We start from the raw sequence: 119,006 nt of genomic DNA on the forward strand, positions 1-119,006 counted from the left end.
GGCTCAGAAAAACAAAATGTACCATGACCAGCTCAGTGTGAAACAGCACATCACTGATCAGCTTGGCATGTTACATGCTTCAGCAAAGAGTGTGACAGCTGCCACTCTTCTTGCATGTTTCTGCAACACCACAGAGTTCTTCCACGAGACAGGTGGAAACGGTGGCTCATAGGCCTCATCTGACTTTTATTGATGTAAAGGCAAGGTTATTTTGGGCTTATTTAAAGGTTAGAAAAACATAAGATGATGCCACACATGGAGACAAACATAACCGCAGTGTGACACACCTGCATGTCTCTGCTGCTACACCGGTTTCTCTCATCAGTTGCTAATTACTTCCTTTCCTACTCTTTTCACACATGCAATAATCTACCAAAATAAAAGCTTATCAAAGCATGACCATATCATAACCACATCTTCTAAGGGTCACTGAGCTGTCTGGATAAGACAGCATCACAGCTGGCAGCATGGCACGGCCCTGCATACCTATCTGCCACACAGATCAGCTGAAGTCATGATTGTGGTCGCAAATTATCACCCACCAACCATCAAAACTGAGTGAATTCTCCCTCTGGCAAATCAACTCTCACATACCATCTGCCACACTGGCAGGAAACAGCCCTCCCACATTCTGCTGGTGATAATTTGTTCTCTCATTCAAATATCAAAGAGAGATGCTCTGATGGATGTAAAATCTATACCTAATGTCAGTTTTATTTGATTTACTTACGATACATTTCCGATATTGTATTTTGTGCATGAAATGTAATAAACCTCCATAGATACCCACCAACATTTCTGATTTATTCAATTTTAATGTAGATGGTTAGAATTAATTATTTATCCCTTCTAACAGTTGAACAGCCAAAAGTTTTGAATCCCGAGTGTTTAGATAAAAATGCTCAGTGAAATTTACATGATATTACTCAAACATTAACATACAAACAAGATCACAAAGTTTTTTTTTAAACAAAAAATATTTTAATAGGAGTCCTCTTCCTTTAAAACAACAAGAGCTTTTCCTGAGCTAACAAATTCCCAGCACTTTCCTCCTCCCTTTAAGCTCTGTCTCCCAAGTGACTGAGCAATACAGTACATAACGAAAGGAGAAATTGGCCTGGATATGGTGCTGCCATGTTGTTCTCCTTCTCTAAATCACCCCGAAAACACTCTGACGTTTCTTTCAGGTCCCACAGGACAAGGTGTTATGAGAACTGGATCTGAATGAGAACTGGGACATAAAGAGACATTCACTCTTAAAAAGCTATTGTGGGTAACTAGCATGCTTTTCTTTATTCTGCCCAAAACACACAACTCTACTCTGAGTTGTCCCGTCCTGGAACAAGGTTCTGGAGCCGCTCCAACCCACTCAGGATTCTTTATGTGCCTTCTGCACCTTGTCTCTGTCCCAGGATTGCATGTAGACCAATAGGTAACTAATGCTCCCTGAGCACAGGGAAAAACATTTTAAAAATGCATGCTTATGCCAGGTGGAAATGTCACGGCTAAGAGCAGTCTGTTGTCTCCCAGTGATGGCAGAGGCCATTAGTGGGATTCTCCAGGTTTCTTTTTTCCTTCTTTCCTCAGCACGGCTGCAGAGGGCTCGGTGGTGTGCTGGTTGGTGTGTCCGTAAATGCGTTCACTGGTGTGTTTCCATGACTTTGGTGGCGCATCATTCTGAGCTCCTCTCTGTGCTCGTAGCCGAGGAGGCTGGGCTCCTGGACGCAGAGACGAGCGTAGGCGTCCACCAGAGCCCTGAACTGCGGTATGGTGAGTTCTGTGGGACGCAGAGTGGGGTCCACATCTGCCTTCTGCATCATCTCCTGTGTCAGCTCCATACGACACGCCTCCGGGAACAGCTTTCTGGGGGTAAAAAGGGAAGGAAGGGGGAGAATAAATGATAGTACTGATTCCTACACTCAGGTCGCTTTGATATCTTAACAATCATGCAAGTTTAATGGCATTATAAAGTTCAAACAGAAAGAAATTATCCCTCAGCAATTATTTCAAATCTGTGAAATTAATTGAAATCACACAAAGGGCTGGAACTGCTCATGAATTGTTAATTTGTTCCACTACCATGCAACATCAAGGGATGTTCAGACATTGACACAAAACTTCCTCTCTCTCAGACACAAATTTCTCTAAAGTAAAGGAAGCAGCCATATTTTAAATTAGAATTTCCATTTATTTTGCTGGCTTTCACCATCAAAAGCTCTCCAGAACCTTCAAAACAGAGAAGTTGCGATTCATTCCTAAGATGTTCCTCTGTATTCTTCTGCAGGTTAATGAGCGGTAGCCAGTTCCCAGCTCAGAGAACAGTACAGATGCTTTTTAGGCGCTTCACCGCTGGTGCCTCCTCTCCAATTTGGTTCTGCTGCCACCAACCCACTGCAGTTACATAAAATATGCTGCCTCGTCTTCCTGTGCCACCTCAATGACTCATAATTGCTGTTCTCTTTCGCGCAGCCAGTGTTCTTTTGTTATTCGGGCCCACATGCACTTTCCTAACAGGCACGGGGGCGATGGGCAGCGCGCGCATGTGGGCGTACGGGTTTTGTTGCAAGTGGTTTTTCAACAGAGCTCGGTGGGCGCTCCGCTCTTCAGAACGTGGTTTACAGAAAGCCTCAAAAGTTGTGTCTTCGTTTGTGTGTGCGGCGAAAAAAGAGGCAAATCAAAAACCACTGTAATTAATGATGAGATGAAGACGCTGCTGTCAGAAAACAGAGAATGAAAAATGTAGAGGAGAGAATGATAGATGAGCATGAGACAAGATTAAAAAGTAAAACGGGCAGAGGAAGAGAGAGAGGGACAGAGGGAGACAGAAAGAGAGAGAGAGAGAGAAGAAAGATGCTTTACAAGCTACATCAAGTTGTATAATGGTGCTTACTCCACTCCTTTATGGCAGTGCTTCCTGCGGAACTGGAATATGTTTCTGACGACTCTCTCCACCATCTTAAAAGGCTGCTGGATCTGGGGCTGAACCAGAGGGGTGAAGTGAACTACTCCCACGTCCACCTGCACACACACAAAAGGAGGAGAATCCAAACAGCAGGGTCAAAACTAAATCGCAAAGAATGTGCACATGTGAATGTTGGAGGAGGAAAAAAAAGTGCAGAAAGAGCAAGTCGGTGTGAAGAGGAAGGAGAATGCAAAAGCGTGGAGAAAAATGCTGGAGCGAAAGGTTGCCTGACAAATGGCGAGAGAGATACAAAAGGAGAGGGAGAGAGAGGTAGAAGGATCAACACACTGGGATAAAAGAAAAGAGGAAAGGCAGAAAATAAGATGACGCAGCAAAGGCTGGCTGGCTGGCTGGCGAGCCCGTTCCAGTTGCCACAGTAACACCTGTGCGATGGACCATAGAAACTGAGCCTCTGTCTTTCTTTCCTGCCTCTCATCCTGTCACTGCATCACCACCGAGTTACTTAATACCTACGAGCCTGACTCAGTGTAGCACTCTCCCCTTCATCCCGCTGTCTTCGTCTCTCTGGCTCGACCATTTCCACCGAGGTTCAAAGCAATGGAGCACAACACACACTGCATATAGATATAGTGATGGGCACGTTAGGCAGCCACAGAGCTCATATCCTGCTTTATGGGAGACTCTGAGGACACATGTACACTGATTAATTCTTTTTTTTTTTTCAACGCTTGCTGAAAAACATAAACACAGTAATGGGAAAACTATTCCCACCAGAATAAGAGCCGGGGCCTTGTAAAGCTCAGCTGTATCTGTGATAAGAGGCTGTAAGGAATGGAGCTTTTTGAAGGTCACCTTATCGGAACTAGTCTTCTGGTTTGTTGTGGAATGAACCTCCGCAACCTTGCCTGATGAATTCATACACCTTTTTCGACACCAATGAAACATGTTCCAACTGTGTCCCTGTTAATGTTACAAAATAACAAAATAATAATAAAGCACAAATTAGTTGAGCTTCTCTGCCTTCCTGGTTGAGAATCAGTGAATTACAATAGAGAACTGGTGTTAGTGGTGGTGGTGGTGTCGCTGGAGACCTTGGCTCTAGTTCCTCTCTAGCTGCTGCCTCCCGATCCTTCGTGTGTCAGCATTAAGCTGACATGACACACTGTTGAAGTAATCGTACCAGACTCAGCAGAGACCGCTCTCTCGCTCTCAGATCGCTTCCTCTTTAACTTTCGAGCACATATACATCCACATGTTCTCTCTCTCTCCTCTATTGCTTGATGTAAAGGATCATCTGCTCTCTTTGTCTGCTGAGCACCAAAATAGAATCAAAAAGAACAAAAATACATTAAAAGAACATTTCTGAATCTCTAGATCTCGGGGCGTCTGTTTCACATCATCTTTCAGGGCTGTTTCACATGATGGCGTTTCAGTCCTGCAAGTGATAGCTGAGAGGGTGCAGCACAATCAGAGCCCTACTCCCCTGTGTGTGGACCGGCCGCGCAACCAGACAGTGGGCAGCAGAGCACAGCAGTCGCCTGTCTGTTTTTTCCATAGGGTGGTAATAACCACGGTGAGGGACGGTACTCTTGACGGAGCAGACTGACAATGGCACTTCGTGGAGAACCATCAGTGGTGTTAGTTGTAATAACAACACGTTTCATTGCCCTGAAGCGCTTTTTGGCTTTGAGTGCTTTTCAAGATACTCAAAGAGAAAAATAAACATTTGTAAGTAGCTCAAACCTGAATGGAAAAGTATCAGACACTTGGAAATGGAATGGGGTGTTTTTATTTTTTTTAAAAAGGATATACAAGCTGAGAAGAAAGAAAAAGGAGAAGACAGCTGTAATACGTGCAGGTATGTAAACAGAGAATAGGCAAAAGTCGTAAAGGAATCAAAGGAGCAGGTGCATGAATGGAAATCACACACGGCATGCTAACTTGGTAATCAAAGACAAGACAGACATGCAATAAACACATAGAGGCAGACATGCCTCCCTCTTACTGACACAAACACATACACAAGTAAAATAAAAGGACGTCTAATTCAGATCAACAGCTCTCCTGTTGAGACGACATGCCCTGCGGAGCTCCTCGTGCATCCTTGAAGCTTGTATTTCTGGATTGTGTGACTCACTCTCGTTCACAGCTGCCTTTTGCATTTTCTCAGCTACGGGCTGGCGTTGATAATTAGGGGGGGAGAAATCTGAAGTGGTCCAAGGGCGCGCGAAGGATTTCTAATGAGCTGTTTAGATTCCGCTTTTTTTTCTGTGAACAACTGAGGTAGCGCTCGGGAGCACTTGTAAACCGCAGCACTATCTCTTATCACATCTATAGATCCCTGTGTAGTCCAGAGATGCCCGACTGCTGCCGGGTTCGCTGCCGCAGTGGCGTTTAATGGGATGGCAGCGATGGAGACTGTCTGTCTCGGCAACCCTGAAAGCTATGTGCAATTATAGTGCAGGGGAGGCTTCAAACTCCAGGGTTCAGAATTAGATGGATCCACATAGGAGGAGGATGGAAGGATGTCATGAGCAGAAGAAATGGAAGGATGGAGTATACAGCTGTTAATAAAAATCTGATGTTTAATTTAAATGTTGATTTTTGTCATATTTAACACAGTCTAACATTGAATGATGACTTCATGGTTTATTTGTAGTGTCAGTAATGGCCTTGGCTTCGTCTTGATGAGTCTATTATTAATACACTAACCCTTTTAGTTCAGATGATGCATTTTAAATACAAAGCCCTGGTGGCAGGTGTTGTCAAGGGCATCGAGAGCTATGGCTCTATCATTTGGTCTGGAACAGGGGCTTGTATTATGGGAATCTATTCCTCCACCTGTCACATCAACGTGTGAGGGATAAGATTGTCTATCTGCGTTTTCAAACGGCTTCTTTCAATTCTTTGGTTGATGCAAAATCAGACCACCATCTGTTAGGAAGTCGCAATAAAAAGGAATGCCTTTAATTTCGCTCCCCCCTGGAATAATTAGGCCATTTATATTCCGCACTTCATGATTTAAGAGAGGAGCAGGGAGAAAAGTCGATATTGGGGACTATACAGGCAGCGGCATTTCAGCCATCAGCTTGTCCAAGTCACTTTGCTGTTATGATATATGTATGGCCTTGCTACACGGCATCACTAGATAGCGCCACTGTAATATATCCCGCTCTCTGCCATTAATCCTCCCCCTGATAACCTCAACATGCAAGGAAACTCCATCTTAAATCATGCGATGTCACTTGGGCCCTCTACGGAGGTGCTATGAACATGCCTTCGCCCCCCTCTGGCCCCTCCAAAACTCCTAAAATACCCTGCATCTGCTGGGGGAGATCCTGAACTGGGGTAGCAGACTGACTTATTGACACTATCTGACAAGCTTAATATCTCTCCCCACCTCCGCCTGGCGCAGGCTTCCATCCTTCAATCGGCTGCCCTTTTTCTTTACAATGGCGGCAGGCAGAAGTCTACCACATAATGCAGACAGCGGCTGGAAATGCTCTGATGGTAATCATTTCTTGTAGGCTTCAGCAAGCAATCATATTTAGCAGGGGAAAAACAAGTGAATCATTACCACTAATTTGGCCTCTAAATTAGATTGTTATGTAAGGATCTATACACAAGCTCATGAAAATTCCTCTCGCTCTGACTCTCAATCTGGCTAATTTGACCGGAGCTTTTCGAAAACAAAGACTTCAAACATTTACATAGACTTTGAACCTCCTTCCCCATGTGGTAAACTAAAAAATGTGATAAATCAACGTTAACACTTTGCATTTACACTAGTGTAAAAGAGAAAGTCGCACAGTGCTGAATGCCCGGGTGGAGCATTTGAAAAGGGCAAAATATGACAGATCTCTTTGATATCACATATCAAAAAAAGTCACACACCTACTTCCGTCCGCATCTCAGGACCTTTCCTGACCCACTTCTGCACAATAGTCACACATCCATCTTGACATACTTGTGCATTACCATACTTCATGCATTTGACCTTCCTAAAGCCCAGTGGGGAACTCTATTATTCCAGCTTTGCCCTGTGGTTCTCCAGCTCCCCTTTCCTCATTTCCACCTCCAATGTCTCTTTCTTGGTGAGTTCTTGCCCAATGGCGTGTGAGCAGTAATTTGTCATGTCCCTCTAAGCGTAACCAAGACGAGATGGCAGAGACCCTGGGGCACCAGCCACTGCGCTATACCTGAACCACCAACACTTGCGCTTACATAATGGCAGGTTCAGGAGAGAGGTAAGGGGGGGGGTGGTGGTGGAAGGAAGGAAGCTACACAGGCAGGGAATACAAGAGAGAAAAGCTCACAGAGATCCTGAAACCAAAGGAAGAAGAGTTGCATTAATCATGACAATACCTTGAGAAGACAACCTCCATTACATCAGTGGGAGGGAGACAGCCTCTCAGAGGAGAAGGCAGCAGTCAATGCCTCTGAATATACTGATGTTGCTTGAGGGGTTTAGGGAGGAAGGGCTTCGGTGAGCTTCCCATGAAATCGCCCATGGCAGGACGTTCAAGACTGTAGGCCTGGTCTTTGACAAGATCAGCTCCTTGGAGAGAAGCTTTCGTCATAGAAGAGCTGGAATTTCAGCCCAAAAATGTGAAAATGTCCCAGTCCAGTGGAACAGCAAACAAAGCCAACATGGGAAAATATTTTGGATGTGATATTTTAAAAACTTAGAAATGCCATTCCGCTTTGTTTACATGGGAGTCAGTCTTAATGGAGTAAGCTGAGGTGACTCTCTAATCAAGCCAATGCCGGTAATTTCACAACATGTCACAAGTGTTTCTCCTCGGACTGGTTTGCACCTATTATGTATGGTGAAACTGGACCCGGGCCTTTCTCCAGAACAAGATTGCAATGACAGCGACATCACAGCTATCACACGCCACCTTGCATCGGCGCTGTGAACAAGCCGCCTTTGCAAGACGATGGACACGGTAAAAACCAATTACGCAGGGGAGGACATAAAAGAGAAAAATGCAAATTGAACGATAAAAGACCCTGATGTGGCCAAAAAGAGAGCGTGGTGGGGTCCGGCTGTGCCTCAGAGCTGTGCTGCGGAAAGAGGGGCTGGAGAGCTCTGCGGCGAGGTGATAAAATAAAGGAGACCTCGCTCATAATAGGCTGCAATATCTTCACACATCAGTGTCACACATCTGCACTCACCGGTGTATGTTAACTGTGTTTTGCTCTTCTCACCTTCCATCTTTTTTTTTCTTTTTCCCTTCTTCCTCCTTTCATCCAGTCCCTCTGTAATCTGTTTATTTATTTATCCTGCTCCCCACAGAACAACACCCGGCATCAGCACTTAGGATCTCGTCGGTTACACTGAGACAGGTCACACACGCCACACTGTAGTGTGTCTGCAGAAAACAGCATTTTTTTTTTTTTCATCTTCCTGCTGCAGTGGTATTCGACAAAGAGGTCTGAGAATGTAGAGCTGAAGGTCGACATCAACATCACAGTGGAGGTAATGTGGTGTGCATCATCTCTGCACACTGGCCGGATCTCATTTTAAAGGGCCTCTTATGGGCAGTTTACCAGGAAAAAACAATAGAAGCTGGAGAGAGCACTGGGCCATATTAAACAAACAGATCAATAGCTAAACAAATCAATTGCTACCAACCTATCTACATGTAATGGCTACACATCAATGTGGTCAATGCCTGGTCGTTACACTGGAAGTGAGGAGATGGGTGAAATAATTTCCCACAGCTGGCTGTTTTTGCTGATTTGCCCATGCAGCAAAATAACAGTAACACACATCTGCGTTTCCAAGGTTATCAGGTGTATTAGGGCCCGTCTGATTTTTTTTTCACCCCCCCATCTCATTTTGTCCTCTTTGTCATTCATGAATCAAGGCCGTCCTGGCCACTCCCACCCTTGTTTTGTGTGTCCTCTACAGAGAGGAGAGGGAAGAGAGGCAAAGACATGGGAGCAGCTGTGAGTTTTAGCCTCCTGCTGACTGACGCCTGATGAAGATGAGGCCCCAGGGAGGGTCAGTTTTGGCATGGTGGGGGTACACACGCTCCTCTGGCCTCTGGACCAGCACATAAACAAACAAAAAATCTTCTCAGAGTACAATCTGGTCATAAAGATAGCAGCTTTTTCTTCTTCTGACTTAATTTGATTACCCTTCCCGTTGTGAAGCGGGGCTATGTTTGGAAATCTTATCTAGACTTTGCATCTTGCCAACTTCTTATCTTTAAAAAGCGTTGCTGCATTATGACTACTGAGTCTGAGCGGGACAACTCAGCAGCGGGGTGGACTTTAATGTAATTCTTTAGTTAGCTCACATTACATACAGTAGCAAGACCAACTTTCTCCACCCTGATGAATCAAAGAATGTAACACTGTACAGCTGAACTACGACTGTTTGAGCAACAAACACCATTCTGCCAAACCTCATAATTTTTTTTGTCACTTTTAATCTAGTTTAGTTGATATTATATTTTTCTAAAATACAATAAAATATATTCATCAAAATGATATGGTATTTCAGGTAAAATACACTGTAGAAACAGAATTAAAAATGTAGCTTAAAGATAATCATAAACTGCAAAAATACAAAATAGTCCAATTAAAATTAGTCTATCAAGCATAAATAATAGATAATTCTTTATAGTTAGTATTTTGGCAACCTTTCTAAACTGTGACATTTTCTTGCAAACTAGATGAACATATTTTTTTTCTAGCTTTCGTTGTTTCTTTGTTTTTTGCCGTTGGACACGAGAGATAGCCTATCTGTCTCATTTTAACGAAATCCTCCTCTAGCTAACTCCCACAAAACTGATGTTTTTCAAGTTGTGGTTGTAAGGCAGACACTACTATTCTACAACACACACGCACATACACACAGATAAAGCCTAGACACACAAACACACGCACACCGGCGCGCGGTGAGGAGGGGAGGGAGGGAGGGAGGGAGGAGAGAGAGGAGAGAAAGCGAGCCAGGGAGAGAAAGGGACAGAGAGGAGAGAGAGAGAGAGAGCGCTACGGTTGTTTCTCCCGGGCTCCAGCCGAGCCTGTGTGGTCCGTGTAGGAGCTGGGATGTCCTCTCACACACTGTTGCTAAGGAAATGGATGTCTTGAATGGATCGGTGTTCCGGGCTGAATCCTCCTCCTCGCCCCCTCAGCAGCCTACTGTCTCTCAGTGTTTGACTGTGTGTGTTTACAGGAATCACTGCGAACAACGTGACGCCTCAGCGCCAGCTCTGCACCAGCCGGGGTAAGGGATTATTTCAACATGGCTTTTTTTTATTTTTATATTCTTTTTATTTCTCCTCCATGGACCACATAGCAAGAGCAAATAATCAGACTTGAGCTCCGAGGTTATTTATCTGAAGCTGGAGACGCAGTTAGTTAGATGAGGAAAAACAATGCGCCGGAAACAAAGTCCGACTAAATCCTAATAATAAAGAACCGGTCATTCAAGTTGATTTCTAGCGGCTGTCTGGATTAGGACTAACATTTTAATCGATTTTAACCCTTTAAAACTGTTGTAGAGGCAGGCGCAGTTTATTAGGTAAACAGCACTGTGATGAAAGTGGTAGAATATACAGTATATGAATGGTGTGAGGGCGCTGCAGCTTTAAGTCCACATAGCTATTGAGCATTGCAAATACCACAAACTCATGTCTCCCTCTCCAATAACAGCTCTCTGGGGCTCCTTAAAGGAAAAAGGAGAAGGCAGCACATAGGAGATGCACACATGCACAACAAGCCCAAGTGTTCTGCTTACCTACAGTCAGCCACAGACCGGCTCTGAGGGCTCACGCTTCACGCCGTCCTTTGTTTCCAGCCAGAAAAAAGAAAGTCTGTGCTTGTGTGAGGTGAATGAGGGGAGGAAAAGAAAGGGGGGGAGACGCACTCAGTTCAATTTCTTATTTCCGTCTCTCTCCTCCAGTCCAGTGGAGCTGCAGCTGAAGAACTGAGGAACCGGGGGGATCTGACTGGCAGCTGGCACGCCACCAAGGGAGGGGGAGAGAGAGAGAGAGAGAGGCGGCTTGGGCAGTGGGGTTGACGAGCCTGGCTGGCGCTGGGTGAATGCTGCCAGGCGAGGACAAGGGCTGAGGCGGCAGCGGCATCGACTTTTAAAAGGAGCATGGCATCCACGGGCATGCAGATATTTGGATTTGTCTTGGCGCTGTTGGGCATCATGGGCGCTATGGTGGCCACCGTGCTGCCCAACTGGAAGGTCAGCGCAGATGTGGGCTCCAACATCATCACAGCCATCTCCCAGATGCAGGGGCTGTGGATGGACTGCACATGGTACAGCACAGGCATGTTCAGCTGCACGTTGAAGTATTCGGTGCTTTCACTACCTGCGTACCTGCAGACTGCCCGCACCACCATGGTGCTGTGCTGCGTGCTGGCCGCCATGGGCCTCTGCCTGGCCTCGCTGGGACTAAAATGCACACGATGGGGAGGCGGACGGCGGTCCAAGCGGCACGCTGCGATCGCCAGTGGCGGTTGCTTCGTCGCTGCAGGGTTTCTGTGTCTGGTGCCTGCTTCCTGGTTTACCAACGAGGTCATCACCAACTTCCTGGACTCCAGCGTGCCCGAGAGCAATAAGTTCGAGCCCGGGGGTGCTGTGTACGTTGCCTTTGTTTCTGCGGGATTCCTCTTCGTCGGGGGGTCCATCTTCTGTATGTCCTGCTCAGGGAAGAGGCATGGCCCCCAGGACCTGGTCCTACTCCCTCCCCCTGACAAACTGCTCCTCCAGCAGCAGCAGCAACAGCTGCTCCAGCAGCAGCAGGAGCTCCAGCACCAGTACTGCTCTCTCTCCCCATTAGACAATAAGACTGGCTACAGCCTGCAGGACTATGTGTAATAAAACAGCACTGTGTACGCTACAGCTAAAGGGAGATGAGCCTGGGAGGAGGAGGGGGTGCCATCACGGCTTCTGCTACACACTGGGCTCCACTCTTGATAGAGGTGGAGAAAAGATGAGGGAGGAGGGCAACAACTTGGATTTCATTTCCCCCCTCTCCTCTATCTGGCTCTTCTCCTTTTTTCTGTTTTGCAAGCACAAGCAGTGGAGGTATTCCCTAAGCAGCGCCTTGGAACAAACTGTGTGAATGTGTAAGGAGCTAGGATAAGGTGCTGCAGAATCGAAGGAAGCCGCTAACCAAATGCAGACATCCTTCATCAGTAAATCACAGAGAGAGTTCCCTGGGGAACGGATTAAGCAAATAAGGAAGGCTTCCGAGTAGATTTCTTTTCTTTTTTTTTCATCGCCAAAGGTTTGAATTGAAAGACAGAGAGAAAGAGAGAGAGAGAGAGAGAGAGAAAAGCAATCATTTAGCTGCTATTTACAATCGTTTGGTACACTCCCATTTGACAAAATAGGCATGATAATGCCTGAGAGCAGTAGTTGGAAGTCCTCTCATAGCAGGCCATTGTAGTTTTTACGTATTCTTATCCACATAGATTGCTACGTGGAACTGACTGAAATAAATGGTCTTATTTTTGTTAGCTACTAGAATGATGTTGATATTTTTGCCTCTAAAGCATGCCGTGTGGAGCCTGTCTGTGTATTAATACAGCGGAATGCTTGGTAGAAGACTGAGACGTAGCCACACAATGCCTGTGCCTGAAAAGCTGTAGAAACATTACCCTGCTGTAACTGTTCAAAGAGGACTGTCAGGAGGAATAGAGGTAGGCTGCTGGGCTGGATTTGAGACCGAAAATGCAGACAAACAGATGCCTGCTTCTCTCAGCAGGTGGAAATATGAGAGAGACGGAGAGAAAAAAGCTGATAGATTGAATGCGTCAGCAGAGTGGACTATCTGATGTGCTGTTTTCATACGTCCACCCAGACAATAACATTTTTTTTTTCGCCCCCCTGTAAGTAGCAGCTTTCCATCCCAGTCCGTTCCCTGCATGCCCTCAGACATGCACACCCACACACTGACACATGCTCTTGTGTGTCTTCGTGTAAACACTCAGACACGCCGGCTTTTTTTTTTTTTGTTTTGTTTTTTTGCATGTGCTTTTCACTCCTGTCATCCTCCTCCACACTGCCATGGAAACAGAATTCGGCATTGAAATGTCTTCATTGTCTGAGTGTACGTGCATGTCAGTCAGTGATTTCAAGTTGTTTTGTGTGGTTGTGGTGTGTGCGTGTAGGGGTGGGGGGGGGACGGGGGGGGGTGAGGGGGGCGTCTCTTTCTCTCGGTTCTATAAGCTTTAATCAGAGCCTCTGCTCACACTACTTTGACTAATCCCCATTATTAGCCAGTGACATGAAGCAGCATCCCTGTTACATGGTCAGGGAGCTTTAGGGAAAAACGCTCTTCTTCTGCTGCCCACTGTAATGGTGTTTATGTCATGCAAGTGCCCTCGCAGGGGGTAAGCAGATGTTTAATGGTGCGGCGGCACAGAGGCGAAGAAGATGAAGCAGAGGGGGAGCACCTCCTTGAGTCACGGTGGCCTGGGTAGCTATGTGGCAGCAGGGAACTAAAAAAGGTTTGAGTCATTCTCCATATGTGACTTGTTTTCCAAGTGCGTCAGCATTGCGCATACGCTGGGAGTCTGCACCTGCAGGTCTCGGCGTCTTAAACTGCGACCACTTGACTACGCCACCGTTCCTCTGTTTTCTACCTGTCAGTCTCATCTTTTTTTCTTTTCTTTTTTTTTACCCTCTCCCTGTCCTTTTGGTGTCACATGTCACATGGATGTGATCACTGACGAGCAAACGTTGATGCATGTTGAAAGCATGGCTGCCCAACACACACACACACACACACACACACACACACACACACACACACACACACACACACACACACACACACACACACACACACACACACACACACACACACACACACACACACACACACACACACACACACACACACACACAGCGACAGGCACACGTAAACAAAACTCCCATCTACTTGTATGTCAGCAGCACTGTCACGTTTTTTTGTTTTTTTTTAAACGCTCATGTAAAATGCATGTAAATGCTCATCATATTGTTTTTCATGGTGGAGACAGGCCTTGGCAGTGATGTATAGGAGTGCACATTCCCTCCTTCTCTCTCATAAACATGCAGCTTCCTGGGGGAGAGCAGATGGCTAGGTCCAGCTCGCCACCTGCAGGCTGCTGCCGGCACGCCACGGGCATCTCCGTGGGCACTACTGCCGGTCCTGGCAGCCCTCTAGGGTCAGGTTTCTACCCCGCCCTGCGTTAGCCATCCTGCCCAGCACAGACTTGAGCCGACAGAACTGGCCTCCTGACAAAGACTCACTGCCCAGGCACCATAACCGATGCAATAAACAAAGTAAAGAATGTGCCATGTCATCAACTAATACTGACACGATGTGTTTCGAGAATGTGCCAAAATCGTCTCATGATGACACGTTTTAATACTATCTGGAGTTCTTTCTGTTTATTTTTTTATTGCGTTGTTTGTACATGAATTATACATTAACAAATGTTTTATGGATTTGTGATTTGTTCTGCCAGACTAAGTCTCAAGTCAACTAGATGCCTGTGTACAGTCCAGTGCAGCTTTCGAGGGTTATTTTAAATCCTCTTTATTCCTCATTTCTCAAAGCACAGCAAGACTTCACTGGGCGTGAGAGTTTCATTGGGAAAACACGAGTGTAGTATTTTATAAATGAAAAAAAAAATTGCATTTGTGTTCTGGATGGCTGTAGGTCGGCGACAACTGTACACAAGTATCTAATATTTTAAAGGTGTTTGTTTTTACTGAGGGACTAGAACCACCTCAGATTGTTTCAATATAAGATACAATACCATGTTCATACCATATCTTCTTTATAAGAAGACTACTCGATGCACCTTTACTTGTGTTACTTTATTTGACAGCAGTTTGTTTCAAATGGCTGAGCATTCCAAGCTCCCTGGACCAGGACAAATACATAACACAACTGGCACTCTGGAAAAAAAAAAAAGGGAATGATTTCTGCCTGATAAGATTCGACCGGGAAATAGGAGCTAGAGAGTTCTCTTTTTTTGTGGCTATGTAGCTTGATCATCAGCACGCAATTTCATTAGCTTATAAATGGCCAGAGTGCAAAGTGACTAGGTCCTAAAAGTCTAAAGAGTTACAACTCTCCTGCATATACTGTAACAAGACATTGATTTATCATTTTGATAACTGCAGCTTATTTTTGTGGATGCTTTAGCACTTCTTACTTTGCCAGAGCATATTTGTGATGATGAACAGTTCACAAGTTCTGATACAGTTGTCTCAATGTGCTTGTGCAAGTAGTTCTATTTTTTACCAATAAAACTATTTTGTGAAAGCAACATACTGCCTTCTGTACAGTATGTAGTTTGTTGTGTGCTTTAATGCGTGGATGATGAGGAGATGAGTGTTCATCTTGCTGCCAGATATGAGACATTTGCTGGATGGTGCAGGCTGTGGGTGAGTGTGGGCAGACCAGCTGCTCATGCACAGCACCTACAAATACAGCAGAGCCAGTCCAACTGAAATATGCATCCATAAAACATTACTGTGAGCAAATGGGTTTAGAAAAAGGGACTCCTTTAACACCACACCCAGTCCAGTGCTGTCACTCCTTACTGAGGACAGCATTAGAGAATACACGAATGAAATAATAACAACCCTCATGAGAGCTGAGGGGAATGGGAGTTATCTCAGTCGTCTGGTTCATCTGACACTAAGTCACAAGTTAAATGGCAACATGTAAAGTAGCTGCTGACAATGTGCAAGTAAATGGACATGGAAGGGAACAGCTGAAGGACTCCATTAGTCTAGTGTAGTTAAATCGTTTCAATATAATCAACAATAACCAAGTTTAAATTTTGTGTATAAGAGTGTGTAAAGAGTCCCACAGGGCTAAATAAATGACAACTGCAGTTAAGTAATCAGAATCAAAAGAATGAAGACACTGGACATTAAGAGCAACTATGCTACATTTTTACCTTAATTAAACAGCTTTGGAGTTATTGTGATGGTTTAATAAATGACTTGTAACTTGTTGCGTGGGAGAATGGAGGCTCTCTGCCTTCCACATAGAGTCTCTTGGCCGAAAAACCAAATTTGCAAGATCAGTGCTTCCAACCTGGTGTCCCAGGTCTCGTCTCGGTGGCACCATGACACAAACGCAGATAAGACTACACAAATATACACGTTGTAACGTATACGATAAATAACATTAATTACCGCTCCATGGGTTGCTTTCTCGCCGGCTTCGTTGAAAACAAATGCACATGGGCCAGGAGGAGGGTTAGCAAAACAGCAGAAAAGCAACCGGACTTGCATAGTTCCACTTTAATAACAGAAATTAAGAGTAAAGATTGAAACTGAGCTGAAACAATAAATTAGCTAACAAAAATAATATTTGGAATGTTTCATAATTAACAGAGTCAGTCAAACAAAAATGCGAATCACTGACTCCAGCTTCTTAAACTGCAAATTTTGCTGTTGTTTTTTGGTTTTTGCTAATATAAATAGAACAAATACCAATTTGGCTTGGGCGGATGATATGTTATGTTATATATTCGTATTTTTAGACAAAATAATTAATCAAGAAGATAATCAGCAGATTAGTCTAGGGCTGTTACTGACAACTCTTTGCGTTATTGATTTATTCGAGGATTATTGTTTCTTCTTTTGGCCAATAAAAAGTCAGATCATAGTAAAAAACTGTCCAAGCACAATTCCTAAAGTGTCATGACATGACAGAAGTATACAGACTTTACCATCATATTAGACATGAAAACGTGGCAAAGTGGCAGAGCTCGCTTGAAATGAGAATATCGTACAGTATTTTCTATATCTTTAGGATCTGAAATATACGTTTGGCAGCACAGCTGGAGCGATTATTAAATAGTTACCTTCCAAAAGAAAGTGCGCTCTCATTACAGCTGATTGGACCCTCATTGACATCGGCTGAGTGAGAATGTGCTTTCCTGAAACAAACATGGATTATTTAAGGCTCTTGCTCATTCTCCCACTCCTCTTGGTTATGCAACAAGAGTGCAGATCAAATAACTACTCCTCTCGTGGGGAAACGCTAATAAGATCTGCTCCTCTGTGTATTTAACCTACATTTTCCATCAAAGGCTTTCACCCCGAGTTCCCGCTATGACAGATCTGGAATGTGAGCTTAGATGAGAGAAGGTGAGCGCTTGTCAATTTGAGGCAGGGGTTAATGTGCCGGGCTTTCCTTTGAACTCACCTTCCTCCTGAAATGTGCAGATTATTTTGCTGACCTTCCCGACCGGCAAATAACCTCGCTGAAGATCAGCCACAGAAAAAGAAAACGGGAGATGTGTGGGAGACAATGAGGCGTTGACTGCTCACAGGAGCGATAACACACTCCACCAGTCGTGCTGGCAGACACAAAGAGCGAGACCGATGTGTGGGCATGTCAGGGAACTGTCATGTCATCGCTCAACAAAACTCCATTAAAGATCACCACGTTGCTCAAAATGCAAACGCCCCAAATCGCTCTAGTATGTCACCGTACTTAACGCGCAGCTCTTTGTTTTGGACAGCTGTTATGCTCATGAAGGTCCATAGTGAAGATATAATACGGCCATCAACGATGACGGGGAATGACCTTCCTTTGTTGGAGCTGCTCCCCTCTGGTCCCAGTGTACATGCAAGGCTGGGGAATAACAGCAGCGACCTTGGCTGTGCAGTAAACTGCTGAGGAAGGCAGTAAAAGCTATGGAGATGACAAAAGGAGGGCTTGTAGGAAAACAATACACTCTGACAGTTCAAAGGAGGCCCTTTAATATTTCAGCTCGGAGCACGGGGCGGGGACGCGTGGCTGGGAGGATTCATCGAGCTGAGGGTGATCCAGGCTAAATGGTTGAAAGGTGTGGATCAATCAGTAAAGATTAATGGGCCTCATTCACGAACCGTTCTTAAGAACAAATTTGTTCTTAAATCCTACTTACGAAGTTTTTACGAAGATTGTGGCATTCATGAATGTTTTCTTATCCAGAATTTGTTCTTAACTAAGAACAAAATCTAAGAACAGTCAGGAGTATACTTACGCACTTTTAAGTGCTGAGACTTCTGCAAAAATAACCGATTATAGTGTTTTCTTTTGTTCTGCAGTTGTATGACATTATATGATTTGAATAAGAATTATTTTCTTATCTTATATGATGTTTTTAATAATCATATATATTAATAATAATAATTGACAAATCATTGCAGTCTCTTAAAAACATTATAGACACTTAATTCATATCATATCTTTTTTTTTTGGGGGGGGGGGGTATACAGCTGCCGATATGATTTTTTTTTTCCTAATTGTGGGCTGCAACAGTGCACTTCACACTACACACAACTATTTTTTTTTTCATATGTGATAATATGATGATATTTATGATGGCACACGTGAGCGTGTGGTCTCTCTGATAACAACCGAAGAGCTGCATCCACTGCTGACGCTACTAAATATAGCCTAAATATAAATATAAATATAAATATAAATATAAAAATATAAACTAAATATAAGCCTTTTGTTTGTTTCTTTGTTTCATTCCTGCCGCAGTAGCGCCACTTCACTACTTAAGTTCTTTTTACGTTTGGAGTCTGGTGCTCCCTCCCAGATTTTCATTTGAGCATTTCAACTTTCTTTCTCACTTCACCTTCTCTGCTCAGTGCCTGTGGGTTCTGTTTGCACACGGCCCTGCAGTCTCATGCCCTTTTATGGGCGTTGATGGGGCAGTTACCTATGCTAATCATATGTTAATTAGACGCACCTGGCACACGCCCTCAACTTACGAGGAGATGGCATAAGAACACAGCTGGGAACAATTCTAAGGCTTACGAACGCGTTGATGAATCTGACGTAGGGTTTTCTTAAGGAACTTCTTAAGAACAACTTAAGAAAGAATCTAAGAAGGTTCTTAAGAAGATATTGGTGAATGAGGCCCATTGTCTTCTGTGAGAGATGATGACTAAGATATATTAATGAGATCGCGGAAACACAACAACAAGCCGAGGCAGGGCTTCGCTTTCTCACATAGACAGAAAGCTCGATGCGGATGTTTTTCTTTTCAGACCTGAACAAAGCCTGATCAAACCCAATAAATCCCTCCACCTTCAGCCCCTCTAAATGAACCTGCGATGAAGTCATGAAATCGCCGTGCATGAAGTTTAAATTGGAGTGTTCAAATAATCCTTCAAGTTAATAGCTTATAGATCGATGACTCGGTGCCTGTGTTTCATTTCTTATCAGCGTATCGTTGCACCACTAAGCAGGCTGCTTTATTTGACTTTTGTTTATTTGAAGCTGACCTTCTCTGATTGGGATGTAGCTGGAGGGGGATTTAGAATTATTCCTCAAAATACCTGCACACTCTCTTGGCATGTTCGCTAAATAAACAGAGCTGAATCTGCTAAACCAAACGCTGACTCCGAGCGAACCCGGCACAGTTTCTTGTTAGGAGGAGCAGGAGATCTCTGGAGATGTTCGGGAGCCAACTCTGCCAACCTCGGCATTTTGTTTAAAGGCGAGGAGGAGGAGAGTATTTTTAGCCTTTCTTTACCTTGGGTCTGTGATGTATTGAGACCAAGGCTTGAGGCGTTTACCGCGCTGGCACGAGTCATTGAAATAACTTTCCCAAATACTCTTGATACCGTGTTTGACCCCGTTTATGAGATAGGAATAGGCCTCGATGAATTGTGTGCCTGTGGATTGTGTGGAGGTGAGAAAGCAGCGTAGCCCCCTCTGAGTAGATTCTCCCTCTTGAGGTTGAGGCAGGAGCTGGACCACTTCAGGTCACAGTGAAGATATCCATCACTGAGCCTGCCAGCCTGCAATACACTGTGACTGAGCTGGGTCACATTCAACACTGAAACAATCCTCTGACTTCCACAAAGAGACTTATTTTGACACTAGAAACACCAGCTGGCAAAATAAACTAACAATACATTAAAGGGATAGTTCAACATTTTGGCAAATTGGCCCATTGCCATAATCCATATAGAGGGATTATATGTTTACCAACAAGTCAGGATGCGTGCGCGACCTGACTGCAGAATTATCCGGTTGTCATGGTTACCTCTATGGATCTAGTGTAGTCAAAGCGGTGTTAGCTAGCGATGTTGTCAGCCTACTAACAGTTTATCACCTACTGATGAAGTGTGTGTTTTACTGTAGGGTGCTGCCTGGTCAGAGACGAGGGAAGAGGACGGACATGTCTAAAGTCTGGAACAACTGCATCCTGACCCGAACTGTAACGCTGCATGACTGAGTATCTTAACATTAATTAATCTCAGCTTGCTTTCCATTAGTATGTGACCTCGTCTTCAGTCACTGTCGTAGTAAACATTTCACAACTCATTCGCTGCAGTTCTCCAGCTGTGTCTGTGGGCATATCCAGCTTTATCACCATTCAAACCAACGTATCTAACACGTTATATTGCTCGAAATTAATCGCCAATGTACTATTTTCTCTCTCGTTGCCTTGAAAGGGGTGCGAGTTGACGGTATTGTGTAAAATGTGCGCGTTTTGTTATTTTTATCAAAACAATTAGTGCAACTAACAGCACAAAAAGACATGATCACGGCTCTTGCTGCTGTCTTTCTGCAGGCGACATGCGCAGTAGAACGTCAGTGACGTAGGCTGATAATCCCTCTATAGCCATAGCAGTAGGTTCGTTACCTTTAATTGTTGGTGCAAGCTACTTTTAGAACAGTGGAGCAGAGCTGTGAGCTGTTCAGAGCTTTGCTACGGAGGCTAATGGGATTTATTGGTTTCCCTCATCAAACTCATCAAATACACAATCCTTGCACCGACAAATAAAGGTAATGAACCTACTGCTATGACTATAGGGATTATGGCAATGGGACAATTTGCCAAAATGTTGAACTATCCCTTTAAAAACCATCAGCTGATGGTACAACAAATACTATGTGCTACATTTTTACTGCACAAGTCCCAACCCTCCCTGACAACTGCCAGCCATAGGCCTAATGGATGCTCAATGCAGCATTAACAAATTTAATTTGGGCTCTGATCTCATCTGGCCTGTGCTCTTGGTAGACAATTGCGTACAAGGCAAACATCTGTAGGGCTCTCCTCCTGTGAGGCTCAGTTAGTTGGTGGCTGATGGCTGATGCAGCCATTACTCAGAGCAGGCTGACGACTGGCCCAGACAACCATCTGCTGGAGGTACGCCTCACTCTCCGTTCAGATCGATCTCTGTCATGAATCTGTCTTCTGGCGCTCTGTACTCGTGCGGAGGAGGCTTTGCTGCGTTTATATCCTTTTCCAGTTTTTCTTTCATTTCATACATCACCAGCCTGAATACAATTTCATTTCCTCTCTATTCTCTTAGACTCACTTCATATCATTGCTTGCCTTTATTTTCTATCTCACTGGGGTTTTAGGCAGTTTCCAATGTTTCCTCTCCATCCATCTTTTATTTTTGTCACCTTCCCACCTCGTTATCACTCCATTTTTTCCCTCTTACTCATTTTCTCTCAGAGTTTGCCTTTCTCTCCCTCACTCCACACTTGTCAATTTCAAATTCTTCCATTAGCCTTTACCAGTGAACACCAGAACTGTTAGCTGTCCCGAAACCCTATAGAAGAGACAACAGGTTGCTCCTGGTGGAGTATCCATTGCCTCTTTTATAGTCCTCTCTGTGATGGACAGAAGATGATTTTAATCACATCCTGCACAGATGCATAAAAGCAGGGAGGCAGGAGAAGAGACACGAGCGAGTCAGCCCACACTCTTTACTCTTTGCAAATCAGCTATTTTCGATGTAAAGAGGTAGTGATGATGGACCTGGATGACAGGGTGTTCGTGTTCGAGATGCAGACGCTTTGATAGCAGTGTGCACTCTAAAACTCCTTGACCTCTGACAAGAATATAAATGAGAAATGTGTATAACAACTAAAGCAGCAGAAATTCTTGTTTCTCTCAGTTTACATTCTTAAAGACGTCTTCCAGATACAGTATAGCTGTGAATGACAAAGGCAATTGAAGGATGACTCAATCTGTCTGTCTATGTGAGAATTAACAGCAGAGGAGTGACTAATAAGGAAAGGGAGGCAGGTGTGATCCGCGCCAGGACAGACCTAGGGCACAGTGAGCCGGGGGGTGGGGGTGGCAGGTGGGGGACACCAACAAGGCAGCCAATCCTCGTTCTCAGAAACCTTCAAGGACAATCTCAGTCACTCAATGTGACACAGGAGAGGTGCAGTCCGGGGGCGAGAGGAACAAGACAGACAGATTAAACGGCAAGGTTGAGGGCTTATCTGCCCACCATACGTCAATATGGGCCACAGCAGCTGATAATGTAAAATGGATTCAACATTTCCCTTCTCATTATCCCATTACCCTGCATTGCCCAGCTCCTATAGGTTCAAATCAACTGGCCAATCAACCTGCACCCCCCACCCCCACCTTTTTAGCTGCTGCAATTTTCTCATTGTGGCCATTCAGAGAGGTTCAGTAATTTCATTGCTTTTTCTGTGGTTCTTTGTGACTCAGTGTCTGTTTGATTACCAAGTATTACACCACTTCAGATGTTTTTCACACTATATTAATTGCCGTATGCTTCGTACAGCACCTGCTGCTGCATATTTTCCTCCCTGCAGACGTGGAGAGTTGCAACTGGTGGACAAGGAGGGGGGAGGACATCTGAAGCCACTGACCCACCACCAATAGAAGTATTCAGAATAACTAGCTGCTGAAATATTTGATCAACAAGGACACAGCCCAAGGTTCAGACATGACAGTGACATGCCAAGAGCAGACAAAAAAAAGCCTGCTGTCCTTCAATGTGAACAAATTCCTCTTCATTAACACAATCAGTGATCCCAGAGGAGCTTCAGAGGGAACAAGATAATACCAATAATCAGACCACTGAGCTGAGTTATTGGCCATAGGTATTAGGGATAGCCACACACACACACACACACACACACATACACACCGACACTGCAGTAAAGTGAAAGACACACAGACGGAGGATATGGAGGAAAAGACCCTTGATATTTGGCAGTTACTCCACCATTATAATTAACTTATGCCCACAAAGGGGAGGGGTATTTAGCCATTATCATTTTTATAAGTTGCTTCTGCCTTTTCAGTTGAGCACCATAAACAGTGAACACTATCAACACTCAGGACAGAATCCATTAATGTACTAACGCTATGGCAACATTTTCCTGTATTTCCTGTATCTCATTATGTGTTTATACAATATCTGTTTTAGACAACCCATTGCTTTAGCTGAAGGTCTATATTTCTGTATGTCACAACCTCAATCCCCAGTCCGACCAGCCCTTTGATGTCATCCTATAAATCAGACAGGACATTTTTATTGTTCATACAATCTTCCGTAATTACTCTGGTGTGCACCAATAAACAATGCAGAGCCATAGAGCTTTTTATGGATTATACTACATGACATACTGGGAAGGGGGCCGGAAAATGTGACAGTGGGATGGCATTAACGCACCCCATGATCTTCTCTCTGATCTTCATAGGACACTAGCAGCAGGAGGCCTGCTCATCAAACAGCCATCATCTCTACTAATGGTATCAATTCGACCAAGTGCCCGTTTAAACATTTAGTGTGGCTGGATGGCCTGTATGGGAACGTGGGAGGTGCAGATTCATCGCGTGTGCGGCGTCCACTCTGTTCACATTTAGACGTTAATGCACGCACGCTCACATGCATGCGTCTGCACATTACAAGCATGCGGGGATCCATTAAGCCACAGTTTGATATACACACAAAAATAAGACTCAAGAGTAAAAAAAAAGGCAGCCGGGTGTGATGAAATAATCATTGGGTGCCATCTCTTCTAAGAGAATGAACAATCAGCACTGGTCCCATTCACTCTGCTGCATTTTTAGTCCACAGGAGATTAAATATTTACCAACAGTGGTTCTCTGAAGAGCCACCACATCTTCGAGGGACCAACAGTCCATCCCTGACATCCACCTAACACCTATCCTTTAATTCAGGAGAAGAAAAACATGGTTTGATTTGTACAAAGATGTAAGAGAGCTCCTGAGTCTTTCAAAAGACTTCTGTGTCTGCAATCCTAAAGTACATCTCAGAGCTGTCTATTAGCCAACACTGATATTTCAAATTTTGCAGCAGTGCTTTTATTTTTTTAATGTGCCCCCTAGTCCTACTATAAATCCTAACCCCCCCAAAAATAAAACCCCCTTCCATTCTCATGTTATATAAGTGTGAACGCCTTCTTTCACCACTGATACACGCACAGACGCAGAGAGAGAAATTGGTCCTAAAAAAGAACTAGGCCCTCATTACAAGGCACAGTGTGATCGTGCCACATCTGAAATACCCACCAGGCATCATTACAACCTAGAAAGGGTCCAAAGACAGAACAGAAACAACACTGATTCAACACAGTCTTAATGAAGCCTTAAAGCAAGAAGAGTGAGCGAGGGATGAGTGATTGTGACATGATGAGGGACTCTGGCAGGAACGTGGGACCAGATGAGGAACAGAGATTGGGAGACATGAGTAGTTCCTCCTGTTGTCTTGGGGTAAAGAACTGTGCAATAGTAATGTGTCCATCTGCCACTTTTCCAATACTGAAGACTGAAATCAACATTTAACCTTGTATAACTTTTATGTGTAGGCTAACAAGAGAAAAGGGAGACAAAGGAAGATCTGAAACATACAGCTGGAGAATATCTCTTGCCAATTTGCTGCAAAAGCCTGCACAACATCAAATCCACATTCAAACAGAAACACAGTCTGACTGATTAAACATACAGTAAGGTCCCAGATGAAAACCAACACTCCCTGTGTGTTAAAACTTTACACAGCACAACTGCCCATTTGGATTTGCTGTAGTAGTAAGATTCACAGATAAGATCTCCAGATATTTATCATTATCAAATATAATTCCTACCTCTGGTTTGGGGACGAAGGCCCGACCAGGGATGGTGAAGCAGTTGCGGACAGTACAGAGATTCTGGGCCATGATGGACAGACGGCTCCTCTGTTTGCTGCCTGTGCTGGCCGTCAACCTCTGGATGGAGAGGACAGTTAATACAAATTAGAGATCAATTTTCATTAACATCAGGTGTTTTGCTGAGGTCATATGATGTTGCTTAAAGCAGTAGCCATGTCTTCTAAACGTATTGAAAAAGACAAAACTTAAACAGAGTATTTAAGTGTCTTCATTATATTTATATGTGTCACAAAAAGAAGGTAATTAAGCACACATAATTAAATCCTGTTTTGCATTATTTTGCCTGGCCATAATAAAAAAGGCTGATTCACATTAGTTGCAAATCAGGATTAATTATGGATTTTTTGAAAATCCATAATTAATCATAATAATGAAATTAGCCATTCGTTCCTGAATATTTTCACACTTAAGTTATTGCACAGCAAAACAAGCCGGGAAAGCCCCATGAGGACTTTATCCTCAGTATTCAAGTATCACAAGTGTGACACTGTAATGCTATTCTCGCACCTCTGCCACCTCTTTCTGGAAAGTGAGTGTGAGTCCAGTGCGTCCATAGGCGAACGGCCCCGTCCTATTGGCTATGTTCTCCAACCACTTGATGATGAGGGGGGTTGCGACATTGAATGGGAGATTTCCTATGATGTGAAGGTTTGGTGGATCTGTAGAGCCACACATACACACAGTTAGGTATCAACATAGATTTATTTCACTCTGTTCATGGTCAAACCTTATATAATTTTAATTTACCCACCTCCCTCCCATGGCTTAGAGATATCTACTGGGAATCCTCTGTCCATCCTGTAGGTGAGTATGTCCCCGTGGACAATCCTCATCATCCCCGGTGCTGCTTCAGACAACAGCTGTGGAAACGAACCAGACATGACATTAAATGAAAAAAAAGAAAGGGTACTCCATCATCATCTGTCACCCTGCAGCCGCCTAACGATGCTATATCTGAGAACAGATTAACTGCTTTGATGCAATTGACAGATTAAGGTGTTAGAGGCTGGCCTGCTGAATGACCTAATGACCTTGTCCATAAGCCAATATTGCTGTTAACTGCTCAGTTTTACCTTTAGCCCTGGGATGAAGCGTGTATCTTTCTCCACCACAACCAGGTCCACCACACCGGCATTGAGGATAGAGCGGGTCAGGCCGCCGGGACCAGGACCCACCTCACACACATGGGCGCCCTTTAAACTGCCGGCCTGGCGCACTATTTTGTCTGAAAAAAATGGAGATGGATGACCGACTCTGTCACAGGAATGTATTTCATTAACATTTCTGCATATACTGTTTGAATTATAAACTAACTTAACTCAAGTCATGTATCATATAAATTACACCATAGTCTCCCATCAACTGTTTTCATCAGTCTCAGGTATCTAAATTGAGATTAATAGTGTGTGATGTTGCGGTATCTGCCTGCCTCTGTGTGATGAAGATGAGATGTATTAATCTAACAGTCACCTTGTCCAAGGACAGGAGAGCAGATCAGACCTGCACTGCATCACTGATAATTATATTAAGGCTTGAGCTCTGCAGGGGCTGCAAACAATTGACTCGGTCCATTCACATTAGCAGGACTCGAGCTCCCCGCACAGAAAAGCATGTCGATTTCGATACCTTGGAACAAGGCTATGTGGAGCCGTGCAATCAGGTGCACTGACATAAACACGGTGTAATGTAGACACATAACAAAGAACGGTAACTAGCAGCTGGTGGTGCATTGCAGACAGAGTGAAAGAAAGAAAATGAAAAAGAAGGAGTGAGACAGGAGGACTGACCTGTGAGCTTCAGGTCCAGCAGAAAGTTCTGGGAGAGCTGTTTCTCAGCTCGCAGGTTGTACAACTTTATCAGCTCACCTACAGTCGGCAGGGGAGGCAAACGGAAAGACGCCAGTTTCCTTGAGGCAGACATTGTTCCGGTGAACTCTGTGAGAAAAAAGATACATATACGCACACCTACACAAACACACAAGTCGAGACAGACAAATAAATTATGGCTGATCAGCCTCCTCAACAGCAATACAATTCAGAATATGAAAAGGGCAACACAGGAGGCAATCTGGTAAAAACAGCCAGTCAGCAGTAGTATTCTTGAGTTGGTACTTTTTGCATTTCAAGTCCAGACTGACCTTTGTGCATGTGTTATTAAGTATTTTGTTATTTCAGCACTTCTTTTACAGTTGTGATTCTGCAGAATGATTGTGTGGGCTTTATAATAACCTTTAACTAAAATGTCAAATCAGTGTTTTCCCACACACATGTTGCACTAGTGTTATTCTAGCAAACTGTTATCAATTACAAACCTCTTTATCAGGTTATGGGATTGATCTCCATTGTCTAGCCTTATGATAAAGCGTTAATGATTAAGGGCTGAATGTTAGTGTCCTATAATAAGAACTCGTGCACCATCTAGTGGATAAGTAACAGAAAACTAAATGAACCAAGATTGAGACAAAACACAGGATAACTCTCCTCTTACAGCGCACTTGAACATGACATTCCCATATGACAGTTTAACATTGATAGTGATATCAGTGAGTCAGTCTAATTAGCAACAATGAAATCAGCATGAATACCGTCTATACTTAAAACTTAAATAATCTGTAAACTACAGTAACATCATGTCAGCGCTGCATCGATATTGCAATGACACGCAATCATGCAATATCTATATCTATATGCGCTGCACAATTCACGTTAGACTCCTGTTGACATTAAACTGAGCTGGGGCAGTGTAACTGTTGTTAGCATGTGTAGCTAGCATTAGCTTAAAGTCCAAACGCTTTTGGCAGCGCCCATTTAAAAAGAAAACCTCAGAAACACTTCACGCTATTTCTAAAAAAGCAAGAAAAGCCTGAGCAAACATCCAACAACACAAGGAGAACACAAAGGAGTAAAATACACCAGAGTTAACCCACGTTTCTCACCAGTGCTGTATTCCTCCCTTACATTTCCTACTTCGTCATTCAATTGACACCTGATCATCCAATGAGGCAGCGAGAAGGTTTGCCTCGACCAATCAAATTGGAGTAGGCGCGTTCTTTCTTTGCCCTTGAAAGCAGTTTGGTGTTGATGTACTGATGGAACAGAGCCAGTAGAGGAGGACATTTCAACGATAATACTGAATTAAAACTACAAAAAGCACTGTTAGTTGATGTAATTAGGGGATAATTTTAAATTACATGTTACCTATAGCCTACAAAATGAGAAGATTAGATGTCCATGTGATTATTGAGTGTCTAGAGATATTGTGTAAAATGACATCATTGTAAGGCTATATTCAGTTTTAGACTTCACTGTCATATTCAATTAGTTGAAACCTCTGATCTTAAACTGATGAGCGGCCTGCATGCCCACAGTGCACTGCAGGGCACAGATTCTTTGTTCAAGTGTTTTGTCACACTGGGGTGATGCACAGCTGTTGTTCAGAATGAACCCTGTGGCCCTGTGGTCTCTCGGTTCAGCTCGCTGGGTCACGGGTGTCAGAGCAGGGGGTGGAAATACACTTCTCCTCCAGGGTTTGAGATGATTGGCAGCTCTCTCTCCTGCTGTGGCTGTCCTTGCGAGAAAGCTCTTAGATCCAAAAGTGGGAAGAAAGAAAGAAAAAAATACTGGTGGTGAAGAGCAAGGGTCATCCTGGGTCTGTTCCTATGGAGATGCATCTGCAAAGTCACCTTCTAGACAGTTTGCTCAATTACTAAGACACAACAATGTGACAAGTAGTACCAAAAAGGCCTATTTAATCAAAATCTGAATACAGTCAAAGTACCAGCATTACTGAATGAATAGGAATTTAATATGGATGCATGTGTTTAGATTGATATTACAACTGGCTATTTGTGTATTATGTTATTATTCTAATCCATTTCTGGATCATATATATATTTCAATAATAAGCATTGTCATTTATAACTAAAACCATCACAGAACTGATCATCTTTTTCCAACTTTTGACACAAGATTTTGTGTGGTATAGACCGGCAGTAGTCCCAATTCACTGGCTTCTTCTGCCACATCCACCTCTTGACAGACCAGATAATACCAAACCAGGAGAGGACATGTGCTGTGCACAGAATAATTTACAGCCATGCTTTGTTGCTCCATTATTAATAAGAGAAGCTCATGACACTGCACTAAAAATCAAGTCTGCACTACTTATTGCAAAGATTACTGGGGACTGAGCAGACAAACATGCAGTTTTAGCAGCTTTAGAGACAGATATTTCCCAGACAGGCTGGTAGACCAAAACACTGAGCTCATGACATATGTTGCTGGCATGTTATTTGGTTAAATGTTGCCTCTCTAAATAAAAATGTGAGGGAAGTTGTAAAGGGTGGGGCCGTATCAACACCTTCACACTATTGACTGACATTGATTTGCTGTGTGGGGGGTCAAGTGTGTGTGTGTGTGTGGGGGGTGGAAGGATCTCACTTGATGTGAGCCAGCGGCTACTTAGTGTCACATCAGCAGCCGATTGAATGCATGTGAGTCTGCCTCGTCCTGCCACATGCAACAAATCCTGCTGCCTCTCATTTTACTCTTACTCTTTTGCTCTGTGTGAGGGTCCAGGGTGTTTCCCCCAACACACTGACTGTTACCTGGAGGCAGTGTCAGCTCCCTATACTTCTAAGATTAAAGGTGAATGTGTGAAACAACAAACCTGACCATTGACCATAGCTGCTATGGTAGACTGAGTAAATAGACAGCCAGCAGCAGTTGTTTTGACCCTGGACTGCCCTTCTGCTCTCAAACTAGGACATAGACCTTGAGGATTTTGATTGTTTCCCCATCCCTGATCCACAACATCCGCCTGGAAACAAGACTTCCCCTCAGTTTTACGGTTTGTATAATAAACTTAGCCTTTAAATTTTACTTGCACATTGGTCTTTTAGCCTCTTGCTGAACTGCTCTGTCAGACATTATGAACCCAAGACATTACAAGGGGTGTGCAACAAAGTAACATGACCTCACATTTAGTTTGATGGGTTTCGTTTCAGTATAAATGTCTAATGTTTTGTAGGCCATCCCCAATGTTGCTTGTTATCTCAATTCTTATTAGCATTTAACAGTTCTCAATACACTTGTGACTATTATAGGTAAATGGGCCATAGCCACAGCCTTTAAATTGATAAGGATAAACTGGGCCTTGAAATACAGAAAACATATATATTACAGTATATTATATATAAACCTCTTAAAAATGAGTCACTGACAGTACTCAATGCAGAGCAGTGTTGCTATTTTTTTTAGTAAAATATAAAAAAAAAAATTAGATCACTATGTAAGTGCACACACAGAACTAGGATTAGGATAGTAGGATTTTTGTCTGCGTTTTATTGTGCACTTTTCAAACTGCAGAAGTCATTGCATTTGAATTTTACTCATCCTCGTTTATTTTGACACGTTTTTGACACAAGACTTGATAGAAATTCCCTAAGACATCAACTGCTACACTTGGTATGTGTCATAGGTTTGCTGATCTCTCTCTCTTAAAATAGATTTATCTTCACATCTGCACTAGGTTGAGGCATCTTAAGTTATTTCATATGCCATAAAATTTCCTATTGCAAAATATACATTTTTACTAAATTACTGTAATGTAATGAGTTAATTTCCACTTCAGACAGACAGACAGACTGACAGATTAGAATCACAGGTTCACATGTCTTTCTCTAGATGGAGAAGTCTGACTTTATGGCCATTGTACAGTGTCTCAGAACAATTGTTGATTGACTATTTCATCTAAACAGAGGAGGGCGTCAGCGAGTTACTTCCTTTATGCAACTCTATGTGTGATCAGCAAAAACAGGAAATGAAACATAAGTAATTAACATTACTGAGATGGTAAGTCATCACTATAACTGAAACATCAGAAGAAAAACAAAGACTGAAATACTTAAGAGTATATAATTTGCAGGGCAATTTAGCCTTTAAAAACAGACTTACATCAATAAACACGGAAAAACCACACGAGATGAGATGTCTACAGTATGTTCAGCAATAACTTACTTTGCGATGATAATTCAGAGCTGAGTCAGTATTATGTTCTGGTATTTAACTGGATGTGTTATTGATGCTGTAACAAGTTCAACGGGGGAGGGTAAACTGTGCAAAGTGAAACCAGATGTATACCATTATGAATTCCTTCATTTGGATTACTTGTTTCAAGTATTTAAAATAACCATCTTGAATTCCCCTGCAAAATAAATATAAAATGGTCAAGTAACCCACATTCTTTTTGCCCTAATCAAACACAAGTTTACTGAAGACTACTGTAATGTTTTAGTTTTTCTGAGCAAGAACTGTGCCTCAATAAACATGCAGTTTACCATACATATAGCCTACTGTACATGTAAGTCCACAGTAAAAAACAATTGTTTAATGTGTTTAATGTTTTGATTATGGCTTAAGTTATCTTCAGATGCATGGTTAAAGTAGTTTTACTATGTATGACTTTGAGTTTGATTCTTTTTATAAAAGCAAAATTATATACATTTTTCATTTCGGACAGGACCGTATTACTGTGCACGTAAGTGGAAAATCCGAGCTCTAATTAGACATGCTTGTCGAAAAAAATCTTATAGCACAGAACCACATGAAAGCAGTTGTGGCATTCCTGTGGTAATCATTGTCTGATACATGTGTTGTGGTATTTTTCTGGTACTGTGAGATTTACTGGCATTTCTAGGAGAATTTACCATAAGATGTTTGATGCTCTGTGGTATTTAATGTTGTATCTGGCACATACTTTCTGTAAAATGTGTGACTAAAACAATCAGCAAATTGAACTTGTCTCTTGTATGCCTTATGACAAACAAAAGCAAAATAAGTCATGCCAGCACCAATCATTGTTGAGTTCAGGTTGTTCCTCTGTTTCTTCCAGAATGGTGAGTAAACACCTTTTAATAGTATTGCTGGCTACTTTAAGGTCAACATTTTGGGAAATACCGTATGCTCATTTATTTTCTTGCTGAATTAGATAATTAATTTTTCTTTTTTTGAAAATAAGCAAATTCAACAATTAATATGCCCAAATGTACAAATCTACAAAAATGCAAATTAACATATCTTGAAAGCTAATTGTTAACCTGAAAGAGTTAGGGGCAATTTGGACATATTTAGTAATAAAAAAAGAAGGCTAAATCACCACTTTAATGTTGCAAGTAAACGTTGGGTGCTAGTTCACAATAAAAGCCTTTATGAATCATAAATTATGTTGCAATTCTACGTGTATGTTTGCAAGCAAAATTGCATAAATCAAGCTAACCCCCCTAAATTCTCTCGAAGGAGCCATTTATGTAACATTAGGGCCACCAAAATACCTGATGGCACTGCTCCAATATTGCCCAACAGTTACGTTACACAAACTGAATCTATGTTATCACAGAGTTTGCATCAACCACAGTACTAGAGCTCTGGTTGCTACCATTAGGGGTGTAAAACAGGGGATAAAGTTTAATTCATTGGTTATATCATAATTTTTGGACAGTCTTGAAAAAGCCACATAATTGAATGACTTTATCCCTGTTCAAGTTAGCAAATGGCTAACCGGAAGACCTAACCCGCAGACATCCAGGCAGGCATGTGGCCCTGAACAACCACATAGCCTGCTCAAGCCATGGCCATGCCAGCTCTTTAGTCAATACATCATATCTTGTCATTTCACGTGGAGTTAGATGTTTCCCCTCACTTCCTTAAGTAAAATTATCTTACCCCTGGCTCCAGCTACTGTGCAGAGATGAGAGTGGTGTCACTCTTCTTATCTAACTCTGCAAAAAATATACAGTTGCTATACATTCCTATGAAAATCTTCATACATCCTGTCATTCCATAATCTTTGTTCTTCTTTTGTTGAAAACCTCTGGGGTGCCTTTGTGGCCTAGGTCCAGGAACGCCATGTTCCCCGATGTTTCGGCCTGGTCTAATCTCACCCTGCTTGGACAGCTCATTAGCATCCGTCAGCACGCCTGAAGCTGAAAACGACCTGGGAGAGCTGATGTGATGTCTGAGCAGAAGAAGTGGAAGTGAACACAGGGTTGCTAATGTTGCAGGAGCGTTTTAACGACAGACACGACAGCTGGATGGGACCTCAGTGATTACTTGAATCTGAATCTGTATTATTTATCTATTGTACTGTAAACTGACTGCTGCTATTTTATAACATGCTTTTGTTTTTATTTATTGTAATTTTGTTTTGTACCAGGGAACATCTATGTATGGGACAGCGGATGTAAATTAGCCTGTGGCTACAATCCGGCGTGCTTACGATTGTTTTCGTCCATGAACTCGCATTGTCCCATTTTAAAAATAAATTGAATTGAATTGAATTGACTTTGCTTAGGGGGGGCATGCGACAACGAGGGAGTGTTGAGAGACCTTAAATGAAAATGAAGGTAAAAACTGTGTCTGTGTGAGCGTGTAAATAGGGGAAAGTTGACGTGTGTTACATCATCAGTTCAACCAATCTGGTTAGTAACAAATTCATTTTCTTGACATCATATTGTCCTCTTTTGATAGTTCCCTCTGATAAAACTTTAATCAAAGACTCACGCCAAAGCTTCCTTGCAGATGACAAAGCTCAAGTCGTACAGCAACATTTTTTTATCATCCATCCTATGTTAATTAAATCAGAGTGCTATTCATTCTGAGGGCATCATATACTTTAAGTGTGGGAATGGCAGCTATTTCAACCAACTTGTATTTCTACTATGATTCATGACGACCACAGTCCAGACAGGACCACCGTCCTGTGGGCATTATATACACAGAGTGAAAATCATAACAAACCTCTTCCTCACTGGATCCCAACCACATGACTTCATTTTGGGTGTGGGAATCATGGCGTTCAATCAAAATACACTTCTCATGACCTCAGTTTGGATAGATCTTCCTCTTCGATACCGCATGTAGGGGGATGACTTCATATGTGGGGAGGAAGGGGTCTGTCAAACAAATGTGCTTTGTTTTGTGAGTTTGTCTTTGCTCTGACTCACTTTGAGTGTAACACACAGGACAACAAAAAGGTAAAGAGAAGAAAAATCTTTGAGGTTGTTCCAGAGCTGGAGAACTCCTGGATGACCTTGTATTCCCAGGTATCAAGAGGCGCTTGGGAAAGTCAACGAATAAATGACAGCTGAAGTGAAGAAATGTAAAGAGTTAACAACCAGAGAGCCTGTTTAAGTGTGTTTTCATTTTACTGAACAAAACATTACATCAGATCCACACCCACATAATGTAGCAATGGCAATGTGTGAACTAAACTGCTCCTGGGTCAGATGTACTGTTACTGCAACACAATAAACTGACAAAGAGGGAGTGAGTGTGTCAATGTCCATCTGACATAATTCCTCAGTGAGAGTATCTGTTGTTTAGCTGCTGCGTCTTTTGTTTGCTTTGGTTTCCACCTAGTGATAAGAGTGTCATTGTGTTCACCAGGCGTTCCTCTCTGGTGACCAGACAAGACTTTCACTTTCACGGAGAATATAAAAAATACAGGTTGATCATCAGCTCAAATAACCCTAATATAATCTAATATCTAGTAAGTATGTAGAGGAAAACAATAAATTGTCAGTGATCATCAGGAGCTACAGACAAGATAAATATTAACCAGTTACAGAGATAAGGGTCAGATTGGAAACAGAGATTCAACCTGCTTATTTTTGCTTGCAGTTTGGCCACTAATAAAATAATCATTAAATATCAACAATCACCTTAGCAAAGAGTTATTCAGTGAAGGTCATTATAGAGAGCGGCAAAGCTCACAAAAATAACAGTAAGAACAATTTGTACACTTTGGATCAGATTTTAAATCAACAATGTCTGGGGCAATATGTTAACAAAAGTTTATTCAAAAGGCGTATGCTGACACATCAGCTCATGATTCACTTACATTAGGACCAGATCAGATTTCTGACTATTAACTCTGAATATACACAGTTTTCATCAGATGTGTACTTGAACTCTTTCACAATCAAACCCACTGATTTCAGTCAACTGAAATGGGTCGGGTGCTATTTTGAATGCTGTAACTGGCCTGTAAGGGCTCATTAGTGCAGGATGGGGTCATCGGTTAAGTCATGGCTTTAATTCTCTTTTCTTTAGAAGGTTAAGTTTACCTGGTGCTGCCCAAGATTGCAAGATACATTATTCATGGTGGCTTTTGAAAAGTGCGTAAACAAAGCAAAAGATAGGTGAACCAAGTTTAGGTGTTTTTACCCTCTTCTGCAACACTGCACATGTCTAACTGAACAGTACCCTGGCAGCAGAGTCCACTTTTCCCACCAATGCAGAGCACATTACTGTACCACAGATTTAACTTTGTGGCCTAATTTAGATTGTTTTCTACAAGCAGGCGGGCCAGAAAGGCAGTGTAGCTTCCAGAGTCCTCAGAGAGTTTGGCCACACTCAGCCCTCCCAAGTCAGCAATTGTTGGTTCCTTGGACCACTGGTAGGGCTTGGGTGGCTGCTGTCACCGGACTTTCCCAGCATGAGAGAATGGCATGGTGGGGTTCAGCTGTCACCAAGGGTCAGCGAGGAGAATTAGCCCTCCAGCTAAACCAGCCAAAAACATCTAGCATTCAGCTAGCCTCAGCTGCTAACAGCAACCTTGTTGGCAAGAGTGGGTGAGTTAAATATAGAGCTATACTTTTAGTCTCTGTGAGTCTGTTCAAAAAGAGCAGAGACGGACAATGGAGGATGCCGCTATGTGAAAAGATCTGGCCCTGTGACAAAGGACATCACACCACACCTCTGCCTTTCTCCTCACCGGGCAACGGCCCCTTTCAACCGCTGAGAGGGAGTAGAATAGTGCCTGCCTACCTCCTTCACCCCCCTTCTGCCTTTTATTCTCACACACTCTTCAACTGACTTTTGGAAAGGACTGGAGGGAAAGAAAATGAGAGGTGTGTTTCTGGAGTGCTATGCAGAGCAAAACTGGATAGGCTGTGGGAGTAAAAGAGGGAGGGAGGGAGAGAGAGAGAGGAAGTTACAGTGCTCTGACAGTGCTCTCTACCATTCCCTGCCTGACCTGAAGAACTGGGAGGAGGGAGAGAGAGAGAGAGAGAGAAAGGGAGAGAGAGCAGAGCTTGAGATGGCTCTTGGCACCACTCAGTAGCAGACACCACAAGTGGACCACACAAGCCAGAGGATATTAGTGGATACTTCACTCCCCCTTTTCTTGGATTACTTGGTGTGACTTCTAATTGATCAAACCTGGGGACAACACTACAGCAGGTAGGTCAGCTTCTCCTAAGTTTCCTCTGTTCTCTTACCCTTGTGTGGGAAACAGCTCACAGACATGTGCTCCTGGCAAAGCAGGACCTATGAGCTGTTCTGCTCTCAGACTGAAATACAGAAAAAAGCTCAGGTACAGGTGCCGCTGCTGAACTGTCATCAGTTTTATGGAGCCAATAAAGAGCACCGGTTGAAAGAAATCCAACCTCTTGGCTTTAGTTCGAGCCGTCTGAGCCATATGAATGAAACAGCTCTTTCCTGAACCTGTAATTTATTCAGTGTTCACTTTTTATACATTCAAACTACAGTATGCATTTATTACACACCCATGAGAAGACAAGGGACTACTTTTAGGGCTGTTAATGGCACTACAGATTTGGCATAGTGATAATGCATACATAAAAGAGAGAGGCATGAATCAAACCTTTCTCAGTGAATCACATGTTATGTTGCTGTATGAATAAGACCATTTAGTCTGAAGGCTTTCTTGCTTTGCATGTGGGAAGAGAAGAAGCCCACAGCGTCTCCAGACAACGCAGGCTGATGTTAAGTATGTAGGGAAAAGAGGAGTTTTTCAGCTTATACGTCAGATCATGCTTGGCAATATGCACACACACACACACACACACACACACACACACACACACACACACACACACACACACACACACACACACACACACACACACACACACACACACACACACACACACACTTGTAACCTTTGCCCTCAACTTCTTCCACATCTGCCAAGTCCAACCACCACTATATGGCTCTCACTGCTGAACTCACTGCACACACAGACACACGCCAAATACAGTACACAAAGTGCAAATACACATACCACAGCTTAACATTAAGAACCTTAGGAGGCATTCATAAGCTGCCGCAGGATGACATCTTTCATCCTGAATATTTATGGATTGTAATGACGCCAAAATGAATTCCATTTCATCCGCATGAAGTCATAGGCCTTTTGGAGGAGACACAAGGCTCCAGCTAGCCGCCGTCCATTTGTCAAGGCGTCCATCACCTTTCCTTAGCAGAGAGAAAAGAAAATATGAAATGTATCTCACTCGCAGTGGGGGAATCTAGAGCAGGTGTGGCTCAGGCTGCTGTCAGTGTCCAGGGGCTCTGTGCAACCTCACCCTTCCCTCTCCCTGCCTCCTTCCCCCTGTCCAGCTGATGTGGCCTCTGTGCACTCAGTGATATCACCACTGAAACAAGACAAAGAGAACTGCTGCAGAGATATTGCTCATTAACATTTTTGTGCATGTTCCAGCTTTATCTATAAGCACATCCTCTGTCTCCCTCTCACTCGGCACATGCCCTGGAAGGTCTCTGCATGGGGCTCAGTCAGCCAAATAGCCACTTGAAAAAAGGACAGATATGTGAATGCTGGCAGTGCAGTTATCAGACTCATCCTGTAAGTGAAGCAGTTGTACTGTAAATCAATTTTGTTGGCCCTGTTTAAACTAAAACCGAAGCCGGTTGAGCTTGGGTGTTTGCCAGAGCAGCATTGATCTGAGATGCACTAAATGTGTCACTGGTTTACCTCATCACATTACTGTAGGCCTGTGTCACTTGACTTGTTGCTCACGCTCATGCATAGCTAAGCTGTGAAGTGTAGCATTATCTCCATGCCATGAGATGTGTTGGTGCCAATATTCAACTGACAGTACAGCATAGAGACTTGATTATTATATTTAACCCTGCCTAAGAAGTGACGTACTGTATGAACTGCTTGAGACAAGTGCACCATGTTAAGTTATCAATTGAATAATTTAAAGAAAAAAAAAAGCAATATAGATAGATATATCATCTTCTAAGAATTAGCTTAGCTACGCATTGAAGAGGACAACATACTTGTTTGAAACCCAGAGCTTTTCATTACTTTGACATGCAGTCGCAGATCAATCTGTGATCCCATTCCTTTCCTATACAAATGTGTCCCTGTCCCTGCTCTGAGTGAATATAAACTATTCAATTTGAGAAGTCTATGCACATGCACAGTAACACAATATAGTTGGGAGGTGAAGCTCATTGCTGTCCTCCCCATACGTCTGGTGGGCCTCAACAACAGCTGTCAGTGACATATGCACAGCTCCAGTCGTATACGGGCCTCTGGTCTTGAATTCCAAAAATGCAGTTTAGACACATTTGGATGTTGCACAGAACAGTGGCTCTTATAACTCATGCTTGATGGGTTTAAAAATAAGTGGTCAAAATCCATAGCAACCCAAGATCTTCTCAAGATCATCCGATATGTCGCATGCAAGATGGCAACATGGACTTTCTATAAACAGTAGACTGGTTGTTAATTGGCACATGACGTGAAATAATATTAGAAGTGGTGAGGTCATTCGGGAAGTTCATATACAGAAGGAATATCACGAGTGTGTCGGGTTCATCAGAGCTCATTAGGCTAACAAGTATGTTCCATGTACAGTGTGTGTCTGGTATCTGTCTAAACAGGAAAGCTTTTTTTTGGTTCGATGTAACAGACATTTGAGATTCCACAGACGGGAAATATTAGTTGAGCTGAATCATATTCTCACCCTCTCTTCTTCTCTTCACTCCATGTTTTGTTCCTGGGGGAAGTGATGTAATCTTGACTCTCCCCGGTGACTGGTATGTGATGGTGACAGCTACCCAGACACCTCATCTGTCCAGTGATGTGGAGAAAATGAGCCAGTGTGTATTTACCGAAAACACAGAGATAAGGATTATTGTTCTCTGTGGTGGTGACTTTGTGTTGAGGATTGAAAACCACACTGTAATTTCACACAACTGTTGGTGACAGAGTTCTTTAACTCCCCCAATGATTTTCCTCGCTCTATTCTTGACTCACCAGCATCAAAACAGTTATCTGTATGAAAATGGTAAACAACTGACAAAAGAACATAGTCATGATACAACACAATGCAAGCCTTCACCTCCAAGTCTTAAATGGTCAGTGGTGGATAAGACCTGGAATAGGGCAGTGAGCTCATCCATTATCATTCAAGCTCTCCAGAATGTGTTGTGTTTACTAGATGACCAACAGCTACTTCAAATGTCATGCTGCTATGGTGTCCACAACAAGCGGAACATATTTCAACCTTAAAATGTCACTGAAGTTAATATGCCAGCTAACCAGTTTACCTTGGAAACCAAAGGATTTAAAATGAAACATGGGGAAAAAGGGATCACCATAAGTATTTAAATTAATCATAAGGAATATGAATGAACTAAATTTACTGGCATATGCACTGTTGAAATATTTCACTAAAACCAGTGTCAAACTTACTGTGGCATCAGAAGGAGTCCATTGAATCATAGTTGAGATTGAGATATGTCAGTTCAGTGGGACAACCAACTGACGAATTAACACTAGCATTAACAAAGCCATATGCCACAACAATGCCACACTTGCAACAGCTGCCTGATCCTGGAAATGAGTTAATGAGAGCAGTGAGGCAGAACCGTCCAGTGTATTTTGGCGCTGTGAAGTGATAAGTAATAGTTATTAGTCATTAGTGATCTTGTGCTCAGTGATGTTAATATTACTGTAAAGATGTGTTTGTGTCATAATGATATTATCTGTGCAATGATGTTAGCATTGCAGAGACAAAAATGTCTTCTCTTCTGTCCCCTGAAAGTGTAATTACTGTAAATGGATCTGATACAGTCACCAAAACAAATTCAAAACTACTAACACTATAGATGTGATCAAGTCAATAGGCCTTTTCAATGAAAACACTGTTGTAATAAAAAGAGCTTCATTCACAAGGCAACAAGAGCCAACAATGACAGTCACAATAAAAGCTTGAGTCTTAATGTGAGGGAACGTTATGATCTTTAGCAAATTGATGAAGTTCAGTCTGTGGAATTCTGATCCAGGAATTTAGGGGAAAAGTTCAGATAAACAGCTGATGACATTGGGCAATATCTCAGGCTGCTTCATCCATATGTTGTCTTGCTGTTTCTATTCATAGAACCACCAGAACTTGATCTCTCCTTGATCGCCACTCTGTGAAGATGATAGCCAGTCGTGCCTAGAAGAATCTTCATAAGTCAGTCTTGGTTTATGGACTCTCCCAATAGATGTTGTTGCTATGGAAACTACTCCCAGTGTGCATGGAGGCTACAACTTATTACGTTTAACTCTTCAAAAATAATGGATGCGTTCATGTTTCCCATTATGTACTGTCTATTACACTAATTATGACAGATGGAGGTGAGTCATGTATTCCAGCAGCTGCAGCAATCCATATGCTTTGTGACTCAATGGCCCACTAAGAACAATGAGGATTGCATGTTGTGTGTCTGGATGAAATATGCATCAAAGCCTCCCACACACAAACTCTCATTTTTATAATGCATGACCCAAGTTTGAGCTTGTTTCAACTTGTTAAGATTTGCAATGGCCCTCGTGGATTTACGTCAGGGATTATTCGAGTTCATCAAAGATTCCAAGTCAATATTTAACAAACTGCCACCAGCACAACAAGCAAAACTATGTCATAATTTATAAGTTACTGATTGAGGAAGTATACCTTCATGAAGCAACGAGTGTGTCTGTCTGTCCTTACAGCAAGTTAAGTAATTAATATGAGCAGTAACATGTAAAGAAGTTCAGGCATTCCTCTTAGTTTGCTCATTAGTGAAACCTTAACTGCTGCAGCTACTGTAGGCTCCAGTGAGAGGATCAGGTTGATGTGACATCAGGAGAATACTACAAGATGAAACCCACAACCTATGCTGACATTTTGCTCCAGTATATGGCAGGTCAACGTTAAAATTATTGTCGCTGTGATGTATTTATAGAAGCCACCATTAAAGTAAGACAAGCTGTAAATGCTTGTGTTTTGTCCATGATGACCCTTTGAGATATCAATTTAGTAAAACCCCGAAAATTGAAATCCTTAGGGAATGACTTCATGTCTGAGTCAGTATAACAGAAGAAGCTTCTCATTCCTCTGTACTAACTTCGCCTTTATTTTCCTAGAACATGGCTGTTACGTAAAAATCTGACCCCAGAAGTCACTGGCCGTCTAGGGAGGAATGTGCTGTCCATCAAAATCCTGGAACAGGCTGCAGCTTTGTGCCCTCGCATGAGAAATAGGTGCACACAAAACTTTCAATATCAGATGGATTGTCTTATAGCTTTGAATCTCATCCACAGCTACAGTTTTGATTGAAATTCACATATTTTGGCGGCCTTGTATGTTTTTCTTGTAAGGACGGAAGAGCTTCTCGAGCGTACTGCATTTTATCAGTGTCCTCTGGCGGGAGCCTCACATGCAAAGAACATTTCTAACTCCTTGTTTGGTCACACAGGCTTTGTGGTGTGAATATGTCAAAACTCACTGAATCAAACTAATCATTTTTCCTATAACACATTACTGCATTATTTGCAGGTGCTGCTCTCATCCCTCATCTCTGGCAAATTAATTTGGCTACATGCCAGCCTTTTATCTCCTGACCTCTCCCCTTCCTCACTTTTTCTCTCTATATTAACATCACAGACATGGACTGGAACTACCACACCTCATCATGAGAACAGTCTGTTCTGTCTGTTTTTTAAATCAATTTTTTAATTAATTTTTTAAAATTTACTTTATATACAATAATTTTGAAAATGTTTCGTAGGCTGTTTACATCAATCCATCTTTCAGGACATTTAAGTACTGACTTGTATGTAACTTGTATCACAAAACCCACCAGATTGTCACTAATATATTTTAATTTGAGTAATCCACTAGTCATTTAGTTATGAGATGTAAAAGATTGAGTGATAAATGCCAGCCTGGTGGTAAGACACTGTAGTTCAAAGCTCAAAGACATTGACCTAATGTAAATAAACAGCAAATCAGTATTTGAAAAGCTGAATCCATCAATATTTGCCATTTTTACTTATCAAACTGAAACTATCATGATAATAAAATAGCTGTTTATTAATCTTCTGTTTATTAACTAATCAATTAATCAGCAAATTGTTTAAACTCTTAAGTAGTGTATCTCATGATGATAATATGAAGTCTGTCTGGCACATGTTACTGCTGACCAATGACAACATTTTTTACTTTGGAATGGAGGCACGTGTTTTGGTGCGGGCCTAAAAATACTCATATATGTGATGTGACAACTGGACTGGCCCAAACCCTCGGATAGATTTAGGTTCCTGTTTTAAATTTAGGCTCAGGCCTTGACTGTGGTCTCACTGGGTATTAGGCCACCCTTTCGCATTAGAAAGCATCAAGGTATTAGACGCCTGGCCATCAGAGACATTGTATTGATAGTTTAGATGCCATGCGTGTGTGTGGGCATTGTGGCGGGTTGGCGCAGACCTATGCGTAAAGACTTATTGTCTGCCAGAGCTCCTTTATTTTCCATAAAGACAACTGGGAATGTTGCATGCCAGACTGGAATCCAGGGCACGTGTCTGAGGAATCCCCATTTGTTGCTGTGGAGAATTCACCACAATCAAGACTGCAGTGACCGGTCAAGGTGGATCAAACAGCAAAGACAGTGATGACGAAGACCTCTTATCAATAGCCTTTGATGACAGACAGACTTTGATGACTAAGTCTTGTCAAACCAAATCTTGTCAACAATATGGCCCATGAAATTGGAGTGATTACTACTATCTTTTATAGCTGTCTGGGAAATGTTTCGTATCAAATGTTACCAATATGTGCAACTTGGAAACTCTGGGAGTTGTCTAGTTGAGTCCTTTTGATGAGATTTAACTCAGCTATGAAAATGTTTATAAGAATAGCTCAAATGACTGTGTAATGTCTAACAAAGCCACAGAATTATCACCCAACTCTCCCTCAGAGTGTTTCAGCTTATTGTTTTTTTTTTCTGCCTACATACTTTGTTTTTATTGACAATAAGCAACTGTTTTCAGCGATAAAGCTCCAAACACGTCTGTGTGCCACCTGCCAAAATAACACAGAAACAGTTTGCAACTACCTAGTGGACATGGTGGAGCATTTAGCTGCTAAAGAGCCAGACATTTCCCCCATTAAACCATTAAACAGCCAAGAGGAAAGTGACTAAGACTTTATTAGCTGAACATAAACACGACTCCAAATGAATGATGCGTCTGTTCAATTGAGAAATGTAATTGTTAGGGCCAAATAGGAAGCAAGTGTGTTGATGGAAAAAACTGAATTGCTCAGGTCAGGGAGACATCCATCAATTTATGCACTTTTTAGGGTTTTGGCAGTGGACATGCAACAGTGAAAGTGTATTTTGCCAGAGGTTCAGACCCTCTGCAATTAATAATAAAAAAAAAACTTTGTATATACGTCTATTTAAAACATTTGAGGGTCAGTTTCTAATAATACATCTTATTTTAGATGTACACCTCCCAGCTATAACTACAAACACACACACTCTCTCCAGCTTGCCCTGCTCGACCTGAGTGACACTGAAAATGAGGCAAGCTGTTACAGTAGAATCTCTGGACTTTCATGGCATCAACCCAGAAATTAAAAATAAACTGTAGAGTGCCTAGCACAGTGTCAACCATTTGGTCAGCACTACTCTGCCCAAGTCATTTGGAGCGCTGCACATGTTTCGATGTTTCATGACTCTCATGCCCTGGTGGTGCCCTTCTTAATGCCCTCAAATCCTTGGGTGTCATATGTACACACTGGCACTGATTGAATGGTGGCACCAACATTGTAAGCGCTTGTTTGTGCTGCTGTACTATGACATTTGAGTCAGTGATCCTGGACCCACAGCTGAAACTAATAGTTATGAACAGGAAAGAAGGCACTGCAATTAATCTCCAGTTAAACCACATATCCCTGGAGCCAACGTGCACTCACTGAACTCCCAGAACTAAGATAAGGAATGTACTTAATGTGTTGGTTTGTCAGATTTTACTCTTTTTCTGTTTGAACTGGGAGATGCAGTCTGTGTTATCTTTGCACCCCTCTCTCTAATGTGCTTGGGTCTTTTTTTCCCCCTGGAAACAGGTGGGATTCAAAGAGACTGGTTTCAAGCATCATTAGAATTCAGTGCAATCTTAACTTTGCTGACGGCTATTACAGAAGAGGACAAACATTTTTCTACATGTCAACAGAAACCTTTGATGGACCTGCTTTCACACCGCTCGACATATAGAAAGTGTTTTCTGTTGTCTAACAGTCTGTAACAGCAACTTCACGTTTAGTATTGATCTACTGATTCAAATTATTGTGAATGTTCCACTTTGTCTTTCAGATTGCAGTCTCTATACCACTGTACTTTTTCGTGAACTTGCTCAGGATGTCTCAATGCGTGATTCAGATGTGAGGATGCTATGACATCAACAGGGTGCTATGGAGGGGATTTTAGGGGCGGGTGGGCGTTTCTCTGTTTGTAATTAAAAGCACGGTTGATGTCATATCTGAAATTGATCACAAGGAATTACTTGTGCAATGTCTCAAGGTTGTCGTGATGGAGCTTAAACACGTACACTAAATGATAGTAATTCTCTACTAAGGCTCAGGGACATGAGGTTTTTGTTGGGGCTACATGTGGACAATGTAGCTATCTGTTCCTATAGACATAATGGATACACAATTTTAGTAGATAGTTTAAGTACTGGACATACATTTAAAATAGTAAAATAGTTAAAAGTAGCCTAATCTGCAGTTCAAATAAAAAGAACTGTGGAAAAACACTTGACAGAGTTAGCTTCAAGTCAGAAAAAGTTAGCAAAGCTATGTTAGCTTATAGGCAACTATTTCTGTTATTTGGAAATAGAAATAGTAAGCTAAAAGTGACTGAGTGAGAGTGAAACTGGTAAAGAAATTGAATTGAATATATAAATTGAATTGAAATAAATTGAAAAATAATTAAAAAAAAATTCAATTTTAGCATACACATGTGAAATACGAAACATGGTGTAGTGAAACCCATCTGATAGGGCTGTGAACATGTATGGCCTGTTTGTACATTCTCAATGTTGTTCTTCCAGCTCACTGTTTAAGTAATCAAGTGTACAGCATGCTACAGACCACCTCAACAGTGTTGTTAAAAGTGAGTAATGTGGTAGAATTGAATTTAAAGTCTGTCATCAACGGATTTATTTTCAAGGTCTGGATAAAATGTTTGTCTGAGATTTTTAATGTCAGCAGTAAAGGCTAGAGCACCCAGGGGTGCCACAAATGTGCTTCCAGACCATCAACACTCAGCACGAGATACACAACCCTTGTGAGAAAATGGGAAGTGTCAGGAATTAATATAAGGCACCATGCAACACACAAACACAGAGTGCTGAGTAATTATGGATATGTATTCCACATTAGGATTGTTACATTGGGCAGTATCACCAGTTGTAAACCTATATGTGTAGAATATGTTTGTGTTTATGTTGGTTTATTGGACAGAAGTGGGTCAGTAAGGCTGTCCAAGGGGAGTTATGATATGAAGAAAGGTTGTCATGGCCAAAACCATTAATCTTTCTGTAAACTGTCATGCACCAACAGAACCTGAAATACTACAGTCAACAGCTATTCAAACAGTCAACAAAGATAAATAAGACACAATTTCAAGTGACGCTTAAGCTGTTTGTTCATGAACAGTAATGTAAAAACCCCTTTGTCTCCTGTGTCCTTGGTACAGTTAGACGATGAGGTCCAAAAGCAGCAGGGTGGAGAGCCCAGCCAGTGTGGTGCTTGGGGTTCCCCAGGACGACCACGACATCAGCCAAGAACAGGAAGTGGGTTTGCCTGTGAAGAGCCTCAAGGCCAAAGTTCAGCAGAATGAGGATGAGGAAAAAGTGGAGGTCGAGGTGACACTTACTGACAAAGAGAAGCTACTGTTGGATTCCCCTGAAGCTGGAGACAAAAGGAGAGACATCATGGATCTGTCCAAAGAGGATCTGCTGAAACTTCTGGGCGTCATGGAAGGAGAGGTTCAGGTGGGTTGGATGTTTTCCTATATTCCTTAGACCTTTGAGCTGCTGTAATAAGTGGGTTAAATGCAATAATGAGGGTTCAAAAACATGCTTGTGAAATGCATTGTGGATGAATGCAAAGTCTGTTTGAATGGAAAGTGTCTGTGTGTGCTTTGAATTGAGCTACACGGCAATTTTTGCACAATAGCTCTATCTTGTGGTTGAAAATGGCACCTGAATGTGCCAGCATATGCAAGCGAATGTATCATGTGTTCAGTAAGCAACTATTTTGAAGAAATGTGGAAGCCATTCTTTTCAAACAGTTAAAATGCTATATCACTTATATATCCTCATATGTGTGTATGTGTGATTTCAGGCCAGAGAGGATGTTATCAGCATGCTAAAGTGCAAACAGACTGTCCCAGAGGCCCTTGAATCACGGTATGGCTCTGCGGTCCCCACATCGGCCCTCCAGGCTTTGCAGAGGGATGGCTTCATCACTGGCTCTGAGCCGCACAACCATAGCGTCTACCAAAAGCCTATGGCTGAGGTCAGTTGGCAAATTCATTTCTAATGAACTCCAACTCTTATAAGGATGATGAAAGTTTCATTTTTATCTGTGGGTTTTTGGCACTTGAATTATGACACCATGTAAAACCACAAAAGATGAACCACATCTTAATGTCAGAGAGAAACATTAGAGAAAGTAATGTTTGACTTACAATGCTTTTGTTGTATTATAAAAATATGAGACTGCATTACTCTTATAATTGAAAAAAAGTAGAAAGTAAAGCATGCAAACTGTGAAAAAATAAGAAAGGTTCTTCTTTTACAGCACTTGTAATAGTTTTATATATTGTCCTATTAAACCACAGCAAATGAAATCCAGCTGTTTATGTGTTGCGGTGCCTGCATGTGTTTGCAAGCTTCCCTATGTGGCTGTGACTGTGTGTCTTTGGCCTCTTCTCAGCTGGAGCGACTGCAAGAAAAGCACAAAGACACGTATCGACGGATGCTGGGTCAGTTGCTGCTCGCTGAGAAGTGCCATCGGCACACCGTCCATGAGCTGGACACAGAGAAACGTAAACATGTGGACTACATGAACAAGAGTGATGACTTCACCAACCTGTTGGAGCAGGAGAGAGAGAGGTGAGGAGGAGACAAGAAGAGCTGATGCTAAGAACCGTCTTCTATGTGTTTAAGACAATGACACCCTCCACCTGAATTAATTTCAATAAAATCCAAAACGTCAGCAATTTTTTTGTATGGCCGCATAGATTATTCTGCTATTATTTTAATATGTGAAAGATGAATATTATAAGAAGGTCACACATCAATATACATTAAAATACATGATTGTGGATTGATGAATTGTAAATATATGGAGTGGAAAACAGACCTTTACGTGGTGCCCTGTAATTGATAGCATAGCCTTGTTTGCTTAACTAATACAAACAGAATGTGTTTTGCATATGGAAAATTTGCTTGCAAGCAGGCAGGTGAAGGCAGTGGGGGAGGAGAAGTGTGGTGAGGGAGAGGAGGGACAGTAAAAACAAGGATTAGAGGACCAACATGGTTTATAAAACCAGGGTGAAAGGTACACAGTGAAAAAAAAAGTGAGAAAAGCCAGGGAGCAGCAAAGTGAAGGAATGCAGCGACATCAGAGAATGTGTGAAAGATGGCCTCATCAGCCGGGTGAAGCATGGATGGAGGGAGAAGAGAGGAGGGTGGAGGGGTGGAGGTGGCTACTGAAGTGATAACCTCACATGCCTTCCTTTGACAGGCAGAGGTACGTAGCGTGGGGATTAGAGAAGGGAGGCGGAGTGGAAACTGTAGGTGAGGAAGGGGTCACACTCTTCGCTGTGGGAAAGAGGGAGGTCAGGGACAGAGAGGGGAGGAGAGGAGGCCACTGGGTGGAGGAAGAGGAGGAAATAAAGGAATAAAGGGCATGTCAGAGCACCGAATCTCCCATGACATCATCTGTGTAATGAAGTCATTGCTGAGGTCGTGACCTGACTTGCTGGTCAAGAGGAGACAGGGCATGAGAGGCTGTGTGGAGAGAGTAAAGGGGCAGCACACACTCTCCAACATGAGAGATGGGATGGTTACATCACATGTGTGTTGGGGGCCTCACAGAGATCAAACAAGCTCCATTTGGATGTGCACTGAATTTGTATGAGAAAGGAGGCCCTAATCAAAGTACTCACAGATGAAAGACTTTAATTGGCTGTTGCTTGTTGGGGAATGTCATTTGTTGCAATTCTCATAACACCCCACTGCCCACTCTCACACAATAACCCTGAGAGATGTGGATATTGTGCGCACTGATTGTGATAGTGTATAGTTAATATGTGGTTCTCTTTGCATTTTGTACTTTGCCAAACAGACTTAACAGCATGTGCGGCAGAGCCAGAAAAGAGAGAGCTTGCGTAATGTACGGCCTGTATTATATGGCAGGTCAAATGTAAAGCAGACTAGAAACCACTTACATGCTGCATTTCACGAACTGTCAAAACTTCAAACAGTCCATTTGCAGCCCTGACCCAGCGGAGGCATACACTACTTCTATTCCTTTTACTGCAGGACACAGGAAACAGACCATGGAAGCTAAATCACAGTCATGACAGCCAAGCTGCCATCACACACTCAGGGAGAGAGCTGGGAAATGAGCTGCAGACTATAGCTGGGTGTTGTATCTACTCTTCTGTATCTACTTATGAGATGGGGAAAAAGGGTTGTCATGGTTAAAAACTTTTCAATAAAGAATGTGGTTTTCAATCGTAAATCAGTGTGCATACAGCAACAATAACATACCCAGAGTAAATTGTATTATAATTTCAACCAAGCTGCTGAAGGAGTTTAAGTTGTGTGTACAAGTTGGGTGGAGCACAAACTATGTCGCACTGAAGTTTTGGTTTGACTGACAATCTTCCAAACTTTACTTCAAAACACATCTATCCTGAGGCAAATGTTTGCATGAATGAGCACAGAGAAGTCAAGCAGAGATGACCAGATGAAAAGTCAAATTTTTGGTTTTCACTTTGACGTACATGCACATTTGTGCATTCTACCATCACAGCAAGAGTAGCTGTGACAGTACATCTGGGCCAGCAGCTCTGTGAAAACTATTTTTCGACATACAGTAGTACTGCTTTGAACTTATGCTATCACAGCTACCTCTAAACTGAGCCATGGGTGTGGCTAATGAAAAAATATGAAAGGGATCAAGATAACTTTTAAATGTATAGGGGACAGGCCACCTTAGGATTCAGTTTGAAGTCTATTGCACAGATTGTCTGGCTCATGAACTTAGCACTTTACTCTCACTTGATAGAGAAAGTTGACCTCCTTCTTCTAATGCCAGGTAGTTTCCAGCAGGTTCCTTGGCTCATGCATGTGCTTGCCACAGCCACCTCACAGAAAGAGTAAAGGTCTTGATCTGTCAGCACCTGCAGAGAGCAGCTCTGTTGCAGCTCTGTTGCTGTGGAATGACATAAAAGTGGCCTACAGTGACCCCAGATTGAGAGCCATGGAAGGTCACAAAAACAGAAATTAGCAGTGTCTAAACCACACTGTGGAGAAAACAGCTATTTGCACGAAAATATTAGCACTTACGCAGAAGCACGCACAAATCTGCCATGTTTGTTTTGACATTTAGTCTCTCAAGTGAGCATGTCATCATCCCCTCCTTATCAATGTGATCTCCTCCCAGCCATCTGGTGAGAGTGAAGAGAGAAAAGCCAATGTTTTTGTGCCAAACATCTGCAGGAATGCAAAGGATGGGCACTGAATTAGCTGTTTCAGACTGGAAGCCATCAACGATTAACACCCTCTCAGACAGCAGGGCAATTTATATGTCAAGAAGTTAGAATATTTAAGTGGCATGGTGGTATGTTGTAATGATTAACAGAAGAAACAGCCTCCATTCATGAAGGGAATTCTAAACAATGTAGAGTCACGCACAGAAAAGAAAAATACAGGCCTGAAATCAAAAACTAAAATGATGTTTTCTTGTCATTTCAAAGTCGACACATTATTCAAGGATCTGTCAGCAGATAATTTGCAAACAGTGATGTGTAAATCCACTGAGTTTGCCTCCAATTTACTTTCTGATTTCTCTCTGTTAGCACCATATCGTTCTTCCATACTGCACGTTATCACTCTCTCTCTCTCTAATGCTTTTTCTCTGTCAAGAGAGGTCATTAGGTGTTTTGACAGCTTTTTGGCAGTTCATGTCTGCTTCAGTCCTCAGCCTCCTGACACAGAGGGGCTGCAGTACCTCTGAGCACATTCCCCAGGAAACATAGGATGTAATGTTTTTCAAAAAAAAAGTTGTGGATGTTGGCTTATAGATTGCATCTGTGTACTTGCTTAAGGAATATTTCCACTTCTTGTTCTAGCCTATAGGAACACCCTCATTCAAACATTTAAAGGCCGCACTGTTAAAACTATGAACTATTATTACTATATGCATTCAATATACATAAGTAATACCATGTTTCTTAATGAAGGTTGGTCTCTGCTTAGTCCCTTTTCCTGTACTGTTTCCCCCGTGTGTTTGAACATGTAGATTCATAGCTTGAAGGCAAGAATTTGTATTTACCACTAAGGAGTGGATAATGTACACAGTCAATTTGTCTATAGTTACCTGTATCTCTCCAGTAACAGAGCACAACCAAGCAAGACTAGATTTCTTCCACAACTTGACCACTTGTGCCAAACAGTGTTGACATCATGACTCTGACCTTTGCATGAAAGTAATTTTAGAGTGCCAATTTCTAGGGTGTCAGCGACATTCGACTGTGTAAGTATGAATTTTAAGAGCTGCTGATTTGGTCGACCCCTTTGTACAGTAGCCAGGAATACTGATCCTTCTTGGCAGTGAAGGCTGCTGGTAACATGAATAATTGTTAGATGTTTAATGCTATGTACAAACTGAGATTAAATATAATTTCAAAACAAATTCATATTCAGAGATTTGGGGCTGTGGAAATTGTGGTTTGTTTAACTGGATTACACACCTCTATATGCAAGGGTCTGAGCAAGCACTTCATAACCTATTATCATTGTTACATTCAGATCTTCTTCACCCCAAGGGAGACATTTAACTCATCCATATCTGGTTTGCTCATCACATGTAGACCTTGCAGGGAACCTCATTCAAGTCCAGTTTCCCCTCGAGTGGAACTGCAGCAGACATTCTCTACTGTCTCCTGTACCAGTGAGATTATGGCTTCCGGTCTCCAGAGGCAATATCCTGTGCAATGTGGAATATTAAGATATAATTTAATTTGCACCAACCTTGTACTGAACCTGATTTTGTCTGAGAAAAACCTATTCTTTCTTTCTAAAACTTTCTGAATAAAAAACTAGCTGTTTTTCCTCAAACATGCCATGTTTTATGAAAGCATGAAAATTGGGGTGAGTTTAGCCAAAACACTCCTCCTGTGGCAAGGGTCCCACCCCCTTCACTGTCCTGAGCAGAGCAGCACACACTCTCTCATACACACATTACTGCCTTATATGGATGAGGTGACATCACTCACTAGAGGTCCGGTGGTACTCCACTGTATTTATTCACCTTTCATTGTCCTGATAACATGCTTGGAATGTGACGGTGGAAGATCTGTGGAAAAGGAGGCCCCTGCTGCTTCTTGTGCATTCTGAGTGGATTTTATATAATGGCAGAAATGTCAATGTGCCTGTTTGTAAAGCATCTATAGTGGGTAAGTTTTAAGTGGTTAGGGTTTTTTTCTGTGGCGTTAAACAAACCTTATTTAAGGTGATGAAGGATGTTTTAAACAAAGCTCATTTTGCCTCTTTTCAGGTAGCTTGAGCAGTGGAATATGCACAAGCTTCCTTGTTGTGCTCGTGCCCATTAATTTGCTTTCTTTTGCAATGCAAAAGTGTTGAATATTGTATTAGTCCGTCCCTGTGAGAGCGATGCAGCTTTGCATTCAGTCTGCTTTGCATGCATTTTGTTGGAGCCGGAGATGAGAATGTGCATGAGCAGCATAGAAATAAGCTAGGAGAAAAGAAGACCACTTGGTGAGGGGGTGTTAAACTTTCACGGACAATTTTTGTTCTCAACAGGAGTGTAAATACTGTTTGGTTGTTTAAGTGGAGATGTTTGCTAGATAAAGCTGTGGTTCTTATTGCTTTTAAATAGAAATATGTGTGATCTTTCATGTGTTTCACAGTATGTTGTAAAAAAAAAATGAAATTCAATTATTGTGTTGGATAAATACTGCTTTAATTTTTGAACTAAGTTTTAGCATAGAAATATAATCTTGTTTGTGGTAAAGGTCTGTGAAAAATACTTTAAGTAGCCTATGTTTGATGATTCATCTTTGACTTGTTTTTTTTTTTTTTTTTACAGTGTTTGAGATAACTTCCCAAAAGGGGAACATTTAGACCTTATAATTGAAACATCAATAAGGATAAAACATTACATGCTGGAGGACAAATACTTGCATGGCAGATGCAGATACACAGATACAAGGTTACTGACTTTGAAATGAATGAAACACTGAACTAATGCCTCGCCTTTGTTTTTACTCTTCACTTTTTAGACTGAAGAGACTGCTTGAGAACGAAAAAGCTTACCAGGTGAGAAAGGAGAAGGAGCACTCTAAACGTCTGTCCAAGGTGCGAGAGGAACTGGTCAAGCTCAAGTCCTTTGCCCTGATGTTGGTCAATGAGCGCCAGCAGCACCTGGAGCAAATGGACCAACAGAGCCAGAGGGTCCAGGAACTTAGCCAGCAGCTGCAACAGCGGGAGCAGGCACTGAGTGAAGCCAGGGACCGTGCTCAGGACGATAGCCACAGGGTGCTGAGCCTGGAGGCTGAGCTGAAAGAGAGATCTGCCAAGCTCACCCAACAACATGAGGATATGAGTGCCAAGCTGTCCAGTCAGGAGCTCCACAACCGTCAACTGAATGCCAAACTTTTGGGGCTCACACATAAAGTGGAGGAACTGGAGGAGAGCAACAGGGTCTTAAGGAAATCTGAGGAGGAACTGCAGGAGCTCAGGGAGAAGATTGGCAAAGGGGAGTGTGGCAACTCCAACTTGATAGCTGAGTTGGAGAAATTGCGAAAGCGGGTGCTGGAGATGGAGGGAAAAGATGAGGAGATTACCAAGACTGAACATCAGTGTAAGGACCTAAGAAAAAGGCTGCAGGAGGAGGACAGTAAAAGTAAAGACCTCAGACTGGAAGTGGAGAAGCTCCAGAAAAGAATGATGGAATTAGAGAAACTTGAGGGTGCATTCAGTGTCAGCAAGTCTGAGTGTGCACAGTTACATACTGCTTTAGAGAGAGAGAAGGGCCTGACCAAAGAGCTCTCAGATGAAGTCGTAGCACTGAGGATCCGAATGAAAGAACTTGAGTCCTCAGAACTCAAGTTGGAAAAGTCAGAGCTGAGTCTTAAGGATGACTTGAGTAAGCTGAAATCATTGACAGTTGCTTTGATGGAAGAAAGGAAGACCCTGGTGGAAAGAATGAAGTCAGATGAGAAGAAAAAGGAGGATTTGACTACAATGGTCAAGGTTGAGCAGGGTAAGGTTATGGAAGTGACTGAAAAATTGATAGAAGAAAGCAAAAAGCTCCTGAAGTTAAAATCGGAGATGGAAACCAAAGTACAAACTCTAACCATAGAAAAGGGAGAGCTAAGCACTAAACTAGCTTGTGAAATTGATAAATCAAAGGACCTTAATTCTAAAGTCAGTCAAATGAAAAAGAGGTTAGATGGGTTTGAGCTGGCAGAAAAAATATCTGTGAAGAATTCAGTGAAATGTGAACTCGGAAGAACGCCTGACCCTGCAAGAAGAGAAGACAACAAAATTAATGAACTGACCTTTGAAATTGAGCGCCTGAAAAACCGTCTCAAACAACTTGAAGTAGTAGAGGGAGATTTGATCAAGACAGAGGATCAGTACGACATGTTGGAGAAAAAGTTCATGACTGAACAAGACAAAGCCAACATTCTTTCACAGCAGGTGGAGGAAATGAGGAATCAGATAGCACGGAACAAAGCTATTGAGAAAGGAGAGGAGGAAAGTCAGGAAGAAGACCTCCGACAACGATGCAAGAAAGAGGAGGCAACAACCAGGGAGCTGCAGGCTGATGTGGTGGCCCTGAAAGAGAAGATCCATGAACTGATGCACAAAGAAGACCAGCTTTCTCAGCTGCAGGTGGACTACTCTCTCCTACAGCAGAGGTTCTTGGAAGAGGAAGAGAAAGCAAAGAACATGGGCACTGAAGTTTTCCATCTCACCAAAGAGCTGGAGGTGGCAAAGCGGCACAGTCGAGCACTAAGGCCCAGCTTGAATGGGAGGAGAATGGTGGATGTTGCCGTTACATCCACGGGGGTGCAGACAGAGGCATCATCCACTGGACCAGCAGAGGAGGATACCCCAGCTGTGTTTATCAGGAAGTCTGTTCAAGAAGAAAATCACATCATGAGCAACATCAGACAAAGATGTCTGAGGAAGCCAACAGAAAAGACTGGTGCTGTTGAGCGTTGTCCTTCATCTGGCAGCGACATAAGCATGAAGAAATCATGGATTCCCTGGATGAGAAAGAAGGACAGTGTCCCCCAAGAGACCAATCTTGAAAAGCCTCTGCACATTAATGGAGACCATTTGCCCTCTGAACTGTCCATGTCTCCAAAGCAAGGTCAGCCTCTACACATCCGAGTCACACCAGACCATCAAAACAACATGGCCACAGTAGAGATCAGTAGCCCCACTACCGAGGATGTTTTCTCTAGCTCAGCTCCCTTAAGCCCCAACCCATCTCAACCTAAATCCAGAATCACGATCATTCCCACCTATTCTGCCCCAACCTCCAGGAGAAAGCCCACTGCTGGACCTCAGGGCCCTGAAAGAGCCAAGTCTCCAGTCACCATCACAGCTATATCAAGAGCCAAGTCTCCAGAAAGCAGCCGAGCTTCCTCCACTACCTCAGGAAGGCCCTTGTCCCCTGTCTCTATTATGACAGTCAACACTGCTGTAGTGCCTGAAGCATCTGCCTCCCCGGAGCCACAGGAGATGACCATGGGCCGAGCTGTGTTCAAGGTTACCCCAGAGAAGCAGATGGTCCCGGTGCCTATACGGAAAGGCCACAACAACACCAGCATTATCACCACAACTGAAGATAACAAGATCCATATTCATCTAGGTAATAGCATCAACCCGAAGATGGTTGTCAGGCCGGTAGCTGCTGTAACGGAGAGCAAGGAGATGACCTTGTCAACTGGTACAGTTTTACGTTCCCCTCGTCAAATCACCACAACTGCCACCAGGAGTACACAGAGCAAAGTGATGAGCAGTATCACCATTTCCCCTGTTACATCCACCACTTCCAGACCAACACAAACCATGGTAAGTTTTACTTGGAGGTTCTGTCAATAAGAGTGAACATGTTTTCCTTTGTTTTGTGTAGTTTTGCCTCCATTACAATGAAAAAAAAACTGAAAAAAGGATGTGTGAAAGACAGAAATATTATTGCAGAAAATGTTTTGTTTGTATAATTTGAGGGCATTAATGGTTTACATTATACAGTGCATATTGCACAGGTTATATTTTGTCAGGTAAAATCAGTTAAATAACAGCTAATTCTATTGCTAGAAATGGGTGAGAGTGCAACACTGTTTTGGTTTTTCAATGGCCCCAATAACTTTGGATCAAATGGATAGCGTGACAGAAATGGCCCAATGGGCAGGCCTCACAACAGTAGACCTAATGATGTGGCATTTTGCCACCCTGTTGCAGTCATGCTGTAATTTATAGTTGTTATGCAGTGTTTACATTCATAAACAGCCATGCAGGGCTCAGTGCCTTCTGGCTGACACAAAACAGCCTTGTACCAGTAACAGAACAATGAAACCTAGCCTGTTGCTTACCCACTGGGTTTGAAGTAAAGGAATGGATAAATATTTACATATTTTATTTACGCCAGTTCCTGTATGCATATGATTGCTTACACTGCTTAGAAATTCTCTCTTTTTTCCTGTAATGGGGTTTGCCCCTTTTCCATTATTTACTCAAGTGCTCCACTGTCTTTATTCCTATCTGACAAACTGTGCTCTCTCTCCCTATTGTCAGACTGGGCATGATGCCCAGCCACCTCGCACGGGGCTGACCCGCATCCCAATGTCCAAGAGCCTGAAGACGGGAAAAGCTGTTCTCGGATCCCTGGGGATCTCGGGTGGGGTGAAGATGGAGTCACGAGCTGAGACTCAGTCTATGAGAATAGAAGTTAAGAAATCCACTGTGAATTGCAATACTTTACAAAATGGAGGAAAAGCCTGATTGAGACAATAATACCAACAAAATACATTAACACATCTGAATATGGTGTGTGACATTAAGACAACACCCACATACTGTAGGAAAACAACTCTGATGTCACTATGCAACTCAGCAAGACAATACAATTAGAGGCACAGAAGCATTTTCTATAATAGCAAACCATTTATTTTACATTTTATAAAGTCTTTTCTACTTGTCTGTCTTATATCTTTTTCTGTCAATATCAATGGAATCATATTCCTTGTATTTTACAGTGTGTATTGTGATGGGCATTCGTAAAATATATCAGACTGCTGCTACTAACTGCCTCCTGCTTTGAGTGGTTGTCTCATATAGGCCTACTGTAGTAGTGTGTTGATATATTTTATTTTGACACATTTTAGGGCAGAGTACTTGTTTTCATGTAATTTATGATTCTTTTTTCCTGTGAAGTATTCGTACTTACAATATATTTCAAATAAATGTGATTTCAAAGGGTTGTGTGACTCATGTATGTTCCTATGAAAAATAAGAAACACAAATATGCAGCATAGATAGAGGGACAATTGTATTTGTCTGGAAACCTAGCCAGATGGCATGTGACTGCTTCATTTATGGAAAGTCATGCTTTTGCATTATAAAGTCAGTACTCTTCTGGTCATTATGAATAGCCTACACAAGGCCAGGCCTATATTGGAAAATGCTGTCATGGTTAGCTTTATTTCCTTAAAAAAAAATATTATTAGACATGACATGTCATACAACAAGACTGCATAAGGAAATAATGAAATCATATCCCTATAATCCTCTTGCAGTGACTGACTGATATAGGCTAATCTTCTTTAAATTTATAACTTTTAGTTAGTGTCAGCCATACATTACAATGCAAAGTTTAGATAGGCTACATTCCAGTCAGGCTTATCTTTTTACTCGTGATTTGATGTTTTTCATTAGAAATCTTGTCTCGATGTTCACCTCAACATTTAGTAATGAACAACGGCATTTTCTGACTGAAAATGTGTGGTCAGAAAAAAAAATAGGTAGCCTACCATATTCAAATTTTGAAATGGTAGGCTACGACCTACATTTTAAGAGTTATTAAAATTAAATTTCAAATTACGTAAATTAATTATTTGTCTGCTGGAATATTAAACTAATATTATTATAATTTATATATTTTTTTAGCTTCACTAGGCCTATCAGATGTTTGTGCATAACAGCCACCGTGAGGAAGGGGCGTGTTTGTTCCCTAGGGTGACGTAACTGCTACGTTTCAACACGCTATTGGCTCAGAAGCTTCCGGCTTCTTCCTCGGAATGAGATTAACTCGACAGATAAAACCATTACTACAAACAAGAAGATATTTGAATTAGACGGGGACGTTTCGGCCCTCTGGATAGTTTCATCCTTTACCTTCACGTTCTGTCGCTTGTTTACCGTGTGGTTTCACCGAGGAACCGTCGACTGTCAGCTGAGGTGGATTATTTTGCTCGCAGCAGATCGCAGCCATGATGGCGTCAAGCTACAACGCTAAGGAAGAGGACGGGCACCACTCGGGCGCCTCGAATCACGGCGGAGCCGGGGCTGCGAAGAGTAAAAAGCCCGACAACACAGCGTTCAAGCAGCAGAGACTACCGGCATGGCAGCCTATCCTGACGGCGGGCACTGTCCTGCCAGCCTTCTTCGTTATCGGCCTCATCTTCATCCCCATCGGCATCGGCCTGTTTGTCACATCAAACAACATCAAAGAGTTCGAGGTACAGTAACTGTCATGTCTACCGGACTTTAACCGACTCAGCTGCTGTGGCTCCCCAACTGGAAAGCGACCAATGTCGAGAGTCGTGTGTGTAGGGTTTCCCCTCTTAGTTCATTTCAAGTTACTAAAAGTTATTAGTTAGCTGCATAGATGACAGTGGGACATGTATTGTAACGTAAACAGACTTAACAGAATGGGCAGAATGTCTCTGCAGGTGACATGTTAGTAATAGGCTAGGTAGTAATACCTACTAATAGGTAGTAGGCTACTTCTTCCTGAATTCACCATATTGAAAATGACACACACCACGGACTGTATATAAAAAAGGTACACACGCAGCTGTCAGTTTATCAGCTAACTTTAACTAGCCACTTTAGCTCAAATCTTAATCCAACAGCACTGTAATGAATTCACTGTTATAGAGTGTTCAGTTTTTTTGATAAAACATTTTGAAGTTGTCCACACCACTTAATTTATATTTTCAAATTTGCAATCATTGATGTGAATAACTTTATTTATTTGCTATTTTTGTTGAGAAGTAAATATCCACCATTTATTAATAATTATTATTAATTAATAATATAATATTATTGGACAGTAGATATGACAAAATCAATTACCTTTATCTTCAAGTTATTAGGTTTGTGTACTTGTGCTTTATTAACTCCCTATCAAGTGCATATGGATTTTGAGCAGTACAAAACAATACGCATGTATCTGAACTAAATGTAATTAAAGTGTTAGATGTTGTTGTTAATCTGTTCCTCCTTTTCAGGTTGACTACACCGGTGTGGACATGAACAGTCCATGCTACAGCTGTGCCAGGAACTTCAGCTGGAACAACACAGCACCATGTCTCTGCACTGTAGAATTCAAGTTGGAGCAGCCGTTTGAGGTGAGCTGAGGAACTACACCAGTTTACAGTATGCAGACCCCATGAATAATATATGCCTTCAGTTCCAGTATTGATAGTCTTGGTCATGCAATGAAAGGGCAAAAATGCCCTCCCAACAGTGAATGTCCATTAAACTCTATTTCCAGTCCAAACAAAGGCACACTCAAGGTTTATTTGGAGCCTTCATTGTCATTGATTTATTCTAATCTTAAAATATGCAGTCCAGTAACTTTCAGAAGGCTCTTATTGATTGCTTATAAAAAAAACTCACAGCCAGTTGCATTTCAGTCTCTACAGATACAGATTTCACGTAGCACACACTATTATCAGTGTCTCTACTGCCAAGATTTGGATTACACGGTTGTGTTTTTAGATGTGACAAAGATAAATCTGGAATAAAACAACATGTCTTTGTTCTAAAAACATGAAGGCCATGTGCACTTAATAACACCATCTCTCCTCCCCTGCAGAGCAATGTCTTCATGTACTACGGCTTATCCAACTTCTATCAGAACCACAGACGTTATGTGAAGTCCAGGGATGACAGCCAGTTGAATGGTGCCCGGTCTGCCCTAACGGTACAATCTTGGAAATGTTGTGTTTTTCATCAAGCAGATGTTTCAGTAAAAGCCTCTTGCATTATTGTAACATTCACTGATGTTTATAGGATCCCAGCAAAGAATGTGAGCCGTACCGAATGGTTGAAGGAGTGCCCATTGCTCCATGCGGGGCCATAGCTAACAGCCTTTTCAACGGTAAGTGAGACATGATGAACGACCTTATTATTCCTACTTATGCGTCCACCTCCAGTATCATCTGTTGTTTTGAACTCCTTCTAAAAAATCAGATTATAACAAAGCTCTGCGGCACTTAAAGGTCCACCAATATTGAACGTATTGCCTCTTTGTTTCAGACACTCTGGAGCTGTATCATATTGATGCCAATGGCACCAGAAATACAATTCCTCTGGTAAAGAAGGGCATTGCGTGGTGGACAGACAAGCATGTGAAATTCAGGAACCCAGGCCCAAACAACAACCTCTCTGTAGCTTTCCAAGGTGATTTAAGCAAACTATGCACAGTCACTTCAAAACATTTCAACTTCTTAAATTGCTGTGACAATTTTATTTTTTTCTTATGCTTTCTCAGGCACAACTAAACCTCTGAACTGGAAGAGGCCAGTGTACGAACTAGACCCATCAGATCCTGACAACAACGGCTTCATCAATGAGGACTTCATTGTATGGATGCGTACAGCTGCCCTGCCCACCTTTCGCAAGCTCTATCGCATCATCCAGAAGAAGTCTAGCACGACCCCCACGCTGCCCAGCGGCAGATACGTCTTGAACATAACTTACAGTATCCTTTAAATGAAAAGCTGACACCCTACAGCACAGCCAGAGCTAGAGGTTGTCTTGAGCTGTAGGGTTGGTGTGAGTGAGTATGCATTTTGTGAAACTGCACACGGTATGATTTATTACCCAGAAACACGGTAAGCTTAGATCATTATAATTCACATGAATTTGCTGTATTTTCACAAATCCGGTCTACAGAGACCCACAAATCTAAACTTAGTGAGCTCTTAAAAACCCCAATATCATCAAGTAAATATTTATTTAGCTTGTTGTCAGTTGGCCAACAAATACTGTGCTGGGAGCAAACACCACTATACTCAACTGCAGCTACAGTTCTGTTTGTTTAATGTCCACTTCAGGGCCTTTTTCACATGGCTGGTTTACTGAGATATCGTACAATTTATGCTGGGTAAAACCCACAATCATTTAATATCATCACATGTTCCAGAGTAGAGAGAGTTCTGAAATTTCTCAGCAAGGAAAGAAGTTAGTTATAGTGAAAAAGTGAAAAAAGGCCTGAGCAGCTGGTTTGTTTTAAAGAGGAAGAAGAGTACATCAATAGGAAGTTAACAGTTTAGTAATTGTGTGGAGTATTTACAAGTCCTGTTGTCCAATGTACGTTCTCTCAGTCCAGAAGCTCTGATGATTTCCTTTAACCACTTTTAATCAGATTACCCTGTGCTTAGCTTCGATGGACGTAAGCGAATGATCCTGAGCACCATTTCCTGGATGGGAGGAAAGAACCCCTTCTTGGGCATCGCCTACATCACTGTGGGCTCCATCTGCTTCTTCCTGGGTGTTGTTCTGCTCATCATCCACCATAAGTATGACACCCGCAACAACAGTGCAGATATAGCAAATTAAGCGATTCTTGTTTCATGTTTTCCTGTCTCTGCATGCATGGGTGACCCCCGTAGGGTCTCTTCTGGACTGCTTGTTGACTTTAGTGTGAATGCACTGGTCTCTATGCCTGTTTGTGGAAGGACAGCAGCATCTTAAGTCATTCATAAAAATATTTATCTGTTGAACATTTAAGATAACCAGAAAGACGCTAGAGTATGTGTCTCTGTGCATATAGCTTCAAGTTGGTCTGCTAAGATTGTCATTGGCTGTCTTCACGTTTTTTTTTTTTATCTTCTATTTATCAATACATAATCAAAGTGTCTGTGTTTTATTTTATTTTAGCAGTGCTTTGCAAATGGCTTAATTGTTGAAGGATGTATGTATTTTTAAAGTTTTTGTCCAAACTATGTACTGTAATATGTCCTGCTGATGAATGTATCATGTTTCACTGATATACCTCTGTGGTTTTGGAGATGACCTTGACTATAGGATGGGATAACCATTGCTTGCTTGCTGGTAATTATAATAAGCATTGATGTTTAACAAGTATTTTACCCCTGGAGAATTATAAAGCAGTCATGACACCCTCCGCTCTGACTGATTGTATGACGAGATCGTATGAGGAGATTAAGGCAATCATAAGGTATCTTTTTTTTTAACATTAAGAATACTGTTACGATCCAATGCTTATTAATGATGGAAACATGCCCCTATACCACTATATCTAGTGTTCTTTTCTCTGAGACTCTAGGACATGTCTCTTGCTGTTTAGTTCATCAAAATATTTGAGTTTTTACAGTTTGGCTCCAGTGTTAAATTATTTTGTGTTCTTCTCTGTTAACCAAATGATATGCACTTTAAAAGTGTCACATTTGTGAGGTTTTCCTCTTGTTTCTCCTTGTCTTTAGTCATAATATTAAGTTCTTGATCAGTTCATAATTGGTTAATTGTTTAAAATTTAAAATTCTGGGTTTTTATAAGGTTTGTAGGGTCCAATTAAACAACTTGGTCAATGTACTGGTGTCATTGATGATTTTTTTCAACATCAGCTCACCGCCACTACTTTATCATTTATCATATTATTATGTTTAACATGAAATAATATAGTAATCCTGATAAGTCTCACACTAATACATATATCATGGGTTATGCAATGCATTCAAAGTAGCAGCAGTGAGTTGACCTCTGACTTGGGTTTAATATTTTAATACAAATGCAATACAGAGTATTGACCAGCAGATGTCACCATTGCTGCTATGACAGCATCAGAGTATTTTTTAGCATTCTTACTTCAAAGTAGTTCATTGCTACAGAAATTGTAATTTCCACCAAAAGTCAACTTGCTAAACTGTCATAGAAACCATGCAAACTTTGACTTGCTATTTTGTGCCGTTTCACTTTCTTGTATGTCTAATTTCAATTGTTAATCATCACCATAAATCACTGTTTACCTTTGTTAAATCCTAACTAATTAAACCATGAACTATCCCTAGCTAGGTTTTTGTGCCAATAGGGTTCTCAGGAACTTCCCAGGCAGACTGGGAAGCAAGCAACCCATAGACAGATGTAAAAATAAGTGGAAAAATAAAACTATTTCAAGTGGAGACTGTCCCAGTTTGTGAGTAACTCCCATCAACATCAAGTAAGTGTGTACACATTTTTGTTCATATCTTATCACAGGCATATTTGACTTTGACTCCTTTTTAAACAGTGTCAAATACGTTAGTGTTGAGACATTATATCATTTAACACTTATAACGATAAAGTCAGAGGTTCCCAGGCTCTGTTTCAGTGCCCTTGGCCTGAAGCTGCTGCCGGACTTACACTAATCGTGTTTGCAAACTGCAGTTTAAAAATCCATTGCAAAATGAGTGATCCGATGTGGTGGGCGTTGATGATCCTTGCACAGAGCTCAGCATTACTGTAGCCATAGTTGAAAAATGATCTACCCTCGCCTCTAAATCACAGAGCAAGCACTGCCTCATTGCATGGTGTGTTGTACGCCTTCACTTAATTGCTTATGGTTAACCAGAGATTAAGTACTTTGCCAGTGAACTGTGACTGAACTGGCATACTGGCAGAATTTATGTTAAAACAAACATACGTAGGGTATCCTGTATTTATTCAAAATATAAAATCTCATATTACTGTAAAAACAAAACAAAAAACAGAAACAAACTAAGATAAAAGTCCTTCACCCACTATGTGTAGCCTATATGCCTTCTTCTTGTAAAGGAGGATAACAAGTTTGCCCATCCATCTAAAGGGTGGGTTAAAGGCTACTCTGCTCTACAGAGCCACAATGAGTCCCACTGTGTTTGGTATGTCAGAGTTTCTGTGAGATTTGATGAGTCAGCCTCACTTCAGATGTTTCAGTCTGGTTTTTGGATAAAACACATTTGTACCAGTGACTTGTCCCCAGTGTTATGGGGGCATAACAGTGGGAGCACTGGCAACAGCTTTGAAAGTAAAATGACTGTAATCTGATGATGAATCATAAAGGGTTGTTTGAAGGCAGGCTAATTAGCATGCACTCTATTGCAGTCACATCTGTTAAGTGTGTGATGTCCCCACAGGGAGTGGATACAGTGTGTCCATGAGCTGTTTGGTGTGGTAATTCCTTCGATGGGTCAGGATCTGATGAGACAGTTATGCAGACTCTGTATGTAACTTACCAACTCGCTGGCTATTGAAGAAGTCATGATTCCTGCTGTAGATGTTTTGTAAACTTTACCACAAGCTTTATTGTGCTTATATATTTTAGGAAAAATCCCCAGAAAATTTTTACCCAGAATTTGATATTATTATGAGACTACAGTTTGTGTGGTTAACATGTAGTAGTGTAGTACTTTAATTTGAACACTAGAGGGCAACAAAGCCTAAAGAGACAGTAGCTCTGACTACCGTAGTGTGTTACAGGATGGGCAGTTGCTGAAATAAATGCACATTCCCAGACGAAGTTCATTTACCCATATAAGACATAAATACACTTGTGAAATACGGGACCGTGTTTTTGTTTCTTCAAGTATCCTAAGCACAGTGTGAGAAACTGGCCGTGTTATAGCACCACGAGATTCCTGTTTACAAAAACCAAAAACATTAACTTTTATTGCAGCTGGAATCTGAGATAAGAAACTGGTCATAGCAGCCAGTTGAGCATATGAAACACATCCCACTCTAAAGTGTTGTCTGGCAAACTGTGGCCCTGCTGTGAAGTCACATTGGCAGTGGAAACTCATTAAATCGACAGACCAAAGGAATGCAAGTGAAAAAAAAGAAGTAATTTCCAAACAGTGGACCGATCTTAGCGGGGGACATACATCAACTGGCAGGCAGAGGTTTCGTAAGAAAGCCATATGATGGTAAATTGAGAGTTGGGAACTGCCCCTCTATTAAGTAGCCGATGGTGGAAAGATTCTTCCCACTTGGAAAGAAGCTTTTCCTCCTTGGACATCTGCTGGCGGAGCTTCCAGTAGCCAGAGAGAGGAGAGAGGGCTCCAGCAGCAGCTCCTGACACTTCTCTTAACTCTGCAGAGGAGGAGGCATCTAGCAGACTGCTCTCTACAGTGGTCGCTTCACTTTTAGGAGGTTGAATAGGTGAGTAGACTGACTTTTACATTTAAGTTGATTCACTCGCTCTCCTCTCTCTTTTTTTTTTTATAGAATAAAAAATACCTCATTTAAAATTTTACAATGGCCTACTTGGGAAAGTTTTGAATTTTTTATGCGCAACTTTTTTTCTTTTCGTGCATGAAATACGATGATCGATTTTTAAAAATAAACTAGATTTGATCACTTTTTTTTGTTTTTGTTTTTTGTTTTTTGTTTTCTTTGATTTTTTTTTATTATTTTTTTTTTTTTTACACTTAAACGAACTTTTAAAGATTCGACGCCCATGCTGAATTGAATTGAATTAAATTTCATACACTAATGATATTTGACAAGAAAACCACTGCTGTATTGAAGTCATTATAGATTATACGTAGTTTTTCAGTAGCAGTTTAGGAGTGCTTTTATTTACTAAAATCAGACCCCCACCCCGAAGGGCCACCGGTCAACTCAGCCCCTCAGTAGCTGCAGTTTTCTGGCTCGTGCACCAGGAGGGGCGCACAGCCTGTGGTAAATACTTACAGAAGCTGAATTTAGACTGTGCAATGTGTGTGTGGGGTTTAGGCTATTTATCCTTTGGTAAACCTCCTCAAATGAAGTCATTCCATTTCTGTACCAAGTCATTTAGAAACATATCAGACAGAGAAAAGGAGGGGAGTTAGGCAAGGAAAGATTTTAAAATTTAAAATAAAATTTAAAAAAAATATGAAAAGGCTGTATTAAAGAAAATAAGACTTAGCAAGCTATAATATCACAGGCAGAGTTTTTGGTAACTGTATGTGGTCACCCAGACCCCATGCAGGCCTTGAGAGAGCAGGAACTTAGTAAGACTCTTCTCTGATCTGCCTTGAGTGATGCAGCGTGCGGGCAAAGCCACATTAAAAGCCAAACCAGCTGAGCATGTGTTAAAATGTTTTTTCAGTCATTACTGAATACCTACAGCAGTCAGTCTATACCTCAGGGTGTGGGCGTCAGTTGGAGGCAGCAAGGTGTGGCACTTGTTGTGCAAGGGAGTCTAGATAGATCATGCAGTTATTAAAAGAAAAGCCGTGCAATAATAATAACTAAGAGCTATCAATCTGGAATCATATTCAAAAAACATAATCCAGGGGAACATTTGGCTCCACTCCGCATGTTGCCTTTAAACACTTTGTACTTTAAGTAAAAGGCAAACGGGCCGTTCTTCAGCTCACACGCTCTCCCCTCTAAATCTGAGCATCAGGCCGCAGCAGTAAATCAGACTTGAATATGTTGCCTTGATGTCGTGCCTGGTCACAGCACACTGACAAAATGAGCTACAGATCTGCAGTTTCAACTCATTTTTATCTCTCTATCCTTAGACTGATTGATGCGCTGCTGACCCTCTAAGACCAAAGATGAAGATAGGGCTGTCACTGGCAGCCGCTGCCCTCCTTGCAGCCTTGTTATCCTCCGTAGATGCTCAAGGTAAATGAAACCACCTGGCCTCAGTTCACTTGCATACACAATATCACTCTGTCTCTTTATCTCCTCCTTCTCCTCTTTTATCTTTTTCTTTCCCCTGGTTGTTATACCACAGTGACTATTTTTTTTAAACTTTTAAGTCAGAGTCATCACATGGAAACTCTGAACTATTTGTAATGATAAACTGAATAAAGTGATTATTGTTTCATGCCTATGCTGTAAGTTTCGGACTTGTGACTGATTATTTTTTGATTGTCATGCTTTCATCCCTCATTTGCAGCTTGTATCGTCAGATTTATCTGTCAAGACCCATTACAGAACCACTTTGCTCGTATTTAGGCTGTAATTTAGACATTTTAAACCACTACTTGAGGGGCAATTTTCTCATTCCAATTTGGCACATGTAAGTGGCCAAGCACACTGAGCTTCTAATTGAATGCATTAAACAGCAGGACACATACTAAGAGTAGAACAAAACTCATTTCATGGCTAAATGTTTCCTCTCAAATGTTTTAACAGGCCAATTGCTCTTTTGTTTTTTTCTGTTTATCTGCAAAAAGTAGAGGATTGTGAATCCTTGTTAATTAGGAATTTAAATGCAGCTAGAGATTATGTATGAGGTTGTACTGTATCTGGAAAACCTGTGTAAACCTCCTAACGGTTTTAGAGTGGTTGCAATATTACGTAAATGCAGTTTTTTTTAGTATTCAAAGCAGACTGACTAGTAGCCTACAGTCATGTAAGTTGTATATTCAACGTAAAAGAAGTGTGGAAAGTAGTAAAGCACTATTTTTTTTCTTTCTTTTTTTTCATCAGAATGGAATTTTTTCAGTTTTACACCATAGATCCAGTTTTATAGTTTTGTTGTTAGAATGTCTAACAAATGGAAACATACAAGTTCTTAAAATATTATATTTAGTAATATTTGACTCTGATATGTGCTTATGACTGTTATAGTGGTAATGAAATACTTCTCGCCGCCCATGTTACAAGAGCCAACAACAGTTTGTTAACAAACTGTCAGTATGTCTGACAGAATATGACTCAAAGTAATTTCATATACAAACATTTCAGTCCAAATATGGAAATACGGTATGGAAACATTCTGATTTTTCCCTTTGAAAGCTCTCTGGCGTGGTGAGAGGAGTCGAACGTCTATTCTCACATATCTCCGCTAACGGAATGGAAAGATGAAATATGAGAATAGCAAATTAATCCTCAGACAGCACAAAGACAAAGAGCCTTTCTCGGGCTTCTTTGCGGGCATTCACAAAAACGCTGAGTTGCAATACATATGGAAAGTTAATATGCAGTAATGTTTAATGTCAGCACATGTTGTGGAATTACTTTGGCATCTGTCCTGCCTCTCTGGGAGAGTCGGTGTTCTTTCCTCCCCTTCTTGGTCTCTCCTCCTGGCAGCAGCTCAGGCCAGGATAGCTGGTTGGCTGGCTAAAGACAGAGGTTACTAACAGAACAGTAGCCAGACTCTGGCCCCTGGGAGCCAGGAGTGTCCTTTATTAGGAACTGATGGGACAGACATTCATATAACAATAGCAACCACAAAGCCCAAATAACATACCAGAGCTTGTTATTTTGACAAAACCATCTTTGTTCCTTAAGCGTATTTTAAGGCCAGGACGACATACGGTCAAAGAAATTGTAACAAATTGAACTCACATGCTCAGACCATCTTTCCATCAACAAAAGTGGGCGTGGCAGACGCGTCATTCAGGTGAAGACCGACCTAATTCCGAATTTTTCAATCCAACATCCATCGCATTGCTGCTTGCCCATGCCACCGCTCATATTCATCATACTCCCCACCCCACCCCCACATACACACATTTCCATACCCCTTACCTTTTGGTGTGTTGGAGATGAATACTCGCGAAGAAATCAGGTGGAACACGGTCCATCGGGGCTCCTTGAGTTGATATGCCAGGTTGGTGATCCTCCAATCCCAGTGTTTAAGTATTTAGTGGGCTCCTGTTTGTCATCTGCCTGTGCATTCAGTGTGTCCCAAGCTATGGCTTCCTCCTCCAAGAGTATTTTACAATGATATTCTTGCCTCCCGCGGCGCTCTTATCCTACTTTACAGCCAGCATGAACTCACATGGCAACACTCATGGCTCACATCTAACAGTCTTCTGCATGGTACTACTGGTACCTCTATGAATGAATGGCCTTGCACATGATTGAAGTCTTTATGTACATTATAACGTCATGCTAACCTCACTGATGTTTATTATTTTCTCACAGTGATTTTATCATATTTTCTATTATTTTTTCAGTGAATGATTGTGTCACTCTGAAGCATATTTGTCTTCAAACACTAATTGATTTGGCAAGAACCAAACCTTTTGAGCATAGTTGCATGCAGTATATCAATATTTTTTTAATTACTAATAAAGAAAACCACAAAATCAAAACTAACTCTTTAGAATCTAATTATATTCAACTCTAATAATACTAAATAATAGTGTGAATTTAATGCATGTAAATGACACTGACGGTGAATGTTAACTCACCTCTGCCACTGAACATTAACTCTCAGGCGATGGCCCTGAAGCTGTAAGAAAGAATATCATTTTAAAATATGTTTGTCGTCTCTGTCTGTGTGGTCCCAACTGTACATGGAAACTCCCATCCAGTCAATCAAAGTTGTTGAACCAAACAACTTTCTCATGTACATGATGCATGACGCTGTGATCAAGTCAGCTCGATGTGAAGGCGCGTGGTCTTGTCACACTGTTTATGTTTTCCTGTATTTATTTTTAATGTACCCACTTCCTCTGTTACAGTACATCTGAGCAGTCTTTTGAGTGTCTCGAGTAATCTTATTCTCTCATGTCTTCTTGTGCATTATGCTGCCAGTGAAAAAGTACACAAGAGTCTCCGGCGACGAATTGTGTATTCTTTTTAAAAGGTTTGCAATGGATGTGTGCCACTCACTTGTGTAAAGAGCCATAACCAAATAAACAACAAACCACTTCTTGTCTTTGAAATATGTTTATATACAACGTATATATAACATATGGTGTTCAATTTTGTCAAGAGTTACTTCAACAACTACATGGCAACCTTGATTCCATTGTATAATCAGTAACTTGAGAATGAAGTCAGTGTTGTATTTTTGTAATGCTGAGATCAACTCCATCATAAAGGCAGTTTAGTATGTGGTTGGGGCATGCGTTGTAATGACTGCACTCAGCATGTGTTGGATGGTTCACTCAGTGTTTGCACTTTGGTAGAGTTTGTGTGGAGTCGTGCACATGTTGGCATACACACACAGACGTGTATGCCAGTGCTTGAGTTGCTGGCTATCTCGGTCGGGCAACTCAAACAAATGCCATTTTGCTCCAAAATGGCTTCTCACACTTTTTCAATGTTGTCACGTGTTCTTTTACTCGCCACCCTCACAAATGGACGTCAGTGCTATATGTGTCTGTCCCCAACAACGAACAACTCCACTTCAGTCATGAAGTGTTTGTCGTTGGGATCAATGTGAATGCTTGATTGAATATGTCTTTTTTTAATTTGATCACAAATACAATCTTCCATACATACCTACGTGTTTGTTGTGGTTTAACGCTGTTTCATCTCTTATTTGCAGTGGAACCTCCCTCAGACTTGAAATTTAAAATTCTAAATGAGAACACAGTGGACATGACATGGGTAAGGCCCACAGCAAGGGTCGATGGCTTCAGAATACAAGTTGTATCAGATGCAGGTTAGTATGGAGTGATTTGAACCCGCCTGAACTGTAGTGAATACAAACACTGCTTCCCAACAGATGATTTACTGCTTCATTTCCTCTCCTAGATGAACCAGCCAGAGACTTTACTCTCGATGCCTATGCCACTACGACCTCAATCACTAATCTGACCCCTGACCTGGACTACTCAGTGTCCATAAACTCCTATTATGGGTCAGATGAGAGCATTCCCATCTTTGGGCAACTGACCAGTAAGTACATGGGATCACATGGGGTTGATATTGTTTGAAACAATGGAAGCAAACTATTTTGTTGTTTTAGTTCACATAACCCACAAACTAGCTTCTGCAAGTTCATCATTTAATGATTTAAGACTGTCTTTGTAATGATATAGTATTGCTAGTATGTAGAGACACAAGATACTGTTGTATCCAGAAAGGTCAGTGAAGGTTATCATCTTTATTATGCATTCTGATGTTTATTAGTTTGGCATCAATAGCACTAGACTAAACATGGAGATTAATCTGAACTTTCAAGTATGATGTAAAGGCGGTATTTATCCTTTAATAAGACTACAATGTATTCTGCATTTTCTTCCAGCCACATGAAACGTAGAAAAGCAGGGGGGCTCTCACAGCTTTTTACTGACTCTTGAATTGTTCACTGTTTATAGCCAGCGCAACATAGAAGATGTGTGTTTGTGTGCATGTGGTTTTGATTGTGTGGACCAGCTTTTATGAAGTGTTAATTTGGCTTTTTTCTGCTGTGAAAAAGCACGTAGTGAGTCCAATGTGCGGTCCTTGCTCAACAAGTGTTTCTTGTGTTTCAGTCCAGTCCAGTAACTCCAGCGGACGAGTCAGGAGGCCACAGTCAGATGCAATCAGTGAGTATGTTTACTGTAGTGTCAACCAAAATCTGAACAGGGCTGACTTTCCAATTTTTTAAATTTATTTTTTTATGAATTTTTTCCCCTCATGACTGTCATCATAGTGTTTTTTCTTTCATGGAATAATCTGGTCAGGCGTTCATTTTACCCTCTGTCAGAGTTGTCACAGGGTGAGCAGAAAAGGGTTCCGGCAGTGACCTGGAAGGCACTCACTGGCTCTTTTAATTGAAACCAGTCACATCAAAAAAAGAAGAAGAAAAATAAAGGAGATGTGCTTCTGTTATGCATCATGGAGAGGAAGGGAGCAGGGAGGGGGGGGTGTCAAGCAATGATCTATCTATTGTGCAACCCAGAAGCAAGTGCGTTGTCTAAACTATCAAAAGATGTGGCACAGTTATGAATTAGATGTCTCTTTTTCAAGCTGTTCTCTAATGTCATGAGACTTACACTCTGGTCACTTTCAGGCAGACATGCTCACATGTCATGCCCCCTCCCATCCTGATGGAAACTGTTGCCCCGCTTCCAGATTCTCCTAAACCCTTACTCAAGGTTTAGCGCTTGGGAAGCCCTTCAAGGCCACACAAGTTATTCGACTAAATGTCTTATTTGATGCCATTATTGTCAGCATTAGGTCAGGCAATTTTGAGGAAGAAAAATGGCCTTTTAAAATGAGGCTTATGAGATGTGAGGAGTAAAATTTAGAGTCAGTGAGACCCAGGGGAAGGAGGATTAAAGTCCATCCACGTAAGCCCTGCCAATTATTTCAATAGAGTCATACTTTATGTTCCAGAGAATTTCATCTTATGATTTAAAGCTCTGTAGGATTTGAAAGTATAAAAGTGAACATTGGTGGTGGAACCTCTGCTGGATGTTTAGTCTATAAAGCCACCTTTTTGACTCTGTCTACTGGAATGGCTATACCAGCCCTATGCTAGTTGGCACTGGTTGATATTTCCTTTGATGTCAGAATGCATTTCTCAGAGTCATCCAACTAACTGTCAAGGATTTTATTTTATTTAAATGGACAGGAGAAGAAATGGGCCAGTTTGAAAATATTGTTCCAAGACCAAACTGTTGCTGCTGTACCTTAATTGGCACATTTTTGGCCTGGACGTTTCACTTGAGACATAAAGGATATGCTTTTAGTTTTTATACAAATCACTAACTGCAAACGACAAACTCTTCCTAAACTGGATCAGTCAAAATGTGTTACATAATTTCTGAATGCTTCTATTCCAGACTGACTGTAATTTTTCTCCAATATCAATATCTGTCTCCAGAGTGCTCGGTCAGTGCAATAGCAGATTTGGCTATTCTGGTGGATGGCTCATGGAGCGTAGGCAGAGAAAACTTTAAGCACATCCGCAGTTTCATCGCAGCCCTGGCAGGGGCCTTCGACATTGCCGCAGACAAGACCCGTGTAGCCGTGGTTCAGTACAGCACAGATACCCGCACAGAGTTCCCTCTCACCCGATACAGCAGAAGAGGAGACCTGCTCCAAGCCATCAACTCGTTGCCATACAAGGGAGGAAATACTATGACAGGTAAGGTGCTCATTTGAGGAAAGGTAGAAATTTGTATTCTTCTGTAAGTGCACCAATATTGGTTTGTATAGTTTGTACTTAATTTTATGAATAGTTTTTGTGTGAAAACTCATAATTCCACAGCACATGATTTTACCTTTTGCATGCAAGAGAAATATTAAAAAATACATGCTTCTGTCTCAAGGTGATGCCATCGATTACCTGCTGAGAAACATCTTCACGGAGGAAGCTGGATCCCGCAAAGGTTTTCCAAAGGTAGCCATGATCATCACTGATGGAAAATCCCAGGACCCAGTGGAGGAGTATGCTAAAAGACTTAGGAACATTGGAGTGGAAATATTTGTCCTAGGTATGGTTTGTTATTCAGTGATTCGTTGAATTGCGTTCTACCATGTGAAAGTCTGTCTGTTCTTGGAAGCCATTTGATTTTCCACTGATTGTTCTTTGTGAGATATTTGACTTGGTAAAAGTCAGGTGCTGCTGTTTTTTTTCTGATACACACAATACTCTAAAACCGTCAATAGTCTTCCACATCTGTAATGCAGACAGTGAGATAAAACACAAGTTAAGTTTGTTGTACCTCACATTTTCCCACTTAGGTATCAAAGGAGCAGATGAGGATGAGCTAAGGGAAATTGCCTCCCAACCTCATCACAAACATGTGTACAACGTTCCCAACTTTGACCTGATCCAAGAGGTTCAGAAAAAAATCATCACAGAGGTGTGCTCCGGTGTTGATGACCAGCTCAGCTCTCTAGTCAGTGGAGAAGAAAGTGAGTCAAATCATCTTTATAAAATGTGGCATATTGTAGTTTTAAGTGTGCCCAGCTTAGCATTTTGATGCTACATCTTTGAAATCCTAACTCACCATTTTGTCGTTTCTTTCGATTTTTTCCCTCAGTGGTGGAGCCACCCTCTAACCTGCAGGTCCTTGAAATTGCATCTAAGTCAATGAGAGTGACATGGGATGTCTCATTAGATGAAATCACGGGCTACAAACTCACACTCATTCCAATGTTAGCTGGAATGAAACGCCAAGTGCTCTACATTGGACCCACTCAGACATCCATCAATGTCCGTGACCTTTCCCCTGAGACTGAGTATGAGATCACTTTGTATGCACTCAAAGGTCTGACTCCCAGTGAACCCATCCAGGCAATGGAGAAAACCCAGCCTGTCAAGGTGTCAACAGGTAAGATGAAATGACTGAGCATTATTTATCATCTTTTCTTGACCATTCTTAGATTAGATTTACTGAAAGACCCTAACCCATGATCTCTTGTCTTTTTTAAGAGTGCTCTCTGGGAGTGGATGTTCAGGCTGATGTGGTTCTCCTTGTTGATGGCTCGTACAGTATTGGATTACAAAACTTTGCCAAAGTCCGTGCCTTCTTGGAGGTTCTGGTTAATTCCTTTGACATTGGCCCCAACAAAGTCCAAATTAGCTTGGTCCAGTACAGTCGCGACCCACACACTGAGTTTGCCCTCAACACCCACCATGATATTAGTGCTGTTGTCAAAGCTGTGCGCACCTTCCCCTACCGTGGAGGCTCTACCAACACTGGCAAGGCCATGACTTACGTCAGGGAGAAGATCTTTATCAATTCCCGTGGAGCTAGACAGAATGTCCCCCGAGTCATGGTCCTGATCACAGATGGAAAGTCATCAGACTCTTTTAAGGATGCAGCCACCAACCTGAGGAATGTTGATGTTGAGATCTTTGCTGTTGGTGTGAAGGACGCAGTGAGGTCTGAGTTGGAGGCCATTGCCAATCCCCCATCAGACAGTCATGTCTTCGAGGTGGAGGACTTTGATGCCTTCCAGAGGATTTCCAAGGAGCTGACTCAGTCCATCTGTCTGAGGATTGAACAGGAGCTACTCAACATCAAAAAGAGAAGTAAGTAAGAGGATAGAATACCATGAACTGCTAGGTGTTACTGTAAGTGTAGCTACGTAATATACCCATGACTTCTTGGCATCCGTTTTGGACTACCGCCATTTGCCAATTAATCAGAATCTTGAGTCTTAGTCCCAACTGCCCTTATTACACACTGTAATATCTGACTGTCTGTTGGTGGAGAAAAGGCAGTTAAATCAAAACACAGCAGTATAATACTGTGTAAATTGCTGTCAGGCAATGCACAAGTTAAATTAAATCAGCTCACCTAATAACCTGCCAATAAACATACCACAAAACCACACAACGTGCTTCTTGAATGAGCTCTATCACACCATTTGTTATCACTTAGAGTGACTGTAACAACTGAACTATTTTGACTTGACCATAATTATGGCCACCTCAGCTCTGGGAGAGAGAATAGAGCGGTGGCTGTTCCACACAGTGTAAAAATGACATCACCCCACACACTGTGCTTATTGATACAGAAGCCTGTAGTCCCAAGACACACACCAATTAGTGTACCACTCTATGCCTGTTTTTTTTAAAACATGTTTTTAACCTTGTCATCTAAACAAGGTTACATCCATGTGTTGGTCTTCATTGTTGTCAGTAATTGAAGGTAATTTCCATGGCTAAAGCAATGGACAGCAATTAGAAAGGAATAACACTGAGATACAGTGGCTCCATAAACCACACAGTTTTAATGCAGAAATATGACCATTATCCACACGCTGCCTCTCAATGACAGATTTTCACAAAAAATAATCTTTTTTTTTAGGTCTGCTTCCACCCAGAGACTTGGGATTCTCTGAAATTACATCCAGAAGCTTCCGTGCCACATGGACGGCCCCTACTGCCGTTGTCATGTCTTACCTGGTGCGTTTCCGCAAGACCGAAGATGTCACCGGAGACTACATTTCCCTGGCAGTGCCTAGCGATACCACCACAGCCGTTCTGCCCCACCTTTTCCCCCTCACTACCTACGAAGTCAACGTCTTTGCACAGTATGATAAAGGAGACAGTTTCCCTCTAACTGGTGAAGAGACCACACTTGAAGGTAAGGATGATTCAGTCGCATTCGACCCAATACAGCTGATGTAATCAAAATGTGAATATTTAGCATCTGTAAATTCTTCTCTTTTCAGAGCAAGGGAGTGTACGAAACCTACGAGTCACAGAGGAGACAACAAACAGTTTTAGGGTGTCATGGCAAGCTGCTCCAGGTGCGGTGGTTAGGTATCGCTTGTCCTACGTTCCACTGAGTGGTGCCGGGGAGACATTGGAAGCACAGACTGTTGGAACTGAGACCACCATCGTCCTCCAAGAACTTTTCCCCATCACCACGTACCGTGTGTCTGTGTCTGCTGAGTATGCTACTGGCATGGGGAGCGAAATGCAGGTCGATGGGACCACTAAGGAAGGTGAGTCAGAAAAGCAGCTGGTCACTGGGGAGTAACTTGTTTATTTTTTTTTTATTTTTTTGTGAATTAGCATCTGATCCGTTTTTGTTTCCTTTCAGTCCGTGGCTCTCCTCGTGACCTTCGTGTCTTTGACGAGACCATATCTACAATGAAACTGACATGGCAGGCTGCTCCAGGAAATGTCCTCCAATATCGCATTGCCTTCAAACCAGCTGATGGCGGCGAGAGGAAGGAGATATCTGTGAAAGGAGATAATACCCAGGCTATGCTGAAGAACCTCCAACCTGGCACTGAATATGAGCTGTTTGTTAGTGCTCGCTATTCGTCTGGCTTGGGTGATCCTCTTCTGGGCACAGGAACCACTTTAGAAGGTAGGGGAGAAAGTCATACCGCTAATGTCCTAATTTGAAACCTTTGAAGCATGGTAGGATTACTTGTGTAGCCAATGTGTGACAGAAATGTGAGGCATGCTTTGTGGCTGTGGGCTTGGCAAATGGTTTCTGCTGAATAGACAAATGTATTGTTGTGCTCAGCGTCTCTCCCAGAGAAAAGAAACCTCAGAGATTCAACAGGCATGCACATTTAGGAAAATTTTGTTGTGCATTAGTACTTCAGTCCTGCACAGTGTTCAACTTAAATCAGGTCATTTGCCTCCCTTTAAATCCTTTCAAGAATGTAGTATTTGGTATTTCTTGCAGGAGACTACATCACATTTGAGGAAGTTGTGTTCTGACTTTGCAAGGCTGGTTGAATATATGGGCTGTGGTTAGAGGGGAAAAGACAGGAATGTGGCTCTTGATGTAATTTTTTTGGCACTGACTGGGTTGGGGTGGCTTTGCCGCCCATGAAGGCAGTGAGGTGGAAATGGGTGGGGGATGCTTGTAAACCTAGAAAAGTAATGAAATGGCTTGGAACAGACTTTGACAGCCCCATGCTTGTCTGGTAATAGCTTTGCATCTTTGCCTGTCGGGGATATATGATTTATGGTTTTACAGTGCTTTATAAGACATATGGGGAATATTTTATGATGAACATTGGATATTGTATTACTCTACCTGCACTCTACCTATCAGTTTAGCTCATCTGACGAAAGTCACCATCCCATTTTAGTTATTTTTAAGCTGGAAGCTGGATCTATGGTTGAGTATACAGTTTTTAGACAATGAAGGGGACAGATATTGTGAGTTTTGGATGGGGAGGGCAAATCCTCTTTTGATTTCTCACATAGTGGGAGGAGGAATTGTTGTAGGGTCGCACCACAGGAAAGGACGTCAAAGTGTTTTGAGAGAGTGGGGAGGTCTTGGCTCTGGGAGGGACAAACAACAACCATGGTACTGTATCCCTCAGAGGAGAATGCCTCCAAATCTTGGTCACCACTTGTGGCTGCAAAACCTGGTTGGGTCAGAAAAGGCACATTGTTGTTGTGGTTAAACTATCAATGAAAAGACAGGATAGGCGTATCAGTTTTGAACCCTTTATTTATTTATGAGTTTTTAAAATGAGAGAGTTATTATAGCATAATTGAGCTGTGCACATGATTAGCTCAACCTGAATTGAACTCCACACATCCAAGCTATTCTCTCCATCACAATAACAAGCATGGAGTTCTCGTTCTTTAATGTTGCTTCCTCACACTCCTGGCGGGGCTGAGGTCCTCTGTGCCGGGTGTGTTCTTATTTAACAGGAATATTTCTTGCAGACCACATGGACCTGTGCTCCATGTTGCATAAGAGGACTCATGTGGTGTCACGCTGCAACAAATTTTCAAATTTCAAATTCACTACCGGAATAGTGGACCTTTGTTTACATTTTGGTGACTGCAAGGATTTGAAAGAAAGGAGTTTTCTTTGCTTTGTTTTTCATCTGTTTTCTTCTGTTCCCACATTGAGCAAAGGGCTCGGTTTTTATTTTTGTGTTAGTTTCCACTGGTCAATTCTGTGCTGTCATCAGCCACACACCCCCACAGGAAAAAGGCCCATGACAAAGCACTTTGTTTAGCCACTGCTATTAAGTTGTTATGACGTCAGCATACCTCAACACTGATCTCATTGTCCCGAGTGCCACTCATTTTGACTGACCCTCTCTGTGAAGTCCGTGTAGGCGAGAACTGGAAGAGAGTGACTTGCACAAAGCCGTCCCTTGTGGCTAACAGTGGATGTAAGCCAACACAGGAGCCTTGAGTTGGACAGAATTAAAACATCCTGAAATGAGTCAGGAGGAGAAGGTGTCAAAGGGAATGCTTAGATGAATGTCCCAACTGTGGATATTATACACAAACATGGCGAAATTATTTACTCAAGACGAGGGACTATTATCCAACATGTGGAAGATGTTACCTAAGGGGAGCTTAAAACTGTGTGAGCTGTCTGTCTAGTCTGAAGAACTGTCTGTTCATCTTCCTCTGGGGTGGGGCAAATGGACAGGCAGAGGCAGAGAGAGGGCGAGGATGTGCAAAAAAAAGTGAAACAGGATGCCTCAGGGGCCTGTGGTAGATAGAAAAAAACAACAAAAAACTCATCCAATAAGGTCATATGTTTCAACCCCTCAAGGAGCCATTGTACCTATCTCTGAAGTAACCAATTGCTAATTACTTTCATGGCATCACAATTGTTTTCCAATGTGCCCAAAGGATGTAGATTCTTTTTTTTTACTATCTTTAATTTGCAGAACAACACAACAGCAGGTGAAAATGTGGCATCTTGGTTCCATTTCCTCTTAAACCAACAAGCATTTGGGAACTCTTAGGCAATGCCAGGCTCGTTCTGTGGTTCTGCCAGACTGTTTTTCTCCATCACTCTTAAGGTCCTTTGAGGTAAAAGGCCACAGACCGGTAACCTTGGCGCACAGACACTGAGGGCTTCATCTTTGTGGCTCAGACATACAGTATGTCTTAGTCAACCAAAAGCAGTACAGTGAGGGAACTTTCAAGTGCGGGTGCCAGCAGTCAGAAGGCAGTTTGAAGGGAAGGATGTGTTTCCTGCTGTGATTTTGAGAGAACTTTCCAGAATATGAGTAAAACAGACCTTAGGTGGTCTGTTAACTCAGCTTTTAATACTAAGATCCAAGTAAAGTTGTACATAAAGATACATGTAAGAATTGCATTTTCTTTGCATTTTCCTTGCCTGCTGGTATTGCTGTTTTTTTTTACTTTCTTTCTTTTTCTTTTAGTTTAGTTTTCTTTTTCTGAGCACAGTCGTTTATATTTTTGAGCTTAAGACATCTTTGGCTGCAGATGTGAAAGTTATGTCAGCACATGCCCCTGCTGCAAATCTCTCCAGATGATTTCCAGTTGTGTCATATGTGGTTTTCTAGAGGCATGGGTGAGACTTTAATGTGAATGTATGATCTGGTCTTGTCCAAGGTCTTAATTTGAGAGTAGCCTTCTCCTTGAAGGGTGGGATGCAGTTTGGGGGTTTTAGAGTGAAACTCAGATAAGGAGATCCAGAGTTTTTTTTTAATAGCACAAGTCACATCTGTATGCTTATATACACATCTTTGTAATTTCATGAAACCATGTGGCTGGTTATATGCATACTGTCATGTAACCAAGAAATACAGTGAAAGAGTGAGAATGAGTAATTAATATATTCACATTTTGCAAATTTACATATAAATCACGCTTTTGTTAGGTCTGTGGGCCATGTGTTTTGTGTATGTGTGCTTTGCTTCTTGGAGCAGTTCCTTCTCTTTAGCTTGTCTGCAAGTATTGTTGAAAAGTGAGCCACTGTCTGCAGATCTCATTTCCTTCTGATTCTTTTGCCCTTGGTTCACACACAGCTGTAAAAGTCGGTTGAGTTCTTCCTTTGCTGCTGGCGAAGATCATCCTTATTTTTATGGAATGATCTGGGTATTTATTAGTGGTCTTCACCGTTTTTAATGGTCCGTGGTCAAAATCTGGAGTTCTCCATTAATTTGGTGGTGGTGGCCGTTACTCTTCATATCTTTTCTCTCAAGGTGCAGATCACTCTGCTTGGCCAACATGGCTGCTGCTGTTAATTCTGTGCAGATCGGTTTCCAGTTCATCTGTAACGGATTGATGCGGAGAGGAACTCAGGGTGACAGGCAGCTATTTGTGCTGTGTGCTCTAGTACGATATCCAAATTATCCTTAGTTCGGAATTGTGGTAGTTTAGTGTTGTATATCCTTCTCAGCAATTGGGTTTTTCTTTTTTTTTTATTACAACTCATTTGGTAAGGTTTGATGAATACGGTTTAAGAGAGACCACCCAGCGGCTCTGCTCTGCCTGTGATTATATTGTCATTAGGTGCTGGCATGTAGTGGGTTCGGGTTTTGAGCGATTATGATCCCAGAGGTTGTGTGGGAGGCTCTGCATGACGGCCCATCCTCCTGTGGTGGATACAACTCCTCTATATGGCGGCCAGACCGGAGTGTTGAGAGTCCATCTCAACATGGGCATCCCTCTCAGCCAAGCATGTGTTGGCCTCTCATCATGAAAACACCACCAAAATTCCCTCCTTTCTATTTCTGCGCCTGCCTGCTTCAATAATCTCTCAGGAAGAGCGAGTGAAGGAGAGAAAGGGGAGGGAAGGGGGGGCAACATCTGCAATTGTCGCAAACACACTTCTGTGGATCTGGTTTCCTCTGTTTCAATGGAAAATTAAAGCATTGCCGGGAGAGGCACTGAGGATATGTGATTTGTGATTAGTTTTGCAGAGATTTTTCCAGCAGTCTCTGATTAAGAAGGGAGAAAATCAGGTTGTTCAAACAGATCCTGAGGGGTTAAAGCGGAGACAGATGAGTGATTGTTGGGGGTTTATCGCGGGGGTTGTTCTTTTCGTCCATCCCGTGTCTCCCGCACTTCCTCAAACCTCCATATATCTGCATTAAAAATCAACACCACCTGGAAAAAGCCAACACTAACACAAGCATCTTAGTTTTCATAGGAGCAAATCCAAAAGGAATATCTTGAGAAACTCTGAGTAAACAAAACTTTGTATTGCTTTTATGCAAAAGCAAATATAATACGACTATCTCTGTTATTCATGTTTTTTTCTTCCTTTGCACCTATCTACAGAGCTGGGTTCACCCAGAGACCTGGTGACCCGTGACGTCACAGACACCAGTTTCGGTGTTTCTTGGACCGCGGCCCCCGGTAACGTTCGTCAGTACCGGATCAGGTGGAAGTCTATGTTCTCTGAGGAGTCTGGGGAAAAGGAAATACCAGGAGACACCACTGCCACAGTTCTGGATGGTCTCACCCCTGAGACACGCTATCAGGTCTCTGTGTTGGCACGCTATGGACATGGAGAGGGCCAGCCCCTGAATGGAGAGGAAACCACAGATAGTGAGTAACTGTAGCTGCTTTAACTCCTCCTACTCCTCTATTTACCACACCTATCCTTCACTTTTCTTATTCTTTAGCTCACTACGTCCCTCATTTGTTTCTCTTTTGATAGCTCCCACCCTCTTGTTTTCCACTTTTGCACTTTATTTTATTATCATATTATTAGTCCCACTTTGAGGTTGCCTAGAAAGTGTGAAGTTGAGATTTAACTCTGCAGTCATAAAAACCATGGAAGCTCATATGACCACAATGGGACAGTTTCCTTCATTTGTAACTGCCACAATGATCGTTTTAAATGCCAAGAATGCAGCCAGACTTTCTTGCCATAAACTCTTGCTATGCTTGAAAGTTTAATTTGCCTTTCAGGTCATTGTTGAGAAATCTGGGGCAATGACGCAGGTAAAAAATACCAATAAAAAAATACAGAAATACAGTTCAGCTGCAAGAACCTTTTTTTTGTTTTATGCAGAAGTAGGGATCTGTCAGCAACACTTCTTCTGCTCAGTTCGTTCTGTGGAGCCATCAGATAACGTCATAGCTGTTGGCATTTGCCTGAGACATCGAGACTTTTAAGACTTTGCATTCACATCTTGAAGACCGTGCACGTGTGTTACAAGGATGTACGAGGTGACGTAGTGTCGACAGCACCTGGACCCCCTTTTCATGGAACATACAGGACAGACATAAGTATGGCCCCTCCCTTGTTAGACAACACTAATGCTTGAATGGGAAAAGTACATTAGGCGGAAACTCGCACCATTTGGGAGTGAATTTGTCCACTATTTAGTGAAACGGCTTGTGGTCAAGGAAAAATGTTTCCAGCCATCGTTAGTATTTATTGATTCTGGCAAGAATGGGAGGTGGCATACACACCAAACACGACCACAAGATGGCTTTGAAGCCTTAAATGTTCACTCTGCTGTTTTTCCTTCGTCTGCTCTGCACCCGCTATCTGCTGCTCTCTTTTCTTGCACTCCACACAAATCACAGGTCCCAGTGGGCTGAGCCACACACTGCAAACTTGGATGCGCTATGTTTTTCCGTTAATAAAAACGAGCGCCCTGAATATTTTCCTCAGCTCATTTCAGGGCCTTTGACAATTCACACTTGCCCTTCCTGTTCTAAAAAATAAGAAACGCTCTATGCACACACAATGGAAAAATGAAAACTATGGGTTTGCTCAAGCTGTAAGCCTGGATCCCACAACCCACCAACTAAACACAATCAATCATGTAAATCTGATCCTGTTCAATGTATACTTCTGAAAATCAGAAATATTTGGGTGGTTTTACATTCACACGCATGTGGAAACTGAGCAGATATCCAGATGAAAGACTGTGAGGTAGCCAAGCGTGTTACTGTTTAGTTTACTTAGCAGCAGGAAAGCCACGCTGCTTATATTTCCGAAGGTATGTTGGAAACATAGGCGGTTAAGCATACATTTAGTGCAGATTCCCATCTGAACAAGGCCCACGCTCTACATTTCCCCCCACACCATCCATTCATCATTTCTCCTCCTTTTACCTTTTTTCCTTTTTTCCTTCCTCTCAGTCTCAGCTGAGGGCAGAGCAATTGTTGTCTCGGAAGAGACGGAGAAGACCATGAAGGTAACGTGGCGGGCTGCACCTGGAAATGTGATAAACTACCGTGTTACATACAAACCCCAGGCTGGAGGCCGCCAGCTAGCAGCCAAAGTGCCCGGTGGCACCACCACCACTGTCCTGAGACGCCTCACTCCCCTCACCACCTACGACATTACCGTTCTGCCGGTGTACCGCTCCGGAGAGGGCAAAGCAAGGCAAGGAGTAGGAACAACACGTACGTTGATCTATCACTCACCATAAATGTTGCTCTGTCTGTTGCAAAGATTATAAAAACTGTGATTATCATCAATACTAAATGACTAAAGAAAATATTAAAGTAAATATCTATTCATTCTTTTGAAGTACTTTACCCATGCCAGGACTGTCCTACTTAGTCACAATGTACTGTGCTTGTCTCCTCTTTCCAGTGTCACCTTACAAAGGTCCTAGGAACCTCCAAACATCCGAACCCGCCAAGACTAGCTTCCGTGTAACCTGGGACCATGCTCCTGGTGATGTTAAGGGCTACAAGGTCACATTCCACCCTGTCGGAGACGACATTAGCCTGGGGCAACTTCTTGTCGGTCCCTATGACAACACTGTGGTGCTGGAGGAACTCAGGTGTGTCTTCATCGTGATACACACACACACACACACACACACACACACACACACACACACACACACACACACACACACACACACACACACACACACACACACACACACACACACACACACACACACCTATATATACACATGCACACAGTATGTGTATATATATATAGTATATCATGTAAAAACAAACAAAAAGAAAAACTGAAAATCAAAATCTTTTACTTTTACTCTACAGAGCTGGTACCAAATACAGTGTGAGTGTGTTTGGTATGTTTGATGGAGGAGAGAGTATGCCATTGGCTGGACAGGAGAAGACTACTCTCATGGATTCACCTGACCCTCCAGCTTATGTGCCATCAGGTAACATGAGCCAATAGTTTCTCTAAAATCCACCATTCTACAATTTAGAAAAACTACTGTATATCATGAAAGGAATAAGAGAGAAAACATGTTGGATGCTAACGCTAACTGCAGCACGAACAACTGAAATGGTTTTAGTCAGACTATTACTGTGCCTGTCATCACCTTTAAAGCAGTGTCTCCAGTTTGTTCTGTCTCTGGGCAGCTTCAGACACACTGGAGGAAAATTCACTCCAAGCCCATGCCCCATAAAAGCAGAAGAGTTTCTCTAAATGCCTTTCCTCAAAGCTAATTGTCTCACGAAATAACAGATGTAATGACAATTCCATCTGTCTGCCCTTTTCTTACTTTCTTCGTTGTGTCACTTTGGGCTTCCGCTTTTTATTTCCAGTCCAAGTACAGCCAGGCTAGACTCAAGCCATACGCGTATAATCTGTTTGCAGTTATAAAACGTTTTACTACCTTTTGAGTCAGAGTGAGCGAGGCAGGCAGTAAGTGTGAGAAGAGGAAAATTGTTGTGTTTGCTGGAAGGAACTGGAAAAGGTCAGTTTGACCGCTCAGCTGCAGGCCAGGTCCTAATAGGGAGGCAGATGCAGATTCTGCGACAGCACCCAGCTCCAAATTGCATTCTGCCCCCATACTGTTCAATGACTCAGTCAAGTCAAGTCTAAGGGCAAAGAAAGTTGTAGATGTGGCAAAAATCAAGTGCTATTCCTCTTGTTCTGATCAATTAAGAACTGTTTTAGATTAAAAAAGAAATCCTTTATTATAATTGTACATAAGAAAAATACAAAGAGGTTTGGAGGGCTATTCTTCACAGTGCTGAACAGGAAGTAAAATAGAAAATTAGATGAGTAAACTAGAATTAGACAAGAATTATACATCTAAAAGATATTGCAAAATGATAGGGATATATCTGTTTTTCCCTTCACTTCTTTTCCTAACCAGTAAATAGATGCTTGTCTGTATACTCACCTTTAACAGACCTACCTGTCGGAGATTAGTAGACATGTTTCAGTTCCTCATTTTTACTGTTTTTTTTTTATGTCAGCAAACCGATCTGTAAAGCAAATATATAACCTGTTTTCAGTTGCAGACAGCTGCAGTTAGTGCAACATCTGCAGCCTTCTTTTAGATGCCAAGGATCAGATGTGTTCCTTGTCATCACACAATTGTATGGAAAACAGGATGTGAATATTACCTTTCTGCTCAGTAATCTCTACAGCGGAGGCCTTTGATATGCCAAGGGCCATTAAGGGTGCATTCTCCTGAAATGCCCTCTGGGACTGCTTCATGGATCCACAAAAAAAAGTACAACTGGGAGAAATACTGTCTCAACATGCCACAGGACAAGAAGATGATTATTATAACACCTGGAAAGCCAAAGTTCCCTGAACAAACTTCCCCGGAAAAAGATGAAAAGCAGACACAATGCTTTACTGTTTGTTTGTAGAGATGCTTGTTTAGTATTATGGAAACTCTTTTGTTGTCTTTTTCTAAAAATGATATGTTGCCCTGAACTTTCCTTTCCCTCCTTCCTTTTACTCTCACATTTCTCATTTTGCATCATTGTAATTCACAGAATACCATTTTGTCTACATGACACTTGAATGACAGCCTCATTTGAAATTGTCCATTTCGCTGAGTTCTGACACATGACCTTCTGCCCTCTCAGATGTGATGTGTAAGACCACTGCACAGGCTGACATTGTGCTGTTGGTGGACGGTTCATGGAGTATTGGACGTCTCAACTTCAAGACCATTCGTGCCTTCATCGCCCGTATGGTTGGAGTCTTTGACATTGGCCCAGAGAGGGTCCAAATTGGTGGGTTTATTAATTTTTACTATGAATACAAATATTGACTTCTTAATGAGTTGGTCTAATAAGTGTGGTGTGTACAGGTCTTGCTCAGTACAGTGGAGACCCCAAGACTGAATGGCATTTGGATGCTCATAGAACCCGGGACTCCCTCCTGGATGCCGTGGCTAACCTGCCCTACAAAGGCGGAAACACCTTGACTGGTACTTAAAACAATGTCTTTCAAGTATATGTGTCCCTCTCTAATTCCCTATGAAGGAGCTGTTGCAGTCAGGGTGACATTGTCTATATTGCAGGTCTGGCTTTGAAGTACATCCTCCAGAACAATTTCAATGAAAATGTTGGGATGCGAACTAAATCTCGCAAAATCGGTGTGTTGATCACTGACGGCAAATCACAGGATGACGTCAATATCTTCTCTCAGAGCTTGCGTGATCAGGGCATTGAGCTGTATGCCATTGGTAAGGAAAATCCACTTCTCTTGACTTGCACAGGCTCATTGTATGAAGGAAAACTCCCATACTGTATATATCAAACCATGATGACTATTGACTCAATTATTGTTGTGTAGGTGTGAAGAATGCTGATGAGAATGAGTTGAGGTCCATTGCCACTGATCCGGATGATATACACATGTACAACGTGGCTGACTTCTCCTTCCTGTTGGACATTGTGGACAATCTTACCGACAACCTCTGTAACAGTGTGAAGGGGCCAGGTACGTACGAGTCAGAACGTTGACATCTTTCACTGATTGACGTGATGGAACAATGTATGATACATACTGCGTTGTCTGAGCCAACTGCTCTGTTCCCAGGCTTTTGATGGACAGTATAAACATAGTGTAGATCATCCCAGGCCCACAGACAGTTACATGTCTGGCACATCATGGAAAGCAACTCTAGAAGCTAAGAACCAGCCAAGCTCATGAAAATTATTGTAGATATTATTTTCAGCTTCTCCAAGTATTTCAATATGCCTCCATGGAAAAGAGAAAAAAATAGCTCCTTATTGAAATGATAAAGTTGGTATTGGGGAACCTCTTGCAGTGGATGTGGTTAGACTGTCAATCGTTCAGGGAACCAGGCAATATTAAGATTTGTTTCTCAAAAGACACGTCTTTGTCTGTTGCCAGACAACAAACAACAAATATATAAATATGAGAATCTCAGAGGTGATGGGTTTGGTCATCTTGGGTAATTCTCTATAATTAACCCTAGATTAGTAATGAAAGGTAGAAATCAATGTGTCAATCTGTATCTTCTATGCTTTCATCCAAATAGGAGGTGCACCAGATGCTCCCACTAATCTGATGACATCAGAGGTGACTCACGAGTCCTTCAGAGCCACCTGGACTGCTCCTGAGGGCTCAGTGGAGCAGTACCGTGTGGAATACATGACTGTGTCAGGACAGCCAATGCAGGTATAGCTGCCAGAATCTCAGGCTCCACTGTCACTAATTGAATCACCCACAAAAATGAACCGTGAACGTAGCGTGTCTTCCTGTGTGGGTGTTGAGCGGATGTTGGCTTAATAGCGTCCGGGCCCACTGTTTCTGATCTTAATGGGAAACTCCAACTCAAGCTTCTATTTCCAGCCTTCGGTTTATGTTGGAGTCCGGCTGTGTGAGTGCCTCACATTATTATCTGACACAGGGCAAAGAAACAAAAATACACAGCTCTCAGTTCAGGGGATTAGAGAGCAAATAGTGACATCACTAGTGATAGCTCCACTGGCCAGCTGAGTCTTGGCTCCATAATATGCGGACTAGATGCATTTTTGGTGTCTGAATCTAATTACATTTAGAAGATGTTTGTTTTTGTCCAGCAGCTCCCATGGTTTGGTTTAATAGCGAACATAGTGGAGTAAGATTTTATTATTGTTTATGGATCTGAAATTGAAGCACATGTTAAGTTTTAGGCCAGTGAAAATCTGTTTGAGGGTTTTCTGGTTTAAATTGGAGCGCTTTAAAAATGCTCAAGTCTGTCTAGTAAATAGAAAGAGCTTTTGATTGTTGTGCTCTTTAATTGATTACCGCTCAAGAGGAACACCATTGCTTATTTGGAGAAACTATCAGCAGACATTCAGACTTCATTAAAGTTTTTACTCACGAATGAAATCTTTTTGCCAGACATTACAGAGGAATGCAACCGATTTCTTCTTCAGCTACAGTCATGTAACTGTTTTCTTTGTTTTTAGGTGTACGTGGACGGCACTGAGACCACAGTGGTTCTGCAGAAACTCAACCCTCTGACTCAGTACCTGGTCAGCGTCTTCTCCGTCGTGGGAGAGGAGAGCAGCGAGCCTCTTAAAGGAACTGAGACCACACGTATGTCTTCTTTTCTGTGTTTTAGTCTTTCCTCTAGGCCCATATCATTTGATCTAAAGAGATCAGGAAACTGTTGAGAAATTGTCGACAGGAATGTGAACCGTCTAAACAAAAATTGGCTGACTGGCTTTTAATTTACTGGACCTAGATGTTAACACTATACTGATACTGCACGTATTTTAACTTACAGACTTTCCCACTTTAGGAAATCGAGATGAATGGGGCTGTCTGAGAGCAACAGTCTGAACCCTCCAACATCCAGCCTTTAAACAAACATAAGACAAATTTAATGCACTCAGTGACTCAGTGCAGTTCCTGTGTGGTCCTATTAATAAAAGTTTCAAAGGACACCAAGACCAAGATGTATACATATAGAAACATATAGAAACATATACACAGATTGCAATGGTAAATCTTAATTAGATGCAAATTCAGGGGTAATTTAAACATTAATTACACTGGGGGTTCAAGTTATTCGTACCTCTTTCCTTGTTTCTTTTAAGATGTTGTTAATGTTTTATGGGTGCTCTCTAAAATAGCAGAAATTTAATAGCGTTATTTAGTATCTATAAAACCACATATAAAACCACAGTGATTGTTGAGGTTATGCAGTGTGAATGACTTACAAAATAATCCTGAGGAAGCTCCCTGAAATAAAAAACACACACATACACACACACACACACACTGAAAAACTTGACTTTTTATGTATTTCTGTAAGCATGGATGTATTTTTGATTGTTGCCTTCAATGTCACTGTGTGGTTATCCAGTGCCCCTGAGTGCTGTTAGGAGGATGGACATTTATGATGAGCAAACCACTACCATGCGGGTGAGGTGGGAGGCGGCAGCCGGTGCTACGGGCTACATGCTGCTGTACAGCGCCATCAATGCCACCCAGCCAAGCTTGGATCAGGAGGTATGAGCAGTATGAACAGCAATGAGAACACAGTGTGAGTGAGTAGATGGGGCATACAGCCAATCAGCTGTGGACAGATAGGACAGATATGGACAAGATGAAAAATTAGCACATGATTGTGTGTTTTTGGGTGGATGAAAACACACGCTCACACGCATTTATATCTACTGAATGTACATAAACACGTACAATCTGCTGTCAGCAGTTATATGACAAAATACAGATGTCACACACTGAAATACCATTTTACAAAGCCACCACTGTTTGCCTCACCATTCAGCAGCCAAGGCTGAAGGGAAAATACAGAGGAATACTGTTAGTCACAAAGGGGTGGGTGAACCATGAGCTCACTCTGCCAAGGGAACATCATCATTTGTTCATGAGGTGTCAAACCCGGTGGGTCAAAACCGGATTCAGCAGATGCGCCGCAAAAGAACATTTCTCTGAATTTTTTGTGTTGAAATGTGTCTACGTATGTCACCAAGGAGTTCCTGTCATCCACTTCTCCTCTGACCTTATGTTGTGTATTTGGTTTGGTTCCCCCTGCAGATCAGAGTTGGAGGAGATACAACTCAAGCCCAGCTGGTGAAGTTGTTCCCCAACACGGCCTACACGCTCTCCCTCTTCGCCCTGCATGGAGAGTTAGCGAGTGAACCACTGACCAAGCAGGGAGTCACCTGTATGTACTCACTGAACCATGAGATCTGTCTTTTGCACCGTAAACGACTACTGTGAACTCATTCATTGACCTTCTGTTCCTTGTTCAGTGCCCCTACCCCCTGCAGGTGAACTGAGGGTCCGTGATGTCACCCACAGCAGCATGGTGCTGAACTGGGATGCTGCTCCCGGTGCCGTTCGCAAGTACCGTGTCACCTACCAGCCTGAGGATGGAGACGTTAAAGAGGTGAGTTTAGTTGCATTTTGTATAGTTTTTCATATATTATGCACAATAAACAGGCACCCGTGTTTTCAATAGTTCTGTTTCTCCTGCCCTTTCCTACCTACCTAAACTGAGATTGTTGTCTGTTTGAGACATTAGGTTTGATGGTGATGAATTTATATAGATATTTTCTGACTGATCCTTCAAAGTACTGGCTTCAACCACCTAATGGATACTGCAGCTGGTTGGGTGCACATGAGGGAATGTTCTGTACTCCTGTGAAAAGATTATGAAAGGATCAGAACATGGTTTTGTGGGGGTTAAAGGCCAGTAATGGTTGTAGGGACTGGACAAAAACGTTTGCATGTTCCCTTTTGAGAGTTCTTGGGCTTCAGAAGCAAACTCTGTAGTCTGCCATTGGCTGTTTTCTTAGTCATAAATCAGGTGGAGGTGATCCTCAAAGATCCTTTGGTGGAAACACACATGTGAAAGTTACTCACGGGCTTAGGATGTGATTGTCACAAGTGGGAGTGAAGGGCCTATTGCCCAGAAAGTAGCAGAATGTCATGTCTAACCTTGTTATTATGTGAGGGAGACCAATAAGTGACAGTTTACCCCTCAGAACACAGATTCAAAGACATACTCCCTTCTGGTGAAGCCTTTTGCAGGTCCCGGGAGACAAATAAGGTGTCTGTCTGTACTCACAACTCAAGTGAAAATGTGAACAATCAGCAAACACACAGCAGCTGTTAATGGATATTCAGAATTAATCCCTTAAGTTCAATTTCTTGAGGTTCCGCTGCTCAAACTTTATAGATCTAGAGCAGTAAAACCAGTGTGGTATTTCCTCTACGTATTCCAGGTGTCTGGTCAAACTTTGTAGCTTGTTGTTGTTTGTTAAGTGCCTTATTTGTTCCCGGTTTCCTCTGGAAACAAGCTCAGTTTTATATCTTCTGGTCAAATTTCCAACCAGTCTTATTAGGTGCGTACTACTGCTGTCGCCAATGGTCCTGGAGCACATGCAGAGAACGGAATTAAGGTTTCGCAAGACTTGGCAAAATTTGTCTGAAGAGGAAAACATCTGAAGTTCTTTTACTTTGAAATGGCATTTGCAAAGCTTTATACATTTGCTTTATTAATTTCTTGTAATAACATTTAATAAGTGTGTTTAATTGCTCCACAGCTGGAGGTGGGAGGAAGTGTGATTACCAAAACACTGGACAACCTGGTCTCACAGACTGAGTATGCATTAACTGTTACTCCAGTGTATGACGAAGGACCTGGACAGACAATGATGGGATCAGCAATCACTGGTAAGAATGAAAATGATGATCATGATGACAAGGTGGATGTGGATTCTCCCTGGTATAGAGATCACAACTAACTCCCCCTCTGTAGATGTGGTTCCTGCCCCGAAGAACCTGCGATTCTCTGAAGTTACCCAGACCAGCTTCAGAGCCCACTGGGAGCACGGAGCCCCTGACGTCGCTTTGTACCGCATTGGCTGGACGAAAAAGGGAGATACCAACTTCCAATATGTAAGAGAAAACCAGCTGTCCAACATGTTTACATTTCTAATAAATCATGCAGGTGTTTTTTTTTAATCGCTCTTGGGCGATGCTTTGGAGAAGACCTCCAGTGGAACATCTAAAAAACAGACTGCTGCACTAATCCTATAATAGTCACTCTAATATATATTTACAGTATACTCTATCCAATATCTACTAGTTCAAACTTTAGTCAGGCTCCTTCCTTTATGCTACACTTGTGTTTTTCTCATCAGGCCATTCTGAACAATGATGAGACAACCCATGTCTTGGAGAACCTGGAGGTAGACACACCCTATGATGTGTCTGTCACCGCCATCTATCCAGATGAGTCAGAGAGTGAAGATCTGCTGGGCACAGAGAGGACATGTAAGATTCACATTCCAACAGCTCTTTGATGTCAACTTGACACTCACACCACTCAACATTGTTTTGCTCAGTTGCCTGACAGACTATGTGTGGGATCGTGACCGAAGGCTAGACCCATGATTAACCTTTTGAGTTTATCTCCTGGAGATATACTGATTGAAAATCTTCAGTGAGGGGTATGCCCATTATACCTTTCTATTTCTGCCTCTATAGTGCCCAAGGGTGTTCGTGTTAAAAGTAAGTATGTTTTGCGGTAAAGCAAGAGGATGCTTTTTCTTTCAAGTGATGAAAAGCATGTTTTGTTCATTCAACAATTCATCAGTGCTGTTGTCATTGGACAACCATCATTTCATCACCAAGCAAGGCCCTTAACCCATCAACCGCTCCAATGGTGCTGCCGCTGACACATGTGTTTTTTTTTTTTTTTTAACATGTTTGTCCGTCCTCATCTGTTTGTCCCATTGTCCATGCCATCCATCCCAAGGCTGTTCATGAGTATGTTCTTAATCAGTGAAATCAAATGGGTGAATTTCAACAATGCATGCCCTCCAAAACAGGGATTGATTTGAATCCCTGTTTTTTAAGCCCATTCTATTACCCATCATCTGTTCATCCATCCATCCATCCATCCATCCATCTATCCATTCATTGCATTGATCCATGCATTTATCAGTCCATCCATTGTCATCTGTCCATCCATCCATGGCTGTTCAAGAGAATCCATCACTGCTTCAGAAAAGACACAATCCCAGAGGTGGATTGTCTTTTCTTCTTTAAAGCTACAGTCCTTGACACAAATGATTGTAGACCTCCTTTATCTTACCACAAAGTAAAGAAAGTCCAATATCTAGAACTAAATGAACGTATACTATTTTGATGACAAGTGAATAAAAACAGACCTAATAATAGGTATCTTAGGCTGACCAAAAGGACTGTGTCTTTAAAAGTTATTTCTAAGGAAATCCATGCGAAGAGTCCTCATATGACATTGACATGACTGTAATTGTGATATGTGTTTCTGCGTGGATTTCCCAGCACCCAATGCACCACCCACCAACTTGGTTGTCTTCAATGAAACCATCACCAGCCTGAATGCCAGGTGGAACCCACCTCCAGGTCGCGTCCAGAATTACAAGATCACCTACGTCCCCACAGCTGGAGGCAGGAGCCAGACTGTAAGTCAGACCAACAAGCACTGACAAACAGTGTATTCATACTCTGAATGAATACTTGATGAATTAACTGTAGTTCATGTAATCATATTGGTTTGTTCAAAATGATACCACCAAATTAGCCAAGTTTTATCATCTATAAAATGATTTTAAGTCAAACTATAGCTGAAGGAGGGTGTCACAAAATATCATTGACAGGGTAGTGTGCACAGTTAGATTTGATTTCATTCACAGTCTAGCATAACTTGGCCAGACATTATGGTAACTCAATTAGTGGAGCTGTTTATTCCGCCAAAGCAGCTTTACCTTCAAGCATTAAAAGTGTATAGCTAAACATCTGCTATTGGTATTGCATCATTTTGGTTTATTCAAAGTCAAATCTCTTAATCTGTTGTTTGGATATTGCAGCATTAATATGGACAAACCTCTGCTTAGTTTTTTTCTCAGTGTTTCCTGACCTCGCAGACCGTCACCTGCTGGTCATGCATTTTTGGCTGCCTTACAGAATATGCAAAAGTCTCTTTGGATTACAGCTGAATTTTTGGTTTCAATTTGCTGTCAGACATTTTCTCATAGCTTCCACAAGCAATATTTGAAAGCAAGACAGAGGAGTGCTAAATGGTGCTTATGCACATGCTCAAGCAAAATATTACAAACTGAAAACCACACTAATAAGTTGTAAAACAACATCTTAAATCATCGTTGCATGTTCCAGCCAACTTCAGTGAAAATATTTCATCCCCACAGCGTGACATTTATGGGAGCTGTCGAGTTACTTAACAGAGATAACAATTAAATATCGTAAAAGGTTCACATAACATTTTTTTGATGGCTATTAATTTAGTAGCTCTGGGAAAAAAGTGAAGAAACACTTATGAAATTAAACATTCATCTACACTGTGCTGTGGTTCACATGCAGTTTCAGTATGTGCTATCTAGTCAGCTGTGTTTTCTTGTCTACATAGAAAATGGAATGTGCTTGTCCAGTCAGGTCAGTGCATGTGTAATGAGAGAGTGCTGTGCCATGGGTGTCGTATATTATACAGCAGATCGTGTTTAAAGTCCTGCACATAGCCTCCGTGCTCACGAACATGGCTATTAGCTCACTGTTTTTTCAGCTTTTTCAATAAAGCCCAGATAGCATCCATCATTTGTCATCCTGGAGAAGGCAGCTAAATCTTTAAGCTAATTTTCTCCCCTTATAATTTTGTAGAAAAACTCAACTGCTCTTACAGAGGTCACATGTTGACCAATAGTTTCCCTTTCAACAGAAAGAGGAAAGTTTTCCACTTAAGTGCTTTATGAAATATAGTTGCACTGATTGTCTGGGTGATATCACACTGAAAGGCTGATGGAAAGCTGGAAGTTAACAAGCTAACATCAGCCAAGTTGTCCTGGTTCACTGTCAGGATTTCAACAAGGAACAGCTAGCTAAGGGAATTTTGCATTGTTTTGTCTCTTTTTGCACATGCCTGACACACATTTTGTGTGCAAGATAAAATCAGTCAGCGGTTGAGAAAGCCTGAGAGAGCTGTACAAATGATCAAACCGATCCAGGGTGGATCACGTACGTCAATTGTTAGAAAGAAATCCACATACAAACACACCCTCAAAGCTATGAGAGTTGTATATCTCAATCTTTATAGCTTATGCCAAAAGCAATGCAGTAAATTCATCACCAGTCACGGCTGTTATGACAAGACATCCGACTGTTTCAGCAATCAGGATAGAGATTTAGCTTGGCCAGTGCACTGTGCACAATCCATGTCCAAAAACACTCAAAATATTCCTCCTCTGATATGTTGTAGTTTTTCAGGTAGAATTCTTTCCACCAGGTTATTGACATCAATTTAATGAACCCCTGGGGAGTTGTTGAACTCTTCCTCCTTTCAAAAACAGATCAAATATCATATTCCTGAACAGATACTAAAATGGACAATTTAAAAAAAAAAGAAGAACAGAATTACAAGTAGCAGTTCTGAAAGCCTAGCAAGAGAGGTATATTTTTTAGTAGGCTAATTTCATGCAAATGCAATTGTTTTCTTAGAGAAGAGACAGGACCTGCTACTGATTAAGACTGAATAATAATATTTGTCTTTCCTTTTCAACAAGATAGAAGCCAAAAGAACTGACATTTATTCTTCACTAATTAGACCCAGGTTGGAGGAAAGAAGAATACCGTCCTGCTTCCCAAGCTGACCCCTGACACTGAGTACTCCATCAGCGTGGTGGCTGTCTATGCCCAAGGAGTCAGCAGAGATCTTATAGGCGTTGGAAAGACCAGTAAGTCGCCTTCCACACTGGGTTGTCTAAGTGTACTGGCTTTGCAGTGTTGTTATTCTGGTATGTGTGGAGTAACAAGTGTATCATACATTTATCTTTATCCCAGAGCCTTTGGGTGGTGTTAGGAACCTGCGTGTTACCGACCCCACCACCAGCACCTTGAATGTCCTTTGGGAGGCTGCTGAGGGAAATGTGCGCCAGTACAGGGTCTTCTATGTTCCTGCAGCTGGAGGAGAAGAAGAGATGGTAAACTAGATTAACCATTGATTAGCCATAGCCTATCACATTTGGCTGTAGCATTAAACTGAATTTTACCTTGTTGTTCTTTTATCTAGGTTCAGGTCTCTGGCAGTACCTACAACAGTGTGCTGAAGAACCTGCAGTCTGATACTGTCTACACTGTGACTGTGGTTCCTGTCTACTCTGCTGGAGAGGGACAACGCATGTCTGAGAATGGCAAAACATGTAAGCACTGCATGCACATAGTCACTGGTTTAGGTAACTAGCTTTTAGATACAGTGGTGAAAGACAGATTTCACAGTTTAGAATAGCTCATGCAGACTGGGAAGATGACCTCTGGGAAAGACATACTGCATGACAGCAGTGGGATTTTTTTTTCCCTAAGTGAGGAATCCATTCATGTCTGTCCAGACTGAACTTACTGGCCTCATTTGCTGGCGTGCTCTTGCTGTATGTCAGAAACCTTCAATGAGGCAGCCAGTCATATCTGATTTATTTCAAAATATATTTTAAGGCCATTTAAATTCTTTAACCCGAGTTAAACTGATCAAACTCAGTTGATGCATTCGATTCACACACTTACATGTAAAATGTAACATGAAACATGACATAAAACGACTTGTTTCAAGCTCAGTCAGCTTAGTTTGAACTTCTTCGAAGAACAGCATTTTTCCATTTTCTCCCTCAGTTTCAAACCACCAACCTCTGCTGGGCATGAGTCAGCATTTTGTGGGGTGATTGCGTAGGAAGGAATTCCTCCGGGCTGGCAGCATTATAATGGTGTCTCCTCTCTCTTTACCGTAATATTGTCCATTTATAGGTTGGAATGGAGGGTAGTGGTCAGGATAATGGTGGGGCTGGAGAATGGGGGAGGGGATATATTGAGTAATTGGCTCTCCTTTGGGAAAAAGAAACGGAAGGGGGGTTGGAAATGAATAGAGAGCATTATATGTTTTATGGCTCTCAACTCACTTGGGTAAGGTCATGCTCCATGCCTGCTACTGTTACCCCCATTTTCCCTCCTGTAGTTTGGTGTTTTTCTTTCCTAGACATGTTAATTAAGCGTTTATACAGTATGTACAGTACATCAGATCATACTGCTGCAAAGCTTTCTACACACCTTTTATCATTTGTTGCCTCTGTAGTTTATACTGCTTCAATGTACCCTCAGCTCTTTCATGCTAAGGAAGGATCTGCTCTAGCCACTTGAGCGAACATTGCAAGTCACTGACTGTTAATTGTACCATCAAATTCAAAGCAGCTTCCTGGGCCACAGGCTTTAGTCTGTGAAACTTTAAAAGTACGGAAGCTCGCTCACTGTGCTTTGCCCACCATGTTTTTTTCCCCCTGCATTTATGGGGTTATAATGGGGAGCAGCACAAAGACTCTAAACATCTGCTTTGGTTCTTTAGAAAACAGGGCTCCACATACGCCTTGTATATCCTTTTCATTAACCTTTAGGGCACTGGCAGGAAATGTCCTGTTGATAGTGGCATTGTTAAATAATGTCTTTAACTCATCCCTTTTGGTTGCCGGGGCGTATTGTTCCCATTTTATTGAAACATTCTCATGTTGCTACTGGGCCATTGTGCCTGTCTGAAAAACTAGTCTAGGCCACGTTATGTCAACTGAGAAAGAGACGGCAGGAGATTCACAAAGACAACGTGTAGACACTTGTAAAAAATCTGCTAAGAGGCTAAAACCTAACAATTCAAGCACAAATAAGAAAAGGGCGAAAGTGCATTGTATGACAGTATTATGGGTTTTGTTCACATGTAATTGCTGGTTTTAACCTCTTATTAAATGACCTCTGTCCATTTGACACCCATGTCCTAAACAATCCCTGTGTTTGTCTCCCTTCTATCTCATCCTCTCCATCTACCTGTCAACCCACTCTATACAAACCACTTATCTGGCCAACCTTTAACCTCGCCCTGTCATCACTCTTTCCTCTGTGTCCAACCTCCCTCTCATCAACCTCCTCTTACCACTTTGCACCCTCTTTTTGCTTTTCCTCACCCTGACTCTCACCTTAACCTTTTACGTCTTTATCTCTGCCCTACCTCTATCCACCCTGCATTCCTGGCTCGGCAGTGGAGCGTAGCCCCGTCAGGAACATCCAGGTTTTCAACCCCACTACCAACACTCTGAACGTTCGCTGGGAGCCTGCCACAGGCCCAGTGGAGCAATACCGGGTGGTCTACGCACCTCTGACTGGCGGCAGGCCCTCTGAATCGGTGAGTATCCATCTGTGCTGATAGGAAACTATTTTCCAGAGGGTGTGCAATTGTAACCTTAACAAAAAAATACCTTTTTATTTACTTATTACAACTCAAGTCAACATTTTATTGCTATAATTTCCCATATTAGACACACACAAACACTGATGGATCCCTTTGGAAGATCTGCTAGTGTTTGTGTCTGGGTGGCGTCTGGATGGAGACATATGTTTCCCAAGCAGCAACACATTTTGATCAGCATTTACAGTTCACCATGTGTCATTAAGAATGAAAGAGCCTCAGGGTGAACCATTTAAAGCAAAGCTTTAGTCTCTTAACAAAATGGTGCATGTGTGCAGCTACTGCCAGTTGACTCCTTTTAACAAACTGTTAACATTTTAAACCAAGACATGTTCATTAAAGCTGACATTCTTTATCTGCCACTCCGGTATGTGGCATCTGGCACCAGCATGCCCACATCTTCACGTGCGAAGGATTTCTGGGTTGAAGAATCTACAAACAACTTTTGAAGTGTTAATCTAACATTAGCTTTCTTCAGCATCTGCCCAAAAGACTGCACCATTAATAGCTGTTTTTACACCGGGAGTCTAATGACATGGTCTGTGCAGAGTGAGGCGTATTTCAGTTTATTGATAGGGAGGTACTTTCAGCCTTTATCCCTATTTGTTAGCACATTTATGGCAGGCTTAAGCCTTTTCCAGGGCTGGAGCCAGTCATGTGCGTCAGTGGCAATGTGGCCTTTCTCAGCCAGCTCCATCAAATTTAACACCAACTGGGGATTTGAAGCCTGAATTGCCAGCTTTGCCAGTGTCTCCTGTTCTTTTCTGACTCTCAAGCATCCTTGTAAATATTTCACCAAGAGAGATGAGAGTCGACTGCAAGTGTTACAAATGAAAGAGAACTAAAATAGCAACGAGTCGTCACGTCAAAGACATCAAAACATAGTAAACAGATTCATCCACCCAACTGCTGGTGTGGCCCTCACATAGGTGCAGGCCCTCACACACAGCCCCATTCAACTCACAGGTTCTTCCTTTCTGTCAAAACCTCCAACACAACTATGTGTCCCTCCCCCAGAGGTTATCAGCAGGCCACAGCCCTCTGACCTTACTTTGTCCAACTACTTAACCATAAGACAAGGAGAAAGTGAGGAGGAGGTGGCACTTATGTTATCAGCTGCCTTTACTGTCAGACTGGGCTGAACAGCGGTGCCTGGTGTCAAACGCCCAACCCGACCCCCCTCTACCACCACCACTGCCTCCAACACCACACTCCCAAACATCAAAGGAATATTTGGCTCCTCTTTTCACTTAGTGCTGAGAGCAGGAGGCTGTTGAGTCAAAGGGAGGTGTTAGAGGGAGTGTACAACATGAGCAGCTGTCGTTTGGTGAAGGACCTGGAGAGTGTCAGGGAACCCTTGCACAAGTGCATAGGTTTTTTGTATATTTGTCTGATTTTACTGAGCTGAGCATGGTTTTAGATTTAAAGTCTGTGCACTTGCTGCTGTGTTAATCCCTGACATGTTTTGTCTCTGTGCAGGTTTTGGTACCAGGCACCACCACCACAGCCGTGCTGCAGCAGCTGCTCCCAGACACTCCTTACAATGTTGGAGTGGTTGCCCTGTACAGCGATGGCGAGGGACCCGCTATCAGTGAAGCTGGAAAGACATGTAAGGACCTGGGCTAGCTATAGCTAACTATACATGAGTGTGTAAACCAATCCATGGACATGGGTGAATCGAACTGGGTAAGAATGCAGATCTGACTTATCATAATTTCTAAAAAATGTTTCCACGCTCAGTGCCCCGCAGTGGCCCCAGGAACATGCGTGTGTATGACCCCACCACCACCACACTGTCTGTCTCCTGGGAACATGCTGAGGGCCCTATCATGCAATACCGCATCACCTACGCCCAGACTACAGGAGATCCTATTGAGGAATATGTAAGCACGTCTATAACTCCACATATCACTGTTTTATTTTCTTCAGTGTTGTTAGTTTTTGACCATAGTCCTTATAGTGTTCCCTGTTAATGTGGTACTGTATGTATTTTCTTTTGTAGACCACTGTGCCAGGAAACAGGAACAATGTGATCCTGCAGAACCTGGATCCAGACACGCCCTATAATATCAAAGTGACCGCGATCTATGGTGATGGACCAGGAGGAGAGCTGGAGGGAGATGGTCGCACAGGTACAAACTGTTCCAGTCTCACAATCACAAGAGTGCACTTTTTCTGCACTGGACCCGATGTGTGTCTTTTTAAGTGATCCAGAGACCTTGGACAGAAACAGAAATTACACTCACACACGCATGCACTGCACACTCCAGAAAATCTGCATAGGCTGATCCATTGATTAGGATCCTGAATCATTTTTGCAAAAGTGGAATAAGTGAAATTCTCTACTTTTCATGAAAGCCAAAAGCACCGAGAGTCTTTGCCAGGGAATTATGAACTGGCTGTATTCCAGTCAGGGAGAACTCATACTTGCAGAGCTGGCCAGCGTCTTGCCCAATTGTGCCTTTCAAACAAAAGAAATCCTATTAAATACCGTAATACCACTCCACTCCCTGTGGCAGCTTCATTTTTTTCTCCATAATTTCTCTGATGTGGTTTCATTTATCATCTCCTTGATTGCACATTGAGATACTCTATTCATAATTCAGAAGCCATAATAGGCTATAATGTAGTAGTTACCCTGCTGACAGCTCACTAACAAGAAGTAGAGAGAAACTGAAAGGTTCTGCATCCCATCTCAATGAACTGGAGCCTTTGCTTACCGTGCTGTCTTGTTTCCTGCAGTGGGTATGCTCGGCCCTAGGAACCTCCGTGTTTCTGATGAGTGGTACACCCGTTTCAGGGTAGCCTGGGACCCCGCCCCCTCCAGGGTCAGCGGATACAAGCTTATCTACCAGCCTGAAGGTATGGACAATGTTTTGATGTGGTTAAGATAAGAAGAGTTTGCAAGCTCTGACGACGCACTTGTATAAAACTGTCATGTCTCCATTCAGGCTCTGATGAGTCCATGGAGGTGTTTGTTGGAGACGTGACATCCCATCAGTTGCATAACCTGAAACCTGGAACCACCTATGACCTGAAGGTGCTGGCACAGTACAACACCGGCTTCAGTGAACCTTTGATTGGACAAGGCACCACATGTAAGTTGAAGCTGAAGAGGGCATTTAGTTAAATGCATGATTCCAGTTGAGCGGTAGATGTCAAAAGCTGTACGTGTTTAACAGGATACAGGAGGAATATGTAACAACCTTTGCTTGCTTCCCTTTAGTGTACCTCAATGTGACAGACCTGACCACCTACAACGTTGGCTACGACAACTTCTGTGTTCGATGGGCGCCTCACAGAGCAGCTACCTCCTACAGAGTCAAAGTCAATCCTTTTGACCGTAAGTGTTTTACTCGGTTACTCTGCACAATGTTTTGAATTAAGCTCCCCACATGTGAGGTTCCTGCAAGATGAAGCAAGATGAAGCAGTCTAATCTGGATTTTCTGTCCTTCATTTTCCCTCCAGCCTCCAAGACAGGAGCCCAGGAGATCACTGTCAGAGGTTCAGAGAGCAATTACTGCTTTGATGGCTTGACCCCTGACACTCTCTACAATGCCACTGTCTACACCCAAACCCCCAACCTGGAGGGACCTGGAGTGAGCGTCAAGGAAAGAACATGTAAGATAGCATTTTCTTTGCCAGTAAAATGCCAATGTATGAAGATAGGGGGCAAGCTACAATAGTGAAACTGTTTAGTATATAATTTCTTTATTTTGTTTATTTGTCCATTTTATTTTTGCAGTGGTCAAACCCACAGAGCTGCCAACTGAGCCTCCCACCCCCCCTGCTCCAGCAACAGTCCCTCCTGCACTGGATGGTGAGTGGAACAGTTGAACATTTGCATCTGTATAAAAAAGTATAGATAATTATTTAGATTAACACCACTGTACCTGCGCCACAGTGTGCAAAGGTGCCAAGGCAGACCTCGTCTTCCTCATCGATGGTTCCTGGAGTATTGGAGATGAGAGCTTCAACAAGGTCATCCAGTTTGTCACCAGCATGACTGGAGCCTTTGATGTCATCAGCCCTGGCGGCATGCAGGTCAGCATAAATCTTGGTGCTGTCTCTTCAGTAGTGTCGGTTAAAAGGAGTAGATTGCTAAAAGTTATTATCAGTGATTGTCATAGACTTATCTTATTTTGTTCTTTTTAAACAGGTCTCCTTCGTGCAGTACAGCGATGATGCTAAGACTGAGTTCAAACTGAACACCTACCACAACAAGGGCATAGTGCTGTCAGCTTTGCAGAATGTCCGCTACAGAGGCGGAAACACCAAGACAGGTACATCAGAAATGTCTGTGTAGGTTCTCAGTCGTCCAAGTAATTTTAGTCATTATAAGCGCTGAAGCAAAGGCGACTGGACTTCTTTTCGGTTTCTTGAAGGCGTTTCTCCTCTCATCCTCAACAGCATATCTATCATTTATATCTATCTAACCAGAGACCACCATAGTAATGTGTTGTCGCTAACTCCTTCACCCTCTTCCAGGCATTTCTCTGAAGCACGTCTATGAGAAGGTGTTCACCTCTGACAGCGGCATGAGGAAGAACGTCCCCAAGGTGCTGGTGGTGGTCACAGACGGACGCTCCCAGGACGATGTCAAGAAGAGCGCCGAAAAACTGCAGCACTCTGGTTTGTGTGACATTATTCATCATTATCATGTACGTGTTTTTTTCTGAGCTGTATGTACATATGTCTCAGTATAGTAGTGGAACGGTTTCCTTCCTCAGAGCCAACGTTTGTGGCTGATTTAATAAACTCTAATAATAAAAAAATCCCTGTAGGGATGTAACTGCCAGCGGTTACTGGAAGTTTAACAATGGTCTTTGTATTTTGCTTCCACAGGCTACAGCGTGTTCGTGGTTGGTGTGGCCGATGTCGACATGACAGAGTTGAGACTTATCGGCAGCAAGCCCAGTGAGAGACATGTGTTCGTGGTAGATGACTATGATGCATTTGCCAAGATCCAGGACAACCTGATCACCTTTATCTGTGAAACAGCCACTTCCAGTAAGTCAGACATTCATATATCATTAAAACACTCCCATTACAGTTTAATATTTCCACATTCCAAGACAAAAACGTTGCTGTTGATATTTCATTTTTTTAGTTTCAATGGAGGTTAAATCGTGCATCTGCAGCCATTGATGTGCATTCAACCGGTCAATGCCAGAGGAAATGTATAGAGAGACGCATTATATTCTTAAGACACTAATCTGTTTTTCCGACTCTTCAATTTCTTGTCTTGTTCTAGCTTGTCCTCTGATCTACATCAATGGATTCACCACACCTGGTAAGCATACAGCAGCACTATTCAACATACACAAAACTCATCCCATACAGATTTTGTTGGCAGTGTTACATACAAGTCCACTACGCCATACAGGGTTTCACTGTTTCCATGCGCTCAACATGGCTCATGTTTTTGATCCCTTCCAGGTTTCAGGATGCTGGAAGCTTTCAACATCACAGACCGGACTTTTGCTGGCATGAATGGCGTGTCCATGGAGCCGGGTTCCTTTAACAGCTTCATCGCCTACAGGCTGCATAAGGATGCCTTCCTGAACCAGCCCACCAAGTAAGGCCTGATGGTGGAGAGTATGTGTACCGTATCCAGCAAATAGAGGAGTGGAGTGTGAGCTTCGCTTTGTCCATGTTCCCAGCCTATTGGCTTTATCTCATGTGCACTATAATCCCACTCAGCCCGCACTCATTATTCATAATGATGTTCAATAGCCTCTGTACTCAGAGGGGTTTCCCTAGTGCCCTTTGGCACTAAGCCCATGGCTATTTTGTTGTTGCAGCTTGAGGAATATGAGGTGCTAGGAGCAAGAAAAAAATTGGTCATAGAATTAAAAAGGCCCTGGATCAGGCCCTCCTCCCACATATGTCAGGCTGGGAGCAAACAAATCACCCCTGGGTCAAGAGATTTGTCTTTTTATTAGGCCCCTGTTTAAGTCGTGTTAGGCAACCTGAGAACTGTTGGAGTATCCAAACCTCTTCAGCATGCTTTGTTAATAAGTTTTTAATGATACGTATTTTCTGTGCATGGGCCGAGCCGTTGACTTAATGTGCACAAATGGAAACACTTGCAAAAGAGAGGGGACAGAAAATACTTTCAATATGTGGACAATTTCTTCAAGGCCCCAGGGAAATTTGGCAATCTTTTACAGGTTCTGCAGCCGCTGTGCCACACTAGATGCTGAATCATCATAGTGAGATTTAATAGTCTTGGTATTAATTTCTAACATGTGACCTTCTGACTGTTATGATGAGGGTATAGCTCCGACTCATGACTCATCAGGATGTATGGTTGTTTTTTTTAACACCAACAGGGAGATTCATCCTGAGGGTCTTCCCCCATCTTACACCATTATCATGCTCTTCCGCCTCCTGCCCGACACCGGCTCCGAGGCTTTCGATATCTGGCAGATCTCCGACAAAAACAACAACCCCGAGGTCGGGGTCACCGTCAACCGTAAGCCTCTCATCGTCTTTTGGTGCTCAGATGGGGTGTACAGTACAAAGAAGTCAGTGGAAGCATACTGAAATAATTACTCTGACTGACTTAAGTCTATTCCTCTGAATTTGATGCTGGCGTTGGCTTTAGTTTGAAGTTTAAAAAAATAAAATAAAATAATAAAAAGCCTTGATCTTTAAGTATCTTTTACAAATATGTGCCTCCACACGTGGTAAATACATGCTAATAATTACGGGCATGGACCTAATCCCTCCTAGCTTTTGTCTTTATCCCTCGCCTCTCCTTGCGACCATGTGTTCTGTATAGTCCTGTCTGTGCTTTGCGTGCCACTGCATCGTCACACACTGTCAGGGATTCATCAGAGATTCCTCTCTTTTCAGCTTCCAGCAAAACAATCTCATTCTACAACAAGGACACCCGAGGAGAGGTCCAGAAAGCCACGTTTAATGAAGAGCAAGTGAAGCGAGTTTTCCACGGGAGCTTCCATAAGGTAAACACAATGCACGGTTCTTAAAGAGAGAAGTGCCACATAGCGAGATTATTAAAGCATCGCTGGAATGGGACAGAGTGAGAATCCTAATGATCCTTTTAATATCCTTTTACATTCGGCTTATTGTTTTCATTCTTTTCACTTCATTTCACTTATATTGTTTTTAAATCCTTTCATATTTCTCTGTGTGACTTTTATGCCTCATTTGGTTTGGCTGAATTACTTTTTAATGGGAAGAACAGCCAACGCCATGTGGCTGTATCATGTTACCTGTCAAAAGTTCTTTGCTATCCAGCTCCAGAGTGTCGATCTGCTGTCAAAGTGGTCTTTGGGCCCCCTTTTTTTATGATTTGACATTAAGCTCCATATTTTTTTAGACGCTAGGCAATTAATTTGATAAATGGGTTGTAGACCCTATAAATAAGTTGAAATTGAGGTTGGAGGGAAATTGTGTTACCTCAGTGATCTAGCATAATGTGCAAACTGTTACTCTTAACCCTGGAGGTCTGACCACATCAAGACAGGAGACTATCCTGGTAGTTGTTAAGCGAATTCCAAACCAGTCTGCTCCGAACCAGACTGATTTTTATGTGGGTTGAGCTGGGTTCATGAGTGGCGTGAAGCATTTCAGGACTAGATCTACTGTAATATTTTTCACTAAGCAAACAGACCTTATGATGTTTCTATAAAATGGCTTTCCAGTGAGTTTTTTTTTAATTTATTTTTTTAAACACTACTTTACAGTTAGTATTTTACTTACTAAGAGATGGGAGACACATTAACAAGGTTTCCAAAATCAATTTACCTGAAACCAACATATCCTAAATATCACTTACTGTACCTGTAACGGTCTCCAAAAGCATAGCTACATTTCCCAAAATGTAACTCAATAGCATCTTACATTATGTTTTCCCTGACTGGTAACACCTTACCTCCCTCAAACCACTACATTTGGCTCCCAGCCAAACTGTATTTGTATAGTATGGACTCTTTTAGGGCAAAAAGAGCAATGATGTAATTTTTAAGGCAAACTCAAAGCTGCAGTGAATATAAAACATCCTCTGTGATGTTGCAACCACAGCAGGGTGTAGAAAGTGGTAGAACAATGAGGGACAGTATGTTTTCACACTGACCTGGACCAGCTTAAGATCCATAGATCCAAATCACGTCTAATTGCATTTCAGTTATTTCCCATGGACAGTGTGTTCTTTATTTAGTACACAGGTTCCTCTTTTCCGTCCAATTCTAAAGTTATCAGAATGAATGACTCTTTTCAATGCAGCTGGGTCTTATCCAACATCAAAGTTCGCCCGCTTCCTGATATTACAAATTAGAGTTTCTTTTTGAGTTGATGGACCGATGAGAGCGATATATTGGCCCCTAGATCAGAGAGTCTTGTAAATGGCTTTTCCGTTTGACCGTTTAGCATCGACACAACTAATTGTAGGGTAACTTCGTGAATGAATGAGACCCTGGAAAATGTTGGGTCAGGGCTTGATGTAAAATGACATCACTGCTGGTCTAGTTGGACAGCAGCCTGATGTGTGTGTGTGTGTGTGTTTGTGTGTGTGTTCTCTCAGTCTGTGGCCGTGGTGGAGTCTGTAGTCTGAATGTACACTGGGTGGCTAGCTTGTGGTGCAGTAGTTGCTGCTCCGTGAGCTGGCGAGTATGCAGCGGTCTACCTAGCTGCTTATTTGCTGGTCAGCTGAGTAAGTGCCACTGACGGCTCCTGTGGCGGTGTGTGTTTACATGTTGTCAGAGGTTTCCCAACACTTTGTCCGTGGCTATTACATAGTGACCTCAGTATGTGTGTCTGTGTGCTGAAACCAGAGTGACCAATGATGAGGCTGGTCACAACTGGCAGCTGGACTGATTCTCTCTGTGTGAATAAGATGAATTTAAAAAAAAAAAAAAAAAGGCCACAACTCATGTTGACCTTTGAGAAATGTAGATTATCCCAGAAGTTGACAAAGATTGGAAAATATGGATATTTTCTGAAAAAATGATTTAAAATGAATTGAAATGGAATTCATATACATATACAGTTTTAGTTAACATCTTCCCAGATGTTAACTTGTAATTTCAACATAAGGAGTCTCAGTAACATGTTTGGAAATGTTAGTCACCACCATTGTGTAAGCCTGCAGATTTGGCTTTTCTCCTCAGGCTAGTTAATAAAGAGTAACTGAGGCTGGAGAGGTCGTGGTCTACCACTAGATGAACATGTGGGAAAGCTCTCACAGATGAGTTAAGCAGATGCTATAGCCACTCACTACCCCACTGGGGAATCCCCTCCCACACTGGAAGGGTGGGAGTCCACGGTGGGAACCTTCCTGTTAACTGGAATGAAGAGGACATTTTCCGTAAGTCATAGTGACTAGTCATGTTACAGTGGTGGAAGTTTGAGAGTGTAGGTTGTTGTAGTCCTCGATCAGTGGGCTGTAGTGTGATATCACCCTCTCTCTGTTGTTCCCTATGCAGTCTCCAATTCAATCTTTTCAAACTCTTCCCTCAGGGGCTCTGCAGGGAAAGTGGTGCCAATATATGCATGCACTAATTAAAATGGAAGTCAGGGGTGAGTGGACATCTCCACAAAGCCAAATCACCACTTGATGCTGACTCTCATGTCTTTGTTGGCCCTAACAGATAGACAGATGGATGGAATGGTTTGCCAAAATGCCCAATGACTACACTCTAGACTATCTTCATATGTCACAACTTTTGTTTAGACAGGAACAGCGTCCTCCCTCTTTGACCCAGACAAGTAGAATCACATACTCTAAAAATGACATTAGAAATATAGGAATTTATAGTTTAGCTTCTCTGATCAAATGAACTGTCTGTTAGATTTAACGGAGGGAGCTTCACTTGTGGAGAGATACAACAAAAATGATCAGTCTTGGCACTGTTTGCTTTAAAAGACCCATGTAATGGAGATTCTACGCTAAACATTTATTTCTTTTTATTCTCTAACAAAAGCTAACTCAATCTTCAACTGATTGTTTTTATAGTGAAGACTCACACCTGCTTATGAGTGCACATATGAAATCAAGGCAGTGAGACGTTCAGGATACAGGATTTTTGAAAAGAGCCAAGAATAATAAAAATCTAATCTGATAGAAATCACGGAAACGTGTCAGCCTGAAATCTTACCATATGCAGTGTTTGTTGAGTGTTAACACAGCGAAGCCAGGTGAAATCTTCACACCTCGCTGCAGACGGATCAGATCACTTAGCAGCGAGTAGCATCGAGGCTGCAGTGGTCATTCAAAAGCTAGTTTTCCTGAGGTTTTATTTTCCACTGCCTGGAGTGATTTTATTGTGTTTACTTATTGGTCAGTGAGGTAATGTATACACGCCATCCATGGACCCTTGGGTAAACGACACCCCCTCTCTTTTTGCGGTCCAGCAGATAGTTTGTTCCACTGCCAAGGAAGTCGACTGTAATTTCGTGATCGGTTGCCGAGAACTATGGCCTCGTCTGTGGTTGGTATGGCTTTGTAGGAAGAGATGGTAGCTTAGCTTGCTTTCCCTGACATAAAGGAAGCTTGTCTGACTGGTGGGCAGGGGGAAAATTTGCAACCATGAGGGGAAAAGTATGGAAAGTGTAGGACTTTTGATGGCACACCGCAAATGATATTGTTTCAAGATGTGGTGCCGGGTTCTCTGGACAGGAAACTTCAAAATCTGGCACTTTGTCATTCTGTGTTGTTATACAATCACTGACTGCAGCTTTAATGTGACACCGAAATGCCAACTTTTGTATATTTCCTTTTTTTATGGTCCATTCATCTGTAGAGGGATCAAACAGTAGTCCTTTGCCAAATCAGTAACCACTCTGGGGTAATATCAGAATCTATAATTAGCATGGTTTTGCAAAGACTAAACATTTGGCTGAAATCTTGCAATATGCTGAGTACTGTATCAGCATTTTTATGAGCTCCAGACAAGTTGGTTTAAAAAGGTGCATCGAGGCTGCCTCTAGCCTTATGGTTGCACTTTCTTGAAGAATTCCTCTGCTCTTTTAAAGGGCAATCATGCCCCTTCCAAATAGAAACAAAAGCCAAACCCAGCTTTTCAAAAGCTCCAATGTTCTTAGTTGTCATTGCCAAGTAATTGTGTTGCATCAAAGTTGGCGACTATGAAGTATTGAGAGGACAAGAATGTTTTGTTAATAATGCCCTCTCTCGCTCCTGCAGCTCCACATCAGCATCTCTCCTGAGAAAGTCAAGCTCAACATTGATTGCCAAGAGGTGGCGGAGAAGCCCATCAAGGAGGCCAACAACATCACACTGGAAGGCTATGAAGTGCTTGGCAAGTTGGTCAAGTCTGGAGGAGGAAGGAGGCAGTCTGCAACAGTAAGCAAAAAAAAAAAATGCAAAGGGGCTTGGAAAAACACGTTTGGAAGAGCATCTCACAACTTTCCAAAGAATGAATATCCAAAACCTCTTGTGCGTAGATGCACAATTAAGTTTTAACTGCTCCCAGTGACTGTTGGACGGATAAACCCTCCATTTTTCTGTTTCTCCAAAGGGGCTCATTGTTTGTCTGTTTTCAACAATGTGCATTTTCATTGTGAATGGGAGCCATTTGTAACACCCCTCCATTTTTTTCCCTCGCTTTCCTCTGTTGTGTAGTTCCAGCTCCAGATGTTCGATATTATCTGCAGCTTGAGCTGGATCAGCAGAGACAGATGCTGCGACCTGCCCAGCATGGTAAGAACAAGTGTCACTGTAGAATCTCATCAGACACAAGGTCATCCACAGGTGCTCTAATGCCAGTTTTGAATAAATAGAAGGACCATTGTGATTGTAAAATTTATGTTTGTTGTCTCGGGGGCTGACAGTCATGGTTATCTTTAAACTACTCTGTGGTGATTAGGGTTGATGCATCGCTGTTAACTAGATTGCTGTTTTTAAAGAAAGTGCCTCATCTGAACTCAATAGATCCTTGTATCCTGTGTAATTGTGCTAATTGGACTGTTGCCAGCATAACCTCCTGGTTACACGAAAACAAGTGCTCCTTTAGATCACAGCACAGACAGTAAATCATATTTATTTGGATACACCATGTTAAACACCGGATGCGGGAACATTTATCCAATTATAAGTAATTCCTCTGTAATTTAAATCAGATATTAATGCATCACATCAATGATTGCAGTGTTATGTAACTCATTATGTCACAGACTCATTTCCAAAAATGTGGACAAGGTTAGCAGCTGTCTCTGAGTATTTGTTCTGAAAGCCCCCTCGCTGACTCACTGACTTTGCTGATTCCAGTCACATTTCGGCGTCAGCCACTGTTCCATCGTGACCTTTGCTGGGTTTCTAAATTGGCTATTCTTCTTAAATGAAAAGCAAAGTCAAACACACACACAGCCAGGATACTGCCGCAAAATTTCATCAAGGGTTGTCATTGTTACCCCTTGTATTCTGCAGACTGTCAAGACGTAGTCTCAGTTATTAATGTCTATATATAAAAGAACACTTACAAGACTTCTTTTAGGTGCATATTTATTTTTATTTTCTAATTTCTATATCCTTTTTTTCCCTTTCAGAGAGATGAGGCCAAGTGCCCATCCCTTCCCCACTCGTGCACATGCACACAGGACAGTATCGGCCCTCAAGGGCCCCCTGGACCCTCGGTAAAGACACTACCTAGACATATTCCACTTCTTTCTCATATATTGTGTATCTTCACCTCCTCTTCCTCTGTCTGTCTTGATCAAATGCTTTTTCATAAGTCATGCACATTTTGATGATGATGATAAAGACTCTTTCCTGTGGAAGTCAAAATGTTCAAACCATACAGCTACACATTTTGACATTTGCCTGCTGTACATTTCAGTAAACTGATGATGTCCCTTGAATCAGTCGTGGTATTTTCATTTACCTCCAGTACAACTGGTAGACGATCAGTCTAGTGGCATGCAAAGAAATATGGTCCAGAAGAGAAGTGTCAAAAGATAAATGCCTGATGGAAAAACAACAGTAAAAACATCCTGAGAAGAAGTCTGGAATATGTGTGCTCGGTAACCTCACTAAGCCCCAGTGAGGGTTTCATAGGGTTTGGGGTTTTAAGGCTTTTGGAATCTGTTCCTGTTGTTGCACTCACCCTGTGTTTCTGGCCCTTTGCCTTTCCAGGGCAGCCCAGGTACTAAGGGACCACGAGGAGACAGAGGAGAACCCGGCAATGCTGTAAGTTAAACTTTACGCCACTTAAAGCATGTTATCAATTATTACCAGTGGGTTTTTCTTTCCATAGTCTTTTATTGTTTTACTGTAAGTTAAATGTTAAACAAATAATCCGACTATGATCTTACCAAATGAAATTTGCTGACATTATCAGCAATGCTAAATTCACACATAATAAATGTCACCTTTTCATTGCCACGGTATTTCAGAAGCTATTACTGCTCTGCAAGGAAATTGCGCACATCTGAATCTAGTTATCGCACACTGCTGTATATTTTTCCGTGACTTGATTTAAAGGGAACCTATGTCAAGTGCCTTAAAGAGCCACTTGCCAACACTGTTAACATTAATTTTCTGTATCTGTGCAGTTAAAAGACTGATTAGGATTGTCTTGGGGGCTGTTTCCTATGAGAGGGGCTATGTCACAGCTTTGTTTTATGTCGGCTTAATGCTATAGGGTGCCATGGGTCCTCGCGGTGAGTCAGGACTCCCAGGCGCTATGGGACCACCAGGTCCACAAGGCCCGAACGGACTGTCTCTACCTGGAGAACCTGTAAGTTTCATAGTAGTTATAATAGTATATAATAGTTCAGTATTCATATATGATATTTGAAACACACAGCAAAGATAGGTAAAAGTTTCAGTGGTAGACATCATTATCATTAGTGCCCATACAGTAAATGCTGATGTGAACATGCAGTTCGTATGATAGTCGGATATTCTCTGTCGCAGATCCACCAGTGAGTGGGATTCACAGCTACAGTCAAAGCACACCACACATCTCTGCCTCTCCCCAGGCGGCTTAGCCTGCTTCTTTATTTTCTTACCTACAGATGTTCTTGTCAAAACATGAAATCCATCACAACCACAGGCTAAAAAAGGATAAACACAAAGACTAAAGTATCTTGAGAACCTCTTTTTTTCCCCCTTTCTCCACCCTCAGGGTCGCCAAGGACCAAAGGGAGATCCTGGAGACCCAGGCCTGGCTGGTCTGCAAGTAAGTACTCCCCTCTCATTTTGTGGTTTATGAACAGGAAACAGGAGACTATCCATAGAGAACAGCTCTGCTACTGGAGCCTGGACTCAAGCCACATGGCGAGATTGAAACCACACTCAGAGTGGGAGGTTTACCATGCCATCCTCAGGGAGACCCACACTCTCAAATCAGCCCATTGATTGACAAACAGTAGAAGGCCAGTGATGTAGTTAAATTATTATGAAGTGTAGAGTCATGTTACCAAAGGGGAAATAGGGAATGGAACATGTTCTCCCCCAGCCTTGTAATTGAAGATGATGTGACTTGGTGAAGACTTAAAGTCTGTCTGTAGTTTGAGCATCTTTGACTCACAGCATGTGTCATTTTGGGGGGACTGCTTGGATTACAGTTCAGAGTTAAGACGCTTTCACTTTTAGCTCTTCCATATTATTGTCATCATGGTTCTGTCAAGTCGGAGACACATTTAAATTCAATCTCACTCCATTTCACATTACATGGGAACTTTTTTGGTGGAGCTGCATTTTCTGGAGTTGGCTGGCATGACACAGCCATCTCTTGGCCGAGCAGCCATTCATTCATCCAGCTGAGGTCATCCAGCCAACTCCCACCATTCAACTGAAGGGAACATCAACACTGGATGTTCTGGACTCTGAATAAGCGAATTCAGACTTGGTAAAAAAAAAAAAAAAAAAAGGGAAAGTCCCCAACTATCATCCTCAGAGTCTATTGGCATCATTGTGTTGGTCTCTTCACACAATACAGTTGACAATAATAGCACTGTCTGCACACAATTCAATTTAACATGTTGTGTCAACTGACAAGAGAGAGATTGTTCCAGTTTTGAGTATTAGGCTGATATATTATCTTTGGCTAAATTACTAGGAAACTGCTGATTTTTTTTCTATGAAGTCTAGCTTAACTGAGGCAGTTTGGAGCTGTAGAAATGAACCGTTCTTGATCATTAGTATTTGATTAAGAGTGTCTGCTTTTTTCCCAGGGTCCTTCTGGGTCACGTGGTCCTCTGGGCCCCGTTGGACCAAGTGGAGCACGGGTAAGATCAACCTCCAAGCCTGCCGAGTGTACACACTTGGTGTTCAAAGCTTACAAATTGCATCCAACACTTACTGTACTTGAGCTCATGCTCTGCATGTGATCACCCACTTAGCTCGGCGTGCACAGGATTACTGTTGTTACACTGCATGTTCTCACTTACATCAGCCAAATAATACTTATAAATGTAATTTCAAATGACAGACTCAAGGCTGAAACCAATATAAAGTCATGACACTGATGTATTGCATGAAAAGGGTCCCCAGTGTGTTGTAACCCATGAGTGATTGTATGTTGTTTCTACGTAGGGGCCACCAGGAAAGGAGGGACCATCTGGACCTAGAGGCCCACCAGGACCCATGGTGAGTGCTTGCGTGCATGTGTTTGTGTCTTTATGTTGTGCTGAAGAGAGTCAAATAAATATTCCTTGGTGTGTGCTTTACTTCCTGATATATCTACAACAATTATCCCTCTGGCTCCACGGTTGCACTCTGCTGGAACAGCACATAAAAAAGCAGACAGTAGTCTTTAGGCCCCTCCACTGTTACAAAGATGGTGGGTGCGTGCATCTCATTTTCTTCTGCTGTGGTTTGGTGGAGGTCTGAATCTACTTAATCCAACCATCACGCCAACAGGCAACGTGCCAGCATAGCATTCACATGCACTATACCATCCTGAGTGCTCTAAGAGCCATTAGCAGGATGTGTGTGTTTCCATCTTCTCTTTAGTGTTCTTGGCAGCTTGTGCCACACACACCCCCTCCCCACCCCCAAAACCCACTGCAGATGTCAAAGCACAGACCCCAACTTAAAGCTTGTTACACAACCATTAATAGGGAGCAGGAGTTAAACGATTCAATTATGTTTACTGTGCTGTAATTTGAAATAAACACAGCACTTTCTATGCTTTTTTTCGTTTTTTTCAGGGAACCCCTGGAAATCCAGGTGTACCAGGAATTACTGGGAAACCAGGGAAACAAGGAGACAATGGAAACCCCGTATGTAAAAATTTTGGGCAGGGAGATTACCACTAATGACATTGCAATTGTTCTGGTCTAACATTGTTCTTTTTGTCATCAGGGACCTGTTGGCCTTAAAGGAGAGAAAGGAGAGAGGGTATGTAGCGTTTTTATTGAATGCCTAATCCACCTGTTTCTCATCCATCATCAGTCAGAATACAGTGCGGTGTGTACATGAACTGAATGAATGAAATGTCTGCATTTTTCAGGGAGACTTTGCATCCCAGAACATGATGCGCTCCATTGCCAGACAAGTTTGTGAACAGCTTGTGAACAGTAAGCAAGATTTGTCTTAATCTTGAGGGGATTTTAAAGTTGTTATAATTTGCACCTCGTCCAAATATAACTTGATTTTGATTTTCTTCCACAGGTCAAATGAGCAGAATTGACATGATGCTCAACCAGATTCCCTCTGGATATCGTAGCAACAGCCCCGGGCCACCTGGTCCTCCCGGCCCCTCTGGTAACCATGGATCCCGTGGAGAACCTGGGCAGCAGGGCCGAACTGGTTTCCCTGGAACCCCAGGTTTACCTGGAAATCAAGGAGAAAGAGGTACTTTATCTTTCTTTGGTTTGGTTCTGCTACAAAACAGCAGTCAGAGAAATAATAAGCAACTGGTGAGCAATGAAAAAATTAAGGTCATGGTAACACTGACTGTAGTGCCAGTCCAACATGACAGGAATAACAACATAACTGCATTATCTTGTGTAGTCTACACATGATTCAAGTTGCAAGATTATTCAATCATGGATTTTTCCTGTTTTTCTCTGGTCCATACAGGTTTGCCAGGAGAGAAGGGAGAGAGAGGATCTTCAGGAACTGGTATCAGAGGACAGAGGGGTGTTACTGGGCCACAAGGTAACACTAGTTTGCCTCTTGAGCCTGTTTGTTTTGGAATCTGCCACCACAATCAAAGAGAAACACATGTTGTGTTGAACAGTGGTCTCAGCAACTGCAAACAGTTTGCTGGTGTCCCGCTGTTCTCTTTATCTCCACATTTCTGTGGCCCACTCTAGGACACAGAGTGCTCCCGTTGGTCCAATTAATATGACACATTCCAACCAGAGGATAAAATTTACCTGTGTGTGACTCCGGCACCTCGTTTGGGCAGCTGCACCACATAAATTCTTTGGAGGAATCCCAAACATATTCCTAATTCTTTCCTTTCTCGAGGATCTTGTCTTGTGTATATAGAGGTTCTCCAAACACGGTGCACATTTGAAATATTATATGTTAAATGGTCAGTATTTACATTCATCACTGAGCAGAGGATTTCTGTGTCTAGAGTTTAGTCTTCAGCGAAGGCCATGATACAGTTTCAGAAACAATTGTTCAAAAATATTATTGGAGTGATTTGTCAGTTTGTGAAAGGTCATAGCCTTTCCTCAGTTGCAATTGATATCCAATATAAAACGCTCACCACTACACAAGATTTCCTTTCCCAAGGGAAGCTATTGCAAAACAACAGAAAGCTTCTATTGATGTCTACCCCACAACATCAAACACTGACATGTCTGTTTCTGTGAATGGAGTGAGAAACAAACTGAGGACCAGAGGGAGGAAGGCCACACTGATGACTCACTTTTGTGTGTGTGCGTGCATGCATGCGTGTGTGTGACGGGGGGGTGGGGGGGAGGTTATTGGAGAAAGAATTGGATTGTTGTACAATGAGCTTTCTTTGGTGGCTTCATTGACAACACATGGGCTCACTTAAGGGAGAGAAAAAGAGAGGGGGAAAATTCCATCCTGAGTCTTTACCGTCTAGACACACGGGGCCAGGGGGTAGCTCCACACAGCTCCAGACTTTTCTTTTTTCTGTACTTTTTTTTTTTTTAGGTCCAGCTTTTTAATTGAGCCATTGAAAAATTTAAATTACAGTGCCGCAGCCCCATGTTACCCCCACCAGTGATGTCAGTGGGTTTCTGTGCTGAGCCTCAGGAACTCCCTCTGCAGACCGGCACCACTCACCTTCTCTCTCTTCCTATTGCAGGGCCACCAGGCGAGTCAAGAACGGGACCCCCTGGTCCTTCTGGCTCCGCTGGGCCTCGTGGCCCTCCAGGTCGCCAGGGTACTCCTGGGGTGAGGGGACCTCCAGGACCCACTGGATACTGCGATTCCTCACAGTGTGTTGGCATTCCTTACAATGGACAAGGATACACAGGTACACTCCCAACTGTCTAGGATGTGCATGATACATTAGATAAAGGATGTGTATGCTGTAGGTGTATGCAGACTAATGACATTTGCAACATGGTGCGCTACCTCTTTCTTTTATAATGTATGGAGGTATGAATGTACGTTTGTCACAGTAGTGAGATTTTATAACTCATGCCCATTAAAGTTTTGTTCACTAAGCCCCGCCTTCTTAGGTACAGTTTCCATGCCTCTCAAGCAATGTTTGGGATTTTTGGATTTTAGAAAATGTAGGTTTTTCATTTACAGTCAGAGAGAGAGAGACAGAGAGAGAGAGTAATAGCTGGATCATTTTGCTAACATGGGCAGCCTGAAAACTTGGCTTACTGTACCTGTTTCAAGGTGGGAAAAAGCTGAAATAAAAATAATTACTTAACTTAATCTTTATTCATTTTTACAAAAAAAATGTTTTTTTTAAATAGAATTTATCAAAACAAAGAATGGGAATTGGTGATAGGTTGTAAATTGGTGATAATTTTGCTGCCCTCCCCACCTCAATGGACATGGTTAGTTCAGAGAGCCATCAGTAGAATTGAGGAATATTTGCATCTCTCCTTCAGATTAAGGAGTTGAATTTTGCCCTAAAAAATTGCTAGATTTGTCATAGTTTCTTTTTTGCAAAACAGTTGCCAAGGAGATGAGGAGGGGTTTAGCGAACAGTCCATTAGGAGCTACTACACTTCACTACCTCCATACATTTGATGTACAATTTTTAAACTGGCATGTAAACCATTCTAGCTAATAGTGTATGATTACTTACATTAAATCAAATAATATGCTAATAACTTTGTTCCACAGTGAAACTCACACCCTCTTTGCACTATTTTCAGGTTTGGCATAGTAAACGTTAAGTCACCTGTGCCGCTTACACTTTGAAGCCCTGTTTCTGAGATGTTTGCCCGTTTGCTATGGGGCATGTAAGGATAATCACCATGGACATAATTATTGAACATTAAAACAAACATTACAAAAAAAAAAAAAAGCAGAATGGAGCGGACTGGCACTAACATCATCTCACAGCTACAAGCTACAGTGATGGCAACCTGCTGGCCTGTTTGCATCATGAACCACAAACCGTTGGGAAAAAAAAACAGGGCCTGAGCATTTCTACGAAGGAAGGAGCATGTACAAATACCACCCAAAACAACTACTAACAAAGAGGAATTCATAACTGAAAGCAATGTTAATGTGGAGGTGATATGTGTAAATAAAACTAATTTTTTGTCTTGTAAATGATTGTATGAACCGGGATATTTCACTAAAAATCAAGTTAACATCTGTACTGAGCTTGTGCCTCATAACCCTCTGCTTACTTACCACCAGCATAACCTCTGTTTACAATGCCTTAAAAGAGACTTCACCAGCTCTGGTCCAGACAGAAGCATGTTCCATTTGTACGTTTTATCACCATGTCCTTTGTGTGCGTTGGCCAAATCACTGCTAAATGTTGCTTTCTTGCCATTTCCATGTGTTTTTTTTGTAGTACGAGCTGGTTATTTTACTACATCTTATTATCCAATAGCTTGATGGATTCTATTGTAAATGTCATCACAACAATTCTATTTAGCTCTTTTGGTACTTTAGGAAGCAATAGTTTGACACAGGGCATTTTCTGGAAGTCCATAGTGCAATATAATTTAAATTGTGCATGTGAAAAGATGTAGAAAGAAACCTTTTTTTTTGATTGGCCGTCCCAAATACTTTTCTAGCCAACCGCTATCCGCCTGAACCCGAGGTAGTGTCTATACCTGTGGAGCCAGCTGGAGAGTTTGAGACAATACAATCACCTGGTTACACACGAAACCAACGAGGAAAGAGATCACTACCAAGAGGCAATACAGACACATCATAGCCATGATAAAGAGTTCTCAGAAAGTGTAATATTGAAATGACTTCCATGATCACCTAATGTGAGGTTGAAGTGGTATTCAGAACAAAACTAGTACTTATATGGGTTTGATACCCCTGGTTATATTGAACATATATTTTTTTGACATGAGAAAGTTTAGCAAGATGTCTACAAACCTACATGTTCGCTCATTACAAACCTGTGTGCTTGCTGAGTGTTTCCCTTTAAGTGTCTGCTTGTAAAATAACTGCAAGTGTTTATCAGACTCCAATGTGTAATGCACTAATCATGTGAAAACCAGCAGAAAGTTTGTCAAAGGAAGTGCAGTATGTATGTTTTTTTGAACACTTTCACGCTACCCATGTCGTATTTGTCCAGTTTCACTTTCACTTTCACTTTCAGTATGTAAAGCTGTTTCAGATATGCCATTGTTAAAAAAAAAACAGAAAAAGGATAATTAATTTGATCCCCAAAGATTTGTGTATTGTGATGTCTCGTATGGCCTGTAAACCAAAGATAATCTGACTTATTGTAACAAACCAAACTTTGTTTTTTGTTTGATTTCTGTTTTGGGTTTTGTCGTTACCAAAGGTGGAATTGCATGTTTGTGTTGTATATTTACTGAGGATTTCTAAGTCAGAATATAGTTGTTGTTTTCTATCAATGCAGTTTGGATTTAGTAGCAAGACTATGGACATAGAATTGCCTTTCTCATGTTTTAACTGCACATTTTGTGAATTCCACACAGCCTTATTTTCTTATTTATTTCTGAAACAGAAGAGGCATTTTTCAATAAAACTACTGAAAATGTAGCACTTGTTTGGACCTTTCACTTATTTCTGTCTTTGACTGATGCCCTTAACTTCTCACAGTATCTGGGCATGAGCATTTTCTTAACAACCAAAGCCACAAAAACACATTATATTACCTTAACAAGAATAAGGGTCACATCAACAGCTGCTGACTAATACAGCTGTTTATGTTTGTCTACCAAATACCTCTGAATGAGAGAGATCTCATTTTACTCTTGAGTGACAAAGCCGTGTCTCCCCACCATAAGACCTTGAAGAGTAGCCTGTACTTTGAAGTTTGAACCTTTATTTATTTTGACAGCCAAAGCTATTTTGAGGTGTGCCTGAATGTCTGTTTGTGTCAAGGCAACAAGAAGAGGAGGTAATGTGAAAACAAACAATCCACAATACCTAACTTTTCCAACATTGGAACCACTTCACAGTCTTTTAAATGGACCCACTTGGCTTGAGTCCTATCAGGCTGTAATCATTACACTTGGATTTCCATGAGGAAACAATGCAAATGTGACTGGGCAGATAGCAGACCTGGAAAAACTCACA

General features: G+C 42.1%; 5 protein-coding genes across 12 annotated transcripts; 4 read left to right on the plus strand and 1 right to left on the minus strand.

Annotated features, from left to right (window-relative positions):
* Window positions 1-895: 895 nt before the first annotated feature.
* tfb1m (transcription factor B1, mitochondrial) lies at window positions 896-27,840 on the minus strand. Of its 5 annotated transcripts, none has more exons than XM_083998940.1 (8): window positions 27,806-27,840; window positions 26,667-26,813; window positions 25,953-26,104; window positions 25,631-25,739; window positions 25,387-25,538; window positions 24,817-24,936; window positions 2,891-3,018; window positions 896-1,863 (listed from the first exon to the last, which is right to left on the minus strand). In XM_083998940.1, the coding sequence occupies exons 2-8, from the start codon at window positions 26,797-26,799 to the stop codon at window positions 1,584-1,586; spliced, it is 1,074 nt and encodes a 357-aa protein (XP_083855066.1). In that variant the 5' UTR covers window positions 26,800-26,813; window positions 27,806-27,840; the 3' UTR covers window positions 896-1,583. The 5 variants fall into 5 exon arrangements, with proteins under 5 accessions (XP_083855066.1, XP_083855067.1, XP_083855069.1 ...); XM_083998941.1 differs by having other exon boundaries at window positions 26,667-26,843; window positions 27,815-27,839; XM_083998943.1 differs by having other exon boundaries at window positions 27,815-27,833.
* Window positions 9,962-11,768, plus strand: LOC311005213 (claudin-20; the record flags this gene model as incomplete). The annotated part of the gene is made up of 2 exons (XM_083997571.1): window positions 9,962-10,163; window positions 10,842-11,768. The coding sequence occupies exon 2, from the start codon at window positions 11,040-11,042 to the stop codon at window positions 11,766-11,768; it is 729 nt and encodes a 242-aa protein (XP_083853697.1). The 5' UTR covers window positions 9,962-10,163; window positions 10,842-11,039.
* An 8,142-nt stretch (window positions 27,841-35,982) lies between the features above and the next one.
* LOC311005314 (filamin-A-interacting protein 1-like) lies at window positions 35,983-56,690 on the plus strand. Of its 2 annotated transcripts, none has more exons than XM_083997693.1 (6): window positions 35,983-36,119; window positions 45,726-46,023; window positions 46,376-46,549; window positions 46,970-47,148; window positions 52,572-55,380; window positions 56,104-56,690. In XM_083997693.1, exons 2-6 carry the CDS (start codon window positions 45,733-45,735, stop codon window positions 56,308-56,310), a joined length of 3,660 nt encoding a protein of 1,219 aa, XP_083853819.1. In that variant the 5' UTR covers window positions 35,983-36,119; window positions 45,726-45,732; the 3' UTR covers window positions 56,311-56,690. The 2 variants fall into 2 exon arrangements, with proteins under 2 accessions (XP_083853819.1, XP_083853820.1); XM_083997694.1 differs by lacking the exon at window positions 35,983-36,119 and adding an exon at window positions 41,159-41,226.
* A 904-nt stretch (window positions 56,691-57,594) lies between these two features.
* LOC311005582 (cell cycle control protein 50A-like) lies at window positions 57,595-62,334 on the plus strand. The gene is made up of 7 exons (XM_083998038.1): window positions 57,595-58,046; window positions 58,821-58,940; window positions 59,411-59,518; window positions 59,608-59,695; window positions 59,854-59,997; window positions 60,089-60,298; window positions 60,965-62,334. The coding sequence occupies exons 1-7, from the start codon at window positions 57,798-57,800 to the stop codon at window positions 61,156-61,158; spliced, it is 1,113 nt and encodes a 370-aa protein (XP_083854164.1). The 5' UTR covers window positions 57,595-57,797; the 3' UTR covers window positions 61,159-62,334.
* Window positions 62,335-64,568: 2,234 nt separating this feature from the next.
* Window positions 64,569-118,466, plus strand: col12a1a (collagen, type XII, alpha 1a). Of its 3 annotated transcripts, none has more exons than XM_083998163.1 (66): window positions 64,569-64,734; window positions 66,087-66,192; window positions 69,803-69,919; window positions 70,012-70,155; window positions 70,734-70,787; window positions 72,071-72,334; window positions 72,519-72,683; window positions 72,934-73,107; window positions 73,236-73,526; window positions 73,628-74,230; window positions 75,012-75,290; window positions 75,379-75,654; window positions 75,753-76,025; window positions 80,690-80,959; window positions 82,511-82,777; window positions 82,971-83,163; window positions 83,396-83,520; window positions 85,196-85,345; window positions 85,423-85,542; window positions 85,636-85,800; window positions 85,911-86,057; window positions 86,623-86,762; window positions 87,539-87,668; window positions 88,441-88,586; window positions 89,136-89,265; window positions 89,354-89,490; window positions 90,650-90,779; window positions 90,865-91,004; window positions 91,250-91,382; window positions 91,596-91,619; window positions 92,418-92,557; window positions 94,708-94,837; window positions 94,944-95,083; window positions 95,173-95,302; window positions 97,172-97,314; window positions 98,857-98,986; window positions 99,118-99,260; window positions 99,380-99,509; window positions 100,120-100,239; window positions 100,329-100,475; window positions 100,604-100,720; window positions 100,847-100,999; window positions 101,124-101,198; window positions 101,283-101,422; window positions 101,538-101,661; window positions 101,867-102,010; window positions 102,224-102,388; window positions 102,633-102,671; window positions 102,818-102,956; window positions 103,714-103,856; window positions 104,240-104,349; window positions 108,549-108,707; window positions 108,987-109,064; window positions 109,910-109,996; window positions 110,496-110,549; window positions 111,004-111,099; window positions 111,490-111,543; window positions 112,541-112,594; window positions 112,902-112,955; window positions 113,519-113,590; window positions 113,673-113,708; window positions 113,821-113,887; window positions 113,982-114,164; window positions 114,393-114,470; window positions 115,603-115,773; window positions 116,636-118,466. In XM_083998163.1, exons 2-66 carry the CDS (start codon window positions 66,123-66,125, stop codon window positions 116,644-116,646), a joined length of 9,213 nt encoding a protein of 3,070 aa, XP_083854289.1. In that variant the 5' UTR covers window positions 64,569-64,734; window positions 66,087-66,122; the 3' UTR covers window positions 116,647-118,466. The 3 variants fall into 3 exon arrangements, with proteins under 3 accessions (XP_083854289.1, XP_083854287.1, XP_083854288.1); XM_083998161.1 differs by having other exon boundaries at window positions 117,515-118,466; XM_083998162.1 differs by lacking the exon at window positions 91,596-91,619 and having other exon boundaries at window positions 117,515-118,466.
* The last annotated feature ends 540 nt before the right edge of the window (window positions 118,467-119,006 follow it).

The sequence above is a fragment of the Trachurus trachurus genome (assembly GCF_905171665.1).
Source record: "Trachurus trachurus genome assembly, chromosome: 22".
In the NCBI taxonomy this organism is placed as follows: domain Eukaryota; kingdom Metazoa; phylum Chordata; class Actinopteri; order Carangiformes; family Carangidae; genus Trachurus; species Trachurus trachurus.

What these genes read in the sequence shown, in the direction of transcription:
- tfb1m (XM_083998940.1), bottom strand. Translation starts at nt 26,799, where the DNA reads ATGTCTGCCTCAAGGAAACTGGCGTCTTTCCGTTTGCCTCCCCTGCCG. An exon ending in TCCAGAAAGAGGTGGCAGAG is followed by an intron (nt 24,937 to 25,386) that starts GTGCGAGAATAG and finishes CTCTCCATCCAG; the next exon opens with AGGTTGACGGCCAGCACAGG. An exon ending in CCTTCGTCCCCAAACCAGAG is followed by an intron (nt 3,019 to 24,816) that starts GTAGGAATTATA and finishes GTGTGTGTGCAG; the next exon opens with GTGGACGTGGGAGTAGTTCA.
- LOC311005314 (XM_083997693.1), top strand. Translation starts at nt 45,733, where the DNA reads ATGAGGTCCAAAAGCAGCAGGGTGGAGAGCCCAGCCAGTGTGGTGCTT. An exon ending in ACCAAAAGCCTATGGCTGAG is followed by an intron (nt 46,550 to 46,969) that starts GTCAGTTGGCAA and finishes GCCTCTTCTCAG; the next exon opens with CTGGAGCGACTGCAAGAAAA. An exon ending in CCAGACCAACACAAACCATG is followed by an intron (nt 55,381 to 56,103) that starts GTAAGTTTTACT and finishes CCCTATTGTCAG; the next exon opens with ACTGGGCATGATGCCCAGCC.
- LOC311005582 (XM_083998038.1), top strand. Translation starts at nt 57,798, where the DNA reads ATGATGGCGTCAAGCTACAACGCTAAGGAAGAGGACGGGCACCACTCG. An exon ending in GTGCCCGGTCTGCCCTAACG is followed by an intron (nt 59,519 to 59,607) that starts GTACAATCTTGG and finishes TGATGTTTATAG; the next exon opens with GATCCCAGCAAAGAATGTGA. An exon ending in CCTCTCTGTAGCTTTCCAAG is followed by an intron (nt 59,998 to 60,088) that starts GTGATTTAAGCA and finishes ATGCTTTCTCAG; the next exon opens with GCACAACTAAACCTCTGAAC.
- col12a1a (XM_083998161.1), top strand. Translation starts at nt 66,123, where the DNA reads ATGAAGATAGGGCTGTCACTGGCAGCCGCTGCCCTCCTTGCAGCCTTG. An exon ending in CATCTTTGGGCAACTGACCA is followed by an intron (nt 70,156 to 70,733) that starts GTAAGTACATGG and finishes CTTGTGTTTCAG; the next exon opens with TCCAGTCCAGTAACTCCAGC. An exon ending in GCTGGGCACAGAGAGGACAT is followed by an intron (nt 91,383 to 91,595) that starts GTAAGATTCACA and finishes CTGCCTCTATAG; the next exon opens with TGCCCAAGGGTGTTCGTGTT.